The sequence below is a fragment of the Phallusia mammillata genome, chromosome 7, assembly GCF_965637545.1.
Source record: "Phallusia mammillata chromosome 7, kaPhaMamm4.hap1.1, whole genome shotgun sequence".
Lineage (NCBI taxonomy): Eukaryota > Metazoa > Chordata > Ascidiacea > Phlebobranchia > Ascidiidae > Phallusia > Phallusia mammillata.
The window spans coordinates 20,411,901-20,533,796 of NC_137258.1; the positions used below are offsets into that span (position 1 = coordinate 20,411,901).

The 121,896-nt window shown below is 38.4% G+C and overlaps 8 protein-coding genes and 1 long non-coding RNA gene across 14 annotated transcripts; 3 read left to right on the plus strand and 6 right to left on the minus strand.

The window, feature by feature from the left end:
• Positions 1 to 35,847: 35,847 nt before the first annotated feature.
• LOC145202635 (uncharacterized) lies at positions 35,848 to 38,817 on the minus strand. Of its 3 annotated transcripts, XR_013853306.1 has the most exons (6): positions 38,756 to 38,817; positions 38,493 to 38,548; positions 38,156 to 38,231; positions 37,772 to 37,921; positions 37,184 to 37,304; positions 35,848 to 36,890 (listed from the first exon to the last, which is right to left on the minus strand). It is a non-coding gene; the product is annotated as an uncharacterized LOC145202635 (long non-coding RNA). The 3 variants fall into 3 exon arrangements; XR_013853305.1 differs by lacking the exon at positions 38,756 to 38,817 and having other exon boundaries at positions 38,493 to 38,588; XR_013853307.1 differs by lacking the exons at positions 37,184 to 37,304; positions 38,756 to 38,817 and having other exon boundaries at positions 38,493 to 38,588.
• A 4,187-nt stretch (positions 38,818 to 43,004) lies between these two features.
• Positions 43,005 to 55,999, minus strand: LOC145238237 (sorting nexin-25-like). The gene is made up of 19 exons (XM_080101348.1): positions 55,425 to 55,999; positions 55,092 to 55,271; positions 54,484 to 54,659; positions 53,372 to 53,558; positions 52,920 to 53,013; positions 52,768 to 52,850; positions 52,298 to 52,364; positions 52,128 to 52,232; positions 51,320 to 51,514; positions 51,116 to 51,254; positions 50,324 to 50,448; positions 50,079 to 50,226; positions 47,285 to 47,421; positions 46,786 to 46,911; positions 46,032 to 46,261; positions 45,276 to 45,413; positions 44,688 to 44,814; positions 43,832 to 43,987; positions 43,005 to 43,323 (listed from the first exon to the last, which is right to left on the minus strand). Exons 1-19 carry the CDS (start codon positions 55,997 to 55,999, stop codon positions 43,255 to 43,257), a joined length of 3,057 nt encoding a protein of 1,018 aa, XP_079957474.1. The 3' UTR covers positions 43,005 to 43,254.
• A 21-nt stretch (positions 56,000 to 56,020) lies between these two features.
• LOC145238238 (vacuolar ATPase assembly integral membrane protein vma21-like) lies at positions 56,021 to 57,101 on the minus strand. The gene is made up of 3 exons (XM_080101349.1): positions 56,963 to 57,101; positions 56,391 to 56,510; positions 56,021 to 56,174 (listed from the first exon to the last, which is right to left on the minus strand). The coding sequence occupies exons 1-3, from the start codon at positions 57,025 to 57,027 to the stop codon at positions 56,021 to 56,023; spliced, it is 339 nt and encodes a 112-aa protein (XP_079957475.1). The 5' UTR covers positions 57,028 to 57,101.
• A 1,148-nt stretch (positions 57,102 to 58,249) lies between these two features.
• On the minus strand, positions 58,250 to 69,276 carry LOC145237653 (glutathione hydrolase 7-like). 3 transcript variants are annotated; one of them, XM_080100595.1, is made up of 15 exons: positions 69,105 to 69,272; positions 68,026 to 68,074; positions 65,659 to 65,827; positions 65,483 to 65,591; positions 65,266 to 65,420; positions 64,985 to 65,197; positions 64,327 to 64,534; positions 63,040 to 63,193; positions 62,866 to 62,981; positions 62,460 to 62,569; positions 62,245 to 62,397; positions 61,078 to 61,192; positions 60,880 to 61,006; positions 60,652 to 60,759; positions 58,250 to 58,943 (listed from the first exon to the last, which is right to left on the minus strand). In XM_080100595.1, the coding sequence occupies exons 1-15, from the start codon at positions 69,120 to 69,122 to the stop codon at positions 58,774 to 58,776; spliced, it is 1,974 nt and encodes a 657-aa protein (XP_079956721.1). In that variant the 5' UTR covers positions 69,123 to 69,272; the 3' UTR covers positions 58,250 to 58,773. The 3 variants fall into 3 exon arrangements, with proteins under 3 accessions (XP_079956721.1, XP_079956720.1, XP_079956722.1); XM_080100594.1 differs by lacking the exon at positions 68,026 to 68,074 and having other exon boundaries at positions 69,105 to 69,276; XM_080100596.1 differs by lacking the exons at positions 68,026 to 68,074; positions 69,105 to 69,272 and adding an exon at positions 66,864 to 67,006.
• A 480-nt stretch (positions 69,277 to 69,756) lies between these two features.
• LOC145237654 (uncharacterized) lies at positions 69,757 to 77,488 on the minus strand. 2 transcript variants are annotated; one of them, XM_080100597.1, is made up of 17 exons: positions 77,204 to 77,488; positions 75,776 to 75,917; positions 75,500 to 75,630; positions 75,357 to 75,439; positions 74,982 to 75,127; positions 74,840 to 74,912; positions 74,641 to 74,771; positions 74,033 to 74,197; positions 73,186 to 73,309; positions 73,048 to 73,126; positions 72,772 to 72,868; positions 72,510 to 72,649; positions 71,880 to 71,999; positions 71,623 to 71,754; positions 71,015 to 71,140; positions 70,438 to 70,567; positions 69,757 to 70,167 (listed from the first exon to the last, which is right to left on the minus strand). In XM_080100597.1, exons 1-17 carry the CDS (start codon positions 77,288 to 77,290, stop codon positions 70,115 to 70,117), a joined length of 1,959 nt encoding a protein of 652 aa, XP_079956723.1. In that variant the 5' UTR covers positions 77,291 to 77,488; the 3' UTR covers positions 69,757 to 70,114. The 2 variants fall into 2 exon arrangements, with proteins under 2 accessions (XP_079956723.1, XP_079956725.1); XM_080100599.1 differs by having other exon boundaries at positions 75,500 to 75,597; positions 77,204 to 77,485.
• Positions 77,489 to 91,830: 14,342 nt separating this feature from the next.
• Positions 91,831 to 96,948, plus strand: LOC145239358 (uncharacterized). The gene is made up of 4 exons (XM_080102663.1): positions 91,831 to 92,001; positions 92,069 to 92,248; positions 96,408 to 96,559; positions 96,760 to 96,948. Exons 1-3 carry the CDS (start codon positions 91,837 to 91,839, stop codon positions 96,465 to 96,467), a joined length of 405 nt encoding a protein of 134 aa, XP_079958789.1. The 5' UTR covers positions 91,831 to 91,836; the 3' UTR covers positions 96,468 to 96,559; positions 96,760 to 96,948.
• Positions 96,949 to 97,325: 377 nt separating this feature from the next.
• Positions 97,326 to 98,737, plus strand: LOC145239329 (galactosylceramide sulfotransferase-like). Its single transcript, XM_080102636.1, has 3 exons — positions 97,326 to 97,471; positions 97,531 to 97,656; positions 98,349 to 98,737. The coding sequence occupies exons 1-3, from the start codon at positions 97,364 to 97,366 to the stop codon at positions 98,631 to 98,633; spliced, it is 519 nt and encodes a 172-aa protein (XP_079958762.1). The 5' UTR covers positions 97,326 to 97,363; the 3' UTR covers positions 98,634 to 98,737.
• Positions 98,738 to 100,689: 1,952 nt separating this feature from the next.
• Positions 100,690 to 105,186, plus strand: LOC145239071 (galactose-3-O-sulfotransferase 3-like). Its single transcript, XM_080102356.1, has 6 exons — positions 100,690 to 100,842; positions 101,074 to 101,253; positions 103,102 to 103,253; positions 103,477 to 103,671; positions 104,026 to 104,173; positions 104,902 to 105,186. The coding sequence occupies exons 1-6, from the start codon at positions 100,690 to 100,692 to the stop codon at positions 105,184 to 105,186; spliced, it is 1,113 nt and encodes a 370-aa protein (XP_079958482.1).
• Positions 105,187 to 116,323: 11,137 nt separating this feature from the next.
• LOC145239072 (uncharacterized) lies at positions 116,324 to 118,118 on the minus strand. The gene is made up of 3 exons (XM_080102357.1): positions 118,018 to 118,118; positions 117,522 to 117,669; positions 116,324 to 116,602 (listed from the first exon to the last, which is right to left on the minus strand). The coding sequence occupies exons 1-3, from the start codon at positions 118,116 to 118,118 to the stop codon at positions 116,324 to 116,326; spliced, it is 528 nt and encodes a 175-aa protein (XP_079958483.1).
• Between the last annotated feature and the right edge of the window lie 3,778 nt (positions 118,119 to 121,896).

Sequence of the window (121,896 nt, forward strand, 5' to 3'; positions counted from 1 at the left end):
TCGATTTTTGGGGGTCAAAAAATCGAAGAAAAATCCGGTTTTCGGTGGGTTTTCGCCGGAATATTCCAGTTTCAAACTGGTTTTGACCGGTTTCTGCCTCCTACCGAACCTCCAAACCGGTTTTCAAAATCGAAAATTTGGACTCGATTTTTGAAAAAACCTAAGGCCTTTCCGTTTTTTCGATTTTTGGGGGTCAAAAAATCGAAGAAAAATCCGGTTTTCGGTGGGTTTTCGCCGGAATATTCCAGTTTCAAACTGGTTTTGACCGGTTTCTGCCTCCTACCGAACCTCCAAACCGGTGCAAACCGGTTTTCAAAATCGAAAATTTGGACTCGATTTTTGAAAAAAACCTAAGGCTATAGCCTTTCCGTTTTTTCGATTTTTGGGGGTCAAAAAATCCAATAAAAATCCGGTTTTCGGTGGGTTTTCGCCGGAATATTCCAGTTTCAAACTGGTTTTGACCGGTTTCTGCCTCCTACCGAACCTCCAAACCGGTGCAAACCGGTTTTCAAAATCGAAAATTTGGACTCGATTTTTGAAAAAAACCTAAGGCTATACCCTTTCCGTTTTTTCGATTTTTGGCGGTCAAAAAATCGAAGAAAAATCCGGTTTTCGGTGGGTTTTCGCCGGAATATTCCAGTTTCAAACTGGTTTTGACCGGTTTCTGCCTCCTACCGAACCTCCAAACCGGTGCAAACCGGTTTCCAAAATCGAAAATTTTGACTCGATTTTTGAAAAAAACCTAAGGCTATAGCCTTTCCGTTTTTTTCGATTTTTGGGGGTCATGAAATCGAAGAAAAATCCGGTTTTCGGTGGGTTTTCGCCGGAATATTCCAGTTTCAAACTGGTTTTGACCGGTTTCTGCCTCCTACCGACCCTCCAAACCGGTTTAAACCGGTTTGAACCGGTTTTCAAAATCGAAAATTTGGACTCGATTTTTGAAAAAACCCTAAGGCTATAGCCTTTCCGTTTTTTCGATTTTTGGGGGTCAAAAAATCGAAGAAAAATCCGGTTTTCGGTGGGTTTTCGCCGGAATATTCCAGTTTCAAACTGGTTTTGACCGGTTTCTGCCTCCTACCGAACCTCCAAACCGGTGCAAACCAGTTTTCAAAATCGAAAAATTTGACTCGATTTTTGAAAAAAACCTAAGGCTATAGCCTTTCCGTTTTTTCGATTTTTGGGGGTCAAAAAATCGAAGAAAAATCCGGTTTTCGGTGGGTTTTCGCCGGAATATTCCAGTTTCAAACTGGTTTTGACCGGTTTCTGCCTCCTACCGAACCTCCAAACCGGTGCAAACCGGTTTTCAAAATCGAAAATTTTGACTCGATTTTTGAAAAAAACCCTAAGGCTATAGCCTTTCCGTTTTTTCGATTTTTGGGGGTCAAAAAATCGAATAAAAATCCGGGTTTCGGTGGGTTTTCGCCGGAATATTCCAGTTTCAAACTGGTTTTGACCGGTTTCTACCTCCTACCGAACCTCCAAACCGGTTTTCAAAATCGAAAATTTGGACTCGATATTTGAAAAAACCCTAAGGCTATAGCCTTTCCGTTTTTTCGATTTTTGGGGGTCAAAAATCCGGTTTTCGGTGGGTTTTCGCCGGAATATTCCAGTTTCAAACTGGTTTTGACCGGTTTCTGCCTCCTACCGAACCTCCAAACCGGTGCAAACCGGTTTTCAAAATCGAAAATTTGGACTCGATTTTTGAAAAAACCCTAAGGCTATAGCCTTTCCGTTTTTTCGATTTTTGGGGGTCAAAAAATCGAAGAAAAATCCGGTTTTCGGTGGGTTTTCGCCGGAATATTCCAGTTTCAAACTGGTTTTGACCGGTTTCTGCCTCCTACCGAACCTCCAAACCGGTTTTCAAAATCGAAAATTTGGACTCGATTTTTGAAAAAAACCTAAGGCCTTTCCGTTTTTTCGATTTTTGGGGGTCAAAAAATCGAAGAAAAATCCGGTTTTCGGTGGGTTTTCGCCGGAATATTCCAGTTTCAAACTGGTTTTGACCGGTTTCTGCCTCCTACCGAACCTCCAAACCGGTGCAAACCGGTTTTCAAAATCGAAAATTTGGACTCGATTTTTGAAAAAAACCTAAGGCTATAGCCTTTCCGTTTTTTCGATTTTTGGGGGTCAAAAAATCCAATAAAAATCCGGTTTTCGGTGGGTTTTCGCCGGAATATTCCAGTTTCAAACTGGTTTTGACCGGTTTCTGCCTCCTACCGAACCTCCAAACCGGTGCAAACCGGTTTTCAAAATCGAAAATTTGGACTCGATTTTTGAAAAAAACCTAAGGCTATACCCTTTCCGTTTTTTCGATTTTTGGCGGTCAAAAAATCGAAGAAAAATCCGGTTTTCGGTGGGTTTTCGCCGGAATATTCCAGTTTCAAACTGGTTTTGACCGGTTTCTGCCTCCTACCGAACCTCCAAACCGGTGCAAACCGGTTTCCAAAATCGAAAATTTTGACTCGATTTTTGAAAAAAACCTAAGGCTATAGCCTTTCCGTTTTTTTCGATTTTTGGGGGTCATGAAATCGAAGAAAAATCCGGTTTTCGGTGGGTTTTCGCCGGAATATTCCAGTTTCAAACTGGTTTTGACCGGTTTCTGCCTCCTACCGAACCTCCAAACCGGTTTGAACCGGTTTTCAAAATCGAAAATTTGGACTCGATTTTTGAAAAAACCCTAAGGCTATAGCCTTTCCGTTTTCTCGATTTTTGGGGGTCAAAAAATCGAAGAAAAATCCGGTTTTCGGTGGGTTTTCGCCGGAATATTCCAGTTTCAAACTGGTTTTGACCGGTTTCTGCCTCCTACCGAACCTCCAAACCGGTTTGAACCGGTTTTCAAAATCGAAAATTTTGACTCGATTTTTGAAAAAAACCTAAGGCTATAGCCTTTCCGTTTTTTCGATTTTTGGGGGTCAAAAAATCGAAGAAAAATCCGGTTTTCGGTGGGTTTTCGCCGGAATATTCCAGTTTCAAACTGGTTTTGACCGGTTTCTGCCTCCTACCGAACCTCCAAACCGGTTTGAACCGGTTTTCAAAATCGAAAATTTGGACTCGATTTTTGAAAAAACCCTAAGGATATAGCCTTTCCGTTTTTTCGATTTTTGGGGGTCAAAAATCGAAGAAAAATCCGGTTTTCGGTGGGTTTTCGCCGGAATATTCCAGTTTCAAACTGGTTTTGACCGGTTTCTGCCTCCTACCGAACCTCCAAACCGGTGCAAACCGGTTTTCAAAATCGAAAATTTGGACTCGATTTTTGAAAAAACCCTAAGGATATAGCCTTTCCGTTTTTTCGATTTTTGGGGGTCAAAAATCGAAGAAAAATCCGGTTTTCGGTGGGTTTTCGCCGGAATATTCCAGTTTCAAACTGGTTTTGACCGGTTTCTGCCTCCTACCGAACCTCCAAACCGGTTTAAACCGGTTTTCAAAATCGAAAATTTTGACTCGATTTTTGAAAAAACCCTAAGGCTATAGCCTTTCCGTTTTTTCGATTTTTGGGGGTCAAAAAATCGAAGAAAAATCCGGTTTTCGGTGGGTTTTCGCCGGAATATTCCAGTTTCAAACTGGTTTTGACCGGTTTCCGCCTCCTACCGAACCTCCAAACCGGTGCAAACCGGTTTTCAAAATCGAAAATTTGGACTCGATTTTTGAAAAAAGCCTAAGGCTATAGCCTTTCCGTTTTTTTCGATTTTTGGGGGTCAAGAAATCGAAGAAAAATCCGGTTTTCGGTGGGTTTTCGCCGGAATATTCCAGTTTCAAACTGGTTTTGACCGGTTTCTGCCTCCTACCGAACCTCCAAACCGAACCTCCAAACCGGTTTTCAAAATCGAAAATTTGGACTCGATTTTTGAAAAAACCTAAGGCTATAGCCTTTCCGTTTTTTCGATTTTTGGGGGTCAAAAAATCGAAGAAAAATCCGGTTTTCGGTGGGTTTTCGCCGGAATATTCCAGTTTCAAACTGGTTTTGACCGGTTTCTGCCTCCTACCGAACCTCCAAACCGGTTTTCAAAATCGAAAATTTGGACTCGATTTTTGAAAAAAACCTAAGGCCTTTCCGTTTTTTCGATTTTTGGGGGTCAAAAAATCGAAGAAAAATCCGGTTTTCGGTGGGTTTTCGCCGGAATATTCCAGTTTCAAACTGGTTTTGACCGGTTTCTGCCTCCTACCGAACCTCCAAACCGGTGCAAACCGGTTTTCAAAATCGAAAATTTGGACTCGATTTTTGAAAAAAACCTAAGGCTATAGCCTTTCCGTTTTTTCGATTTTTGGGGGTCAAAAAATCCAATAAAAATCCGGTTTTCGGTGGGTTTTCGCCGGAATATTCCAGTTTCAAACTGGTTTTGACCGGTTTCTGCCTCCTACCGAACCTCCAAACCGGTGCAAACCGGTTTTCAAAATCGAAAATTTGGACTCGATTTTTGAAAAAAACCTAAGGCTATACCCTTTCCGTTTTTTCGATTTTTGGCGGTCAAAAAATCGAAGAAAAATCCGGTTTTCGGTGGGTTTTCGCCGGAATATTCCAGTTTCAAACTGGTTTTGACCGGTTTCTGCCTCCTACCGAACCTCCAAACCGGTGCAAACCGGTTTCCAAAATCGAAAATTTTGACTCGATTTTTGAAAAAAACCTAAGGCTATAGCCTTTCCGTTTTTTTCGATTTTTGGGGGTCATGAAATCGAAGAAAAATCCGGTTTTCGGTGGGTTTTCGCCGGAATATTCCAGTTTCAAACTGGTTTTGACCGGTTTCTGCCTCCTACCGAACCTCCAAACCGGTTTGAACCGGTTTTCAAAATCGAAAATTTTGACTCGATTTTTGAAAAAACCCTAAGGCTATAGCCTTTCCGTTTTTTCGATTTTTGGGGGTCAAAAAATCGAAGAAAAATCCGGTTTTCGGTGGGTTTTCGCCGGAATATTCCAGTTTCAAACTGGTTTTGACCGGTTTCTGCCTCCTACCGAACCTCCAAACCGGTTTAAACCGGTTTTCAAAATCGAAAATTTTGACTCGATTTTTGAAAAAACCCTAAGGCTATAGCCTTTCCGTTTTTTCGATTTTTGGGGGTCAAAAAATCGAAGAAAAATCCGGTTTTCGGTGGGTTTTCGCCGGAATATTCCAGTTTCAAACTGGTTTTGACCGGTTTCTGCCTCCTACCGAACCTCCAAACCGGTTTAAACCGGTTTTCAAAATCGAAAATTTGGACTCGATTTTTGAAAAAAGCCTAAGGCTATAGCCTTTCCGTTTTTTTCGATTTTTGGGGTCAAGAAATCGAAGAAAAATCCGGTTTTCGGTGGGTTTTCGCCGGAATATTCCAGTTTCAAACTGGTTTTGACCGGTTTCTGCCTCCTACCGAACCTCCAAACCGGTGCAAACCGGTTTTCAAAATCGAAAATTTGGACTCGATTTTTGAAAAAACCCTAAGGCTATAGCCTTTCCGTTTTTTCGATTTTTGGGGGTCAAAAAATCGAAGAAAAATCCGGTTTTCGGTGGGTTTTCGCCGGAATATTCCAGTTTCAAACTGGTTTTGACCGGTTTCTGCCTCCTACCGAACCTCCAAACCGGTTTGAATCGGTTTTCAAAATCGAAAATTTTGACTCGATTTTTGAAAAAAACCTAAGGCTATAGCCTTTCCGTTTTCTCGATTTTTGGGGGTCAAAAAATCGAAGAAAAATCCGGTTTTCGGTGGGTTTTCGCCGGAATATTCCAGTTTCAAACTGGTTTTGGCCGGTTTCTGCCTCCTACCGAACCTCCAAACCGGTGCAAACCGGTTTTCAAAATCGAAAATTTGGACTCGATTTTTGAAAAAAACCTAAGGCTATAGCCTTTCCGTTTTTTCGATTTTTGGGGGTCAAAAAATCGAAGAAAAATCCGGTTTTCGGTGGGTTTTCGCCGGAATATTCCAGTTTCAAACTGGTTTTGACCGGTTTCTGCCTCCTACCGAACCTCCAAACCGGTGCAAACCGGTTTCCAAAATCGAAAATTTGGACTCGATTTTTGAAAAAAACCTAAGGCTATAGCCTTTCCGTTTTTTCGATTTTTGGGGGTCAAAAAATCGAAGAAAAATCCGGTTTTCGGTGGGTTTTCGCCGGAATATTCCAGTTTCAAACTGGTTTTGACCGGTTTCTGCCTCCTACCGAACCTCCAAACCGGTTTAAACCGGTTTTCAAAATCGAAAATTTTGACTCGATTTTTGAAAAAACCCTGAGGCTATAGCCTTTCCGTTTTTTCGATTTTTGGGGGTCAAAAAATCGAAGAAAAATCCGGTTTTCGGTGGGTTTTCGCCGGAATATTCCAGTTTCAAACTGGTTTTGACCGGTTTCTGCCTCCTACCGAACCTCCAAACCGGTGCAAACCGGTTTCCAAAATCGAAAATTTGGACTCGATTTTTGAAAAAAACCTAAGGCTATAGCCTTTCCGTTTTTTCGATTTTTGGGGGTCAAAAAATCGAAGAAAAATCCGGTTTTCGGTGGGTTTTCGCCGGAATATTCCAGTTTCAAACTGGTTTTGACCGGTTTCTGCCTCCTACCGAACCTCCAAACCGGTGCAAACCGGTTTTCAAAATCGAAAATTTGGACTCGATTTTTGAAAAAAGCCTAAGGCTATAGCCTTTCCGTTTTTTTCGATTTTTGGGGGTCAAGAAATCGAAGAAAAATCCGGTTTTCGGTGGGTTTTCGCCGGAATATTCCAGTTTCAAACTGGTTTTGACCGGTTTCTGCCTCCTACCGAACCTCCAAACCGGTTTAAACCGGTTTTCAAAATCGAAAATTTGGACTCGATTTTTGAAAAAACCCTAAGGCTATAGCCTTTCCGTTTTTTCGATTTTTGGGGGTCAAAAAATCGAAGAAAAATCCGGTTTTCGGTGGGTTTTCGCCGGAATATTCCAGTTTCAAACTGGTTTTGACCGGTTTCTGCCTCCTACCGAACCTCCAAACCGGTTTAAACCGGTTTTCAAAATCGAAAATTTGGACTCGATTTTTGAAAAAAGCCTAAGGCTATAGCCTTTCCGTTTTTTTCGATTTTTGGGGGTCAAGAAATCGAAGAAAAATCCGGTTTTCGGTGGGTTTTCGCCGGAATATTCCAGTTTCAAACTGGTTTTGACCGGTTTCTGCCTCCTACCGAACCTCCAAACCGGTTTAAACCGGTTTTCAAAATCGAAAATTTTGACTCGATTTTTGAAAAAAACCTAAGGCTATAGCCTTTCCGTTTTTTCGATTTTTGGGGGTCAAAAAATCGAAGAAAAATCCGGTTTTCGGTGGGTTTTCGCCGGAATATTCCAGTTTCAAACTGGTTTTGACCGGTTTCTGCCTCCTACCGAACCTCCAAACCGGTGCAAACCGGTTTTCAAAATCGAAAATTTGGACTCGATTTTTGAAAAAAACCTAAGGCTATAGCCTTTCCGTTTTTTCGATTTTTGGGGGTCAAAAAATCCAATAAAAATCCGGTTTTCGGTGGGTTTTCGCCGGAATATTCCAGTTTCAAACTGGATTTGACCGGTTTCTGCCTCCTACCGAACCTCCAAACCGGTGCAAACCGGTTTTCAAAATCGAAAATTTGGACTCGATTTTTGAAAAAAACCTAAGGCTATACCCTTTCCGTTTTTTCGATTTTTGGGGGTCAAAAAATCGAAGAAAAATCCAGTTTCAAACTGGTTTTGGCCGGTTTCTGCCTCCTACCGAACCTCCAAACCGGTGCAAACCGGTTTTCAAAATCGAAAATTTGGACTCGATTTTTGAAAAAAACCTAAGGCTATAGCCTTTCCGTTTTTTCGATTTTTGGGGGTCAAAAAATCGAAGAAAAATCCGGTTTTCGGTGGGTTTTCGCCGGAATATTCCAGTTTCAAACTGGTTTTGACCGGTTTCTGCCTCCTACCGAACCTCCAAACCGGTGCAAACCGGTTTCCAAAATCGAAAATTTGGACTCGATTTTTGAAAAAAACCTAAGGCTATAGCCTTTCCGTTTTTTCGATTTTTGGGGGTCAAAAAATCGAAGAAAAATCCGGTTTTCGGTGGGTTTTCGCCGGAATATTCCAGTTTCAAACTGGTTTTGACCGGTTTCTGCCTCCTACCGAACCTCCAAACCGGTTTAAACCGGTTTTCAAAATCGAAAATTTTGACTCGATTTTTGAAAAAACCCTGAGGCTATAGCCTTTCCGTTTTTTCGATTTTTGGGGGTCAAAAAATCGAAGAAAAATCCGGTTTTCGGTGGGTTTTCGCCGGAATATTCCAGTTTCAAACTGGTTTTGACCGGTTTCTGCCTCCTACCGAACCTCCAAACCGGTGCAAACCGGTTTCCAAAATCGAAAATTTGGACTCGATTTTTGAAAAAAACCTAAGGCTATAGCCTTTCCGTTTTTTCGATTTTTGGGGGTCAAAAAATCGAAGAAAAATCCGGTTTTCGGTGGGTTTTCGCCGGAATATTCCAGTTTCAAACTGGTTTTGACCGGTTTCTGCCTCCTACCGAACCTCCAAACCGGTGCAAACCGGTTTTCAAAATCGAAAATTTGGACTCGATTTTTGAAAAAAGCCTAAGGCTATAGCCTTTCCGTTTTTTTCGATTTTTGGGGGTCAAGAAATCGAAGAAAAATCCGGTTTTCGGTGGGTTTTCGCCGGAATATTCCAGTTTCAAACTGGTTTTGACCGGTTTCTGCCTCCTACCGAACCTCCAAACCGGTTTAAACCGGTTTTCAAAATCGAAAATTTGGACTCGATTTTTGAAAAAACCCTAAGGCTATAGCCTTTCCGTTTTTTCGATTTTTGGGGGTCAAAAAATCGAAGAAAAATCCGGTTTTCGGTGGGTTTTCGCCGGAATATTCCAGTTTCAAACTGGTTTTGACCGGTTTCTGCCTCCTACCGAACCTCCAAACCGGTTTAAACCGGTTTTCAAAATCGAAAATTTGGACTCGATTTTTGAAAAAAGCCTAAGGCTATAGCCTTTCCGTTTTTTTCGATTTTTGGGGGTCAAGAAATCGAAGAAAAATCCGGTTTTCGGTGGGTTTTCGCCGGAATATTCCAGTTTCAAACTGGTTTTGACCGGTTTCTGCCTCCTACCGAACCTCCAAACCGGTTTGAACCGGTTTTCAAAATCGAAAATTTTGACTCGATTTTTGAAAAAACCCTAAGGCTATTGCATTTCCGTTTTTTCGATTTTTGGGGGTCAAAAAATCGAAGAAAAATCCGGTTTTCGGTGGGTTTTCGCCGGAATATTCCAGTTTCAAACTGGTTTTGACCGGTTTCTGCCTCCTACCGAACCTCCAAACCGGTTTAAACCGGTTTTCAAAATCGAAAATTTGGACTCGATTTTTGAAAAAAGCCTAAGGCTATAGCCTTTCCGTTTTTTTCGATTTTTGGGGGTCAAGAAATCGAAGAAAAATCCGGTTTTCGGTGGGTTTTCGCCGGAATATTCCAGTTTCAAACTGGTTTTGACCGGTTTCTGCCTCCTACCTAACCTCCAAACCGGTGCAAACCGGTTTTCAAAATCGAAAATTTGGACTCGATTTTTGAAAAAAACCTAAGGCTATAGCCTTTCCGTTTTTTCGATTTTTGGGGGTCAAAAAATCCAATAAAAATCCGGTTTTCGGTGGGTTTTCGCCGGAATATTCCAGTTTCAAACTGGTTTTGACCGGTTTCTGCCTCCTACCGAACCTCCAAACCGGTGCAAACCGGTTTTCAAAATCGAAAATTTGGACTCGATTTTTGAAAAAAACCTAAGGCTATACCCTTTCCGTTTTTTCGATTTTTGGGGGTCAAAAAATCGAAGAAAAATCCGGTTTTCGGTGGGTTTTCGCCGGAATATTCCAGTTTCAAACTGGTTTTGACCGGTTTCTGCCTCCTACCGAACCTCCAAACCGGTGCAAACCGGTTTTCAAAATCGAAAATTTTGACTCGATTTTTGAAAAAAGCCTAAGGCTATAGCCTTTCCGTTTTTTTCGATTTTTGGGGGTCAAGAAATCGAAGAAAAATCCGGTTTTCGGTGGGTTTTCGCCGGAATATTCCAGTTTCAAACTGGTTTTGACCGGTTTCTGCCTCCTACCGAACCTCCAAACCGGTGCAAACCGGTTTTCAAAATCGAAAATTTGGACTCGATTTTTGAAAAAACCCTAAGGATATAGCCTTTCCGTTTTTTCGATTTTTGGGGGTCAAAAATCGAAGAAAAATCCGGTTTTCGGTGGGTTTTCGCCGGAATATTCCAGTTTCAAACTGGTTTTGACCGGTTTCTGCCTCCTACCGAACCTCCAAACCGGTTTAAACCGGTTTTCAAAATCGAAAATTTTGACTCGATTTTTGAAAAAACCCTAAGGCTATAGCCTTTCCGTTTTTTCGATTTTTGGGGGTCAAAAAATCGAAGAAAAATCCGGTTTTCGGTGGGTTTTCGCCGGAATATTCCAGTTTCAAACTGGTTTTGACCGGTTTCTGCCTCCTACCGAACCTCCAAACCGGTGCAAACCGGTTTTCAAAATCGAAAATTTGGACTCGATTTTTGAAAAAAACCTAAGGCTATAGCCTTTCCGTTTTTTCGATTTTTGGGGGTCAAAAAATCGAAGAAAAATCCGGTTTTCGGTGGGTTTTCGCCGGAATATTCCAGTTTCAAACTGGTTTTGACCGGTTTCTGCCTCCTACCGAACCTCCAAACCGGTGCAAACCGGTTTTCAAAATCGAAAATTTGGACTCGATTTTTGAAAAAAACCTAAGGCTATAGCCTTTCTGTTTTTTCGATTTTTGGGGGTCAAAAAATCGAAGAAAAATCCGGTTTTCGGTGGGTTTTCGCCGGAATATTCCAGTTTCAAACTGGTTTTGACCGGTTTCTGCCTCCTACCGAACCTCCAAACCGGTTTAAACCGGTTTTCAAAATCGAAAATTTTGACTCGATTTTTGAAAAAACCCTGAGGCTATAGCCTTTCCGTTTTTTCGATTTTTGGGGGTCAAAAAATCGAAGAAAAATCCGGTTTTCGGTGGGTTTTCGCCGGAATATTCCAGTTTCAAACTGGTTTTGACCGGTTTCTGCCTCCTACCGAACCTCCAAACCGGTTTAAACCGGTTTTCAAAATCGAAAATTTTGACTCGATTTTTGAAAAAACCCTAAGGCTATAGCCTTTCCGTTTTTTCGATTTTTGGGGGTCAAAAAATCGAAGAAAAATCCGGTTTTCGGTGGGTTTTCGCCGGAATATTCCAGTTTCAAACTGGTTTTGACCGGTTTCTGCCTCCTACCGAACCTCCAAACCGGTTTTCAAAATCGAAAATTTGGACTCGATTTTTGAAAAAAACCTAAGGCCTTTCCGTTTTTTCGATTTTTGGGGGTCAAAAAATCGAAGAAAAATCCGGTTTTCGGTGGGTTTTCGCCGGAATATTCCAGTTTCAAACTGGTTTTGACCGGTTTCTGCCTCCTACCGAACCTCCAAACCGGTGCAAACCGGTTTTCAAAATCGAAAATTTGGACTCGATTTTTGAAAAAACCCTAAGGATATAGCCTTTCCGTTTTTTCGATTTTTGGGGGTCAAAAAATCGAAGAAAAATCCGGTTTTCGGTGGGTTTTCGCCGGAATATTCCAGTTTCAAACTGGTTTTGACCGGTTTCTGCCTCCTACCGAACCTCCAAACCGGTGCAAACCGGTTTTCAAAATCGAAAATTTGGACTCGATTTTTGAAAAAAACCTAAGGCTATAGCCTTTCCGTTTTTTCGATTTTTGGGGGTCAAAAAATCGAAGAAAAATCCGGTTTTCGGTGGGTTTTCGCCGGAATATTCCAGTTTCAAACTGGTTTTGACCGGTTTCTGCCTCCTACCGAACCTCCAAACCGGTGCAAACCGGTTTTCAAAATCGAAAATTTGGACTCGATTTTTGAAAAAAACCTAAGGCTATAGCCTTTCTGTTTTTTCGATTTTTGGGGGTCAAAAAATCGAAGAAAAATCCGGTTTTCGCCGGAATATTCCAGTTTCAAACTGGTTTTGACCGGTTTCTGCCTCCTACCGAACCTCCAAACCGGTTTAAACCGGTTTTCAAAATCGAAAATTTTGACTCGATTTTTGAAAAAACCCTGAGGCTATAGCCTTTCCGTTTTTTCGATTTTTGGGGGTCAAAAAATCGAAGAAAAATCCGGTTTTCGGTGGGTTTTCGCCGGAATATTCCAGTTTCAAACTGGTTTTGACCGGTTTCTGCCTCCTACCGAACCTCCAAACCGGTTTAAACCGGTTTTCAAAATCGAAAATTTTGACTCGATTTTTGAAAAAACCCTAAGGCTATAGCCTTTCCGTTTTTTCGATTTTTGGGGGTCAAAAAATCGAAGAAAAATCCGGTTTTCGGTGGGTTTTCGCCGGAATATTCCAGTTTCAAACTGGTTTTGACCGGTTTCTGCCTCCTACCGAACCTCCAAACCGGTGCAAACCGGTTTTCAAAATCGAAAATTTGGACTCGATTTTTGAAAAAAGCCTAAGGCTATAGCCTTTCCGTTTTTTTCGATTTTTGGGGGTCAAGAAATCGAAGAAAAATCCGGTTTTCGGTGGGTTTTCGCCGGAATATTCCAGTTTCAAACTGGTTTTGACCGGTTTCTGCCTCCTACCGAACCTCCAAACCGGTTCAAACCGGTTTTCAAAATCGAAAATTTGGACTCGATTTTTGAAAAAACCTAAGGCTATAGCCTTTCCGTTTTTTCGATTTTTGGGGGTCAAAAAATCGAAGAAAAATCCGGTTTTCGGTGGGTTTTCGCCGGAATATTCCAGTTTCAAACTGGTTTTGACCGGTTTCTGCCTCCTACCGAACCTCCAAACCGGTTCAAACCGGTTTTCAAAATCGAAAATTTGGACTCGATTTTTGAAAAAAACCTAAGGCTATAGCCTTTCCGTTTTTTCGATTTTTGGGGGTCAAAAAATCCAATAAAAATCCGGTTTTCGGTGGGTTTTCGCCGGAATATTCCAGTTTCAAACTGGTTTTGACCGGTTTCTGCCTCCTACCGAACCTCCAAACCGGTGCAAACCGGTTTTCAAAATCGAAAATTTGGACTCGATTTTTGAAAAAAACCTAAGGCTATAGCCTTTCTGTTTTTTCGATTTTTGGGGGTCAAAAAATCGAAGAAAAATCCGGTTTTCGGTGGGTTTTCGCCGGAATATTCCAGTTTCAAACTGGTTTTGACCGGTTTCTGCCTCCTACCGAACCTCCAAACCGGTTTAAACCGGTTTTCAAAATCGAAAATTTTGACTCGATTTTTGAAAAAACCCTGAGGCTATAGCCTTTCCGTTTTTTCGATTTTTGGGGGTCAAAAAATCGAAGAAAAATCCGGTTTTCGGTGGGTTTTCGCCGGAATATTCCAGTTTCAAACTGGTTTTGACCGGTTTCTGCCTCCTACCGAACCTCCAAACCGGTTTAAACCGGTTTTCAAAATCGAAAATTTTGACTCGATTTTTGAAAAAACCCTAAGGCTATAGCCTTTCCGTTTTTTCGATTTTTGGGGGTCAAAAAATCGAAGAAAAATCCGGTTTTCGGTGGGTTTTCGCCGGAATATTCCAGTTTCAAACTGGTTTTGACCGGTTTCTGCCTCCTACCGAACCTCCAAACCGGTTTTCAAAATCGAAAATTTGGACTCGATTTTTGAAAAAAACCTAAGGCCTTTCCGTTTTTTCGATTTTTGGGGGTCAAAAAATCGAAGAAAAATCCGGTTTTCGGTGGGTTTTCGCCGGAATATTCCAGTTTCAAACTGGTTTTGACCGGTTTCTGCCTCCTACCGAACCTCCAAACCGGTGCAAACCGGTTTTCAAAATCGAAAATTTGGACTCGATTTTTGAAAAAACCCTAAGGATATAGCCTTTCCGTTTTTTCGATTTTTGGGGGTCAAAAAATCGAAGAAAAATCCGGTTTTCGGTGGGTTTTCGCCGGAATATTCCAGTTTCAAACTGGTTTTGACCGGTTTCTGCCTCCTACCGAACCTCCAAACCGGTGCAAACCGGTTTTCAAAATCGAAAATTTGGACTCGATTTTTGAAAAAAACCTAAGGCTATAGCCTTTCCGTTTTTTCGATTTTTGGGGGTCAAAAAATCGAAGAAAAATCCGGTTTTCGGTGGGTTTTCGCCGGAATATTCCAGTTTCAAACTGGTTTTGACCGGTTTCTGCCTCCTACCGAACCTCCAAACCGGTGCAAACCGGTTTTCAAAATCGAAAATTTGGACTCGATTTTTGAAAAAAACCTAAGGCTATAGCCTTTCTGTTTTTTCGATTTTTGGGGGTCAAAAAATCGAAGAAAAATCCGGTTTTCGCCGGAATATTCCAGTTTCAAACTGGTTTTGACCGGTTTCTGCCTCCTACCGAACCTCCAAACCGGTTTAAACCGGTTTTCAAAATCGAAAATTTGGACTCGATTTTTGAAAAAACCCTGAGGCTATAGCCTTTCCGTTTTTTCGATTTTTGGGGGTCAAAAAATCGAAGAAAAATCCGGTTTTCGGTGGGTTTTCGCCGGAATATTCCAGTTTCAAACTGGTTTTGACCGGTTTCTGCCTCCTACCGAACCTCCAAACCGGTTTAAACCGGTTTTCAAAATCGAAAATTTTGACTCGATTTTTGAAAAAACCCTAAGGCTATAGCCTTTCCGTTTTTTCGATTTTTGGGGGTCAAAAAATCGAAGAAAAATCCGGTTTTCGGTGGGTTTTCGCCGGAATATTCCAGTTTCAAACTGGTTTTGACCGGTTTCTGCCTCCTACCGAACCTCCAAACCGGTGCAAACCGGTTTTCAAAATCGAAAATTTGGACTCGATTTTTGAAAAAAGCCTAAGGCTATAGCCTTTCCGTTTTTTTCGATTTTTGGGGGTCAAGAAATCGAAGAAAAATCCGGTTTTCGGTGGGTTTTCGCCGGAATATTCCAGTTTCAAACTGGTTTTGACCGGTTTCTGCCTCCTACCGAACCTCCAAACCGGTTCAAACCGGTTTTCAAAATCGAAAATTTGGACTCGATTTTTGAAAAAACCTAAGGCTATAGCCTTTCCGTTTTTTCGATTTTTGGGGGTCAAAAAATCGAAGAAAAATCCGGTTTTCGGTGGGTTTTCGCCGGAATATTCCAGTTTCAAACTGGTTTTGACCGGTTTCTGCCTCCTACCGAACCTCCAAACCGGTTTTCAAAATCGAAAATTTGGACTCGATTTTTGAAAAAAACCTAAGGCCTTTCCGTTTTTTCGATTTTTGGGGGTCAAAAAATCGAAGAAAAATCCGGTTTTCGGTGGGTTTTCGCCGGAATATTCCAGTTTCAAACTGGTTTTGACCGGTTTCTGCCTCCTACCGAACCTCCAAACCGGTTCAAACCGGTTTTCAAAATCGAAAATTTGGACTCGATTTTTGAAAAAAACCTAAGGCTATAGCCTTTCCGTTTTTTCGATTTTTGGGGGTCAAAAAATCCAATAAAAATCCGGTTTTCGGTGGGTTTTCGCCGGAATATTCCAGTTTCAAACTGGTTTTGACCGGTTTCTGCCTCCTACCGAACCTCCAAACCGGTTTGAACCGGTTTTCAAAATCGAAAATTTTGACTCGATTTTTGAAAAAACCCTAAGGCTATAGCCTTTCCGTTTTTTCGATTTTTGGGGGTCAAAAAATCGAAGAAAAATCCGGTTTTCGGTGGGTTTTCGCCGGAATATTCCAGTTTCAAACTGGTTTTGACCGGTTTCTGCCTCCTACCGAACCTCCAAACCGGTTTAAACCGGTTTTCAAAATCGAAAATTTGGACTCGATTTTTGAAAAAAGCCTAAGGCTATAGCCTTTCCGTTTTTTTCGATTTTGGGGGTCAAGAAATCGAAGAAAAATCCGGTTTTCGGTGGGTTTTCGCCGGAATATTCCAGTTTCAAACTGGTTTTGACCGGTTTCTGCCTCCTACCGAACCTCCAAACCGGTGCAAACCGGTTTTCAAAATCGAAAATTTGGACTCGATTTTTGAAAAAACCCTAAGGCTATAGCCTTTCCGTTTTTTCGATTTTTGGGGGTCAAAAAATCGAAGAAAAATCCGGTTTTCGGTGGGTTTTCGCCGGAATATTCCAGTTTCAAACTGGTTTTGACCGGTTTCTGCCTCCTACCGAACCTCCAAACCGGTTTGAATCGGTTTTCAAAATCGAAAATTTTGACTCGATTTTTGAAAAAAACCTAAGGCTATAGCCTTTCCGTTTTCTCGATTTTTGGGGGTCAAAAAATCGAAGAAAAATCCGGTTTTCGGTGGGTTTTCGCCGGAATATTCCAGTTTCAAACTGGTTTTGGCCGGTTTCTGCCTCCTACCGAACCTCCAAACCGGTGCAAACCGGTTTTCAAAATCGAAAATTTGGACTCGATTTTTGAAAAAAACCTAAGGCTATAGCCTTTCCGTTTTTTCGATTTTTGGGGGTCAAAAAATCGAAGAAAAATCCGGTTTTCGGTGGGTTTTCGCCGGAATATTCCAGTTTCAAACTGGTTTTGACCGGTTTCTGCCTCCTACCGAACCTCCAAACCGGTGCAAACCGGTTTCCAAAATCGAAAATTTGGACTCGATTTTTGAAAAAAACCTAAGGCTATAGCCTTTCCGTTTTTTCGATTTTTGGGGGTCAAAAAATCGAAGAAAAATCCGGTTTTCGGTGGGTTTTCGCCGGAATATTCCAGTTTCAAACTGGTTTTGACCGGTTTCTGCCTCCTACCGAACCTCCAAACCGGTTTAAACCGGTTTTCAAAATCGAAAATTTTGACTCGATTTTTGAAAAAACCCTGAGGCTATAGCCTTTCCGTTTTTTCGATTTTTGGGGGTCAAAAAATCGAAGAAAAATCCGGTTTTCGGTGGGTTTTCGCCGGAATATTCCAGTTTCAAACTGGTTTTGACCGGTTTCTGCCTCCTACCGAACCTCCAAACCGGTGCAAACCGGTTTCCAAAATCGAAAATTTGGACTCGATTTTTGAAAAAAACCTAAGGCTATAGCCTTTCCGTTTTTTCGATTTTTGGGGGTCAAAAAATCGAAGAAAAATCCGGTTTTCGGTGGGTTTTCGCCGGAATATTCCAGTTTCAAACTGGTTTTGACCGGTTTCTGCCTCCTACCGAACCTCCAAACCGGTGCAAACCGGTTTTCAAAATCGAAAATTTGGACTCGATTTTTGAAAAAAGCCTAAGGCTATAGCCTTTCCGTTTTTTTCGATTTTTGGGGGTCAAGAAATCGAAGAAAAATCCGGTTTTCGGTGGGTTTTCGCCGGAATATTCCAGTTTCAAACTGGTTTTGACCGGTTTCTGCCTCCTACCGAACCTCCAAACCGGTTTAAACCGGTTTTCAAAATCGAAAATTTGGACTCGATTTTTGAAAAAACCCTAAGGCTATAGCCTTTCCGTTTTTTCGATTTTTGGGGGTCAAAAAATCGAAGAAAAATCCGGTTTTCGGTGGGTTTTCGCCGGAATATTCCAGTTTCAAACTGGTTTTGACCGGTTTCTGCCTCCTACCGAACCTCCAAACCGGTTTAAACCGGTTTTCAAAATCGAAAATTTGGACTCGATTTTTGAAAAAAGCCTAAGGCTACAGCCTTTCCGTTTTTTTCGATTTTTGGGGTCAAGAAATCGAAGAAAAATCCGGTTTTCGGTGGGTTTTCGCCGGAATATTCCAGTTTCAAACTGGTTTTGACCGGTTTCTGCCTCCTACCGAACCTCCAAACCGGTGCAAACCGGTTTTCAAAATCGAAAATTTGGACTCGATTTTTGAAAAAACCCTAAGGCTATTGCCTTTCCGTTTTTTCGATTTTTGGGGGTCAAAAAATCGAAGAAAAATCCGGTTTTCGGTGGGTTTTCGCCGGAATATTCCAGTTTCAAACTGGTTTTGACCGGTTTCTGCCTCCTACCGAACCTCCAAACCGGTTTAAACCGGTTTTCAAAATCGAAAATTTTTACTCGATTTTTGAAAAAACCCTAAGGCTATAGCCTTTCCGTTTTTTCGATTTTTGGGGGTCAAAAAATCGAAGAAAAATCCGGTTTTCGGTGGGTTTTCGCCGGAATATTCCAGTTTCAAACTGGTTTTGACCGGTTTCTGCCTCCTACCGAACCTCCAAACCGGTTTAAACCGGTTTTCAAAATCGAAAATTTGGACTCGATTTTTGAAAAAAGCCTAAGGCTGTAGCCTTTCCGTTTTTTCGATTTTTGGGGGTCAAAAAATCGAAGAAAAATCCGGTTTTCGGTGGGTTTTCGCCGGAATATTCCAGTTTCAAACTGGTTTTGACCGGTTTCTGCCTCCTACCGAACCTCCAAACCGGTGCAAACCGGTTTTCAAAATCGAAAATTTGGACTCGATTTTTGAAAAAACCCTGAGGCTATAGCCTTTCCGTTTTTTCGATTTTTGGGGGTCAAAAAATCGAAGAAAAATCCGGTTTTCGGTGGGTTTTGGCCGGAATATTCCAGTTTCAAACTGGTTTTGACCGGTTTCTGCCTCCTACCGAACCTCCAAACCGGTGCAAACCGGTTTTCAAAATCGAAAATTTGGACTCGATTTTTGAAAAAAACCTAAGGTTATAGCCTTTCCGTTTTTTCGATTTTTGGGGGTCAAAAAATCGAAGAAAAATCCGGTTTTCGGTGGGTTTTCGCCGGAATATTCCAGTTTCAAACTGGTTTTGACCGGTTTCTGCCTCCTACCGAACCTCCAAACCGGTTTAAACCGGTTTTCAAAATCGAAAATTTTGACTCGATTTTTGAAAAAACCCTGAGGCTATAGCCTTTCCGTTTTTTCGATTTTTGGGGGTCAAAAAATCGAAGAAAAATCCGGTTTTCGGTGGGTTTTCGCCGGAATATTCCAGTTTCAAACTGGTTTTGACCGGTTTCTGCCTCCTACCGAACCTCCAAACCGGTGCAAACCGGTTTTCAAAATCGAAAATTTGGACTCGATTTTTGAAAAAAACCTAAGGCTATAGCCTTTCCGTTTTTTCGATTTTTGGGGGTCAAAAAATCGAAGAAAAATCCGGTTTTCGGTGGGTTTTCGCCGGAATATTCCAGTTTCAAACTGGTTTTGACCGGTTTCTGCCTCCTACCGAACCTCCAAACCGGTGCAAACCGGTTTTCAAAATCGAAAATTTGGACTCGATTTTTGAAAAAAACCTAAGGCTATAGCCTTTCCGTTTTTTCGATTTTTGGGGGTCAAAAAATCGAAGAAAAATCCGGTTTTCGGTGGGTTTTCGCCGGAATATTCCAGTTTCAAACTGGTTTTGACCGGTTTCTGCCTCCTACCGAACCTCCAAACCGGTGCAAACCGGTTTTCAAAATCGAAAATTTGGACTCGATTTTTGAAAAAAACCTAAGGTTATAGCCTTTCCGTTTTTTCGATTTTTGGGGGTCAAAAAATCGAAGAAAAATCCGGTTTTCGGTGGGTTTTCGCCGGAATATTCCAGTTTCAAACTGGTTTTGACCGGTTTCTGCCTCCTACCGAACCTCCAAACCGGTTTAAACCGGTTTTCAAAATCGAAAATTTTGACTCGATTTTTGAAAAAACCCTGAGGCTATAGCCTTTCCGTTTTTTCGATTTTTGGGGGTCAAAAAATCGAAGAAAAATCCGGTTTTCGGTGGGTTTTCGCCGGAATATTCCAGTTTCAAACTGCTTTTGACCGGTTTCTGCCTCCTACCGAACCTCCAAACCGGTGCAAACCGGTTTCCAAAATCGAAAATTTGGACTCGATTTTTGAAAAAAACCTAAGGCTATAGCCTTTCCGTTTTTTCGATTTTTGGGGGTCAAAAAATCGAAGAAAAATCCGGTTTTCGGTGGGTTTTCGCCGGAATATTCCAGTTTCAAACTGGTTTTGACCGGTTTCTGCCTCCTACCGAACCTCCAAACCGGTTTAAACCGGTTTTCAAAATCGAAAATTTGGACTCGATTTTTGAAAAAAGCCTAAGGCTATAGCCTTTCCGTTTTTTTCGATTTTTGGGGGTCAAGAAATCGAAGAAAAATCCGGTTTTCGGTGGGTTTTCGCCGGAATATTCCAGTTTCAAACTGGTTTTGACCGGTTTCTGCCTCCTACCGAACCTCCAAACCGGTTTGAACCGGTTTTCAAAATCGAAAATTTTGACTCGATTTTTGAAAAAACCCTAAGGCTATTGCATTTCCGTTTTTTCGATTTTTGGGGGTCAAAAAATCGAAGAAAAATCCGGTTTTCGGTGGGTTTTCGCCGGAATATTCCAGTTTCAAACTGGTTTTGACCGGTTTCTGCCTCCTACCGAACCTCCAAACCGGTTTAAACCGGTTTTCAAAATCGAAAATTTTGACTCGATTTTTGAAAAAACCCTAAGGCTATAGCCTTTCCGTTTTTTCGATTTTTGGGGGTCAAAAAATCGAAGAAAAATCCGGTTTTCGGTGGGTTTTCGCCGGAATATTCCAGTTTCAAACTGGTTTTGACCGGTTTCTGCCTCCTACCGAACCTCCAAACCGGTTTAAACCGGTTTTCAAAATCGAAAATTTGGACTCGATTTTTGAAAAAAGCCTAAGGCTACAGCCTTTCCGTTTTTTTCGATTTTTGGGGTCAAGAAATCGAAGAAAAATCCGGTTTTCGGTGGGTTTTCGCCGGAATATTCCAGTTTCAAACTGGTTTTGACCGGTTTCTGCCTCCTACCGAACCTCCAAACCGGTGCAAACCGGTTTTCAAAATCGAAAATTTGGACTCGATTTTTGAAAAAACCCTAAGGCTATAGCCTTTCCGTTTTTTCGATTTTTGGGGGTCAAAAAATCGAAGAAAAATCCGGTTTTCGGTGGGTTTTCGCCGGAATATTCCAGTTTCAAACTGGTTTTGACCGGTTTCTGCCTCCTACCGAACCTCCAAACCGGTTTAAACCGGTTTTCAAAATCGAAAATTTGGACTCGATTTTTGAAAAAAGCCTAAGGCTATAGCCTTTCCGTTTTTTTCGATTTTTGGGGTCAAGAAATCGAAGAAAAATCCGGTTTTCGGTGGGTTTTCGCCGGAATATTCCAGTTTCAAACTGCTTTTGACCGGTTTCTGCCTCCTACCGAACCTCCAAACCGGTTTAAACCGGTTTTCAAAATCGAAAATTTGGACTCGATTTTTGAAAAAACCCTGAGGCTATAGCCTTTCCGTTTTTTCGATTTTTGGGGGTCAAAAAATCGAAGAAAAATCCGGTTTTCGGTGGGTTTTCGCCGGAATATTCCAGTTTCAAACTGGTTTTGACCGGTTTCTGCCTCCTACCGAACCTCCAAACCGGTGCAAACCGGTTTTCAAAATCGAAAATTTGGACTCGATTTTTGAAAAAAGCCTAAGGCTATAGCCTTTCCGTTTTTTTCGATTTTTGGGGGTCAAGAAATCGAAGAAAAATCCGGTTTTCGGTGGGTTTTCGCCGGAATATTCCAGTTTCAAACTGGTTTTGACCGGTTTCTGCCTCCTACCGAACCTCCAAACCGGTTTGAACCGTTTTTCAAAATCGAAAATTTTGACTCGATTTTTGAAAAAACCCTAAGGCTATTGCATTTCCGTTTTTTCGATTTTTGGGGGTCAAAAAATCGAAGAAAAATCCGGTTTTCGGTGGGTTTTCGCCGGAATATTCCAGTTTCAAACTGGTTTTGACCGGTTTCTGCCTCCTACCGAACCTCCAAACCGGTTTAAACCGGTTTTCAAAATCGAAAATTTTGACTCGATTTTTGAAAAAAACCTAAGGCTATAGCCTTTCCGTTTTTTCGATTTTTGGGGGTCAAAAAATCGAAGAAAAATCCGGTTTTCGGTGGGTTTTCGCCGGAATATTCCAGTTTCAAACTGGTTTTGACCGGTTTCTGCCTCCTACCGAACCTCCAAACCGGTTTAAACCGGTTTTCAAAATCGAAAATTTGGACTCGATTTTTGAAAAAAGCCTAAGGCTACAGCCTTTCCGTTTTTTTCGATTTTTGGGGTCAAGAAATCGAAGAAAAATCCGGTTTTCGGTGGGTTTTCGCCGGAATATTCCAGTTTCAAACTGCTTTTGACCGGTTTCTGCCTCCTACCGAACCTCCAAACCGGTGCAAACCGGTTTTCAAAATCGAAAATTTGGACTCGATTTTTGAAAAAACCCTAAGGCTATAGCCTTTCCGTTTTTTCGATTTTTGGGGGTCAAAAAATCGAAGAAAAATCCGGTTTTCGGTGGGTTTTCGCCGGAATATTCCAGTTTCAAACTGGTTTTGACCGGTTTCTGCCTCCTACCGAACCTCCAAACCGGTTTAAACCGGTTTTCAAAATCGAAAATTTTGACTCGATTTTTGAAAAAACCCTAAGGCTATAGCCTTTCCGTTTTTTTCGATTTTTGGGGTCAAGAAATCGAAGAAAAATCCGGTTTTCGGTGGGTTTTCGCCGGAATATTCCAGTTTCAAACTGCTTTTGACCGGTTTCTGCCTCCTACCGAACCTCCAAACCGGTTTAAACCGGTTTTCAAAATCGAAAATTTGGACTCGATTTTTGAAAAAACCCTGAGGCTATAGCCTTTCCGTTTTTTCGATTTTTGGGGGTCAAAAAATCGAAGAAAAATCCGGTTTTCGGTGGGTTTTCGCCGGAATATTCCAGTTTCAAACTGGTTTTGACCGGTTTCTGCCTCCTACCGAACCTCCAAACCGGTGCAAACCGGTTTTCAAAATCGAAAATTTGGACTCGATTTTTGAAAAAAGCCTAAGGCTATAGCCTTTCCGTTTTTTTCGATTTTTGGGGGTCAAGAAATCGAAGAAAAATCCGGTTTTCGGTGGGTTTTCGCCGGAATATTCCAGTTTCAAACTGGTTTTGACCGGTTTCTGCCTCCTACCGAACCTCCAAACCGGTTTGAACCGGTTTTCAAAATCGAAAATTTTGACTCGATTTTTGAAAAAACCCTAAGGCTATTGCATTTCCGTTTTTTCGATTTTTGGGGGTCAAAAAATCGAAGAAAAATCCGGTTTTCGGTGGGTTTTCGCCGGAATATTCCAGTTTCAAACTGGTTTTGACCGGTTTCTGCCTCCTACCGAACCTCCAAACCGGTTTAAACCGGTTTTCAAAATCGAAAATTTTGACTCGATTTTTGAAAAAACCCTAAGGCTATAGCCTTTCCGTTTTTTCGATTTTTGGGGGTCAAAAAATCGAAGAAAAATCCGGTTTTCGGTGGGTTTTCGCCGGAATATTCCAGTTTCAAACTGGTTTTGACCGGTTTCTGCCTCCTACCGAACCTCCAAACCGGTTTAAACCGGTTTTCAAAATCGAAAATTTGGACTCGATTTTTGAAAAAAGCCTAAGGCTACAGCCTTTCCGTTTTTTTCGATTTTTGGGGTCAAGAAATCGAAGAAAAATCCGGTTTTCGGTGGGTTTTCGCCGGAATATTCCAGTTTCAAACTGGTTTTGACCGGTTTCTGCCTCCTACCGAACCTCCAAACCGGTGCAAACCGGTTTTCAAAATCGAAAATTTGGACTCGATTTTTGAAAAAACCCTAAGGCTATTGCCTTTCCGTTTTTTCGATTTTTGGGGGTCAAAAAATCGAAGAAAAATCCGGTTTTCGGTGGGTTTTCGCCGGAATATTCCAGTTTCAAACTGGTTTTGACCGGTTTCTGCCTCCTACCGAACCTCCAAACCGGTTTAAACCGGTTTTCAAAATGGAAAATTTGGACTCGATTTTTGAAAAAAGCCTAAGGCTATAGCCTTTCCGTTTTTTTCGATTTTTGGGGTCAAGAAATCGAAGAAAAATCCGGTTTTCGGTGGGTTTTCGCCGGAATATTCCAGTTTCAAACTGCTTTTGACCGGTTTCTGCCTCCTACCGAACCTCCAAACCGGTTTAAACCGGTTTTCAAAATCGAAAATTTGGACTCGATTTTTGAAAAAACCCTGAGGCTATAGCCTTTCCGTTTTTTCGATTTTTGGGGGTCAAAAAATCGAAGAAAAATCCGGTTTTCGGTGGGTTTTCGCCGGAATATTCCAGTTTCAAACTGGTTTTGACCGGTTTCTGCCTCCTACCGAACCTCCAAACCGGTGCAAACCGGTTTTCAAAATCGAAAATTTGGACTCGATTTTTGAAAAAAACCTAAGGCTATAGCCTTTCCGTTTTTTCGACTTTTGGGGGTCAAAAAATCGAAGAAAAATCCGGTTTTCGGTGGGTTTTCGCCGGAATATTCCAGTTTCAAACTGGTTTTGACCGGTTTCTGCCTCCTACCGAACCTCCAAACCGGTGCAAACCGGTTTTCAAAATCGAAAATTTGGACTCGATTTTTGAAAAAAACCTAAGGCTATAGCCTTTCCGTTTTTTCGACTTTTGGGGGTCAAAAAATCGAAGAAAAATCCGGTTTTCGGTGGGTTTTCGCCGGAATATTCCAGTTTCAAACTGGTTTTGACCGGTTTCTGCCTCCTACCGAACCTCCAAACCGGTTTAAACCGGTTTTCAAAATCGAAAATTTGGACTCGATTTTTGAAAAAAACCTAAGGCTATAGCCTTTCCGTTTTTTCGATTTTTGGGGGTCAAAAAATCGAAGAAAAATCCGGTTTTCGGTGGGTTTTCGCCGGAATATTCCAGTTTCAAACTGGTTTTGACCGGTTTCTGCCTCCTACCGAACCTCCAAACCGGTGCAAACCGGTTTTCAAAATCGAAAATTTGGACTCGATTTTTGAAAAAAACCTAAGGCTATAGCCTTTCCGTTTTTTCGATTTTTGGGGGTCAAAAAATCGAAGAAAAATCCGGTTTTCGGTGGGTTTTCGCCGGAATATTCCAGTTTCAAACTGGTTTTGACCGGTTTCTGCCTCCTACCGAACCTCCAAACCGGTGCAAACCGGTTTTCAAAATCGAAAATTTGGACTCGATTTTTGAAAAAAGCCTAAGGCTATAGCCTTTCCGTTTTTTTCGATTTTTGGGGGTCAAGAAATCGAAGAAAAATCCGGTTTTCGGTGGGTTTTCGCCGGAATATTCCAGTTTCAAACTGGTTTTGACCGGTTTCTGCCTCCTACCGAACCTCCAAACCGGTTTGAACCGGTTTTCAAAATCGAAAATTTTGACTCGATTTTTGAAAAAACCCTAAGGCTATAGCCTTTCCGTTTTTTCGATTTTTGGGGGTCAAAAAATCGAAGAAAAATCCGGTTTTCGGTGGGTTTTCGCCGGAATATTCCAGTTTCAAACTGGTTTTGACCGGTTTCTGCCTCCTACCGAACCTCCAAACCGGTTTAAACCGGTTTTCAAAATCGAAAATTTTGACTCGATTTTTGAAAAAACCCTAAGGCTATAGCCTTTCCGTTTTTTCGATTTTTGGGGGTCAAAAAATCGAAGAAAAATCCGGTTTTCGGTGGGTTTTCGCCGGAATATTCCAGTTTCAAACTGGTTTTGACCGGTTTCTGCCTCCTACCGAACCTCCAAACCGGTTTAAACCGGTTTTCAAAATCGAAAATTTGGACTCGATTTTTGAAAAAAGCCTAAGGCTACAGCCTTTCCGTTTTTTTCGATTTTTGGGGTCAAGAAATCGAAGAAAAATCCGGTTTTCGGTGGGTTTTCGCCGGAATATTCCAGTTTCAAACTGGTTTTGACCGGTTTCTGCCTCCTACCGAACCTCCAAACCGGTGCAAACCGGTTTTCAAAATCGAAAATTTGGACTCGATTTTTGAAAAAACCCTAAGGCTATTGCCTTTCCGTTTTTTCGATTTTTGGGGGTCAAAAAATCGAAGAAAAATCCGGTTTTCGGTGGGTTTTCGCCGGAATATTCCAGTTTCAAACTGGTTTTGACCGGTTTCTGCCTCCTACCGAACCTCCAAACCGGTTTAAACCGGTTTTCAAAATCGAAAATTTTGACTCGATTTTTGAAAAAACCCTAAGGCTATAGCCTTTCCGTTTTTTCGATTTTTGGGGGTCAAAAAATCGAAGAAAAATCCGGTTTTCGGTGGGTTTTCGCCGGAATATTCCAGTTTCAAACTGGTTTTGACCGGTTTCTGCCTCCTACCGAACCTCCAAACCGGTTTGAACCGTTTTTCAAAATCGAAAATTTTGACTCGATTTTTGAAAAAACCCTAAGGCTATTGCATTTCCGTTTTTTCGATTTTTGGGGGTCAAAAAATCGAAGAAAAATCCGGTTTTCGGTGGGTTTTCGCCGGAATATTCCAGTTTCAAACTGGTTTTGACCGGTTTCTGCCTCCTACCGAACCTCCAAACCGGTTTAAACCGGTTTTCAAAATCGAAAATTTTGACTCGATTTTTGAAAAAACCCTAAGGCTATAGCCTTTCCGTTTTTTCGATTTTTGGGGGTCAAAAAATCGAAGAAAAATCCGGTTTTCGGTGGGTTTTCGCCGGAATATTCCAGTTTCAAACTGGTTTTGACCGGTTTCTGCCTCCTACCGAACCTCCAAACCGGTTTAAACCGGTTTTCAAAATCGAAAATTTGGACTCGATTTTTGAAAAAAGCCTAAGGCTACAGCCTTTCCGTTTTTTTCGATTTTTGGGGTCAAGAAATCGAAGAAAAATCCGGTTTTCGGTGGGTTTTCGCCGGAATATTCCAGTTTCAAACTGGTTTTGACCGGTTTCTGCCTCCTACCGAACCTCCAAACCGGTGCAAACCGGTTTTCAAAATCGAAAATTTGGACTCGATTTTTGAAAAAACCCTAAGGCTATTGCCTTTCCGTTTTTTCGATTTTTGGGGGTCAAAAAATCGAAGAAAAATCCGGTTTTCGGTGGGTTTTCGCCGGAATATTCCAGTTTCAAACTGGTTTTGACCGGTTTCTGCCTCCTACCGAACCTCCAAACCGGTTTAAACCGGTTTTCAAAATCGAAAATTTTGACTCGATTTTTGAAAAAACCCTAAGGCTATAGCCTTTCCGTTTTTTTCGATTTTTGGGGTCAAGAAATCGAAGAAAAATCCGGTTTTCGGTGGGTTTTCGCCGGAATATTCCAGTTTCAAACTGCTTTTGACCGGTTTCTGCCTCCTACCGAACCTCCAAACCGGTGCAAACCGGTTTCCAAAATCGAAAATTTGGACTCGATTTTTGAAAAAAACCTAAGGCTATAGCCTTTCCGTTTTTTCGATTTTTGGGGGTCAAAAAATCGAAGAAAAATCCGGTTTTCGGTGGGTTTTCGCCGGAATATTCCAGTTTCAAACTGGTTTTGACCGGTTTCTGCCTCCTACCGAACCTCCAAACCGGTGCAAACCGGTTTTCAAAATCGAAAATTTGGACTCGATTTTTGAAAAAAGCCTAAGGCTATAGCCTTTCCGTTTTTTTCGATTTTTGGGGGTCAAGAAATCGAAGAAAAATCCGGTTTTCGGTGGGTTTTCGCCGGAATATTCCAGTTTCAAACTGGTTTTGACCGGTTTCTGCCTCCTACCGAACCTCCAAACCGGTTTGAACCGGTTTTCAAAATCGAAAATTTTGACTCGATTTTTGAAAAAACCCTAAGGCTATTGCATTTCCGTTTTTTCGATTTTTGGGGGTCAAAAAATCGAAGAAAAATCCGGTTTTCGGTGGGTTTTCGCCGGAATATTCCAGTTTCAAACTGGTTTTGACCGGTTTCTGCCTCCTACCGAACCTCCAAACCGGTTTAAACCGGTTTTCAAAATCGAAAATTTTGACTCGATTTTTGAAAAAACCCTAAGGCTATAGCCTTTCCGTTTTTTCGATTTTTGGGGGTCAAAAAATCGAAGAAAAATCCGGTTTTCGGTGGGTTTTCGCCGGAATATTCCAGTTTCAAACTGGTTTTGACCGGTTTCTGCCTCCTACCGAACCTCCAAACCGGTTTAAACCGGTTTTCAAAATCGAAAATTTGGACTCGATTTTTGAAAAAAGCCTAAGGCTACAGCCTTTCCGTTTTTTTCGATTTTTGGGGTCAAGAAATCGAAGAAAAATCCGGTTTTCGGTGGGTTTTCGCCGGAATATTCCAGTTTCAAACTGCTTTTGACCGGTTTCTGCCTCCTACCGAACCTCCAAACCGGTTTAAACCGGTTTTCAAAATCGAAAATTTGGACTCGATTTTTGAAAAAACCCTGAGGCTATAGCCTTTCCGTTTTTTCGATTTTTGGGGGTCAAAAAATCGAAGAAAAATCCGGTTTTCGGTGGGTTTTCGCCGGAATATTCCAGTTTCAAACTGGTTTTGACCGGTTTCTGCCTCCTACCGAACCTCCAAACCGGTTTTCAAAATCGAAAATTTGGACTCGATTTTTGAAAAAAACCTAAGGCTATAGCCTTTCCGTTTTTTCGATTTTTGGGGGTCAAAAAATCGAAGAAAAATCCGGTTTTCGGTGGGTTTTCGCCGGAATATTCCAGTTTCAAACTGGTTTTGACCGGTTTCTGCCTCCTACCGAACCTCCAAACCGGTTTAAACCGGTTTTCAAAATCGAAAATTTTGACTCGATTTTTGAAAAAACCCTAAGGCTATAGCCTTTCCGTTTTTTTCGATTTTTGGGGTCAAGAAATCGAAGAAAAATCCGGTTTTCGGTGGGTTTTCGCCGGAATATTCCAGTTTCAAACTGCTTTTGACCGGTTTCTGCCTCCTACCGAACCTCCAAACCGGTGCAAACCGGTTTCCAAAATCGAAAATTTGGACTCGATTTTTGAAAAAAACCTAAGGCTATAGCCTTTCCGTTTTTTCGATTTTTGGGGGTCAAAAAATCGAAGAAAAATCCGGTTTTCGGTGGGTTTTCGCCGGAATATTCCAGTTTCAAACTGGTTTTGACCGGTTTCTGCCTCCTACCGAACCTCCAAACCGGTGCAAACCGGTTTTCAAAATCGAAAATTTGGACTCGATTTTTGAAAAAAGCCTAAGGCTATAGCCTTTCCGTTTTTTTCGATTTTTGGGGGTCAAGAAATCGAAGAAAAATCCGGTTTTCGGTGGGTTTTCGCCGGAATATTCCAGTTTCAAACTGGTTTTGACCGGTTTCTGCCTCCTACCGAACCTCCAAACCGGTTTGAACCGGTTTTCAAAATCGAAAATTTTGACTCGATTTTTGAAAAAACCCTAAGGCTATTGCATTTCCGTTTTTTCGATTTTTGGGGGTCAAAAAATCGAAGAAAAATCCGGTTTTCGGTGGGTTTTCGCCGGAATATTCCAGTTTCAAACTGGTTTTGACCGGTTTCTGCCTCCTACCGAACCTCCAAACCGGTTTAAACCGGTTTTCAAAATCGAAAATTTTGACTCGATTTTTGAAAAAACCCTAAGGCTATAGCCTTTCCGTTTTTTCGATTTTTGGGGGTCAAAAAATCGAAGAAAAATCCGGTTTTCGGTGGGTTTTCGCCGGAATATTCCAGTTTCAAACTGGTTTTGACCGGTTTCTGCCTCCTACCGAACCTCCAAACCGGTTTAAACCGGTTTTCAAAATCGAAAATTTGGACTCGATTTTTGAAAAAAGCCTAAGGCTACAGCCTTTCCGTTTTTTTCGATTTTTGGGGTCAAGAAATCGAAGAAAAATCCGGTTTTCGGTGGGTTTTCGCCGGAATATTCCAGTTTCAAACTGCTTTTGACCGGTTTCTGCCTCCTACCGAACCTCCAAACCGGTTTAAACCGGTTTTCAAAATCGAAAATTTGGACTCGATTTTTGAAAAAACCCTGAGGCTATAGCCTTTCCGTTTTTTCGATTTTTGGGGGTCAAAAAATCGAAGAAAAATCCGGTTTTCGGTGGGTTTTCGCCGGAATATTCCAGTTTCAAACTGGTTTTGACCGGTTTCTGCCTCCTACCGAACCTCCAAACCGGTTTTCAAAATCGAAAATTTGGACTCGATTTTTGAAAAAAACCTAAGGCTATAGCCTTTCCGTTTTTTCGATTTTTGGGGGTCAAAAAATCGAAGAAAAATCCGGTTTTCGGTGGGTTTTCGCCGGAATATTCCAGTTTCAAACTGGTTTTGACCGGTTTCTGCCTCCTACCGAACCTCCAAACCGGTGCAAACCGGTTTTCAAAATCGAAAATTTGGACTCGATTTTTGAAAAAAACCTAAGGCTATAGCCTTTCCGTTTTTTCGACTTTTGGGGGTCAAAAAATCGAAGAAAAATCCGGTTTTCGGTGGGTTTTCGCCGGAATATTCCAGTTTCAAACTGGTTTTGACCGGTTTCTGCCTCCTACCGAACCTCCAAACCGGTTTAAACCGGTTTTCAAAATCGAAAATTTGGACTCGATTTTTGAAAAAAACCTAAGGCTATAGCCTTTCCGTTTTTTCGATTTTTGGGGGTCAAAAAATCGAAGAAAAATCCGGTTTTCGGTGGGTTTTCGCCGGAATATTCCAGTTTCAAACTGGTTTTGACCGGTTTCTGCCTCCTACCGAACCTCCAAACCGGTGCAAACCGGTTTTCAAAATCGAAAATTTGGACTCGATTTTTGAAAAAAACCTAAGGCTATAGCCTTTCCGTTTTTTCGATTTTTGGGGGTCAAAAAATCGAAGAAAAATCCGGTTTTCGGTGGGTTTTCGCCGGAATATTCCAGTTTCAAACTGGTTTTGACCGGTTTCTGCCTCCTACCGAACCTCCAAACCGGTGCAAACCGGTTTTCAAAATCGAAAATTTGGACTCGATTTTTGAAAAAAGCCTAAGGCTATAGCCTTTCCGTTTTTTTCGATTTTTGGGGGTCAAGAAATCGAAGAAAAATCCGGTTTTCGGTGGGTTTTCGCCGGAATATTCCAGTTTCAAACTGGTTTTGACCGGTTTCTGCCTCCTACCGAACCTCCAAACCGGTTTGAACCGGTTTTCAAAATCGAAAATTTTGACTCGATTTTTGAAAAAACCCTAAGGCTATTGCATTTCCGTTTTTTCGATTTTTGGGGGTCAAAAAATCGAAGAAAAATCCGGTTTTCGGTGGGTTTTCGCCGGAATATTCCAGTTTCAAACTGGTTTTGACCGGTTTCTGCCTCCTACCGAACCTCCAAACCGGTTTAAACCGGTTTTCAAAATCGAAAATTTTGACTCGATTTTTGAAAAAACCCTAAGGCTATAGCCTTTCCGTTTTTTCGATTTTTGGGGGTCAAAAAATCGAAGAAAAATCCGGTTTTCGGTGGGTTTTCGCCGGAATATTCCAGTTTCAAACTGGTTTTGACCGGTTTCTGCCTCCTACCGAACCTCCAAACCGGTTTAAACCGGTTTTCAAAATCGAAAATTTGGACTCGATTTTTGAAAAAAGCCTAAGGCTACAGCCTTTCCGTTTTTTTCGATTTTTGGGGTCAAGAAATCGAAGAAAAATCCGGTTTTCGGTGGGTTTTCGCCGGAATATTCCAGTTTCAAACTGGTTTTGACCGGTTTCTGCCTCCTACCGAACCTCCAAACCGGTGCAAACCGGTTTTCAAAATCGAAAATTTGGACTCGATTTTTGAAAAAACCCTAAGGCTATTGCCTTTCCGTTTTTTCGATTTTTGGGGGTCAAAAAATCGAAGAAAAATCCGGTTTTCGGTGGGTTTTCGCCGGAATATTCCAGTTTCAAACTGCTTTTGACCGGTTTCTGCCTCCTACCGAACCTCCAAACCGGTTTAAACCGGTTTTCAAAATCGAAAATTTTGACTCGATTTTTGAAAAAACCCTAAGGCTATAGCCTTTCCGTTTTTTCGATTTTTGGGGGTCAAAAAATCGAAGAAAAATCCGGTTTTCGGTGGGTTTTCGCCGGAATATTCCAGTTTCAAACTGGTTTTGACCGGTTTCTGCCTCCTACCGAACCTCCAAACCGGTTTAAACCGGTTTTCAAAATCGAAAATTTGGACTCGATTTTTGAAAAAAGCCTAAGGCTATAGCCTTTCCGTTTTTTTCGATTTTTGGGGTCAAGAAATCGAAGAAAAATCCGGTTTTCGGTGGGTTTTCGCCGGAATATTCCAGTTTCAAACTGCTTTTGACCGGCTTCTGCCTCCTACCGAACCTCCAAACCGGTTTAAACCGGTTTTCAAAATCGAAAATTTGGACTCGATTTTTGAAAAAACCCTGAGGCTATAGCCTTTCCGTTTTTTCGATTTTTGGGGGTCAAAAAATCGAAGAAAAATCCGGTTTTCGGTGGGTTTTCGCCGGAATATTCCAGTTTCAAACTGGTTTTGACCGGTTTCTGCCTCCTACCGAACCTCCAAACCGGTTTAAACCGGTTTTCAAAATCGAAAATTTGGACTCGATTTTTGAAAAAAGCCTAAGGCTACAGCCTTTCCGTTTTTTTCGATTTTTGGGGTCAAGAAATCGAAGAAAAATCCGGTTTTCGGTGGGTTTTCGCCGGAATATTCCAGTTTCAAACTGGTTTTGACCGGTTTCTGCCTCCTACCGAACCTCCAAACCGGTGCAAACCGGTTTTCAAAATCGAAAATTTGGACTCGATTTTTGAAAAAACCCTAAGGCTATTGCCTTTCCGTTTTTTCGATTTTTGGGGGTCAAAAAATCGAAGAAAAATCCGGTTTTCGGTGGGTTTTCGCCGGAATATTCCAGTTTCAAACTGGTTTTGACCGGTTTCTGCCTCCTACCGAACCTCCAAACCGGTTTAAACCGGTTTTCAAAATCGAAAATTTTGACTCGATTTTTGAAAAAACCCTAAGGCTATAGCCTTTCCGTTTTTTCGATTTTTGGGGGTCAAAAAATCGAAGAAAAATCCGGTTTTCGGTGGGTTTTCGCCGGAATATTCCAGTTTCAAACTGGTTTTGACCGGTTTCTGCCTCCTACCGAACCTCCAAACCGGTTTAAACCGGTTTTCAAAATCGAAAATTTGGACTCGATTTTTGAAAAAAGCCTAAGGCTATAGCCTTTCCGTTTTTTTCGATTTTTGGGGTCAAGAAATCGAAGAAAAATCCGGTTTTCGGTGGGTTTTCGCCGGAATATTCCAGTTTCAAACTGCTTTTGACCGGTTTCTGCCTCCTACCGAACCTCCAAACCGGTTTAAACCGGTTTTCAAAATCGAAAATTTGGACTCGATTTTTGAAAAAACCCTGAGGCTATAGCCTTTCCGTTTTTTCGATTTTTGGGGGTCAAAAAATCGAAGAAAAATCCGGTTTTCGGTGGGTTTTCGCCGGAATATTCCAGTTTCAAACTGGTTTTGACCGGTTTCTGCCTCCTACCGAACCTCCAAACCGGTGCAAACCGGTTTTCAAAATCGAAAATTTGGACTCGATTTTTGAAAAAAACCTAAGGCTATAGCCTTTCCGTTTTTTCGACTTTTGGGGGTCAAAAAATCGAAGAAAAATCCGGTTTTCGGTGGGTTTTCGCCGGAATATTCCAGTTTCAAACTGGTTTTGACCGGTTTCTGCCTCCTACCGAACCTCCAAACCGGTTTAAACCGGTTTTCAAAATCGAAAATTTGGACTCGATTTTTGAAAAAAACCTAAGGCTATAGCCTTTCCGTTTTTTCGATTTTTGGGGGTCAAAAAATCGAAGAAAAATCCGGTTTTCGGTGGGTTTTCGCCGGAATATTCCAGTTTCAAACTGGTTTTGACCGGTTTCTGCCTCCTACCGAACCTCCAAACCGGTGCAAACCGGTTTTCAAAATCGAAAATTTGGACTCGATTTTTGAAAAAACCCTAAGGCTATAGCCTTTCCGTTTTTTCGATTTTTGGGGGTCAAAAAATCGAAGAAAAATCCGGTTATGTGGGTTTTCGCCGGAATATTCCAGTTTCAAACTGGTTTTGACCGGTTTCTGCCTCCTACCGAACCTCCAAACCGGTTCAAACCGGTTTTCAAAATCGAAAATTTGGACTCGATTTTTGAAAAAAACCTAAGGCTATAGCCTTTCCGTTTTCTCGATTTTTGGGGGTCAAAAAATCGAAGAAAAATCCGGTTTTCGGTGGGTTTTCGCCGGAATATTCCAGTTTCAAACTGGTTTTGACCGCTTTCTGCCTCCTACCGAACCTCCAAACCGGTTTTCAAAATCGAAAATTTGGACTCGATTTTTGAAAAAAGCCTAAGGCTATAGCCTTTCCGTTTTTTTCGATTTTTGGGGGTCAAAAAATCGAAGAAAAATCCGGTTTTCGGTGGGTTTTCGCCGGAATATTCCAGTTTCAAACTGGTTTTGACCGGTTTCTGCCTCCTACCGAACCTCCAAACCGGTTTAAACCGGTTTTCAAAATCGAAAATTTGGACTCGATTTTTGAAAAAAACCTAAGGCTGTGGGTTTTTTTTCAAAAATTTGGAAGCAACGGACCTTTAACCGCCCTAACCCTAAAGCACGGCGCTTCTTTAATAACTGTGTTCATTGCGTCATCTACCGGAGTTTTTGTATCTTGTCTGAAACTAAGTTAGGATGTTGGTAGCTCCACCAAGTTATATTTGACCCAGTAGTGTTCCTAAAACTACCAATATTAAAGTTATAACAGACCCCTTATTTGACAGCTGTGCTCGTTGCGCCACCTAAAGTCAAATTTAAATCATGTCCGTGATTTGAGAAGTTATAGTAGTTCTACCGAAATATACTTGGCCTGTAAGTGATCATATAACTAGCAACATAAAAGTTCTAAGCAATTAACATCAACAAACACAGTATATTAAAATTTTCATACGTATCCACCATTAAAAATTCCCATTTCAATCAGTTAGCTGAAATAAAACTTGGAGTGAAGTAAACACAGAAATAGTCTTTGTTTTTTCACATTCATTTTATTCATGCAGGTTTAAAGCAGTTTGTCAACAACGATGCCAAATAGACAAAAATGCGTTATATTACAAATACTGGTGTAGGCAGCAAATACTATACGCTGCACATTGGGCAAAGCAAGAAATCTAACATAACATTTGCCACACATACCAAAATCCAACCGTAAAACACAAAGTGAAATAAAGAATAAAAAGACTGTTGCGTAAGCAATAGATACAACGGATATTCTTAACCAGTCCCGGTCAGAAATTTTCTGATGTTTTTCTCCGGCCAAGCAAAAAATTTCCCCCACGTATCATTACGACATCTACTTTCTGCCGTGTTTATATAACACAAATTAACGTGAAAGATAAATCTGTGTTGTGCAGTGGTATGGGCCATACATACGAAAACCACACATGACACAAACATAAACGCCAGATATGACAGGTAGATCGCCAAATGCTCTGCCGTTTAACATATTTAACCGATACAGTTGGGGTTGTATAGGATGTCAAAACGTCGATTGTATATAATAAAACTGCTAGCAATACTCGGTTATACATTATGTCTGGCAGTAACAGTTTATAGGGGTTGTCATTAATAATTATTAATTATAGATTATAATCATTATCAGCACAAATAACCCGACCGTTTATTATGCTATCTTTGAAAATTGTCACAGATGTGTTTGCAGTGCATGAGCATAACTCGCAGCAGTATCTTGGGTTTCAGTCGAGCGTGATCGTTTTGTGCTTAAAAATGAGGTTGTCGCATGGTTTCTAATACGGTTAAGAAAGTTCAAAAACGTGGGGCTTAGTGATGCAAAACCTTCTGGCCAATCAGCTACAAACCTCTAATTTTTTAAACAACGAATGACAATGTCAATTGTGACGTTGTCCAATCACATCGTGTTCTATTTGAGAAATCAAAATGTCGCAATGCTACGAGACAATCATTTGCGGTTGTTGTACTCTGTAGAGGACGCTTATAACACAGCAACTGCTAGCTAGAATTCGTAGAACTGTTCGTAAGGAAGTATTTGGCAAAAGAATGCACCGTGAGTGGTCTTGGTGACAACAACTTTACTCCAGTAAGTGTATGTTTATTATTCATAAAGTAAATATAACACATTAGGCAATTTGCAAGTAAAGACAAGTGAGAATTAGTATTTAGATTCAGTTTAAGCCAAAACCGATACGTGGCAGCAAAAAGTCTGATTCACATTATGAAAGTCAATTATTGTTATGGTAAGTTTAATATAAGCAAGCCAGAATCTCCTACTTCTTATTTTTCCTGTACAATTGTAATCTAACTCTGTCTGTATCTGTAGGTAAGATGAAAGGAAGCAAATTATCCAGCAGTGTTATAAAGTGAATTGGAAGATGCTGTTTATTGGGTTTTCCTGGGTTTATTTTGTACGTCGAACTTTTATTTGTCGAAGTGTGAGTACTGTCAATGGTGTAAACGTTATGCGCTAAAAATATATGGCAAGGAGACCATATTTGATGTATTGTGTTTGCTGGAGAGGTCAGTGGGATAAAAACGCAGTAAATTATAGCTGATCATAGTTAAAATGGTGAAAATTGTCAAGTGACCGAAAAAGGCCCAAAGAAAAAACGGAGAAAAGCTGGCAAAGGCCCGCAGATGAACCATACAAAAATTCTTATCTATGATTGATCTGTGGTCCGGCGTCAAGTTTCATGGCAAGTTAGGTAGATATAGGTTCCTGATATCATTGGCTCAGTATCAACTTTTCATCCTACTTTTTCCCCGGGTTTCCATTTCGGGGGAAAAGTCATGGATGGCGGGAGATAATTTTTCTGACTGGGGTGGTTCGTGACAGTTGGAAGGCAAACAGTTTTATTCGAAAACCTTTCCTAAACTACACCACAGGGCGAACAACTAACATTGGGTATCGATACGGTACAAAACATCAGAGGAAAAATTCAAACTTGGTGATTTACTTTAGTGGAAAACTACACCAAAAAGGTTAAGAACCAATGTCATAAACACTGTTGGAAGAGATGTTGGTAACAGCAATGGCAACAACAATAAAAACATTAGAAAAACAAAATGAGCGAGTCACTTACGTTAAAACTGATTAAGGTCAATCTTGCAAACAAGGTCACAACAATAAACAAAGACAGTATGCGTAAACTCAGTTCAAAAATCAAGAATAACTTAATAACTTCAGTTGTCGCGACTTTGCACGAATTTTGCGTTTTGCAAACACGTTAGCATCAAGAGCAGCATCGTTGCTCATTACTCATTGCCAAAAAGAAATCAGTTTGTGCTTGAGCAAGAAATATAGGTATGACGTCATGCTTACACGTCACAGTGACGTCAAACAGTTACAGATCTACAGTTGGTATGCTTGTGTAGATTAGGAGTTTCCAAACATCTGGTGGTGTCAACGTTCGAAGAGGTAATGGTGATGACGACAGCGAAAGACCACCGAATGACGTCATCTTAAGACCGGTGGCTCGGTGAATGCGTTGTGTGTGTAGGTGCCTAAAAAAGAATTAAAATATATATGTTAGAGCAGTGCTCTTCAACCGGTGTGCACGGTGCACCCTAGGGTAAACCGAAATATGCATGGGTGCACCAGTACGATATTAGAAAAAAGATGTAGGTTTCAACTGATGTATAAATGAACCTCTGTATTTTAAAAAAAATGTTGATGTGTAACACTTTTAGTGCGGTTGACGTATATCTACGTCAAAAAGCGTTTTGCGCAGTGTGCGAATTGACGTTAATTTACGTCAAAAGTTTTTTTTTCCATATTGCTTTTTACCTCAGTTTACCTTTTAAGTAAACAAGGTACAAGAGTTCGTCACAACAACTTGGATTTGCCAAACCAAAAAAGGTTGAATAGCACTGTGTTAGAGTATCCATCCCCGTATGATGCAGATCTTTATACGCTGCCTGGGCAGAAATATAACTTGGTTTTAAACTTTTTTGGTTTGTTTACCGAAAGTTGATGGCAGGATTTTAGCTAGTTATGCAAAATTGCGCATAACAATTAAAGATCCAAAGACAGTTGTTACATCACAGACAAGACAAAAAACATTACGATTGTGCGCGAACAATTGCTTTATTGTTAACTTTCATTCAATAACGGCTATTGTTTAGCAACAGTCAATTCTCAATTCCACTTTGATTTAAACTTATTCAGTGCCACAAACTGACGCCAAATAAGATGATAGAATTGCTTTAACCTTTTCGCGGTCCCGCGAAAATTGCCTAACGGACCCCTAAAGGACTGCGGACCCTAGTGTGAGAACCGCTGATCTAGTGGCATGATGCTTTTACAATATTAGTTCTACTTTAACAAAATGCACAGGGGGCGTAAATCAATGCATGTACATATGACACATTTGGGAAAACTGTACCTGGTCTCTTGTAATCTTAGCAGCGGTTTTGAACTCGGTCGTAAGTCTCCATGTTGATAGCGTTGTTGTTGGGTGGAACGTTCTTCTTGGCGTTGTAAAATATATTGCGAAGAGTTGGTCGTTTGGTGTGTACGCTGTGTGTTTGGGTGCCTGAAAACATCAATGAAAATATGTTTTAAAATCTCTATTTCCTTAAGGTTCAGATCCCATGCGCTGCGTGAGAAGTTAGATGAACTTAGCTTTAAACATTTTGCGTTCGTTTGAACAAGAGCTTCCCGACTAAAGGTTTCAAATTACATTAAAAACAAAAAAATAAATATGAATAAATCGGTGTTTTTATGTTCCTTATCAATATTTGAACCAACAAAGACAAACATAATTTACCTTTAAACTTCGTGTACGGGATCGTCCTCGATTCTGTTGATTGTTGCTGAACAGACAAGTAGGTCAGTCCGGATATCTGAAACATAAACTGTTGCTTACAACTTATAGGAAATATGAGAGATGGATTTTATTAAAGTTACATAAGAAGCATGATTATGTTACTTGTTTATGGCGGATGATCGCATTTCAGGTTACAACATGCGTGTGAATCAATTAAGAGAGGAAAAATATGCGTTCACTATGTTCGATATATTTTTATAGGCTTACTAAATGCGTTTAAAAGTCAACAAACAATGCTTTTTAGAACAATGGTAATAATAATTGTGACGTCGCTTACCGAAGTTTGCTTTCGGACAATGTTAATGAAAAGATTGGGTCCAAAATTAACTTAATCTGTTAAAGTAGGTTTATTTTTTACTAACAAAAGATGAACAATGCTGAAAAAGAAAAACATACATTTGTTAAACATGAAAAGAGGTTAGTAACATGTTTAGGTTTACTACGTAAAAGATTTAAAACGTTTTTGACATTAATTGTGTTACAAAACGCGCAATACGTTTAATATCACTTATAACGGTTTTCTACTAAACCACAACAAACCTGACAATTACACAGTTTTGAAACGAACAATTACCCTCCAAAATATTACCAGACACCCCAAAACCGATCGTCCCTAAAACCTGAAAAAAAAAAAAAACGTTTAACCTGCCAAAAAACAACAACGTTAAATTTCTTAATGAATCCTATAAAACCTGCAAAACACAAAATAACATTATTCCTATAAAACCTGTAAAGATAAACAAATTTCCTAGTATTTCTTAAAAACCTGCAAAACAAAGCAAAAATGTAATTGTTTTACAAAACATGTAGAAATGTTTAGAAGGCCTGCAAAACAGAAAATACATTGTTAAACCTGCAAATGTACTTCTGTAAAATAGAAACAATTAGTTAAACCTGCAAAAAACTTCTGTAAAAGATAAACAGATTTGTTAAACCTGCAAAAAATGCTCTGTAAAAGATAAACAATTTTGTTAAACCTGCAAAAAATACATCTGCAAAATAGAAACAAATCGGTTAAACCTGCAAAAAAATAATAACTAGTTATGTATTTCAAAATACCTCAAGCTTTTTGTGGAACCATTTTTTTTATATTTTAAACCATACAGTCAACAATATTTGAAATCCAATCCTGAAAAAAAACATTTGGTGTTATTTTAAATGTATTTTAAGATAATTTGCATTTTGCTTACCTAAAATGCACTAGCATAATGAAGAAGACTAATAGAAACTTGAAAACAGCAAAATAGGACTTCTGTTCTAACCGCTAATTCTCCGCAATTAAAACTAGACGATGGTGGTTCGCATGGTTAGAGCGACGAAAAATAAACGAACATACAATAATAAGGACCTGTCCGGCTGATGTAAAAAGGCACAACACCCCCCCAAGAACTGGTCTTACTAACGAGAAATAAAAGGATAGATAAAGTGTACTCGCACACATTTTGGTTGATGAAAGAGGGAAAACGGAAGCTCAAAAAAAATAAAAGCAAGCAAATGAAGTCTTCGTTGATCTCTCGCACGTAAGCGGTGTTAGAAACTTAAAATGCTTCGGGAATCGAACAAATGTTTCTGAAAAAACGTTGGAACCGCCATCGTCCCTGCGCGGCCGACGTAAAAGTACACATGCTTGCCTTAACTAACTGCCTTGCATACAACCGCCGCAAATTAGCCTAGAAAAGTAGAAAATGAGTCTGTAGTGTTTTACAACCACTCAAAAAGTCATTGCCCCATTATGACAGAGTGGCCGGGTCAAGCAGGAATACGAAACTGAAATTATATAAATAAGTTAGCCTAAATCCACGAGTAAAATAAAAAGGGCTTGACCAGTAAAATGGGAATTAAGGGGCATCAGCGCATCTGGTTTGCTGTTGCATGAAATAGTTTTTACAGATTTATCACAATTTTCAGGAGTTTTAACATTAGCCTACATGCTTGAAATCCAATTCGCAGTCTCTTCTTATTGAAAAAAACTTTGAACCGGATTCACAAGCATGCATAATAAACTGGTCAAAACCCGAAAACCACAAAGCCCTAATTTTACAGTTAATACAGGCGCAACGTTTGTTTAAAAGGGAACAGTGACGTTTACAGCGTATAACTCGACAGCATTGTGTCACTGCCCCTTGCCCTCCGAGTCCCCCCGCAAAGACCCATATGTGTTACGCAAACGCAGGGCTTGGGAAAAAATTAACAACAGTTTGCGCCCTACCAGGGTGGATCACGAAACTTTTCGGGCTATATGCAAAGCCGGTCTCCTCTGGTCCACGAGCCAGGACCTTCATTGGAAATAGCGGTGTCCCTACTCCATATCGTCTACACCGCGGCCAATGCAATGCGGTGGAGGCCATGCCCAGGCCGTGTTTCTAAGCGGACCTTATTTTAGCTAAAGCCATTTAACAACGCGCCACACCTAACTAAAAAACGATCTAAGCTAAAGTCCCTACGTGGCGCGAATCCCAAACGTACCCCACCTATGTTACCTAACCTAACCCTTAGTTAAAGAGTGCCACTCTATAGTTCTATCCCTAGCGCCAACTTGCTGACATAGAAGCACTCCTATAGACTTGGGCCCTTCTTTGACCGACGAAGACTTCCTTTTACGGGTCCTCCTCGGACAAAGAATAAGTCACTCAACCCTAGCGCCAGTTAAGCTAAGTTAAGCCTAACAGTTCCGCAATCCCGGTTGACCCACTACAGACTCCTAGGTTTACATACAAGTAAATATTTGAAGTTGAAAAACGTTGCTTGAAGGACGAAGATATGAAAGACGATATGATGTGAGATGGTGAACCTGCAAAAAAGTTAAAATGAAACAGTGCAGACTAGAATGCTGCATTAAAGCACAAATTCCTACAGGGAAAATGTAAAGGTTTGTGCGAAGCGTTACTTATGCAGCGGCGCCGATTAAAATCCCCGTGTTTTGCTTTAGGCAAAACCCCCTAACACGCCTTGCGTAATAAGATGGCTTGGGCATTGGATGCTTTAGTTTACAACATCAGTAATTTAGGTTTAGGTTATACTTCAGGTTCATAGACTTGTACAAAAATAGACACCACAGCATACAATATGTTACATGTGCAACCGATTTTGTATTTCATTTAGTTTAGAAACATGCTCTTAAACATGCGAATATTTGACTGTTATCATTATTGTAACATAATCTAGAACTTTAATAACGCAACAACATAAACCCTGGTTTCGTTTACAAAAGATTAAAACAGTGGAAAACTTTGGAAATAGTTGTAACTTACCTTGTAACAGCGCGACCTTCCAGCGATGATCACCGCAAACCAACAATGGCTTTGCAATGGACGGAACCACCTGGAAGTGCATTGGAACTCGACTCTGATTGGTCGTGACGTTGTCAAACTTTGTCAAGCGTATCAACTGAAAAGGTGGCGCGAAAACTAATAGATTTTTAAAGATTTACTGGGTTTCGAAAAATATAACTTATAACATATCCTGTTTTGGCCAGTTGTTGCATATTTTTGGTGTTGTTTCACAGCTATTAAAACAGAAATACACCTGTTATACCCAGGAAGGGCTTGATTATGTAAATTTGTATTGTCAATAGTTATCAGCAATTCCATTGAACTAAATGCACTAATATTTAGAAAATAGTTGACTTTACTAATGATTTTTAATGCAGCTTTGTCATACTTTAAAAGTCAGAGGTAAACTTATGATATGAACTGTTACTTACATACTTGGAAAGTGAAAACACTAAATCAGTTGCTGTATCACGAATTAATGACCCTGATTCGTCGCAGTCCTTCGCTTTACTTTCAATGAGATTTCATTAATAAAGAAAGATATACTTTGAATATTTTGTGTTGATCTCAGTTAGACATAACACGAAAAAAAGCTTTTAAACCTCAACAATTGCTTGGCCGAATGGTCTAACTCTAAGACTCTAAGGAGTTCGATTGATTGCAGATTCAACATCTTTTTGATTTAGAGGTTCAAGTCCTGCGCAGCTGAGGTTAAAAAGACTTTGAACTGTTTGAGTTGGGCATTGTGTTTTATCGCTCCGAAATCAATTGCGAGCTCCTCTACGGAACATCTTGCAGTGTAGGACTACTTACTGCTGTTGCCGCTGAAGTAGTTGTAGACCGACTTAACTTTTTTGTGTTTTCGCAATATAAACCTAAGGCTCATAGCCTTTCCGTTTTTTTCGATTTTTGGGGTCAAAAAATCGAAGAAAAATCCGGTTTTCGGTGTTTTTTTGCCGGAATATTCCAGTTTCAAACTGGTTTTGACCGGGGTCTATCCCCTACCGAACCTTCAAACCGGTTTCGAAAATTTTGACTCAATTGTAACCTAGAGAACCGCGTTTGGGACTTCTGTGCTTTGGTTCAGTCGTAAGATTTCGTGAACGTGTAACATGTGTTCACCTATTCGGGGTTGTATAGGTGACACGACCGATCAGGCTAAAATTGTAAACAAACAACCGTTTAAAATTTCAGCACAGCAGGGCCTCTATTACTGATTTTGAGGACTAGTACACCTAGGAACGAACATTTATAAGTTCAACTAAAAGTTATGAAATCCTTTGTGATGCTTTACAATGCACCAATCGACAGAGTATATAACTTCTGGATCATGTATTTCCTAAATATAGCCGTTTTTGAAATTTTACGTTTTGGTTCCTGTTGGATGAACCGCTGGGTCATTCGAGATCAAACTTGTGGATAACTACCTAACATGTGTGTAAATTTGAATATGTTTGAAGCACTCTTCCTTGACCAAAGGCATGAAACAATCCAGCGTTAGTCAGAATACGGACAAAAACAATACATGGCTTCTACCCATAACAAGTTTTTACTCAAATTAAGTTTCAAAATAATGCACAGAGCAGATGTTTGACGAAAGTTTTGTTAAATCATCTTGAAAATTCAAATGATCTATTTGAAAAAAGTTGCGATACATACATTGCATGTTATCGAACATTTTTATCATTCATTTTTAAACAGTACACAGGGAACAGGTCACAAGATGGGGTCAGATGTATATTGCACTTAAGTTGGCAGTTCCTTCTGTTACTCTCCAATTGGTGGCGATCGCACGACTTCTGGAAAAAGTTCTTCAACGGTTTCAGCGAGAAGGTTCTAAAATACCGGTAACATGATTATAGGAGGATGGTGTATTTTACATAACGTGGTTAAAGAAGGATGGTGTATTTTACATAACTATTGTGGTGCTTGTTTAAGTTTGCTATTATGTAGCAATCCTAAAACTCCTGAATTTTGATATCTAGTCGAATAAACTACTAACAAACACAAAAATGTTGGCCGTTAACCATTTTGATATAACAGGTCAATGGCACATGACGTTCAAAATATTACTGACCCCTGGTTGATACTGTTAACATATATTTGTATTTATAAAGCAGTAAACCTCGGTTAGTCCGGATCTTCGCCTAATTTAGACAAAACTTAAGGTACAAATGATTTGTAATGTGGTAAGGCTTTAACTAATTGACATCAGTTAACCCGGATCTTTGCCTAATCCCGACAATTTTTGGTCCAAACAGGTCCGGATTAACCGAGGTTCACTGTATTTCGTTTAGTTTATTCTGAGTCGTGTTTATTTATTCTAATTTCAATTTTCACTAACATAGAATAAATGTTTATTGAGTCTTCGGTCTTGAAGGGCATGAAACATCTTTAATGTTCCTCTGCGGGCGTTCTCGTGTCCGACCAAACCGTTTAGCGCCTCCGGGATGTTTTGCAAAAGTCGAACTTGAACTTCAAGCTTTGTTTGAAGCTTTTCCTGCCAATGCGGATTTAATAATGAAAAATTTATAATGTAGTGTAGTTAAAAATATTTTGGCTAGAAACTTACAGGCAGCAACAATGGTACATTTGTGACAGCGGATTTATCCTATAGAAGGGTTGCCACAATACAGACACTCCACAACGCACACGCCATGTCACAACAAATATTTGCGACGTTGTCTTTAAAGTAATAACAACCTTTCTATGCTTCTGATGTTTTAAGAAATAGATTTGAGTGTGAAATTCACATATAACTCAAAAGTCCCTATTAATCTTATGTATGTTTGAATTAGTCACGTTTATCGGAAAAATCAATTCGGCAGATGCAGTTACTGAGTTTCAGAGTAGTATTTAGTTTCATTTTATTCTCGACGGTAGGGCAACGCCTGAATGCGTTATGCTCACAATGAATCTGCCGTCGAGCTGCCTCTTTTATTGCAAGTTCATTAAATCTTTTTTCTTTGGACTTGAAAAAATTGGTACCTTAAAACTAGTTTAGCCTATCACATTCCACTGGGTTGTTTAGGAATATGCAGGTGGCCGCGACAGGGTTGGAACCCACAACCTTGTGCACACAAAGCAGTTGCATTAATCACTCGGCAATGTGGTCTTAAGAAAAGAAAGGCAACGCTTTGGGATTCATTTAAACGGAATTCCCGATTAACCGGATTCGTCTGTTTGTATTTTGCCCTTACGTTTTCAGTTCGTTGAGGTGCTGCTTCAGCGAGTTTACCTCCTGGCCACATCGAATCGATAAACATCTGAAGATACCAAACCATCATGGGTTCTGAAACCAGCCATTCGCTCGTCTCACGAACTTGCCTAAAAAAAAGGTTGGACCACTCACACATCTTTCCTTAACCGGGGATGAATTAAAGCAGAGGAGTAAATTTACAAATTTTCTAGGCAGGACTAAGATATTAAAAGAGAATATGGGTACATGTTATCTTTTTTTTAAATCTGTAATGGGTTACTTAAGAGAAAAAGGTTTCAAAACCAGTTGAAACCAGTTTAAGATCTACTTATTACTGTAAGTCTTTTTCGCTTTCATAGAATAAAAGCTTTCTTATAAAATCGAAATGCATTTGTTTTTGTAAAACAAATACAAAATACAGCGACCGACTTAATGATTTTCACGCTGAATTTACTTATTACTGTATAAAGATAATATAAAATGCATACTTAAGAAGTATTTATCTACCAAAAAAATACTGTTTCTGTTTAGTAAAACAAGGTTTAAATATTACATTTGCTGTAGTTTGCGCACAAACGTTTAGGATTACCGGTTAATGCTTCTTCCGAATGCCACCCGTACGAAGATAATAAGACTGCGACGCAAGAACCTAAAAAGTCCGTGTAACTCAAAGATCTCCTCAATCAATCTGTATAGTGGGGCAGCGACCGAATCTTTTCCAAAAGCACTGAAAAAAAGGAATTTAGATGAAATTTTGTGGGCACAGGCACAACATGAATAAAAATCAAGTAGAAATGTTTAACGTTTTATTTGTTTTTATTTTGCCAAAATTTAAAATTGAATAATCTGTTGAATGTGCTGGTAATTTGTAAAGTTGGTAAAACAGAAAAAAATCACAGTGAAATGGGCCTAATCAAGTCAAGCTATGTTTTTTTCTACCCTATCATCGCAACTCAAAACCGTTTATGCTTTAACACTCTCTGCCCTAGGCTATCCTCACAACACAAAATTATCTAACTGAACAGCAGAATTGGACACTATCTATTTCTGAAAAATATGGCAAATTATATGTTTTTACATTAGTGAAGCATAATAACTAAACATGCTTGGCAGACACCCGGCCTAACTATGTGAACCTTATAGCTAGGCTACTTATGATTTAAAAGAAGATTTAATTCCAACTAAAATTGCAATTTAATAGTGTGTATAGTATTTGACAGCAATTTGTACTATTTGACAAGTATTTGACCGGTCAATTGACCAGATTTTTTTTGAAAGGTCAAATTCCCAACCCTACTTTTAACTTCCAAGTATAGCCTTTAAACTGCTCCTCTACTAAACCTACCCATCTTCTTCTTCTTCTGGAAGATCAAGATCTGCATCTTCCTCATCAGCAGCTTGTTTCACAACTCGATCCATGATGTCCTTCGGGAGTCGCATCAAAAATGAGCCAAGATTAGAAAGCTTCCCATTGCCACTTGGCATATCACTGTCCAAATTAGGTGAGAGTTCAATAAGGTCGGGAGTGGCACTCAGAAAGCAATAAAGGATTTGGCTGCAGCGAAGAATCTCATCCTGTGTGATATAAAAGTAAATAGTGTGATATAATACATTGTCAAAAGGTTCAAGAATTTGTGAGTGTTTCTCACTGTGGACCTGTCCCTTTAAAGCAGGAATTGAATACATTTATGCCTGAGACACCCAATACAGTCACATGTTTCAAAATGTATGGCACATAGTAGTGATTGGCCAAAACTGCAAACGTTCTGTTAGGTCGAACACCGAGCATCTCACATTGATACTCGGTGCATTATGACGTCACAAACATTCCCAGTTTCACGCTGTTTTCTTTTTTGTTTTGGATACCCTTCGAACATGCCCTGCTTCGTAAGTTAGCAGGGCATTATTATGCAAATTCGATTCTGGGGTAAGTTTGTGCAATTGGTCGGCTGAGTACAGAGCATCAAAACAGCGATGTATGGCACCGAGTATTTGGGTTCTGGCCCATCCTTAGCACACAGGATGACTGCAGTACAGCATTGCTTCTAAACCACAGTCAGCAAATACACATTGCGAAGGATGTTTTGCCTATTTCTTACCTTTATTATATCTTGTAGGTATTGATTCAACATGGCTTTCGACTCCAATAGAAACTTATCGTTTGGACTTCGAATTCTTAAGAGAGGCAATTTTGGCAGGTTTCTCTTTTTCAGCCAGTTGCTGCACTGTTTGTGACATAATTGTAAAGTAAATTACACCTTTCACAACTTAATTCAGGGATTTCATCAAATTTGTTTTCAGATCAAGTTTTCCATGAAATCAAACAAAAATGTTCCGCGTTTGGTATACATTGGTCAAACAGGTAAAATTTATTTTGAACTCAGTACAAAGCAATATAAATTTTTGAAGCCTAACTTTTTTTTTTTTGCAATCATACCTCCATAAGAGGCAGTGATATATTAAACCATAAGAATAATAATGTTAACAAATCTTACATCAATATATATTATCATGAAATACCGGGTCAAATATTAAAAAGAACCCTTTCGGTTAAGGCAATGCTAGGTTAAATTGTAAAGCATCATTGTCAACACAGACCTCTCTTAAACTTTGATGCAATTCATGAAATTCTGTCAAGGTTCGTGACACAATCCAACCAGACACATCATCATTTGATCGATAAAAGGGTGCCCCAGAACACTGTACCACTATTGTATATGTTGGAACCACAGGTCCTAAAACACAATTCAAAACAAAATATTTGTTTCAATCTTTCATTTGTTATATTAGGTTGGTTTGTATTTAATGGCATATTGTCATCAGCTCTATTTAGAACAGGGGTTCCCAACCTGTGGTACATGTACCACTAGAGGTGCGAAGGTTTTTCAGGTGGTACGCGAGTAGCTTCCGTTTTTTTCACAAAAACCTGGATTCATAACTTTATATTTTGTTTGTCTGGTTTTGTTTACAAAAAAAAATCTTCAAGCATCTTCTTATTGTTACGTAACTATTCATGTTGATTCGTGTCATTACGATCTTCAAAATACAGGTTATGTCAATTGTCAACAAGAAGCACAGTTGCTTTGAAAAGCCATACAACGCTGTGTGACAGTGTGCGTTAATTATGTCAAATGATTGCCAATTGGTGGACAGTAAACAAAAATCTCATTACATTTAGTTGTGGTGCTTTAGTGTTATTTTAGTAGGCCAATATTATTATTCTGAATAAAATATGATTCGATCAAATTAGTTGTTCTGAAAGAAGTGGTACGTGTGGCAGTACAGAGCGTCCAAGTGGTACAAGATCATTAAAAGGTTGGGTACCCCTGATTTAGAGTCTCAAAATCAAAAAAATTTGGTCAATTAAAAATTGTGCTGTAGGAAACTCAAAATACATGAAAGGTAAATTGTAACCATGTAACTGCAGAATGTCTGGTTTGGCCATATTTGTCCTTTTTTGAACTGAGGTGGGGGAAAAAACCCTGTATAAAATGATGACAAAAAACAAGCAAAACACTACCGAGCACCCATAGACCGAAATCAAAATTGAACTAAATTATAAAAATACAGACGAATCCGGTTAATCGCATACCGGTTAATCGCATAATCCGTTTAATTGCATCACAATTAAAAATCCCAAACCGTCGCCCCCATCGTTTGTTAAGAAAATCGTCCGGTTAATCGCATACCGGTTTATCGCATATACCGGATATTCGCATCGATTTTCAACGAAATATGGGATTAACCGGATTGATGATCTCTATGTGAAAGTCGAACAGACCGAGTTTTTCGAATAAAAAACGACGATATGATAGTAAAATCCTCCGGAGGTAATGTACACGAAAAGACGTGGATGCATGGTTGCATTCTACACCAAATAACGCATCTAATTTCAACGTTGAAAATGGCACGTCTCGACTATAAAATATTTTGGAAAAGTAATTAGGAGATTAAAACGGCGTTCAGTGTACCGCTGTGCGATAACAAGGAGTCGTTATCTCAAAGCCGTGCACATTGATCCTTTTTTTTTTGTTGGCTTATCTAATCGCCAATAGTGATATAACAGGCGTTTAAAATTTAAATGAAGAGTTCAACGTGTCAAAATTACGAAACTGGTGTTCCGGCAAAGACGCTGATTGTAATTTCTTACTAAGTGCGAACTGCACCAAATTCGAAGTGTTAAAAATGTTAAATGTAAAACAAATGTTTAAAAATGTTTTCTGTTATATTGTTCATGACCCGCCAAACCCGTAATGGTTGTAAAAAAATGTTAGATCGCAAGTAATCACACGATGTTGTTTAGATTCACGTAATTGGTAACGTGCCAACGACTGACATATTTTATGTCTTCTATTCGTGACCTTGCGCAATTTATCAGGAAGAACACCGATTAAAAAAGGCATTTATTCCTCTAGTACTTGTTGCTGCTTTAAATTTTTGAAGCAACGATCACACGTTGATCACGTGACAGTCACGCTAGTCTTGCAGCTGTAGTTTTGCTGAGTAAGCTAGAAAGTAGCGCCACAATCTGAGTCTTTAAAGGTTTGCTAAAATTAATTATTCTTTTTGTCAATTGTATAACGGGTTATAATAGAAACTGATGATGCAGCTCGCCTTTGCGTGCTCTGCTCTGTAAAATGTGCCAAAGTTGTAAGTTTGACTAGGTTTCGGTCGTGTACGGGTTTGGGCTTGCTTACAAATATGCACCTAGCACTTTGCCGCTTAACGCGTTGGTTTGAACGAGAAAACGAAATAGGTTAGAAACAACAGGCCATTTTACGTGTATATGAAGCGAGACGCCTGGCACATTTAAAAGGGAAACTACCCAAACCAAGACTAAAACCAAATTTAGGGAAGTTCCCAAATTTAAATGTTGGCCCCCTTGGCTACGATGCGATGTAACATATCTTTTCAAATAAACCTTACTGCAAGAGAAAGCACAATCAAGCGAACTGTGGCGTGCGCGCCAACTAAGAGTGTGTGTGTGTGCGTTTCTATTGTTTCTGCAACACACTTAGGCGATTGCACCATAGCCACGACAGTTAGGAAGCATGACGTCATGCATTGCGCTGAGAGTAATCAATCTAGTTTTGACTTGACAGTACTTTTTTCGATTCTCGGCAACAAAAGAGAGAAAATACTGCCCCGTTGGCATAGTTGAGCGTCACTGCAACTTTGTTTTAGCTGGGGAAGTGAAAATGAGCACTTTCGTTAACGGCGTGTACTGTTTACATAGCAACCGGATTATCGCATAATCCGGTTAATCGCATCAAATACCCGTGGCAAATCGATGATGCGATTAACCGGATTCGTCTGTACTACAATTACCAGTACACATATAACACAAAGACAACATGGACTAAGCACATATTATGAGTACTCCTTATTTTACCTTCATCATCTGATAGTCCCACAGATTCAATAGAAGCATCCCATTTTCCCATATGATCCCACCACATATTAGTTCGTTCAATATGGAGTTGCTGCTTTAACTTTTGATGTTGCAAAACCTGAATTTCATGCTTCAATTGATCCCTTACCTGACAAAAGGGTGGTTTTGTTGTTTGTTTCACATTAAATTGTTGCATTGCAGAGACATGATAGTGACAGAAAAATGAACATGGTTGCATAACATACCTTGGGATCTAGATTTGAAGCAGTTCTTAAACTTTCGAGTGCCTGGGCTTTAAACTCCAATTTTTGTTCAACAATTCTTAGGTTTTCCAATGACACATCCGTCACATGGCAGGTGCTACCAAATGCTAAATGTGCAAAATATAAGAAACAAGTAAAAAACTAATCTGGGCATATCCTCAAGTTTAGTGGACTTTGCCAACCTAAACAATACAGTAATAAGTATTTTTCCCCAAGTGCTTGTATAACAGCAGTAATTGTTGAAATGTCTGCATGGTGTATTCAGTAGTGGGATTCAATTTTTTCGTCAGCCAGTTCTATCACAAAAGTCATATTTTTTAGCTGGTTCTGTTACAAAAAGTCCATTGACAGTAACCAGTAACGCTAACCGGTTCGCTGAACTGGTGTGAACCGGTTGAATCCCACCACTGGATGTATTTCATATACACAAGCAGGTTTTTTTTTAAGGTTTGGTTTGGGTGACCGCTAAGTAGTTTTAAGAGACCGCAAGTGTTTCATTTAAATACCAAAAATAGCCATATTTGCTTAAACGAAATTATTTATTAGTTAAATTAAATTTTGGGAAACCGCTGGAGAAATTTGACCGTTTCGGTCCCCCAAAACACCTTAAAAAAACACTGTACACACGTTCTCTGGCAGTTATGATTTTGATTAAATTACTTTTCAACTCAGTGTATTGTGCTGCTAGGTAAATATTCCTTAGTTTACCATGCAAAAGCAGAAGATGATGCAAAATAGGTAAGCTTTAGTATAGCCTTCTACATAATATCATACCAGCTTTTGACATGTCTGTCTCTTCTGATTGAGCAGAATGGCCAGGTGATTGGTCAGAAATTTCTGGCATCAATTGATTGATGTAGACTTCACTCACAACAAAGGACGGGTAGTGATCTTTTTCCAGCAGTTCATAAATCTTTTAATTATACCAAAAATTTCCACAAATTTTTCTTTTAAATCCCAAAATTTATAACAACCCACTTGTTTCTGAACTGTAATAAAGTCAGTTGGACCTTTGTTGCCTAGAACACACTCTTGCATTCCTTTAACAGTTGATTTGTCAACTTCAAGGCTGATTTCTTCAGGAGAACCTGGCAGAATATGTTGACTGAACATTTGACTGACAAGTCTGGCTAAGTCTTTGCCACTGGGATTGGTCGTCTGAAGGATATCCACCTAAAAATATATATTACATGGAGGTTTATTTTAGATTTTGCATGATTTACAGATGGACCAATGCAAATGGTCTGTTTGGTCGAACACTGTGCATCTAGCGTCAATGCTCGGGCGATCAGGCTCACTTGTGATGTTGGGTCAGTTTCTGTAACCACTAGGCCGAGCACAGATCAATAAAAATAGCGATGCCTGGTACCCAGTACTGTGGTTGTGGCTAGGCTTTGTCTATCCCTATTACCAGTAATATCCAGCATTGTATATTGTTGTTGCTTGTTGAGAGACTTACCAGAAATAGTTGGCCAATGTTAAGACACTTTTACAAACTATTTTAGAGGGCGCAATTGGTTAAAAAACATGGTAAACTATATCGATACAACATACTGTTATGTGACTGGGACTCACAGGGGTGAGGTTGGTGCATTACCTGCAGATTGGCTAAAATTGCCCCATCTAAAATTGGGTTCTGTGTACCTCTTGGGGTCATGGGATGGTTCCAGGGGGTTCGTAAAAGGTAAAAATTTAAACCTATCTTCTACCTACAGATGGGCCAATTTTGCAATTGTTGCAAGTTTTAATCAAATCGTAAGCCAAAAAGTGATAGAACCAGACATACCTGGCTCCAAAATTTTAAAAGTGGGGCCTTTCCAATTTTTTTGAGGTATTTCAAAAAATAACTTCTTGATATTGGAGATTTCATTATCTCATCAAATGACAGAAGCTGCAAAAATACAAAACAATTCAATTCCTGTGATTCATACCCATTAAATATATAACTAGTCTTACTTGATTTTCCATCACATTTCCATGTGCACCATGAAACTTTGAACCATATTCATCACCACCAAGTGACCTTAACAAATTTTTAACATCATATTTTACGTAGATTTTCAAAAAAACTGAATACCATGTCATATATATATTATATCTATTCAGTGTCAGGATTTCAATCCGTGCGCACGGGTTCTACAGAACCGTCTTACATATTTTATGAGATCAGCGAACACCTCAGCATTACTGGTTACTGACAGAATCGGCTGAAAAATATGACTTTTGTAAAAGAAACTGCTGACAGAAAAATTTGAATCCCACCAATGTATCTTTTCACGGAGGAAAAAATACACCCACTTAAATTTTTGTAGAAGTATTCTGAGAGAATTTTATATTTTCTATAAATAGACACAACTAGGGAAAACTTTTGGTTAATATTAGATCGATATTACTTGTTTAAATAAATAAAAAATTGACAAACAGACCTGATTTTCCTTTCGCACTGCTGCTTAGCAACTTGACATTGATTAATGTACCTTCGAAGATTTCTGTTCATTAATAATTCTCCCTGATAGACATTTCAGGTTTGATGTATGTCACTTGTAAAGTAAATATTATTTCCAACTGTACACCATACCTTGTCCTTACTACGTGCTTTGCCCGCTTTTGTTTGATCCTTTTTCAAACTGCTTATTGTTGTTGCATGAATAATCTCTGTCATAATGCGATATCTAAAAATATAAGTAGAAAACCAACATAAGTACATTGGAACAATATACATAAATGGATCTGTTCAAAAAATTAATAACGGCCGTAATATATTTTATGTAAATCAAGTGTTTACAAACAGGTGTAACTGATGTAGCCCCTCATATCACTGATAGTGTTATGAGCATTCACTAAGAGTTTGAATAATGAAGCCTGTCACCTATTACGGCCTCTTTGGGCCGTTATATTCGTAATTAAAATAAATACGGGAAATAAATAAGTACAAAAACAATTCGTTCAGATTTATATGTTTGTAATCTGAACATATTATTCAAAAATGATTTTTCTAAAGAACCAGCATATCTAATAAGATTTACTAACCTTATCTGCTTAAGGACTGACAGACTTTTGCAATCATTGATGATTTTAATAAAGTCTTCGTAAGTTGCTGCATAAGCATATGCTTTAGTCTGGTCATCTTGGTCATTATCTCGGTGTTGTAAATACATTAGGATTGTTTGGTTGATGTAGTCAGGGTCACAAAGAGTTTCAACCATTGGAAGAAATGCTAAAATGTTGAAGTATCATTTACTTGCAATATTTGTTTGCTGTATAACAGATAGTGTTTTGAAAAGTGTTTGAAAAAAAACTTCTGGTTTAAATTACTGACAAAAATGCCAACTAACTAAATGTACAGTAAACCTCAGGCAATCCAGACCTGATCAGACCAAAAACATTGCCTGGATTAGGCGAAGATCTGGATTAACCGATGTCACTTAGTTCAAGCTTTATCACAGGGGCGCACAACCTTTTTGTTAAGACGGCGGCATCGCAGATCCTTATTTTACCAACGGCCGCCAATTACCTGCTTGTTTTTGTTTTTAAGTTGATTAAGTGAAAATAGGGCTTGTCCTACATACACAAACCATCTAATGGCGTCCAAAAAGTTCGGAAAATTTGAAACTTGATCCACAGATTGAGCTAAACAGTCTGAGCAATTTATGATGTCATAATCTATATTGTGACATAAGTGGTGACTGTTTATTTGCATTGTTTGCATACAATAGGCGTATATAAAGTGTAATGCACAGGGTTACTAGGCTGGTAATATTCTTCACAGTCTTACAAAATCTATTTAAAACAGTTTGAAAGTCAAAATATTTAGCAAAAGAGTTTTGTTTTACGTCACAGCCAGTGTATATATTTTAATAAACATGTATTAGGCCACACAAAATCGTCTATTCGGCCGTACGTTGTGCACCCCTGCTTTATCACAATTCAAATCATTTGTATCTCAAATTTTGTTCGAATTACACGAATATCTGGATTAACCGAAGGGGTTTACTGTACAGGTTACAGGTTTACTTAATTTGTTTAAAGCGTAAATAAACAAATTTCAAAACTTATATTGTTTTTATGTCAAGTAAATGCAAAATTATTTGCGGTGTTAAGTGGTTCATATATTTTAAACAGGCTGGCGATAGATCACTTACCTAGACCAGCCAAAACTTCACGTAGAATATAGCGTAAGCTAGAAATCTTCGCAGATTCTGGTGGAAGGGTTAGTATGATTATGTATTCACTTATTTGTCTGAGAAAAGCCAATTCAGTGTTCTGGTTTCTAAGACAGGGATTAAGTGTGAACGTTGGCTTGACCTCTTCAGGGGATCTAAAGTATAAAAAAATGTCCGTGTACAAACCAGAGCATTGGATGCAAAATTGCAAACTAGCGGGTTGTATCTTGCAGTATATATTTGTCGAAAAAATCCTAATACAATTACATTTAGTCTATTTTTTGTTTTAACCAATCCGTTGCTAATAATTTGGATTTCATACAAAAAGTTCAAAACTAGCATTTTTGCTTTACTATGGTTGATTTTGGATAAGTTTGCTTTCAAAAAACAAAAACTTTTCCTTTAAAAGGACTTGCCAAAAAATGTCCAATGCCCTGGTGCAAACTACACAAAACAATCTATGTTTCGGCAATGTCCAGCAAGATAGAAAAGAGAAAACGTTAGGTATCCCAAGAAGATGATTTGTTTACAAACCACAATCATATTTTTGCTTTACAAATGAATTGAGAAATATAGTTGACACAAACGTTTTTGCAGTGATCTTCAGTTCTTTGAAATGGTCCAAGGCTTGGTTTACGAATCGGTTCATGAGGAGATTCACTGTGTCCAGCTTTGCCAGTCTTTCTGTAAATGCCTTTACAACATCCCAGTAGTCAGCTCGAATCATCTTGTGAAAGTTACCTCGATCGGCACTAACTTTACCATACCTAAAAATAGTTCCTAGTAAACACTCAGGTTTGCACATAGGTAACACTGAAATACTGCATAATATTCTCAAAATATTGAGATCACAGCACTGCTAGTTATTTGTTGGGACCCAAAAAATTACCTAATGGTACTTGTAAAAAAAAACTATTTACCATATTTCAACATAGTCTCTGTATGTGTATTCGAAGATCCTATGCAGAATTTCATCAATGTTTGTAGAAACACAAATAGTAGATTCAGATCCAAAAGCTGTTGGTCCATATGCACTGGCCAGCATTTCAGGTGGTGTGAGACCATAAGGACGAATAGTTTCATAAATTCCTTGACTATGATCTGTTGATCTGCTACCCGAGTTGTTTGTTGTAGGAGATGTTCCTAATTGCATCTTTACTAATGGGGACTGTGCCAGTCTTCTTGTAAGCTTTTCGCCAAATCGAAGGACAGCAAATTGAGAATAATATAACCAACGCACCCAAAACCGGGCTGTTTTCACCCTGTCTAAATATTGCTTTCTTTCTTCTTTGAGATGGTCTTGCATTTCTGGTGGGTGCTTTTCAACATGATTTAACATGAAAATAATCACAGCTACACCCAGAACAGAACCCAGAAGCAGGGCAAGTATAGTCAGTAATACATTGAAGGCATAAAAAATTAACCCTGGTTTTATGATAACTATAGACAGAGCGGTCACAGCAACAGACCATTTGAGGAACAAGTTTTTCCACATTGTTTTTCGTAAATGTTTGATTTAATCCCGCTTAGGCTTAGCAGGAATATCTTCAGTGTAAGCAGCATAGACGAATAGTCCTAGAACAACATGCACCATAACCACGGCAGTAAGAGCAGATGGGATTACACTGTCATCACTACTGTATCCAAACATGTCTTGAAACACCATTTTTCTGTAAAATAAACATACCACTTTTTCCCAAACAAGCTTCAATTAAACAAATGGCTACAGCAATTACATATAAAGTAGATACTGGGCTTCAATAGAAAAAATACAGTTTTGCCCTGTTTATCACACTTTTTTATATGCAATAAAAAATGTTTTTAATTTGGTTTACGTGACCTGATTTTTTGTATCTATTAGTAATATTTTAATCGAAAATACTTACTTTGAAAGAAAATAGGATGAAATGGGCAATGTTACCATCAAAAATGTGTAAAAGAGCATTTGGATTACAGTTTTTCCAGATACAATAGACGTACTTTCCATTGGAGTAGGAACTTGAGCACTGCAAAATATGAAGCTTGACAGATATCTGAAATTCTGAATCTATCTATTGCTGTTCTGGCTATTGTTTGAGTTGCTCAAAAACACCAGATTCATTATATGCAACTGCCAGTAAAGCAAAATGATAGAACTTTGCAACAACACTAAATTTAGAAGAAAATATGTTGTTTTAATTAGGATCTTTTATTGTTGTGCTCCACTGCTCCAATCCACTGTTGCATGGAGGCAATTAATGGTTAAATTAGGAACATTTTTTTGTGAAGAAGAGTGCATTTTAACATGGAGCCAATGTATGATGAAAAAGATTTCTTGTTTGTCCAAAATCTTTACAAACAGAACCGATTTCAATGCTATTTCTTACAAATGTTGTGTTCACCAACTACACAATACCGCCTGGCAGGTAAAAATAAATATCATATTCACAACAAAACGAAATAACAACAAAACACTTACCCAGTAGGCGTTTGCTGTGGTGACGACATCCTGCGTATCAAACTACCATTGCAATTCAGAAACATTACTCAGCGTTTGTACATCCACACGTGACCATGACAAGGCAGTTTTTGCCCTCTTGCGGATAGTGAACCATTTCTCTGAACTCTTACTTTAATTTACGTTTGTTCAAGCTTTTACGGATCCAATTATTTTTGATACAGTTAGCTGTTGTTATAGCCAATCAAAATTTACAACCTGGCAAAGCCGAAGCACGTTTAACATCTATTCACTAATTGTGGCCTACATTTTTTCGCGTGTTACAACATCTCAAGGGATGACTCCCGCAAAGGAATACAGGCATGGGCGCCGGCAGAAAATTTTGCAAGAGGGGGCAAATTTTGGCTGATACTTTACCGCATCAAGAATTTGTTACATATGAAGCCATAAATCGTGTACTTCACTATTGAGTTGCCTAAGAGTTAAAACATTTAACGATGTAACAAATCCCCACGCTGCCACTTTAATTAGGTTTGCTGCAAAATATGTTAAATTGAGGTACACTGAAATTCCAGGGGGGGGGGGGGGGGGGCAAGTGCCCCCTCTTGCCCCTACGTGGCGGCGCCCATGAATACAGGGGAATAACTTCTATCTTGGACACATTCGCCTGTATATATAAGCTATTGCTGCCAGGCTTAATATCAACTTTATAGCGTTCTTCTGGAAAAAAAATTTATTCCGACGTTTCGACGTCATATACAGGTCGGTGAAGGCGACATTCGCCTGCTGTGTCAGTTAGTTTCTTGGGGTATTTACTTGAAGTTATACCTCTTTTAGTTTCGTGTTGATAGCCTGGGGTATTCTTTTACTCACTTCAATCATTAGTTTGTTTCAAGTTGAAAGCTTGTAAAACATATAGGCTACACAAACACAACATTACTCCTCCAATGGATTGCACAATTGTTTCAAAAAACCCATTTCCTGAAAACAAGCAAAAAGCTTTTTAACAAGTTTAACTGGTGTGGGAAATAGCACCACTGAACATATGGATAAGCCGTGTGATATTTTTCAGAGCTTTCAAAGTTGATTTTTTCAAGCTTTGTTGTTTTTCGTATTCAAAGCTTATATTAAATAAATGCGATTTAACAGCGTGTGCCCAAACCCAGCCTCTCAAAATCTTGTTATGCTATGCGTTGAACACAAATAGTAGTTACTGTTGTTGCAAATGAATATACTGTACTTTTACTACTTAATTTTCTTACAGATGCTGCACCAATTTTGTCCTGCAAATATCTTGTCGAGAAAGAATTCAGTATTGATGTATTATTTTATTATTCATTTTCACAGGTGCAAATACAACACTAGTATTGCAATAAATAAGGTATTGCTCAGTACTTTTTGCTCAAAACCGGTAAAATAAACTATATTCAACAAAACGACAACGAGTGCAACCACTGCAGTACGATAAATGTTGGAATGTGCAAACATTTTTCCCTAGTTTAGAGCATAATTTGTGTAATACACATAGTGTAGAAAATTGTACCATAAAAAACGGAACAAAAATGTGTTGAGAATGATCGGTCACATGATTGCAGGCAAAAAAAAGTGCATTCAAGGTTGGTCTTTGAAAAGATAGAATGGGAAAAAACTTATATAAGGGTAGTTATGGTATACTTGTATAGTAAGTAATAAACGACATCAAGGAAAAACAAGTACAGCTTCACAGTCTAAAATACACAAAAAAAACATCTTCACCTAACGCCATGTTCACTATAAATTAGGAATGTTATATACGTATATGCGAAAGAGAAATAAAAACAAACACCCAATCGCTAAAATGTAAATCCTTCAACGCCAAAATCCCGCGGGTCCTCTGCAATTGTGACATTAGATTTGGTCCAAACCAGTAGGTTGACTTTGCCCAAAGTTTGCGACGAGTCAAGGCGGGTTATGTTGTGGCCACGATTTCGTAAAAAAGTTTCCAGCCCTTCTGGTTCGGAATCTAAAATGATATGCATAATATCACTGTTTAGGTGTTTATCCCAAAAGAGTACTTTGTCTGCCACCCATTGGCGTAGCCAGGGAGGGGACTAAAATGACCATAGCAAGTTTTTTAAGTTGTTTATTGAGAAACTTTAATTCAGTGTGATTTCGCATCTTATTATGATTCATGACCAGCTATATATAAATTGCCTGTGGTCACCGAGTTGTAAGCCAAAGTCAGATATATTTATAAATTTATTCATGCAGACATGAAATAAGAAAATAAAGCGTTTGGCCGTCCCGTCAAACTCCAGTTTGGAAAATCACGTGTTTTTTAAAAACATGGCTTCGCCTAAGCGTCAGCAATAATGCTATTAGACAAAAATTATTTAGACCCTTCCGAAATTTTCGGCTGCCTAGGCTTCGAACTATACCAGGTATAATCATAATTTTGTTAAAAGTGCGTTCTGCTGGACCAGCGGTTCTCAACCAGTGGGCCATGGCCACAGACCAATCAAATAGAAAGCTGTTTTTAAGAATTTACTTTCATTTGTGTCGCTACACTCAGTTTTACAACAATAATGGCTTGGGGAGAAGTTGAGAAGGGATGTAAATTAATTTGAATTTAACTATTTACGGAATAAAGTTACTTTGAGTTTCTGCAACACTTTATGTTTATGATGTAATAAACTACTTTGGGATTACAATAAAGCCAGATAGCAGCATATCCATTGTCCAATTACTCGGTCATAACTGAACATGCTTGATTAAAGAAGGGAAAGTGCTGTTTTATGCATTTTTTTGCATTAACTTATTTTGAACTTATAATCTGTTTGAAATATGTTCTGCTTTTTTTCTGAACCTATTTTATAGTTGATTTTTTCTTTCATAAAAATTTACTCGGCCACAGAATTTTTGAGCAATGAAAATGGGCCATGAAAGAAAAAAGGTTGAGAACCACTGTGCTGGACTAAACGTTTGTAGTTTTTTTTTAATTACCATATAAGTAACCTCGACAAGATTTTGCTGACTAAATGTAAACAATAAAAATATAGTCCTAAAGTCGCACGTCCCGAAATTTAATGCTGAAGTATTGGGTGATTATACGCTAACTTCAATTTCCACCAAATTTTGTAAACAATCAACAAGATGAACTGCGTCCTGTTGATAAGATTCTCAAAATCGCCTGCGTTTTTGACGCTGATGCACATGAAACGATTGATTAACACCTTAGTACTAAAATTTATTACCCAAAAACTAAACATGGAAAGGTCACGACTACTTTTCTTGATAAAAATCCGTAATCAAACTTCAAAAAAAAGAAATTAAAAAAAAATACAGTTTGGAGACACAAGAGAGAGCATTCTGATATAGTTAACTCAAAGCAGATTAATTATTGGTAAAATATTTGTTGGTGTAAGTAAGACTTTCTTCACCAACACATGTACATAAACCTGGATGAGCAACAAAAGAACAACCATGTGTTCACTGCAGAGTAGCAAACATGCCTGAAATTCGAGCCGGAAGCCCGGCCCGAACTCGAATCGTTTTTGAGGAGCCCATTTTGGCTTGAAAGTTTCATTGACAGTCCCATTTAAAAGAAGACAATGGAAAAAAATAGACATTTCCTTACACAGGGCGTTTTAGGGCTTTAGTTAAGTCTAGCAGCTAGCTACTTAGCTAGGTAATTTTTTTTCAAATAAATGCGTTGCGAGATAAACACTTACTTTCAAGAACCAGCGGGTATGGATCCAACTGTTGATTAAAACGGGGTTTAGCGACGCTCACGTTGTAGGAGTTATTCGCAGCTTTGTTGAGAATATATTGCGCTAAACCTAAAAATCAAACAAATTAAATTCAGTCATTTTATATGCAACGAAAATGTAATTTCAAAAAACGACATTATTTTGCAATGGGATTTTTCATATTATGTGTGGCACCTAAACAAAACTTACACGACACTGATAAATATCCCGGAGTAGCTGAAGGTAGTACGTAGTGCCCACATTTTGATTTCTTAGGAATAATTAAGGTAGGAACCAACGACGACAAAGGTCTCGCATTTCCCGCAATATAATTTGTCTGCAAACCAAAATCACCAATTATTTTCCTATTTTTTTTTTAAATCCAGCAAGCTTTGGAAAGTAACAAACCTTTGATACTGCCAAAGGACTTTCTGACTTTCCACTCCACGAAAAGTCTCGCATTGCATCGTTTAATAGAAAACCCTTGGCCATGTGCTTTGATCCAAAATTTGAACCAAGACAGCTAAAACGAAATGTAAGGTCAAGTCAGATCCAACTGAAACAAACATGGGAATGCTTGGTGACCGGTTGATTCAGAACCACGCCTTGAATGAGCCTGGCGAACTGTAATTTATATATGGGCATGCCGTGATCCCTGTTTCGCATACACGCTTCAGGGTTGATCTCAGTTGTAATTGATGTTCATCTTAACTATTGAAGGGTTCAAATGTTGAACGAAAACTTACAATGTGTTAAAAAAGGTCAGGGCTCTTCAAGAACCCTAGGGTTCCGTGCAACACTCGCAGGGGTTCCGTGAACTTTAAGGGTTCCCCAAGGTTTGTTATAGCAATTCAAACATCAATGTAACCTACTTGTATTACATGAAATAAAATGATTTTATGGGGGTTCCGCAAAGTTTCACAAACTACGTTAAAGGGTTTCGCGCCACTGAAAAAGGTTGACGAGCACTGGTTTAGGCAGAAAGCTTTTGATACGCCTTGGCAAACTGAAGGTTGAAGGTTGTGAAACATACAAAGAACAATCAATGCTACCCTGCAACTAACAGGCCCTTTACAGGAAATCAACGACGTTATGGGTCAAAACGTGCTGTTGTATTGCATTTTTAAACCATTTTACAACACTCTTGATTATGTTGTTAAATTAGTGTTGTAGAATATCTTTGTTGTCTCGTAGGACTAGTTTTTATATTGTTGAAACATTATTTATATTTTGACGTTTTTTCAGTTCAATTAAAATTCCTCCCAAAAGGAAACTTAAGAAAAGAAGGGGGTTCGAATGCCACTGCAGGCTAGATTTTTCTAGTCTATGTCTTGCCACCGAGAAATGCTCAGTGATCAGCTGATTGGGTATGAAATCGTTAACGGGCCTGGAGTGCTATGATTTAGATACTCGTATACCATGATCGCGGGTCCGCATGAACGCTTTATGACTGATCCCAGTTATTAATATAAGCTCAACTTAGGTTAAGAAAACTAAGTTTTACCGGAAGTATCGCTACATTTATGATTAAAAAGGGAAGCAGATTAAAATAGTCAAAACAATATGGCAACTTACATCGCAATTGTAATAGCGAAGCCATCAGGACCAACAGCAGAAACATATTGCTGTCCTTCCGTGGTGACGAGCACTGGCTGAAAGTTGTTCAAATAATGTTGCAAGTCATATGACCAGCTATCATTTATCTGTGATGCAATGAATGTTCCAATGCTGAAAAACAAATTTAAATATGTTGATAAAAGACCTAATCTGTCTAGTCAAAAAACACTGACCTTTCATTGCTCATTTTACCACCAAAGGTTGTATAATTCCCTTTTGAAGTATTTCCCAATTGGCTCAGTAAAGAAAAGCTGTATTTCAAAGCCTCTGCTAATCTGTGTGTCTGTTAAAATTTAGATAAATATTCAATAATTGGTACTTGTTGTGCAGGAGTTTTTAACTTGGGCCCTAAACCATGTGTGGGCCTGGTAATTAATTTTGAGCAGTCCACAGATTAAATAAAACAAAGGTACTTATGGTGCTTTTTGATCCCATTCCCAACAATGTATATTTGGGACTAATATAAAATAATTTAATGTGTTTTTGCTAAGTGGGATCCATAGTTTTACAAAGTTCAAAATCTTGTTTGCATTTAGAGAGGAAAAATCAATAAAGTCTTGTCGACAAGCAAGCCAATACCTGCATATATTGATCAGATGTTGTGGCCACAGATTCACTAAATTGTGACATTGTATTGATCACAGAATGCAGCACTGGGCCAAACGTTGGAGAAGGAGCTGTCAAAACGTCCATGTCTAGAAAGAAAAAACATCATAAAACCATGGTTTTATGCTCAATTAACAACTTGCTAACCTCCAAACTTTGTTTCAGGAACTTTGTATGAATCTTTGACAACATAATTTTTGAGGTCAGCAAGGGTAAAGAGTCCACCAAAGCTGTTTACTTCTTCAACAAAACTTTGGGCCTCTGATCCAGTGTACAGGGCATCTGGGGTTTTGCCTATAATCTAAAATGTTTTGTACAAAAATTGAAACTGCGAAGTTTGGGTGCAAATTTAGTGCAAAAAATGCCCTAAACTTTGAGTATAACTGAAATTTCAAAGGTTTTTTTTTTAATTATAAAAACATCCAGCCAATTAATGCTAAGAGGCAGACAGTGCACACTGTTCAGCCTATAAGGTGTCATCAGAGAAGGTGGTGACAAAAGATTGGCTGTGTGAGCTATTGTAACCACCTTACACCACTCCAGTTTGATGGGAATAACACGCTGTTTTAGTTAGTTTTGCAGAAGATGGAAACTCTACTGCAGTGTAACATTTCTTGGCTTAAACATCCCTAAATGAGAAAAATGCAAACATGGTCTGGCATTAGCCATAAAAATACAAATATCATCCTAGGGTGCAGCAATTTGGAACCATTGGGATAGAAAAACCTAGTAGAAACTACTCTACCTAGTAAATGGGATTAATAAATGACTGCCATTCAATCCATTTCCTGTCTGATAATAGCATCACTACTAAGGTACCAGATGCATACATTGGACTGCTATGAAATCAATCAGTAGTATTATGAATCTTTTAAATGTAGGAAAGTTTTAAATGTTTTAAATCAGGTTCTTGCCTTACTAAATAAGTAGCTAGGGAAATGGTTTCCAATTGATACACCTTAAGATAGCAGAAACCTTTTTAATACAACTGAAAAAAATATTCTAACTCATGTAATATCATCCTGGATTTTTATGAATATTTTTTTTATATTCATAACAACAATGCACCTAAAACATTTTTGTGATTTATAGATGCACCTAAGGTTAAAAAAGTTTAAGAAACAATGACTTAAGGGGGTTGGAAATTTTTTTAAGAAACATTGTAAATAAATTCGATATGTACAGCCAGTGTTTTTTTAAGGTGTTTTGGGGGACCGAAACGGTCCCCCAAATTTCTCCAGCTGTTTTCCAAAAAGCAAATATGGCTATTTTTTGGTATTTAAATGAAACACTTGCGGTCTCTTAAAACTACTTAGCGGTCACCCAAACAAAACCTTACAAAAAACCTGTGTTCAGCGAATATCATTAACATGCAACAATTTAAATTCTATTTATGTTTGTTTGTGAGGTAAAGTAAGGCACAAAACAACCTACCTTAAGAGTTTTAGCCAGCGTGGGTTGTTTCAAAATATCTCCTTCTTTGAGTTTTGTTATATTGTCTTGTTTTGTAATTAAAGTTCGAAGACTACTTGGAATTGAACTAACGTTTAGTTGATTGATTGCGTTGGCCAGACTTCTAGACACATTAACACCGTCAGCGGCAAGATTAGAAACCATGTTCAAGATTTTCTGCCAAGACACCCTACAGCACAAGATATGAAAGAGCTTAAAAAAATACAAAAATAAATGCTTGACTGGTAATGTTACTAATTTACACCTGTGGACTTCTTACAAAATTACAAGTTATGTTTAGACCAATACAACAGTAATCTAATTTATCAACCTACTAATTAGGCTAAATAAATAACAGAACAAATTATTTACATTTTTTGTGAAGAAATTACATGTAATGCCAGGAACCTATATGGTAATTGGACACAAGCTTAATATTTAATGAAAAGCAAAAATAGTACCGTTACTTAAAGTTGCTGATATACTAAGTACATGTTCAATGTCAATAAATCAATAAAAGCAATTTAAGACAGACAATAAGTAGTTTACTTAAGTATGGAAAAACATAGTAATAAGTCCAACAACTCAATAGTTTTTTTTACATGTTTAGATACAAAATCAAGTATTTGTTTTTGCATACTTTCCATGCTGTTGGTGTATTTGATACAGTCCCTTGACCAATCCTGGCACAGCTACTGTTTTTGTTGAATCAACTTGAATGGTTGTTTTTCCAGTGAAATATGAATTCACAATAGAAGTATTAGAAAACGCATCAGAACTTGATTCACGGAAATTGAACAAATGTGTTGCATTCTTTACTTCTTTTTGGTTGTGGACCAGTGCAAACCCACCGCTATAAAGTTAACATTGAATTAAGTTGTGTTAAATGTAGACAACATGCTTATGCCATCATTTACTCACCCTCCAAGGCTAGCAGCATGGGGATGGGTTACACATAAGCACAGCGCAGTAAAGACAGCTGCATCTCCAGTTGAGGCATCCACCGATTTTAGCATCTTTATGCCTAGCTGGCTACAATTTGCACTGTTTGAAGTTATACCTCCATGAGGGTCAATCTGCAACAGCAAAAATGTCATAACAATGTTCCAAATGTATTTTTTTAGTATTCATTACGCACCTGTTGAGCTCCACCTGCAACTTCGACTACCAACGCAATGGTGACACTTACAGCAACAATGACCATACTTATGATAATTAAACACAGTCCATCTACATACCGCATCCATCTAAAAACATATGCCTCAAGTTTATTTTGACAAAATTTACTACTTCGAATAAAAATTTTCCACTCACCTTGGCTTTGAAAATGGGTCTCCTTGGGTTTCACGCAGCGGTGAATCTTCTTCCGGTGCCAGAGACATAATTAGGACGTTGCTGGATGACTGGTCGTCAGTACTAACTGAAGATGAGTGAGCAGGGCTAGCACCAAAGCTTGAGGATGTTACTGCTACAACTGCACAATCTAAATGATGATAAACACTTCAGACATGCCACTATCAAACTACCATCATTTTAAAATTATAAAACAGGAAGCATCATTAGCATATAACAGCTAACTCCTAATGACTACAGCCTGCGACATAGGGCCGTAATGAAAACAGTCTACACGAGATACTTAATAGTTTACAATACATGTGCTGGGGGATACCCATAGGTTGTGTTTAGCTATTGGGCTTTGATGAATAATTCATCAACACACTAAGTTCACCGATCACAGTATAGACAACGACCTTTAATGTGTACTGTAACGGGAATTTTCAATGCATCGAGTGGGCCAATAGTACATTGGTATATCACACGAAGACACTTAAATTAAACCTTTTTGACAAAAAGTCCAATTAAACACTTTATATTCCAAAATTACAGGTTAACATACGATGAATAACAAATTTTCATTAATTTATAAGAAGTTGAAAAAAATGTTTGCCAAACAAATGGAAAATAATTATATATATTTAATAGCACATTAACTTAGAAATTTTGTGAGGTATGATGTGTTATACTGATGCATTAAAAAGAGCACATTATCACCTTTGACATATTTGCTGTGACAACATTACTGTCACTTTCTGATTGGAAACACATTTTTAACAATCATTAACTTATTGATGTGCAATCATACTCTGCTGATACCAGCACAATGCAAGCTTTTTTTTTGCTCAGACATGTTCTCATTACACTGCAAGTTTTACTATGAATGGATGCCAAAAAAATAAATTAAATTTGTCATTAAAGAAATTATGTGAGTTGTGTAAGCAGTTTAAGTTCACAACAGTTTGTCATTATTAATTACAGATTTTCTGTTAGTATAGACTAAAAATGATGTTATATGAAACAAAAACCTTAACATTAAATAATAACAGTTTTTAGGCAGTGAAAAATGCATGAGTGTTTAAAACCTAGTTGAGAATGAACTAAAACTATTAAGGTAATCATGAATATGATTTTAAAATTTCACACTAAGAGGATTATCCGATTATTGTTCGTATTCTGTGTACTTATGGTATATGTTGGCTTGATCATATGGACAGCTAAGAAAGTGTATGCCCAAGTGGATGACCAAAGTCCTTACAAACTGCTGAAGAAATCACAGTTCAAAGGTGGACCAAGAAAATTCATTCCGCAAACATTGAAGAAAGCTCTAAAAATATTACCTCTTGGAAATATTAATAAAACCATGCAAAGGAAGGAGAAAACCAGCTGTGCAATAATTGCTATATCAAGTGATGACAATCGTTGGTACTTTAAACACTATAATCCCGAAGTCCGGGCACAATGGATAAAGTCAAATTTAAATGTTGACCAGGAGGTTTTAGACTGGTGGATTGGGGCTCAAAAAGACCTCAAAGACCCAGCAGCCATGGTTAATACAGATTTATTAATGAACAAACTGTTCAGGACTGGTTTGCCCAGCACAGACTTGTATTATAGGTCAGTTGACCACAAAAGTGACAACTGTCGGAAATGTGCTATTGTAGGAAATTCTATTACTCTTGTGGGGAAAAGACATGGCCTGGTAACAGATTTTTTTTTAAAGTTGTGTGTACATTTGAAGATGCAAATTTTGACTGTACCACTTTTATAAAACAGCTGATTGATTCTCACAATTTCGTAATCAGGGTAGGAAAAGCACCAACAGAAGGTTTTGAAAATGATGTAGGTTCCAAAACCTCTCATCATTTTATTGATCAGGAAAATATGATGCAAGACTTTTCAAAAGGTATGTCAATTCAATATACAGTAACCCTTGGTTTATCGGGACCAGTTTAGAGTTTGGACCCGAAAATTTGCCTGGATTAGGCGGTTAGGCTAAAAATTTATCCGGATTCCGGAATAGCCGATTTTCCTAAGTTCAAGCCTTACAAATCATATGTACCTCCAGTTTTGTACGAATTAGGCAAAGATTAACCAAGATTTACTGTATATTTGTTTTTTACACACACACAAATTAAAAATTATGAAACAGAGTGTTTGTATTGTTGGTGAGTCTGTAAAGGATCAGTTTTGTGCTATCGCTAATGCACCAGCAGAATCATGCACAATGAAATTGCAGCAAATTAGTAAAATGCCTCATTTGCAGATTTGTTAGTAGCGCATGCAATCACATATCGAGCCAAAGATTCTACAGCTCGTATGTTTAGTGCAGACAATGCAACATACCAACAAGAGTACAAATCTTTTTGGTCAGTGAAAGAGCAGCTTTAAAAATCTGTGAAGCATCATTGCATATCGGTTAAGCATGAAATATTCTACCACAAGAAAATAGTTAAAAAAGCTATTGCTGCCAGGCATAATATCAAGTTTGTTGAGCTCTTCTGGCAAATGTAATTTTATTCCGACGCTTCAATGTCCTATACAGGTCGTCTTCATCAAGGTAAATAACACTGAATGCTGACGACCTGTTTACCCTGATGAAGACGACCTGTATAGGACGTTGAAACGTCGGAATAAAATTGCATTTGCCAGAAGAGCTCTACAAAGAAAATAGTTAGTTTCAAAGTTGTTTCAGCTCCAAATAGTAATAAGCCAGTTTTATTTTAAGTCCAATTTTAATTCTAAGGAAACGTTTACACAGTGGTTATCCATTTTTTTTTTAAATAAAACTGGTTTGTTCTATAAAAAAGGGTACACAAATTTTACACTCATTTACCCTCTAGCATTTGTTCAGTGAATAGCCACTATACAGTTTTGTACATTTTCTACAGGCACAAGCTGTGTGTTTATTCCAACACATATTGATGATTTGATTTCGCTATTGACCACAATCGAAAAACATGAGGTTTTCTGTGACATTTCAAAGCTTATGGTAATACACCCAAATTTTCTGAGGTAAAATTGCAATTCGTGATATATATAAAAAAAATCCAAATATTTTACTTAACTAAATTTACATTTTGCAGATATGTACATGTAAACTGGCTCCAAGAGCATGAGAAACATGTATCACTTGCTATGACAGCAGTGGTTTATGCATTGCATGAGTGTGATGAAATAAACCTATTCGGGTTCGCTACCAATGCAAAAGAAAACAACCAAAAATACTGGGAGTCTGAAGACACTAATCAATTGATTACAAACAAGGAACACAACTTTTTTACTGAAGCTGACATTCTTAATGAACTGGTTTCAAAACAATTTATACAAATGTACAATTAGAAATAAAATGTTGCGATTATGTTTGTATGCAAGAAGTATATAATTAAAGCAGTAAAAAATAAGACAAAAGCATTATCACTTACCTTCAGAATCAGTTGCATTAGAATGAACAACCTTATCCAAGTTAAATCTCTCTGTATCAGAAATGTGAGAATTTGTTCTGTAGGCCACTGCAAAATTGTCTTGAATCTCAAATTCCATGATTACTATTTAAATTACACCAGTAGGCTGCAAATCCTGGAATAAAAGATAATTATGTCCACAAATAACTAGCAATTAATGTCTTTTGTAGACCAAACGACATGCATTTTAATTTGCCCTCAGGACATAAAAATAAAACTGCAGGTATTTGCCTGCAAAGGTTAGGTATTTCAATTTTTTACACACAGAAGAAAAAGGACGACTACAGCTAATGCTATTTAGCAAAATAACAATAAAATACTTTGATTGCAGCGTTTCCATTTTTATGTCACGAACGGAAACAACTATAGTTGTAAATTACGTCACAGTCAGTTTTTGTTAATCCCAAACCAATATAGATATATAATTAGGTAAATGAAGCTCTAAATCATAAATAAACTACGTTTGAAACGTAATTAAGTTGCTTTTTTAACTAGAATGCCTCATTTAAGCTTTCGATTTGAATTTTGATGTTTGAGTTTGATGAACTTTGACTGTGGTGAAAAAAGTCACTCATCTGGAACGTAACAAGAATCAACAAACTGGAACGTCAGATTTTCCAAAAACTATTTCAATTTTATTGACAAAAAACGACTTTATTACCACGACAGTGCGTGAAATATATTTACATTCTAAAAGTGTTTGTATTTAATATTCACAGCATATGTTAATGTTGCTAATGTCAAATAAGACAACTGCGAAATAGCACACTTGTGTTGGGAATCTACTGCATTCGACACAAACGAAAAAGAAAGACTCATAAAATATATATTGTGATAAAATTAATTCAAAAAGTGAAAAAGGCACATAAACGTAGACACACAAATATTTGTGCGCACTCTACTGGGCGGAATCTAACTGTGCAGTGCTCGAGGTGGCGGGGTGAATACGATGTGTAAATGGACTCGGAAATTTAGGACTTTAATCCACGTTTCATACTCCGATCATCTTTTGTTTCATCGAGTTCTATAAAATAGACAAATCAAATGCTAAAACACAAAAGTTGTTACTTTTTTCTGCATTAAAAGCCGCCCAAATCGAGCGTTTAGTGGCTACGTAAACATCTAAAGCGATTGAAAATGTTTTTGTTAAGCAAGGTCATTGACATTATTGATCTTTAAACCATATGTCATGAGACGAACAAAAACGGGCCTACAATGATTATGTCTCCAAGAACGTCCTACAATTATCACTTATTTAACACTTCGTTTGCATTTTTCACGGAATCTCATTTACCTCGTTGCAATGCGACATTCTTCTGGGTCAGTTCACTATTTCGAGCATTAAGAAACACAGCATCTTGAATCGCGTCATCCAGTAAACCGCGCCAACGATTTTCCAGCTCGACCTTAAATTCCTCAAACACCTAAATAACACATCCTAAAAAGTTAGTTAGTTTTAATTATAGTGCTGAGAAAATGGCAACTTTCTCATAGCTGACATGTGCAACATACAAGGCAGGCAATGGTGCTTTTGATTCGACTTTCGACGGCATCACCACTGAGCCTGAGTATCTCAAATGATAGGGCGCTAGTCCCGGAAAGATTCTAGTTGTGGGTTTGAATCCCATCCAGCGTTAATTTTTTCTAGCCTGTGCCTTGACATACGGGAATGCTCGGGAGACCGGCTTGTTTGGGTATGACGCTTTCAATGTGCCTGGCGTACTGTGATTTACGTACACCATGTATTTTACTTTTTTCTACGTTTTTCGTTTCTTCATGTGCCTGAGGGCTAGGCCTAGGCGTGATACAGAAGTATCTTTTCTGCTGAAATAAAAAAAGTTTTCAAGATTAGATTGTGTTTTACGATATACCTCTCTGTATGCTCGGAACGTCTGCAAATTTTGTAGCTGTTGGATTTCTAATTCCCGTGCGTGTTTTTCAGCCAATATCCTCATGTGTTCTTCCATCTGACCCTTTTCACGTCTGTATGCCTCAAGCTGAAACAGTAGATGTAATGTTTAGGATCTCACTTTGCACCAAATATAGAGAAAACTTGGCAGACATGTTTAAAGAACAAACTGAAATCAAATCAAAGCACTGGTACAAAAGTTGTACCTGGCCTGTGCATAAGGGTTGCAGAGTCAGATGCCTTAACACCTCTTACTAGTAGCAGTACCAGGATTGTAACTCTGTCTGGCTTAGGTTTTTTTAGACCCATACCATTTTAAATGTAAGATTACGCAACTTTCCAATACACCCTATTAAAAAAAACTTTGCTGGAATAAATTTATGTACAGTATTTGTACCAGCATTTTTTGTACAATCCCGATATTGTATTAATGGAGTCAAATAAAATAAAATGGCCCAACTTCAAATTAGACTCATTGCAATAAAGGAGTTTGACTCTGACTCTTTTATATTATATTACTCCTATGACTGGTGCATATCACCACAGAAATAATCTAAATATGTGATTTACTTGAGTGGTCATGACGGCCTTTTCAGCTCTTAGTGATGCCAATTCCACAGCACTGTCCATCATATCTTTGTTGTTCATAGAGGAAGATGACAACTTCATCTTTATCTCAGCTTTATCATGTTCAACTTGCATCTGTCAAAACATATTATAATGTGAAAACAGTATGGTATTCAAAGTAGCCATTTTCTCGCAGTTTAAACGTGTAAGCAAAGTTTGGGTAAGGATTTTTTGTGACCTAAATTTTGACCTGATTTTACCTTCATTTTTTGTAGCTGGTCTTCAACCATTTGTTCATTTTCCTGCTTAGTTTTCTGTCTGTCTTCAACCATAGATTGAAAAGCAACATCAAAAGTTGATGATGATTCTTCAACTCCAATCTAAAAGATAACATCTAGTTTATGGTAAAAATAAAAATTTGATTGAAGAAACCTTAGCACAGTGGTTTAAAATGTACAACTGTTTAGCAAACTATATAAAGGTTTCCTTTTCCCTGATGGAGAGAACAAACAACCAATTTCTTGGCGCTATAATTGCGGTGTTTCTTAAAACTTTGACTGCTAAATATGTTTTGAAGCACTCTTTCTTGACCAAACCAGCGTTAGACAGAAAAATGAAAAAAAATATGGACAAAAACAATATGCATCCCCCTTCATGAAATGGGACCCATAAAAAGTCGAGTAAAGAGATATATTTTAAATTTTAGGTACTGATTATAAATTTGTAACAAAATACGTGAATTACAGTTAGTTAAACTGAATTTGAACTGTTGCCTCTAAAGTTCTTTAAATAAAAGAAACATACAGAAAAAATCAGTTGTTACCATGTGTGTGGAAATTGCTATCTTGAAAACAAGTAAAGTAAATTTCCACAGTGAATGTGTAAATTACCTGTCTTTCCTTTTCCAACTTTTCATTAACATCTTTCATCTTTTCCTGAATTTGACTCAATTTCTCATTTTCTTGTCGAAGTTGTTCTTTCATTTGCTGGATTTTTGACACTAGTTTTTGTGTTTCTCCAGATTGCTTGTCTAATACAAAGTCACAAAACAAAAAGTACATTTTTTGCATTATACCATTCTTATTATAAGTGTAAAGTGAGTCAAGGTTGTTGTTAAAATATTTTTGCCTAGAAGTGATGAATATAGCTTACCTCCCTGGACGAGTTGTGTATAATTGTCAACCATCAGTCGTAACTCATGTGACACCTTATCAACTGATTGTCGCTGTGATTTGTATTCTGAGCTCAGCTGAAAAAATATTTTTAGTGTGTTAGAGGAACGATGTGAAACTTTAATGACGAATATAACAACCCAAATAGATGTAAAAAGTGACATGCTTTATTATTTAAATTTTGGATGATGATCGTGCCATCATCAGTGATACGAGGCCATTTATAAAGTGTTTGAAAATGGTATATTTACTGTACCTTCTCTTTAGCCTTCTGGTATTTCAGCAGGTTTTCTCGATTGGCAGATTGCGAAGACTGCAGAATATGTACTAACCCCCTGAAATAATGCATGTTGATTAGGAAGTCTAATTATTTGGCCAAATGAGTAAAACTTACTTGTTGGCAAAACTGGTTTTTCTTTCCTCATAAAATTGTTCAGATCTCAGAATTATTTGGTCCCAAGATGAGTGTTTTGTTTCATCAAGATCGCTAATTAGCTTTTCCATGTGTGCAAGGTCATCTGTTGGGTTTAAATGTGTTGTAGGTGAGCAGTATTGTAGTAATTTAACAGTGCAACATAAGTAATGTAATTAGTGAAGTAACATTTTGTATGAAAGTATAACCAAGTTATACCCATGTAATTCGGTACAAAGGGTATAACCATTCAATTTAGTGGAAATAGTATAACCCTGCCATTTAGTACAAAACATATAGCCATGTAATTTACTACAAAAAGTATAACCCTGTCATTTAGTACACAACATATACCCATGTAATTCAGTACAAAGGGTATAACCATGTAACTTAATAGAAAAAGTATAACCATGTAATTTAATACATAATGTATAATAATGTGGCTAAGAAATTTAGGTTCAAGTACTTTAAATCAATATGTTTTTGTATGTCTGTTTCCTAGGAGCATTAGGAATTGAGAATGTACACACAGAATCATGGCAAGTTACTACACGCTACCGACATGGTGTGTTTACTGTCTGTTGTGGAGAGCTCAAACAAAGGACCAAGGTGATGGCAATAGCAAACAATGATATCAAACAAACACTGGTACTGATATCACACAATGTCAACCCTGGGGGCAATGTGCTTGATACCACATATATAGTACAACGTTTAGTTAAAACATTTACACTTTAAACTTTTTTGGATGAATTTTTTTTAATGTGTTTTTAACAATCCTAACAAGATATTAGTTTATCAAAAACTAAGACATGTATTAGGCACATACTTTTGTTCGGTGGTGATTGCTTGGCAAGCCTGTTTCTAACTTTGTCAATCTCTTGTCTTAATTGTTGCATTACTGCCATATTATCACTGCTTTGTGGTTTAGGGTTACTGCCAATTCCAGACAATGCTTCAACTTGTGGAAGAACAGAGGCCATGTCCTGTGCATCTATGGTAAATGCATAAATCAGTATTAAATTTCCTGTAATTTTTTTCAGTGGTATCGATACTTATACTTGGTATAAAAAAAATATTTAATCTCAGTTTTCGATACCAACGTTCGACACCAAAGGCTGGTTTACACTATGAGAATCCGGGCAATTTTTGCCAATATTTGCAAGGTTACATATATTGTTTTCGCTATCCTGTGGAGACACATTTTCTACATGCTTCTGCATGTCGTTGTGCATGTATGTTCCCCGACCATTACAGATAAATTGGCTAGTGATATACAACTAAGTACAACATTATACTTAAGTACTCGGTAATTGGTATCGAAGTTACATGCATGTGGTACTCGTACTTGGTATCGGTACTCATTTCAACTACCATGTATGGTATTTAAAAAATTGGTCAATAAATAAATGCAAGTCATTGAAATATTTGACTTACTGCTGCTGTCAATACAAGCAAAAGCAAACACATTGTTACTTCCAAGAAGCAAGTTTGTGAGAAGATCAGAAAACCCCGGTACAGTGGATGGCTTATTTTTCTGAATAATGCTTGTCAGGTCTTTCTTTAGGCTAAAACAAATATTTGTGATTTGAATTATAAATTACAGCGAGTATTACCAGAACTTTGTGCAAGTTACCTGTCAATGTTTCTTCTGGCAGGATTTAGTGTTACAAAATGCTGTTGTACCACTATTTGCTTGTTGGGCTTATCTAAAGTCGCCAATTGGTTTAGTTCTACATTTTTAACAGTCTCAATGGCACAAACATTTCAGTACATACCTTTCTTTCTTTGCAAAACTTTAACAGAGAACACAGTGGCATAACTGATGTGATGCAAATTTTTTGAAACTTGTTGTCCATCTTCGTAAAACTTCAACAAGTCCCCACAGTTATCACAAATCAGGGAAGACAACCCTTTGAGAAACCTACAGTAGGAAATTTAAAGTAACAGAAAACTCCAGCTGTACACAACACTATCACATAAGACTCAAGTGCATATGGGGTGTAATGTAAAACGGGTGTAACTGATGTAGCCTTCATATCACTGATAATGGCATGTGCATTTGCCGAAACGTTTGTAAAGTAAAGTGTGTCGCCTTTTACGTCTATTTGGGCTGTTATTTTCACAATCAAACTATCGTGTAAAGTGCTTACATGGTTTGGTTTGAGTGATGTTGCATTTCAATATTTCGAGGATGTGGATTGATTAGATCATGAAATTGACTGTCACTGGTAACCTGTTGTGTAGGTTATAATGTTAGTTCAAATAAATTTTGGTATAAAACCATCAAAATTACCTCAAGCATTGAAGCAGCAACAAGATGTTCATTTTTATGATTATCTTTTTCAAGGTTTTTGAAAAGAGTTGATAAGCATTGGGCAACAATTTCAGGGTCTAAAATTACACAAGGCTTACAATGTATCTCAGCTAAAAGTGTGAAACAATTATTAGTAAATTGTACTCGAATCAACCAAAATTTAAAATATTGGGTTATCAATCAACGCAAAATACAACACAATTTTGGAGTAATTTTTAACCTTTTTTTAAAGTGTTCAAAGGTACATGTTCATACCATTATCAATTTTTCCAATTTGCATGACAACCAAGTTAATTCCAGCCAGAGTTTCACCACTGGACTTGCTGACATGGTTGGTAAAAATTTCAGCACCATTTGAACCATCATAAACAGCATCAAACTTGAAATCTTTTTCGGTCTACAAAACAAAAGTACAGACAGTAATTTTGGTTATTCTGGACCTGATCAGACCAAAAATACTGTCCAAATTAGGCAAAGAACAGGATGACCTATTTTCATTACTTTAAGCCTTATCACAGGGGTGGCCAACCGGTCAAAACCTAAGAGCCATATTTTTTTATTGTGTTACCACAAAGAGCCACATTATACACATAGGCACATATGTCCAATGCCTCATCCCTTCCTCACACACAGAGACCTGTGCTTAGCTAGATATATTATAAATGTCGCACACCAACATAGTAATGACACAATTGGACTTGTACAGACCACGGGCCAGTCATTTTCAACAATAAATTGTTTGCACTGACTCTCACACAAAACTCTCATTTTAACGAATCCCACAAACAAAAACATATGAATTAAAATATCCTTTTTTTCTTATTCTATAAATAACCTGCGGTGAGATTCATGTCTGGTGAATTGCAAAAATCTTTTTTCACTGCCATTTTGAAGGCTAACTTGACAAAAAAATGTTTACTCATAAGATTTTTCCTGCTGAAAAACTTAGCAGTATTTTCTTCAAACTTAGGCGCCGAGTTTTACAAAAATGCATAGTGGCGAAACTAAATTTATTGTGACGTCGCTAATGCATTCACCACCAACAGTCGCTCAACTCAAACCCAAGAAAAACTGTCCATAAAATATAACATTCGTCATAACCCGAAAGACAACGGATTGAAGCATTATTTACTTTGGAACACATTTGTTGTAAACATTGCTATTGCTTTGTGTCTCATTCGCATTGTCCGCAACAATGAGCAACCATTCATTGTTCATCAATTGAATATATGCCATCATAATCAAGCCATTTGCCACAAAAAGTTACAGTTTTAGGGCAAGGTTTGTGGCCATACCGATAATAATATCGCCACATACTAAGCGCCACATACTAACCAAAATATCCACAGTGGCCCCAAACTTCGACAACGACCTAAGAGCCGCAGAAAACCAGACAAAGAGCCGCATGCGGCTCGCGAGCCGCGGGTTGGCCACCCCTGCCTTATCACATTTTAAATCATTTCTACCTCAAGTTTTGTCCAAATTATAGAAGATCTAGGTTAACCAAGTCCGGTTTAAACAAGGTTTACTGTATTTTCAATCGGTCATTTTTGCATAAATATGCAGCCCCATATCCCTAATGTATACATTAAAAAATTACCAAAATTTGTAAACATTATAGTGTGAGCATCTTAGTGGTTATTTAACTTAAAAAATCTCACAAGTACACTTTAGAAAACTTACCCGTTTATCAACTGACAAAACAACTTTTCCATTGGAGGTTTTTACTCCAGAGGATTTTTCCACCACAGCGATAGTTTTGATTCCCATTTCGTTAAAAAACTTCAGAGACCCACAAAACAACACAACATACAAAAAGCAGCTAAAATTTTTTAAAGTTACAATCAACACTAATTACTTTTTTCAAACATGTTTAAAGTTTGTGGCACAAAAACACATTTTCGGAAACTAAACAGTCTGCATTTGGCGTCGCGTAACCTATGACTACACTACTACAGAGATTGCACGATAACAAAACAAAACACCAGTGTCATTCTGGCAGAATAATTTCCCCTAAACACAAAAATTTTACCACAAAATTTCAGGTAACATATCAAATGAAACATTAATGAAAACACAATTAAAAACAAAAAAAACAAATAGAAAAATGACATGATAAAGAGCATTTCAATGTGATCACGCGTCAAAGAATATAAATACTCAAAATAAAATAGAACCATGCAAAATCTTGTGCGTCCATTGTGATATTTTTTCGAATTTTATTGTCACAATAGAAATCATAGCTTTCAGTGTCAAAACACACAAAAATTAGCCGTGAAAAACCTCAATTTTGAAACTGTTCCGGAGGGGGGCTTTTAACCAGCTGGATACCATGTTGTAGCCCAGAGCTTACTCTTTTCTATCCCGTTGCCGTTACGAGACACCCTTTGCGCATTTTTACAGCAGAACGCTTTACGCGAGAGACCTTTTTCAATTTTTCAAACATCTGTTTAATTTTTCCAATGCGAATAAATTAGCCGTAAACAACCTCAATTTTGAAACTGTTCCGGAGGGGGGCTTTTATCCAGCTGGATACCATGTTGTAGCCCGGAGCTTACTCTTTTCTATCCCGTTGCCGTTACGACACACCCTTTGCGCATTTTTACAGCAGAACGCTTTACGCGAGAGACCTTTTTCAAATTTTCAAACATCTGTTTAATTTTTCCAATGCGAATAAATTAGCCGTAAACAACCTCAATTTTGAAACTGTTCCGGAGGGGGGCTTTTAACCAGCTGGATACCATGTTGTAGCCCAGAGCTTACTCTTTTCTATCCCGTTGCCGTTACGAGACACCCTTTGCGCATTTTTACAGCAGAACGCTTTACGCGAGAGACCTTTTTCAAATTTTCAAACATCTGTTTAATTTTTCCAATGCGAATAAATTAGCCGTAAAAAACCTCAATTTTGAAACTGTTCCGGAGGGGGGCTTTTAACCAGCTGGATACCATGTTGTAGCCCGGAGCTTACTCTTTTCTATCCCGTTGCCGTTACGAGACACCCTTTGCGCATTTTTACAGCAGAACGCTTTACGCGAGAGACCTTTTTCAAATTTTCAAACATCTGTTTAATTTTTCCAATGCGAATAAATTAACCGTAAACAACCTCAATTTTGAAACTGTTCCGGAGGGGTGCTTTTAACCAGCTGGATACCATGTTGTAGCCCAGAGCTTACTCTTTTCTATCCCGTTGCCGTTACGAGACACCCTTTGCGCATTTTTACAGCAGAACGCTTTACGCGAGAGACCTTTTTCAATTTTTCAAACATCTGTTTAATTTTTCCAATGCGAATAAATTAGCCGTAAACAACCTCAATTTTGAAACTGTTCCGGAGGGGGGCTTTTATCCAGCTGGATACCATGTTGTAGCCCGGAGCTTACTCTTTTCTATCCCGTTGCCGTTACGACACACCCTTTGCGCATTTTTACAGCAGAACGCTTTACGCGAGAGACCTTTTTCAAATTTTCAAACATCTGTTTAATTTTTCCAATGCGAATAAATTAGCCGTAAAAAACCTCAATTTTGAAACTGTTCCGGAGGGGTCTTTTAACCAGCTGGATACCATGTTGTAGCCCGGAGCTTACTCTTTTCTATCCCGTTGCCGTTACGAGACACCCTTTGCGCATTTTTACAGCAGAACGCTTTACGCGAGAGACCTTTTTCAAATTTTCAAACATCTGTTTAATTTTTCCAATGCGAATAAATTAACCGTAAACAACCTCAATTTTGAAACTGTTCCGGAGGGGTGCTTTTAACCAGCTGGATACCATGTTGTAGCCCAGAGCTTACTCTTTTCTATCCCGTTGCCGTTACGAGACACCCTTTGCGCATTTTTACAGCAGAACGCTTTACGCGAGAGACCTTTTTCAAATTTTCAAACATCTGTTTAATTTTTCCAATGCGAATAAATTAGCCGTAAACAACCACAATTTTGAAACTGTTCCGGAGGGGGCTTTTATCCAGCTGGATACCATGTTGTAGCCCGGAGCTTACTCTTTTCTATCCCGTTGCCGTTACGAGACACCCTTTGCGCATTTTTACAGCAGAACGCTTTACGCGAGAGACCTTTTTCAAATTTTCAAACATCTGTTTAATTTTTCCAATGCGAATAAATTAGCCGTAAACAACCTCAATTTTGAAACTGTTCCGGAGGGGGGCTTTTAACCAGCTGGATACCATGTTGTAGCCCGGAGCTTACTCTTTTCTATCCCGTTGCCGTTACGAGACACCCTTTGCGCATTTTTACAGCAGAACGCTTGACGCGAGAGACCTTTTTCAAATTTTCAAACATCTGTTTAATTTTTCCAATGCGAATAAATTAGCCGTAAACAACCTCAATTTTGAAACTGTTCCGGAGGGGGGCTTTTAACCAGCTGGATACCATGTTGTAGCCCAGAGCTTACTCTTTTCTATCCCGTTGCCGTTACGAGACACCCTTTGCGCATTTTTACAGCAGAACGCTTTACGCGAGAGACCTTTTTCAAATTTTCAAACATCTGTTTAATTTTTCCAATGCGAATAAATTAGCCGTAAAAAACCTCAATTTTGAAACTGTTCCGGAGGGGGGCTTTTAACCAGCTGGATACCATGTTGTAGCCCAGAGCTTACTCTTTTCTATCCCGTTGCCGTTACGAGACACCCTTTGCGCATTTTTACAGCAGAACGCTTTACGCGAGAGACCTTTTTCAAATTTTCAAACATCTGTTTAATTTTTCCAATGCGAATAAATTAGCCGTAAAAAACCTCAATTTTGAAACTGTTCCGGAGGGGGGCTTTTAACCAGCTGGATACCATGTTGTAGCCCGGAGCTTACTCTTTTCTATCCCGTTGCCGTTACGAGACACCCTTTGCGCATTTTTACAGCAGAACGCTTTACGCGAGAGACCTTTTTCAAATTTTCAAACATCTGTTTAATTTTTCCAATGCGAATAAATTAACCGTAAACAACCTCAATTTTGAAACTGTTCCGGAGGGGTGCTTTTAACCAGCTGGATACCATGTTGTAGCCCAGAGCTTACTCTTTTCTATCCCGTTGCCGTTACGAGACACCCTTTGCGCATTTTTACAGCAGAACGCTTTACGCGAGAGACCTTTTTCAAATTTTCAAACATCTGTTTAATTTTTCCAATGCGAATAAATTAGCCGTAAACAACCACAATTTTGAAACTGTTCCGGAGGGGGCTTTTATCCAGCTGGATACCATGTTGTAGCCCGGAGCTTACTCTTTTCTATCCCGTTGCCGTTACGAGACACCCTTTGCGCATTTTTACAGCAGAACGCTTTACGCGAGAGACCTTTTTCAAATTTTCAAACATCTGTTTAATTTTTCCAATGCGAATAAATTAGCCGTAAACAACCTCAATTTTGAAACTGTTCCGGAGGGGGGCTTTTAACCAGCTGGATACCATGTTGTAGCCCGGAGCTTACTCTTTTCTATCCCGTTGCCGTTACGAGACACCCTTTGCGCATTTTTACAGCAGAACGCTTGACGCGAGAGACCTTTTTCAAATTTTCAAACATCTGTTTAATTTTTCCAATGCGAATAAATTAGCCGTAAACAACCTCAATTTTGAAACTGTTCCGGAGGGGGGCTTTTAACCAGCTGGATACCATGTTGTAGCCCAGAGCTTACTCTTTTCTATCCCGTTGCCGTTACGAGACACCCTTTGCGCATTTTTACAGCAGAACGCTTTACGCGAGAGACCTTTTTCAAATTTTCAAACATCTGTTTAATTTTTCCAATGCGAATAAATTAGCCGTAAAAAACCTCAATTTTGAAACTGTTCCGGAGGGGGGCTTTTAACCAGCTGGATACCATGTTGTAGCCCAGAGCTTACTCTTTTCTATCCCGTTGCCGTTACGAGACACCCTTTGCGCATTTTTACAGCAGAACGCTTTACGCGAGAGACCTTTTTCAAATTTTCAAACATCTGTTTAATTTTTCCAATGCGAATAAATTAGCCGTAAACAACCTCAATTTTGAAACTGTTCCGGAGGGGGGCTTTTAACCAGCTGGATACCATGTTGTAGCCCGGAGCTTACTCTTTTCTATCCCGTTGCCGTTACGACACACCCTTTGCGCATTTTTACAGCAGAACGCTTTACGCGAGAGACCTTTTTCAAATTTTCAAACATCTGTTTAATTTTTCCAATGCGAATAAATTAACCGTAAACAACCTCAATTTTGAAACTGTTCCGGAGGGGGGCTTTTAACCAGCTGGATACCATGTTGTAGCCCGGAGCTTACTCTTTTCTATCCCGTTGCCGTTACGACACACCCTTTGCGCATTTTTACAGCAGAACGCTTCACGCGAGAGACCTTTTTCAATTTTTCAAAGACATGTAGATTTTTTTCTAATGCGGAAATATATTAAACAAACAAATAATGTGTTTATTTTCCCTCAAAGCTTTTTTTGTAATCACCACTGCGTATTTCACTACAAATTAAGTCAATGTGCATGAAAGCATAACTGCACTACATGCGGCAATTATCTCCTGTTTGCAGTGTGTGTGCCACGCGTGCAAAAGTTCTTGCATATAATCAGTAACAATGGGCATTATTCCGTAAAAAAGTAATTTCTTGACACGTTTAGGTTTGTCCTTTGTCCTGAAGTGGGGTTTCCAATTTTTATGGCCAAATAAAACCTAAGTCAAAACAAATGCATACTAAATCGACTCGTGATAGAAAAGCACAGCGGAGTTGCAAACATAGCACGGCACTGAAGTATAGTCTGTTATAAGCACAAGACATATATCCACACGCTTATGTATATGATAGATTTCTGAAATTTCGTAACCTTGTACTGATTGCAATTTCATGTTATTCTGTACAAGCTGATTAATTACATGTTTTAACCGTTTTTAGAGTCGATACGGCTTTCCCGTTTCTAATGTGCGAATTCGTCATGTTGACGGGCGGTTATGCCCTTCGATCATTTAAGATGTTCGCTTCTCATTTCTGATTGGCTAATTGGAATGAACTATAACATTGCCCGTTGGTAATGGATGCAATTTCGAGTTGGTCTGCAAAAACTGGTTATATATGTGCTAACCGTTCGTTTTTTATCGCTGGTAGGTCTTTCCCGTTTCCATGGTGCGAATGCGTCATGTTGACGGGCGGTCATGCCCTTCGATCATTTAAGATGTTCGCTTCTCAATTCTGATTGGCTAATTGGAATGAACTATAACATTGCCCGTTGGTAATGGATGCAATTTCGAGTTGGTCTGCAAAAACTGGTTATATATGTGCTAACCGTTCGTTTTTTATCGCTGGTAGGTCTTTCACGTTTCCATGGTGCGAATGCGTCATGTTGACGGGCGGTCATGCCCTTCGATCATTTAAGATGTTCGCTTCTCATTTCTGATTGGCTAATTGGAATGAACTATAACATTGCCCGTTGGTAATGGATGCAATTTCGAGTTGGTCTGCAAAAACTGGTTATATATGTGCTAACCGTTCGTTTTTTATCGCTGGTAGGTCTTTCACGTTTCCATGGTGCGAATGCGTCATGTTGTCGGGCGGTCATGCCCTTCGATCATTTAAGATGTTCGCTTCTCATTTCTGATTGGCTAATTGGAATGAACTATGACATTGCACGTTGGTAATGGATGCAATTTCGAGTTGGTCTGCAAAAACTGATTGAATATGTGCTAACCGTTCGTTTTTTATCGCTGGTAGGTCTTTCCCGTTTCCATGGTTCGAATGCGTCATGTTGTCGGGCGGTCATGCCCTTCGATCATTTAAGATGTCCGCTTCTCATTTTTGATTGGCTAATTGGAATTAACTATAACTTTGCACGCTGGTAATGGATGCAATTTCGAGTTGGTCTGCAAAAACTGGTTGAATATGTGCTAACCGTTCGTTATTTAGCGCCGGTAGGTCTTTCCCGTTTCTGTAGTGCGAACTCGTTATGTTAGAAGGCGGCCATGCCCTTCGATCATTTAAGATGTTCGCTTCTCATTTTTGAATATTCAAACAAACTAAAATTTCGCATGTTGATAATACAACATGGTATCTTGCTGGTTAAAAGCCCCCCACCGGAACAGTTTCAAAATTGAGGTTGTTTACGGCTAATTTATTCGCATTGGAAAAATTAAACAGATGTTTGAAAATTTGAAAAAGGTCTCTCGCGTAAAGCGTTCTGCTATAAAAATGCGCAAAGGGTGTCTCGTAACGGCAACGGGATAGAAAAGAGTAAGCTCCGGGCTACAACATGGTATCCAGCTGGTTAAAAGCCCCCCTCCGGAACAGTTTCAAAATTAGGGTTGTTTACGGCCATTATATTCGCATTGGAAAAATTAAACAGATGTTTGAAAATTTGAAAAAGGTCTCTCGCGTAAAGCGTTCTGCTGTAAAAATGCGCAAAGGGTGTCTCGTAACGGCAACGGGATAGAAAAGAGTAAGCTCTGGGCTACAACATGGTATCCAGCTGGTTAAAAGCCCCCCTCCGGAACAGTTTCAAAATTAAGGTTGTTTAGGGCCATTATATTCGCATTGGAAAAATTAAACAGATGTTTGAAAAATTGAAAAAGGTCTCTCGCGTAAAGCGTTCTGCTGTAAAAATGCGCAAAGGGTGTCTCGTAACGGCAACGGGATAGAAAAGAGTAAGCTCCGGGCTACAACATGGTATCCAGCTGGTTGAAAACCCCCCTCCGGAACAGTTTCAAAATTGAGGTTGTTTACGGCTAATTTATTCGCATTGGAAAAATTAAACAGATGTTTGAAAAATTAAAAAAGGTCTCTCGCGTAAAGCGTTCTGCTGTAAAAATGCGCAAAGGGTGTCTCGTAACGGCAACGGGATAGAAAAGAGTAAGCTCCGGGCTACAACATGGTATCCAGCTGGTTAAAAGACCCCTCCGGAACAGTTTCAAAATTGAGGTTTTTTACGGCTAATTTATTCGCATTGGAAAAATTAAACAGATGTTTGAAAAATTGAAAAAGGTCTCTCGCGTAAAGCGTTCTGCTGTAAAAATGCGCAAAGGGTGTGTCGTAACGGCAACGGGATAGAAAAGAGTAAGCTCCGGGCTACAACATGGTATCCAGCTGGTTAAAAGCCCCCCTCCGGAACAGTTTCAAAATTGAGGTTGTTTACGGCTAATTTATTCGCATTGGAAAAATTAAACAGATGTTTGAAAATTTGAAAAAGGTCTCTCGCGTAAAGCGTTCTGCTGTAAAAATGCGCAAAGGGTGTCTCGTAACGGCAACGGGATAGAAAAGAGTAAGCTCCGGGCTACAACATGGTATCCAGCTGGTTAAAAGCCCCCCTCCGGAACAGTTTCAAAATTGAGGTTGTTTACGGCTAATTTATTCGCATTGGAAAAATTAAACAGATGTTTGAAAATTTGAAAAAGGTCTCTCGCGTAAAGCGTTCTGCTGTAAAAATGCGCAAAGGGTGTCTCGTAACGGCAACGGGATAGAAAAGAGTAAGCTCCGGGCTACAACATGGTATCCAGCTGGTTAAAAGCCCCCCTCCGGAACAGTTTCAAAATTGAGGTTGTTTACGGCTAATTTATTCGCATTGGAAAAATTAAACAGATGTTTGAAAAATTGAAAAAGGTCTCTCGCGTAAAGCGTTCTGCTGTAAAAATGCGGAAAGGGTGTGTCGTAACGGCAACGGGATAGAAAAGCGTAAGCTCCGGGCTACAACATGGTATCCAGCTGGTTAAAAGACCCTTCCGGAACAGTTTCAAAATTGAGGTTGTTTACGGCTAATTTATTCGCATTGGAAAAATTAAACAGATGTTTGAAAATTTGAAAAAGGTCTCTCGCGTAAAGCGTTCTGCTGTAAAAATGCGCAAAGGGTGTGTCGTAACGGCAACGGGATAGAAAAGAGTAAGCTCTGGGCTACAACATGGTATCCAGCTGGTTAAAAGCCCCCCTCCGGAACAGTTTCAAAATTAGGGTTGTTTAGGGCCATTATATTCGCATTGGAAAAATTAAACAGATGTTTGAAAATTTAAAAAGGTCTCTCGCGTAAAGCGTTCTGCTGTAAAAATGCGCAAAGGGTGTGTCGTAACGGCAACGGGATAGAAAAGAGTAAGCTCCGGGCTACAACATGGTATCCAGCTGGTTGAAAACCCCCCTCCGGAACAGTTTCAAAATTGAGGTTGTTTACGGCTAATTTATTCGCATTGGAAAAATTAAACAGATGTTTGAAAAATTAAAAAAGGTCTCTCGCGTAAAGCGTTCTGCTGTAAAAATGCGCAAAGGGTGTCTCGTAACGGCAACGGGATAGAAAAGAGTAAGCTCCGGGCTACAACATGGTATCCAGCTGGTTAAAAGACCCCTCCGGAACAGTTTCAAAATTGAGGTTTTTTACGGCTAATTTATTCGCATTGGAAAAATTAAACAGATGTTTGAAAAATTGAAAAAGGTCTCTCGCGTAAAGCGTTCTGCTGTAAAAATGCGCAAAGGGTGTGTCGTAACGGCAACGGGATAGAAAAGAGTAAGCTCCGGGCTACAACATGGTATCCAGCTGGTTAAAAGCCCCCCTCCGGAACAGTTTCAAAATTGAGGTTGTTTACGGCTAATTTATTCGCATTGGAAAAATTAAACAGATGTTTGAAAATTTGAAAAAGGTCTCTCGCGTAAAGCGTTCTGCTGTAAAAATGCGCAAAGGGTGTCTCGTAACGGCAACGGGATAGAAAAGAGTAAGCTCCGGGCTACAACATGGTATCCAGCTGGTTAAAAGACCCCTCCGGAACAGTTTCAAAATTGAGGTTGTTTACGGCTAATTTATTCGCATTGGAAAAATTAAACAGATGTTTGAAAATTTGAAAAAGGTCTCTCGCGTAAAGCGTTCTGCTGTAAAAATGCGCAAAGGGTGTCTCGTAACGGCAACGGGATAGAAAAGAGTAAGCTCCGGGCTACAACATGGTATCCAGCTGGTTAAAAGACCCCTCCGGAACAGTTTCAAAATTGAGGTTTTTTACGGCTAATTTATTCGCATTGGAAAAATTAAACAGATGTTTGAAAAATTGAAAAAGGTCTCTCGCGTAAAGCGTTCTGCTGTAAAAATGCGCAAAGGGTGTGTCGTAACGGCAACGGGATAGAAAAGAGTAAGCTCCGGGCTACAACATGGTATCCAGCTGGTTAAAAGCCCCCCTCCGGAACAGTTTCAAAATTGAGGTTGTTTACGGCTAATTTATTCGCATTGGAAAAATTAAACAGATGTTTGAAAATTTGAAAAAGGTCTCTCGCGTAAAGCGTTCTGCTGTAAAAATGCGCAAAGGGTGTCTCGTAACGGCAACGGGATAGAAAAGAGTAAGCTCCGGGCTACAACATGGTATCCAGCTGGTTAAAAGACCCCTCCGGAACAGTTTCAAAATTGAGGTTGTTTACGGCTAATTTATTCGCATTGGAAAAATTAAACAGATGTTTGAAAATTTGAAAAAGGTCTCTCGCGTAAAGCGTTCTGCTGTAAAAATGCGCAAAGGGTGTCTCGTAACGGCAACGGGATAGAAAAGAGTAAGCTCCGGGCTACAACATGGTATCCAGCTGGTTAAAAGCCCCCCTCCGGAACAGTTTCAAAATTGAGGTTGTTTACGGCTAATTTATTCGCATTGGAAAAATTAAACAGATGTTTGAAAAATTGAAAAAGGTCTCTCGCGTAAAGCGTTCTGCTGTAAAAATGCGGAAAGGGTGTGTCGTAACGGCAACGGGATAGAAAAGCGTAAGCTCCGGGCTACAACATGGTATCCAGCTGGTTGAAAGCCCCCCTCCGGAACAGTTTCAAAATTAGGGTTGTTTACGGCCATTATATTCGCATTGGAAAAATTAAACAGATGTTTGAAAATTTAAAAAAGGTCTCTCGCGTAAAGCGTTCTGCTGTAAAAATGCGCAAAGGGTGTCTCGTAACGGCAACGGGATAGAAAAGAGTAAGCTCTGGGTTACAACATGGTATCCAGCTGGTTAAAAGACCCTTCCGGAACAGTTTCAAAATTGAGGTTGTTTACGGCTAATTTATTCGCATTGGAAAAATTAAACAGATGTTTGAAAATTTGAAAAAGGTCTCTCGCGTAAAGCGTTCTGCTGTAAAAATGCGCAAAGGGTGTGTCGTAACGGCAACGGGATAGAAAAGAGTAAGCTCTGGGCTACAACATGGTATCCAGCTGGTTAAAAGCCCCCCTCCGGAACAGTTTCAAAATTAGGGTTGTTTAGGGCCATTATATTCGCATTGGAAAAATTAAACAGATGTTTGAAAATTTAAAAAGGTCTCTCGCGTAAAGCGTTCTGCTGTAAAAATGCGGAAAGGGTGTGTCGTAACGGCAACGGGATAGAAAAGAGTAAGCTCCGGGCTACAACATGGTATCCAGCTGGTTGAAAACCCCCCTCCGGAACAGTTTCAAAATTGAGGTTGTTTACGGCTAATTTATTCGCATTGGAAAAATTAAACAGATGTTTGAAAAATTAAAAAAGGTCTCTCGCGTAAAGCGTTCTGCTGTAAAAATGCGCAAAGGGTGTCTCGTAACGGCAACGGGATAGAAAAGAGTAAGCTCCGGGCTACAACATGGTATCCAGCTGGTTAAAAGACCCCTCCGGAACAGTTTCAAAATTGAGGTTTTTTACGGCTAATTTATTCGCATTGGAAAAATTAAACAGATGTTTGAAAAATTGAAAAAGGTCTCTCGCGTAAAGCGTTCTGCTGTAAAAATGCGCAAAGGGTGTGTCGTAACGGCAACGGGATAGAAAAGAGTAAGCTCCGGGCTACAACATGGTATCCAGCTGGTTAAAAGCCCCCCTCCGGAACAGTTTCAAAATTGAGGTTGTTTACGGCTAATTTATTCGCATTGGAAAAATTAAACAGATGTTTGAAAATTTGAAAAAGGTCTCTCGCGTAAAGCGTTCTGCTGTAAAAATGCGCAAAGGATGTCTCGTAACGGCAACGGGATAGAAAAGAGTAAGCTCCGGGCTACAACATGGTATCCAGCTGGTTAAAAGCCCCCCTCCGGAACAGTTTCAAAATTGAGGTTGTTTACGGCTAATTTATTCGCATTGGAAAAATTAAACAGATGTTTGAAAAATTGAAAAAGGTCTCTCGCGTAAAGCGTTCTGCTGTAAAAATGCGGAAAGGGTGTGTCGTAACGGCAACGGGATAGAAAAGCGTAAGCTCCGGGCTACAACATGGTATCCAGCTGGTTGAAAGCCCCCCTCCGGAACAGTTTCAAAATTAGGGTTGTTTACGGCCATTATATTCGCATTGGAAAAATTAAACAGATGTTTGAAAATTTAAAAAAGGTCTCTCGCGTAAAGCGTTCTGCTGTAAAAATGCGCAAAGGGTGTCTCGTAACGGCAACGGGATAGAAAAGAGTAAGCTCTGGGTTACAACATGGTATCCAGCTGGTTAAAAGACCCCTCCGGAACAGTTTCAAAATTGAGGTTGTTTACGGCTAATTTATTCGCATTGGAAAAATTAAACAGATGTTTGAAAATTTGAAAAAGGTCTCTCGCGTAAAGCGTTCTGCTGTAAAAATGCGCAAAGGGTGTCTCGTAACGGCAACGGGATAGAAAAGAGTAAGCTCTGGGCTACAACATGGTATCCAGCTGGTTAAAAGCCCCCCTCCGGAACAGTTTCAAAATTAGGGTTGTTTAGGGCCATTATATTCGCATTGGAAAAATTAAACAGATGTTTGAAAATTTAAAAAGGTCTCTCGCGTAAAGCGTTCTGCTGTAAAAATGCGCAAAGGGTGTGTCGTAACGGCAACGGGATAGAAAAGAGTGAGCTCTGGGCTACAACATGGTATCCAGCTGGTTAAAATCCCCCCTCCGGAACAGTTTCAAAATTGAGGTTTTTCACGGCTAATTTTTGTGTGTTTTGACTCTGAGAGCTATGATTTCTATTATGACAATAAAATTCGGAAAAATGTCACAATGGACGCACAAGATTTTGCATGGTTCTATTTTATTTGAGTATTTATATTCTTTGACGCGTGATCACATTAAAATGCTCTTTATCATGTCATTTTTCCATTGATTTTTTCGTTTTTTAATTGTGTTTTACATTAATGTTTCATTTGATATGTTACCTGAAATTTTGTGGTAAAATTTTTGTGTTTAGGGGAAATTATTCTGCCAGAATGACACTGGTAACAAAACGCAGCAAAAACGCATTGAAGCATAGAGTATTAGTGCTCTATGATTGAAGCATAGATCCCCGAAAAAAAGCTTTTTTGTGTGCATGTATTTTATTTCACGCAAGATCTTGATATCTTTTTTTTACACATAGGTGCCTTGGTCTGATTTAAAAAAAATAATTCTGTTCTGGTATAAGTATGGCTGTACCCAGGAAGGCAACAAAAAAGTGAACAAACAAAGTCTACTCCGTGGAACGTGAAAAAGTAATAAACCATTAATAACAACAACTATTTTACCAATTGGTAATTCTTTTCAACATGTTTATAGAGCTGTTCTGACAAATGTAATTTTATTCCGACGTTTCGATGTCCTATCCTATGCAGGTCGTCTTCATTAGGGTAAATAACACTGAATGCGACTAGTAGGCCTACAGTGCACGATAAACAAAGAAAAAAAGGAATATTCTTAGGCGAGACTGGTCAATGCGTAACTTTACAAACGAAAATCCACACTTTCTCATGATTTTCCTTCCACCTGGTCAGGCGATTTAAAGTGCAAATAGCGCGGCAGGATATTTTCCTTGAAATACCAGTGGTTGAAATGCAGGTGTAGGCTACCATGTGCCTCATGTCAACGTAGCCTAGGCTACATTCTGATAGTGGAAAGCACGTCGGGTCCATACAGACCTTTTAAATAAGCAGTAGCTTAATTCTTCTTAACGTTCACCACAAATCACAGTAAGCTACGCCGGGCCGTCATATTGAAGGCGTCATATCGAATCAGCCGGTCACCAAGATATTGATTAAAATATCGAGTGTGTCGTGATCGCTGGTCTCTATGTAGACCAGGGCTATTCAACGGGGGCGATTTCGTCTACCAAGGGGGCGATGGTGACAATTTTGGAAGTTGGGGGGCGATTTGACTTCAAAAGGGGGCGATTTCAACATTACTGATTGTATAAATGTGTACAAGAACTGCGAGACTCAGCTAACTTTAACTTACAAGCAGATATAATTCGTCTTGCAAACAAACACCAGGGACAAAGGACGCATCGTTATACCGTATAGACATGTTGCTAACTGAATACATTGTGTTTACTGGGGATTGTTTGTACTTTTTTGATCTCGAAAGCAAGGTTGGGCATTTAATTAGCCACTGGGAAGACTTTATTGAGGCTTTGTTCGGTGACAGGCAATACTTTTATATACATCGGTAACGAGCTTTACCTCACACTTGTTTCGCTTCCACAAGCGCTTCCAAAACTGCGAAGTATTTCTATCAATTACGATTCTCCTCTACTGAGCAATGCCCCATTGTTTTCAACAAAAGAAGTCAATTGTTTGCGCATAATCGTAATATTGTTTTGTCTATGATTGAACAGATTTTTCTTAGATGCGTTTAAAGAATTGCGTGAAATGGAGTTGGCGTTTTGTAATAGCAATTAAATTATTTGTTGACTGAAGCAGCTTTCGTGTTGCTAGTAGGTAAATCTAACCGCTCACATCTGCTCAAAAAACTTTTATACAAATAACAATCTCATAGGGGGGCGATTTTGAGCCGGCGCCTTGGAAAGGGGGCGATTGCGCCGAAAAGGTTGAAGACCCCTGATGTAGACCATAGAGGCCTCAGGGCTGATCCCATTTATGAATTTATGTTTCTCTTAATCTTATACAAACGTTGTTTTCGAGATACAATTTTTTACCCTGCTGCACAAATTTTGTTTGAATTTTGACACCGAGTTGTAATCGCGGCAATTGAAATATTGTTCACAAAACAAACAGAGGATTGTATTTGTTTCGCATCCTCCAAATCATTCACGTCATGAAATATCCGGCGTTCGAAACGTTAATACAATGTCCAATTGTTTGTGTGTTTTAATTGTATTTTTGTTTGTCAGGGCACATACCCACGTAGGCGTTAGCTAGATTCATACATTCTGTTTAGTGCTTATTAACCTTCTCAGATGACAGACATTTGCTACAGCATCATACCTTTACCGATAAAAAAAATGAAGTGGTCACTGACTAGCTTTTGTAGTTCCTGGATTTTAATTAAATACTTTGTGATAAAAAGGAGTAGGCTATCTACTTTTGATACGAACATATACGCAAAATAAAAAAAGTCAGTCCAAAGATTAAAACAGTTGCCAGAAGTGTTTGTACTGTGAGTAAATCTTCATATTTTTTGCCAGTGTAAGAAACAGTTTGGATCAAAGTATAAATTTATTCGCAGTTCGGCTCAAAAATGGTATCGAAAACGAAGAAATGTTTTATTCTGTGCATCTCTGTCTCACTAACTCACCTAGTCTTTGTTAACATAACGATCTTTCAAGCAACCAGCAGCTTCAACAACCACAGATCCAACACATTTACAGCAAAATTGCGAGACGCAACTGGAGAAAGTAGAAAGGTAAAGAATTTTTTTCTTGATTTTTGCCTATAGTAGCAATATAAAAATGAGGTTCAATTTATTTTAGCCAACACAACCAATACCACAGACATTTGATGGAAATCAGACAACAAGTAGTTTGTCCCAGTTTAAAGAGAATCAGTGCAAACCTGTTTCGAAATTCGTCTTCATTAAAACCCACAAAACCGGTTCAACAACGTTGCAAACTATTTTACTTCATTACATTAAGCAACATCGTTTCGACAAGGTTAGTGTTAAAGCTCATGTTTCTTGATTTTCGGAGATTGAACTTATACCGTACTCCTATGGCATCATTTATTTCGTTTTAAATTTATGAAAAGGGACAATTTGTAAGTAGGTAACCGGTAACCCAACTAAAGAGAAAACCCACTAACACAAGAACTCACACCGCACAAGTTTTCTAAATACCGTTAGCTGAAACAAAGAGCATTCCAAAATATTTTGAATGCAATTGGTGTACAGATGCTAAAGGTTAGGGTTATTAGGTTTGGGGTGAGGTTTCATAATAATAATAACAAAAAAATCAATCTAAAAACTTAGTTCCTGTAACGGACAGCAACTCTCCCCTACAACAAAAACCTTTCCCGCCGTTTCAACCATTGCACCATACGTGCATTGTTACGTCACAACTGACAACCTTGTATGTGTCCCACTTTAACAGTTTACTTTGTTTCTACTAGTGATGTACTGAATCGGCGAAATTTCGATTCGGCCGAATCCGAATATTCGGCGGATTTGCCGAATAAATTCGGCCGAATCAACCGAATCATTATGACGTCACGCGAAGTCTTACGCTGTGCGTATGACATGAAAACATAAGTTTTTTTTACTAGGCAGTTGGTGCAGAATAGTTGTGTTTCGTCTCGTATTTAATTCTTGAGATTAACATTGCTTTAAGCATGATTTCCGACCCGACAATAAATTGCTGCAGCGGGAAAAACGATAATGATGTGTCAAAAAATGTAGTGATTGAGGCGATTTTCGTTGGTACTAAGCAAAAAAGACAAGTTTAATGGTTTAAATGTGTGTTTAAAAAGATTCGGTTTCGGCCGAATCGTAACAAATTATTCGGCCGGAACCGAATCTTTGAAAAGGTGGCCGATTTGACCGAATAAATTCGGCAAACCGAATATTCGGTACATCTCTAGTTTTTACACGTGCAGTCAGTTAGTGTTGCAGTGGAATCTGAGTTAGTTATGAGTGTATTGAGTTGTGTTATGGTGCATACTTATATATGCTGTAAGTAAGATTGTTTGGACTGTTTTGCAGTTATGACGTTCTTTGTTCTATTTGGTTTAGGTCAGAGGTCGACAACCTTTTAGGCGACGCGTGCCAATTTACGTGTTATTTTCATGTGTTAATGACCTCGCGTGCCAACGTTATTTAGGTGGTCGAAAATCGTTTCAAATAACTCATTATTTCAAAAAAGTGCATGTGAAACTAAACGCTCTTATTCTGCCAGTCGAGAGACTGAAATATAGAATTAGCAACATTGCTTGAATTCTACAGTTCCTGTATACGTTACAACGTTAAAAGTAGCTCCATAGGCTCCGAGTAAGCAGTGGCGGGGTGGCGCCGCCACCTTGCGTTTTTGAAGCACGGTGGCGGCCACCGTGGATACTTTGGTTAGTTTGATAGCGGTATCGTACGAAACATCGTAAAACGTGAAGAAAACCAGGAACGAATAAAACGTGCCCTAAAACTACAGCCCGTTTGGGATAGCGCCTTGTTTATGACATCAAACATACAATTGTTTGGCAGTGAATGGTTGGTCATTACGCGAAGTCTTACGCTGTGCGTTTGACATGAAAACATAAGTTTTTTTTACTAGGCAGTTGGTGCAGAATGGTTGTGTTTCGTCTCGTATTTAATTCTTGAGTTTAACATTGCTTTAAGCATGATTTCCGACCCTACAATAAATTGCTGCAGGGAGTGTGTCCCCATGAATAGTTATCCCAGTTGGTACGAAGCAACTAGAACGTGACAAAACATTTTTTGAAACGTTGCCAAACCAATAATAAACTCTACAGCAGTGTTTCTCAACCTTTTTTCTTGTACCGCCCCTTTTACGTGTTCGTTATATATAAACGCCCCCCTCCCGTCACAACTGACAAAAATAAATACGATTTTATTTCAATGCGATAATTAAGATGTTTAAACACTTAATCATAAATATTCTAATGGTAAATTCAGCATGATACCACTGACTACAGACAGTGCTCATTGCTTTTAGCTTGGTACACGTGACGGCCAAAACTGCAATTTTTTTGTTTGGTCAAGCACCAAGCATCTCACGTTTACGCTCGGTGTCTGGTGACGTCAGAAACGTTTCGAATTCCAGGTTTTACTTGCTCCCTTTTAAGTCCCAGTGCCATATTTAAAATGTATAGCCTATACATTATACAGTATAGGTCCTTTCTGCATAACACGTAAGGAAAGCCAACGCCAAGTGAAGCACCAACGGTTTTATGTAACAAAGGGCAATTGAGATTGTTAACACTATTTGACGTTTTTGAAAACAGTCACTTTTATTGTTAGGGACCCTACTTCCGTACGTCAGCAGTAAACAAACCACATGTTCAATTGTGATGTCACAAAAACCGTTTATGACTTGCCTTTTTCAATATTTGGTAAAAAGCAAGTAATCAATTCGCAGTACGGTTTTGTTATGATTGTCTAACGAAGGGGTCACCAAACCTTTTTCACTGCAGGCCGGATAACATTAAAAATATCTTGCGAGGGCCACATAGGTTACGACCCCTAACGCGCGTCTTTCCGGGACCAACAAAAGTGCGATCTTTGTTAGATCGTGCTACTGTTAAATAGTAATATGTTTTGAAAATTATAAAATCTCTTCTACAGGCAAAACTCATTTATTCTATCACAATTAACAATAGGAAGCCGTTTGTTCGCGCACAATAATGAAGGCATTGATAGTTTTAGTCTGTGATAAAACAAACAACTTTGGATCATTTTGTGGGTTCTGTAATTTAGGTGAACTTAGTCCTACATGTTGTTGCAGAAATACTTTTCAAGTAAATTAACTTTTAACGTTTACCTAAAACTAAAACTATTCCAAGACATATATTAGGACGAAATACTCTGGTAGGCCGGATAAAATGATGTCGTAATTTAGTGACCCCTGGTGTAACGGCTTAGTTAATGCGACCGAGCGCCGAGCATCAAAAATTGCGATGTGCGATGCTCGGTACCAAGTACTCGGGTTCTATCTCGGTTCGGCCAAGTACAAGTCAATTGCTACCAGCAAATTTTGCTATCAAAGCGCAGACAAGCCCCGACAAATGATGAATTGTGATTGGTATAAAATGCATTGTGACATCACAGTCAAAAACACGCAGCAAACAAAGTACAGAATACAGTGAATACTTTGTCAAACCTACTGGTGGCAGATGGAAGAGATATGACAAAAATGACTTCGACATTTAGTTTTGTTTTACCTACTCTATCTTTTCCCAGCGCCCCCCAATCGCCCACGTATTCTCCAGCGCCCCCTTAGTGAGAGCAAACGCCCCCAGGGGGGCGCTGGCGCCCCCGTTGAGAACTGCTGCTCTACAGCAACGTGTTTTAAATAAATTGATTTTAAACATTCCCTTATTAATGATTTTGGCGAACATGCATTTTAATGGAACTTTGTTAGGCTTTGAGATTGAGCTCTTGTGGTTGCACGCATTAGTGACGTCACATAAAGTGACGTCATATTTTACGTCCGCCACCTTGTATTTTTATAAAACTCGGCGCCTATCAAGAGCTCATATAACCATAGGCGCCGAGTTTTACAAAAATGCAAGGTGGCGAACATATATTACGACGTCACTTCAACTAGAAAATAGAATGCAACGTTCGTCAAATTCTGACAAAAAATGAAATAATATTGATTTGAAAAACTTTGCTTTAAAGTTATTATTGGCTTAGCAACGTTTGGAAATGTTTCGTCAAGTTGTTGCTCTCGTATTCTCAAAATAACCATTGATAACAGTACAATTGCATTGTGACAATAACGACCATTGTGTGTTTGACGTCATAAACAAAGCACTAACCACAACAGGTTGCAGTTTCGGCACGTTTTGTTGCTTTTTTGCCAGTACGCTTGTTTAAAAGCAAAATTGTTCCAAATTTTACAATGTTTCGTACGATACCTCTACAAACAAACCAAAATATCCACGGTGGCCGCCATCGTGCTTTACAAACCCAAGACGGCGCCGCCACCCCGCCACTGCCCACTCGGCGCCTATGCATATAAACCTAACCCAGTCTCACCGTTAATTTAAATACCTGCGCTCTTTCTATCGGCATTTAGCAAACATATGTGTTGTGATATCTTGTGTTGGTACTCAACTGTAGTTGAATACAAAAAATGTTTACAGCTTTGTGCTGCCATGTTTCCGTGCTGGTTCGTTGGTGGATATCCTGGACGCTTTAAATGAGAATTTATGCTTCCAAAGAATGCTAGTATTGTGGTGGATCATTCGAGGTTCGATGCTGAGGAAATGAAAAAATGCTTCCATCCCGACACCAAGTATGCAATCGTTGATTGTGTCTGTGAATGCAGTTCTTATGATTTAGTTTATATCGAAGTGGATTTAGCCATTTTGCAATGAGCATGACTTTTTCGTTCTGAGAAATCTTATCTTTAATCGCAAATTTTTTTTTAATATAATCCCACACTAATTTACCGTGAAGTAGGTTATATGTAAAAACTATTTCTCATATGTTCAGATACTTCACAATCATACGCGAACCATGGATGAATTTTCAGTCCGCCTACAATTTTTATCAAATCAAAGAGAAAGGAAAACCAATTTGTCCAGAAATGCCAAAATCCTTCATTACACAGGATACAAAATTAGGTGTTGACGAGTTTTTACTGAAAGCGGCTCCCTTGCTTAATTCCTCCGTTCCGTTCTACTTCAGGTAAACTTCACTTGAAAAGTCGTTTTTCTTTTCTGTTTTTTGTTAGAAAAATTTCTGGAGAAATTGACATAGTTGGTTAGTAAGTATATAGGCCTACATATGATTGGAAACGTTTAAATATTCCGTCTATAGGCAACATATTAACATGTACAATAAACCTAGGTAAAACCGGATCAATAATTCGGACACAACTTGAGGTACAGATGATTTGTAATGTGATAAGGCTTAAACTAATCGGCATTGGTTAATCCGGACAAATTTTTTGGTCGGAACCGGTCCGGATTAACCGCGAGGTTTACTGTATTTCATATTTGCAAAGTCTGTTTAACAGTTATACTGCCAATGTCAATTTTCAATCCTTTTTATCAGATTTAAAAATTTTCAATCTCATCATTTGGGAATTGATCCGATGTTAAATGATACAAAAGAGATTGGCAGAAAAATAGAAGAGCTGGACCAGAACATGGGCCTAGTGATGCTGTTGGAATATCTGGACGAATCCTTGATACTTTTAGAGGTGTGCAACTTCTAGAAAACGATTTATTTTTGCTGGGTTTTAACCTTTTTGTGTGCCAGGATCTTTTGTGTTTGGAATGGGAAATTGTAGCCAATTGTGATTGGCTGAATAGCCGAGATTACGCACGAAAAAAGGAATTTCCGTCCGAACTGCACAAACATACATTCACGAATCTTAACAGAGTGGTAGGTACAAGGCAATATGGCAAACATTTAATAGCTATTAGATATTATAGGCATGTCAAACACTAGCCAATACGGCCCATCTTTTGTCACCAGCGGCAATGATAGGACCTTATTCGTCAGTGGTTCTCAAACTTTTTGAATTTTTCGTCATAACAGTCCCTCGCATTTTTTTCGAGCACTTGCGGTCCAAGCTAAATATATTTCGCAACAGAAAATCTGGGCAAAACAAAATTGTCCAGTTACAAACTAAAAGTTATATTTTAGTATTTATTTTTTCCAAATTTAGTTTATTTGTTAATTGTACGATCAGATTGCGTGGGATTGCCTCAAAGGCAGTTTATTACGTCACAAGCAAGAATAAAACGAAATAAATATAGTGCGCGTACACTGTCTGCACCTTAACAAGAACTGAAATCATTCACTAGAATCTCTGTGGCAGTACTGTGTTTTTCTTGTAAGAATGCGGTCCGAAGTCAATCGCGTCCGCTTTTTAATCCTTTTTTGTGAATGCCATGAGAAAAGTCAGACCTAACATAAAATTGTGACCAACCTGGGTGTTTTTTTTCGTCGCGACACTTTACTCGATAACGAATAGTTTTTTTGTCTATGCTGTTTTACGGATCTATTCAACAATTACAACTGGATAAAGTGCTGTTAATGCAAACAAACTTGACTTGATTTTACTTTTACAGGACATCGCGCTGTACGAGTACTTTAACAGAACTCTATGGAAACGAGTTGACGAGTACGGACGTGAAAACATGGAAAAAAGTCGACAAATTCTTTACCGCGTGCGCAAAAACCTCAAAACTAGCAAATTATCTTACAAATACCCCGCGGCAATGCTGTCGTCCATATCTTTTGACTTTAAACGGCGAGTGAAGAACTATATGGATGAAAATTCAGGAGCCTGTTATATACCTGGAAAAAGCGAGCAAGATGTCATTGCTGGCTTTAAACCTTGTGTAAATCCTTAAAAATGACGACAAATCAACAACTCTATAATGGATCTTTTGTGTGTGTTTGCATAGTGCAATATTAACCTATAAGAAGGATGGTAATAAAACCCAAAACTCATAAGACACCAATACAAATATGATTAGAGATGATTTTATTTGTTTATTTAGTTGTATGCACAATTGAGGACATAAGAAAAATGTATAATAAAAAAAAATAGTCAGTCAGGTAAAGAAAACATTTGCAAACCTGTTTTTTTGTGATGGAACTCGTCAAAACGAAATCTAAAACTTGGTTAATTTTCTGCTGCTTATCTTGTATTTTGTTGACAAAGCAAGTTTGCCATATGTGCAAATTTTTTCAATGACACAAAAGTACGGTACCTGGTGGCGAACTAAAGCGGCGCAGCGTAAACCCGTGGAGAGCCTATATCATCCCGAAACAAATCTTATGAGCAGTCGGCCTTTTTTGGTGAATCTTTTCTTGAATGAAAATAATTCAGTACTCAACAAATTCAGCAGCAAAAGTCTCGAAACCCAACAAACCTCATTCTGCCATGTCACAACATGCACCGAAATATAAGTCAGCACAGATCAAGAGAATACATCGTTTTGGATTTAATGAAGATTTATCAAATAAAACTAAAACTTTCGGTACTCTATCTCTCAAGACAAGGATCTGCCGAATTGATTTAATTCAACTTTCGCGGCGTCTGCGCTTTGAGAGCAACGAGTGTGCCAGCCCAGGATATCTTTGGGGGCCCTTTTGAATAATTAGCATTAAAAATTTAGCTTCTATTTGTCTATTTTGATTCCGAACTTATATTACATAGATCCTCTTTATTACGCTCGTATGGGGCCTGCTGTGCACAGAACTGAGACTGCTATAATACAACAAGGCGTTTAAAACAACCTAAATCTTCAACGAATAATTTTTGCATTTTTTTCAATTATGGATCGATCAAGCACGCCGTAGAAATACAATGTACGCAAAAAAGAAACGTAAATTTCACTCGGAAAGTGAGTCAGAAAACCAAGGTTTTGACCCTGTTTTAAGGGGGTAGTCATAGATATTAAAAATTCGCTAATAATAAGGCAACAAGTCGAGTACAAAGACGTAATCATGCTGCAATTTGCAAACTTTCAAATCCAAAAAAGGAAGTGTGTCCAAAAGTGGATAAATTTCATGCAATTCAATAACTGTAATTTGCGCTGTCAAAGCCACTTTTATGCAGCTCATTTGTAAACGAAGGTACTGGGACATAAAGTAGATTGCGAAAATATAATAAATGTCAATCTTTGAAACTTTGCTACATCAAAAAGGTAATGCATCAATCTTTTGAACAGATTCGGTCATTGAGATTACTTATTTTTGTAACGCAAAAGTGACGTTGTTAGGGTCGCTTCAAAGTCAAAAACCATATAAGGAATTTCGTGTGAGATCTTGTTGTGATTTTATCACACATAGACATTATTTAAAAACAATGATTCTGTACGGGTGGTCTAACTATGTATGGCTGTACCCAGGAAGGCAAGAAAATACAACAAACAAACTTTATTCGATCGATCGTGAAAGAGTTCTACTATCCTTGTGATTAAAATAGTGTTACAATAAATCCAACAGAAAAAAATCCCTTATTCAGTTGTGCGAAGCTGAAACTTTCATAGGAATCTCGGAGCGTTATGCGTTATAACGTCACACAAACAGAAACGAAGTTGTTATTTTTCACCCTGCAAGACAAATTTCGAGACATAGAAATATTGTTCACAAAAACATAATGAGCTTCGTATTCATATTGAATCCTAGTTGACTATAGACACTGAACATCCTGTATTTGAAACATTAATACAATGCCCAACCGATTGTGTTTTTAAAATGTATTCGTATGCTGTCAAGGCACATACGTGTAGGCGTTAGCTAAATGCATAGATTCTGTTAGTTCAGTGTTTAGTAGATAATTATAGCCTACTCTTATTTAACACAGTGTTTGTACTGTGAGAAAATCTTTATATTTTTTGCCAGTGTAAGAAACAGTTTGGATCAAAGTATAAATTTATTCGTAGTCCAGCTCAAAAAATGGTGTCAAAAACGAAGAAATGTTTTATTCTGTGCATCTCTGTCACACTAACTTTCCTAGTCTTTGTTAACATAACAATCTTTCAAACAACCAGCGGTTTTCACAACCACAGATCCAACACATTTACAGCAAAATTGCGAGACGCAACTGGAGTAAGTTGGAGGGTAAAGAATTTTTTCTCCATTTTTTAACCAGTAAGTTAGTACAAGGCAATAGGCTACTAGCTTCCATAACGAATAGGTCATGCGCCGTTAAGTCTTGCAGACATTTTGTGCTTTGTTTTAACAAGACAAGTTATTTTACTATTAGGTTGCTATAGAGTCAACTAAATAGGATATCGTGCCTATAGTAGATATATAAAAATGAGGTTCAATTTGTTTTAGCCAACACAACAAACACCACGGACATTTGATGGAAATCAAACAACAAGTAGTTTGTCCAAGTTTAAAGAGAATCAGTGCAAACCTGTTTCGAAATTTGTGTTCATTAAAACCCACAAAACTGGTTCAACAACGGTGCAAACTATTTTACTTCATTACATTAAGCAACATCGTTTCGACAAGGTTAGTGTTAAAGCTCATGTTTCTTGATTTTCGGAGATTGAATTTACACCGTACTCCTATGGCAGTTAAGATGAACATAAATTCATAACTGGGATCAGCCCTGAAGCGTCTATGCCAGGGGTTCCCAACCTGTGGTACGCGTACCACTAGTGGTACGCGAAGCTTTTTCCGGTGGTACGCGAGTAGCTTCCGTTTTGTTCACATAAACCTGGATTTACAACCTTATATTTTGTTGATCTGGTTTTTTTTTTTTTTTAAAAAAACATTCCCCAGGCCTATTGTTATCGTTACGTAACTATTTCTGTTGTTTCGTATCATTACGATCTTCAAAATACAGGTCATGTCAATTGTCAACAAAAGCATAGTTGCTACTTGGTATGAAAAGCCGTACAACGCTGTGGCACAGTTGGCGTTAATTATGTCAAATGATTGCTCTTGGTAGATATTATCTACTGTTTTGTAGCTTAAGCTTCAAAAAGCGTTGAATGAAATATGATTCGAACAAATTAGTTGTGCTGCAAGAAGTGGTACCATGCATAGAGCACATTAGTTCTCTATGGTGGTACGCGTGGCAGTGCAGAGCGTCCAAGTGGTACGAGATCGTAAAAAGGTTGGGAACCCCTGGTCTATGCAGACCAGCGGTCACGGCACACTCATATGTAAACACAGTACGCCAGGCCCATTAAAGGCGCCATACCGAATCAGCCGGTCACCAAGCATTCACCACCATATGGCAAGGCGTAGGCCAGAAAAATCCAGTCTGCGGTGGGATTCGAACCTACGACAGGAGTCTCTCCGGGACCGCAGGCTGGTTCAAATCCCACCGCATTCTATTTGAATAAGAATCATAAAATTTTGAATCAGATAAAAAGCATTTTTATAGCGAAATGCATTTGTTTTGATAAAACAAATAAAACATAGCGACAGATTTAGTGGTTTCTCACACTGAATTTTCTTCATCTGATTTTAATGACCCTGAATCGTCGCGGTCGTTTTACTTGAAAGGAGATTTCATTTTATGAAAAGGGACAATTTGTAAGTAACCGGTAACCCAATTAAAAAGAAAATCCCTTAACACAAGAACTCACACCGCACAAGTTTGCTAAATACCGTTAGCTGAAGCAAAGAGATTCCAAAATATTTTGAATGCAATTTGTGCACAGATGCTAAAGGTTAGGGTTATTAGGTTTGGGGTGAGGTTTCATAATAATAATAATAACAATAAAATCAACGTTAAAACTTAGTTCCCAGTCTCACCGTTAATTTAAGTTAGCAAACTGTTCTGTTCGGATGTCTTGTGTTAGTAACTAGTGATGTACCGAATCGGCTAAATTTCGATTCGTCCGAAACCGAATTTTCGTCGAATCAACCGGATCATTTATGACGTCACGCAAAGTCGTACAGTACGCGTTTGACATGAAAAACTGTTGATCTACCAGGCAACTAGTGCAAAATAGTTGTGTTTCGTCCTTATTTCTGTCCTGTTGGATTTAAAATTCCCTCAAGCATGATTGGCAACCTGCCAATGAATTAATAATTGTTTTGACTACAGTGGGAAAAACGATAATGTGCTGAAAAAGATGAAAAAAAAAAATTTCGTCGTTTCATGTTTGGGTTTTTGAAAGATTGCCTGGTACATCAATAAGCAAAAAAGACACGTTTAACGCTTCAAACCTGTGTTGGTAAAAGATTCGGTTTCGGCCGAATCGCAACAAATTATTCGGCCGAAACCGAATCTTTGCAAAAATGACCGATTCGGCCGAATAAATTCGGCAAACCGAATATTCGGTACATCTCTATTAGTAACCAACTGCGGTTATAATTATAACATATAAATAATGTTTACAGCTTTGTGCCGCCATGTTTCCGTATCCGTTCGTTGGTGGATATCCAGGACGCTTTAAATGTGAATTTCTGCTTCCAAAGAATGCTAGTATTGTGGTGGATCATTCGAGGTTCGACGCTAAAGAGATGAAAAAATGCTTCCATCCCGACACCAAGTATGATATGATTGATTGTGTCTGTGAATGTAGTCCTTCTGATTTAGCTTTATCGGATTGGAATGTGCATTCCCGTTCTGATATAAACGTAGGCCTATATTCTTACAAGTGGCGAACTTATTTAGCCTAAAAACGGCGTTTAAAAAGTAATTTTTCAAATTGCACCCTTTACTAATTTACCGTGAAGTACGTAATATGTAAAAACTATTTCTCATATGTTCAGATACTTCACAGTCATACGCAAACCATGGATGAATTTTCAGTCAACTTACAATTTTTATCGAAACCGACTAGAAGGAACACCAAGTTGTGACGAAAAGCCCAAAACTTACATTACACAATATACAAAATTAGGTGTTGACGAGTTTTTACTGAAAGCGGCTCCTTTGCTTAATTCCTCTGTTCCTTTTTACCTCAGGTAAATTCCACATCGAAAATTGGTTTCAATATCTGTTATTTTGTTTTTCAGAAAAATTGACGTAGTCGCTTAGTTAGTAAGTACACACGGTTGGAAACGTTTTAACATTCCGTCTAGGCAACATATTGAAATGTAGCCTACAGTAAACCTCGTTTAAACCGAATTTAGTTAATCCAGGTCTTCGTCTAATTCAGACAAAACTTGAGATGCAAATGATTTCAAATGTTTCGGATCTTTGCCTAATCTGGACAACTTTTTTGTTCCAAAACTGGTCCGGATTAACCCAGGTTTACTGTATTTAATAAGTCTGGCAGTTATGCTGTTTATGCCATATTCCAATCCTTTTTTTATCAGATATAGAAATTTTCAATCTCATCATTTGGGAATTGATCCGATGTTGATTGATACGAAAGAGATTGACAGAAAAATTGAAGAGTTAGACAAGAACATGGACCTAGTTACGCTGTTGGAATATCTGGACGAATCCTTGATACTTTTAAAGGTGTGCAACTTGTGCAAAATGTTTTATTTTTGATGGTTTTTCACCTTTTTGTGTGCGCAGGATCTCCTGTGTTTGGAGTGGGAAATTGTGGGCAGTTGTGTTTGACTGAATGGCCTAATTTACGCACGAAAAAAGGAATTTCCGTCCGAACTCCACAAGCATACATTCACAAATCTTAACAGAGTTGTAAGTATAAATTACGCAATATGGCTGTAGGATACTATAGGCACGTCAAGCTACTAGGACAGTTCTTGTCCGAGTTTGCACTATCCAAGTATACCCAAAATATTTATATTTGGCAAATTGCCTTTAGTGAATAAATTTGGTGTGTTTGCAAGTCATTTATTCTAAGCCAGTGGAACGGGGAGGAATTCCTCACAATAGGAGACTTTTAAAAAAAGTTAGTACTTTAATGTTAACGTGTAGACAGACACTTACAAGCTTTAGGACTATAACCTGTAACACTTCCTTTTACGTGCCCCCTACACTGGAAGGCTACACTAGCCAGTACGACCCATCTCTCGTCACCAGCTGCACTGATGAGACTTTATAGAAAAACACAGCGTGCACTGTCTGCACTATACTTTTTTTGTGTCAAGTTTCATGACAAAACTTGACTCGATAACCAATGTTTTTTCGTCTTTGCTGTTTCACGAAGCTGTTCAACAATGACAACTGGACAAAGTGCTGACAATGCAAACAAACTTGACTTGATTTTACTTTTACAGGACACCGCGCTGTACGAGTACTTTAACAGAACTCTATGGAAACGAGTTGACGAGTACGGACGTGAAAACATGGAAAAAAGTCGACAAATTCTTTACCGCGTGCGCAAACAACTCAAAACTAGCAAATTATTCTATAGAGAATTCGAGTCAAATCCGTCGTATATATCCCTTGAATTGCTACAGCGAGTGAAAAACCATATGGATGAAAACTCAGGAGCCTGTTATATACCTGGAAAAGGGCAGCAACCTTTCGTTTTTGGCTTTCGACCTTGTGTAAACCTTTAACATTGACGGTAAACCAACAACTCTAATAATGGATTTTTTTTGTGTGTTTGCATAGCGCAATATGAACCTATTATAAAGATGGTGATAAAACCCAAAACTCATCACAAGACACCAATACAAATATGATTAGAGATGATCTTATTTGTTTATTTAGTTGTGTGCTCAATTGAGGACATAATAAAAATGTATAATAAAAAAAACTAGTCAGTCAGGTAAAGACAACATTTGCAAACATGTTTTTTGTGATGGAATAAACTCGTCAAAACGAAATCTAAAACTTGGTTAATATCCTAATTTTCTGCTGCTTATCTTGTATTGTGTTGACAAAGCAACTGAAACCTCATTACTCATTCACGGTCGCACAAACTCGTCTGGACGGTCGCATTTGGCCGTATAGCCGCAGGTTGTACACCCCTTCTCTACCTCTTACACGTTTCTAGCATTCCTCGGACATCGTGCCACTGCTAAAAAAAGCTTCGTCCTTTAAGTATAATCATGTAATGACCAAAGCACATGTCGTCAAAAAACACAATATATGCAATAAATAAACTTTAGTTTCACTTGAAAAAGTGAGTCAGAAACCAAACTTTAACGCTGTTTTAAGCGTCGAGTCATAAGATATGCAAGATCGCTAATAATAGCAAAAAGTCGAAAGCGAAGACATTGTCATCATGCTGCAAAAAGCAAACGAGTCAGGTTTATCTTTTTAAATCCAAAAATGGAGTTGGTCAAAAGTCGATAAATTACATGCATCACAGTAAATGTAATTGCTTTTCAAACGCACAAAAATGCAGCTTAGTTGTCAACGAAACAACACAGTGCGAAGAAGAAAAAAAGTCATACTGTTTAAAAGTTTGCTGCATCAAAACGGTGAAGCGTCAAAAATCTTTACAAAGCTTTTGAAAGAGCTTCGGTCACAGCGATTACGTATTTTTGTCACGGAAGAGTGACGTTGTAAGACTCGATTTAAAATCTAAACCCAAATAAGGGTTTATTGTTAAATTGGTTAATGCAAATACAAGTGCAAGTTTAAAGTAACTCGCGGTCTAACAGTTGAATAAATAACAGTTTCAAGTAAATACCGTCGTTAAAATAAAGAATATATGTACGGTACACTGTATATGTGTGCACAAATGGTCGAAAATATGCCGAAGGAGTCGTCAAAATGGATGGTATACAGATGAACTCCGCAGTCGTCTTGCTACTAATAAGCACTTCTACTTGTCAAAATCATTTCACTCGCTTCTGTAATAAATAACGTACGGTTAGCAATTTGAAAGGACTTGTATAGTACAAATATAACTGTGCCATATTGTCCACAATTTAACACAAGGTTTTTATCGATAGCTATTTACTATCTTACCTTCTATTGAAATTGCTGATCTCTTGATTGACAGTTTGACGAAACACAACTGTCGTCGCCGTTTAGTTGTTCATGTTTCCATTTAGTTGCAAGTTGCTAACTAGAAACATCAAGTCACTCCTTCCAAACGGGAATAGAGATTTGCTGTATCAGTTCTAAACATCTTGCTCTTTTTCTTCTTTAGTTGTTGCCAGTTAAGAACCGAATTTGTCGAATGATTTCTGAAGCATAGTGCGCTGTATATATATGTTCTCAACAATGGGTTGTCGAAACGCGATCTGCCTTCGAACGATGCTTCTCAGAGCTTTCCCACTTGCTGTATAGGTCTGGAGGTATCGATTACAGCGTTATGATAAATAAAAGTTGTTTACTTGACGCACGATAGCCGAGTGGTTTGTTAAACAGCCACACCAGAGGGTACCAGTACCGGTCGGCGTTTCCACGACAGACAATGGGGTAACGGTGTATATTTCGCTGTACCTACAAACAATAGACTAAGCTTCTTTCTTAAGAGCACACGCGCAACAGGCTAAAGGTTTTGTTGCGTAATAATACCTAGTTGTTTTGAGCCTTGTGACGTTTGTTTTGATTGTCAATGACACATCTTTAATGTGCTTGTTGCAAACACTGACGTATTAAATCAAGATTTATTATTGGCTCAAATGGTCAAAACACGTTTGAAAATTTTCCAGGCAGATTTGTGTTGATTTGTCAGAGGTGACTACGTAACCGTATTTGGGAGAAAGTCATTGTATCATCTGAGTGCTGAATTAGAGACATAAGATTTGAATGGAAAAATAGGGTTTTAAATTTTATTTTTTTCATGTGTTTCATATGTTGATAGTTTTCATGACGTTCTTTTAAGTTAGACAGTGCACCTTTGAGAAATAAAACAATACCATGATTCAACATGACAACATGAGAATAAAAGAAGTACACCTCTCGTTAAAGAAAACTTAAAAGTTTTTCGTGCTAGTATTGCATTCAGGTACTGAAGAGCTGGTCGTTTGAGTAGGCCTAAAGCTTATTTACGACAAAAACATATAGATAAAAACCACTCTATACATATTGAAACATACACTCTTTGCGCTATGTATTGAAAATATAAATAACCACTATTGTCAGCTTCTAGTGCAGTGATTTGGTAACCTATTTCCTTGCTGCACACTTTTGAAATCACCAACCAATTTTCGCACCCCCTTTTGTAATTGCTTAAATAATAAAACCATTGTAATTTAATTTTTATACAGCATCCCCGCACACCCTAGGAACAATTCTCGTACCCCTTGGGGGTGCGTGCACGCTTGGTTAAGAACCCCTGTTCTAGTGCAATAAAGAATACCTCAATACTGTAATACACAGCAGCAAACCTATTTTCGGTGCATAACCAGCAAATTTCTGTGGCCACTTCGAGTTGGTCTGCCATATATTTGTGAGGCGTCTTCATGACTGACTAGAACTTATTGCAGACCCGAAATTGAACAATTCAAGCACACTTAATTTATTGTCTCCAAATGTCGGAGTCGTACAAATAATTGCAAATGCGATAAATAAGTTAGCAAAAAAGTCAAAAGATGACAAAAAGTATAAACGAGGAAGTCGAAAAATTCGACACACCCGTCAAAAAGTGGGTTTCATGCAATTTACGTTGGGCCAATGCACATAAGCCAGTGTCGCAAAAATAAAAGAAATGTTTTTTTCGGAATCGAAAGAAGCAAAACAACCAAGTCAAAGTACCAAGTCAATAACAGTAACAAATATGTTGGGTATATAGAGGACCCACAAGTCAAAACGGTTATAATGTCATTTATGCTGCAACAATACAGTTGTCGTCAAAAACAGTATGGAGCTTGTCAAAAAAGCTCTAGTCGTGGCATAAAAGCATATTTCCTGCTGATTGCGAACGTCAAAAAACACATATGGTTTTGCCCAAGCGGGACAAAGTCAAGATTGGATTATTGCAAATATATGCAATATGGTCAGAAACAAACAATATCGGAAATATGCGAGTGCAAAATATGTTCTATTTGTTGTCAACATTAGAAAACTATTCCTACATTAGATATTCTCATTGTCTTGCTGAATATCATTGTTAATGAAGATGTATATATACACACGTACACATGAAAAATGCCGAAGGAGTCGTCAAAATTGATGGTATACAGATGAACTCCGCAATCGTCTTGCTACCAATAAACACTTCTGCTTGTCAAAATCATTTCACCCACTTCTGCAAATAAATAAAATTCGCAGTTAGTAACCTGTTCCAACAAAAACAATATTTTAAAACTATCTCAAAAAGTTTTCACAGTGAAAGTTGATTACCGTTTATCAACTTACCTATAGCATCAAAATTGCTGATCTCTTGAACAACAGCTTTGAAAACATACAGCTGTCGTCGCCGTTTAGTTGATCATGTTTCCATTTAGTTCCAAGTTGCCAACCAGAAACATCAAGTCACTCCTTCCAATCGGGAATAGAGATTTGCTGATTCTGATTCGCTTTTCTGCATTTTGCTTTGTTTCGCTGTTGCTTGCAAGGAACCAATTTTGTCGAATGAATCCCGAAGCATATGCTACCTGTATATATAGGTGCTCCACAATGTATGTTCGAAACGAGATCTGCAGTCGAACGATGCTTCTCAGAGCTTTCCCACTTGCTGTATGGGTCTGGAGGTATCGATTACAGCGTTTCGAGTGTTTTCTGGCGCTGATGATGATGATTATTACAGTTTTGTTGTCAGAACGGGTCACACACGAAGAGAAACAAGTTTCACTGGCGGTTTCCACGAAAGACAATGGGACGAAGGTGTAGATTTCATGTTATGTCATGATGGCACGAGACTGTACAAGTAATCACAATTGCAACACTAAATATGTTTGTTATCGAAAATATTTTGAAAACACCTACATAAATTTCACAGTGTTAACATCTTGACTTCGGTAGCAAATTAAACCAAACGCAAACCAGCTAATTATTCGTAATCGCATTGTTTACAATTCACTTACACCGCGTCAAAGCATAGGCTAATTTGAAATTTCGTTTTGTATCGCGCGTTGGCATGTGAGTATGCATTTTCTAGTTCTACGTTCATACACACGGTGATAACCTTTTTTTAAATTATTAATTTAAGCATATTTTTTTTATTATATTAGCCTTGACCCACGCATATATATGTCTTTAAGGCAATTGTTTTGTGGCCTTTCTTTAGTTTTCGATGTGAATGATTAGAAATATCGACAACTTATGTTTCTGTTTTGCTTATCTGGTAATTTCATCTTTTTTCAGATAGCTCGAGACAACATCAGTTTTGACTTTCAAACGCATATTTTATTGCGAAAAAACAACAACGGTCAATCAATGAAAAATGCAAATGCCATTTTAATCGTCGCAATACAATCAATGCAATTTAATTTCACCCAATTGGGTAAGTCAAAGAAATCGTAAACGCGAACGATGCGTCAAAGTCAATTGATGATGAAATATCGTTCGAAGTCGCATTAGACTTACACGTTGAAATGTTCACATACGGATATACATTGGTAAAGCAAGTCAACGCAACTTTTTATGTTGCAAGTTTGTCAATGTCGTAATACAAAATTATTATATTCTCTACTTGAGAAATTGTCAAATAAAGACGAAACCAAAAATGTGAAACACAAACGGTTCCATTTGTCGAACACCAAATAAACAATAATAAATGTTTTTATGCATTGAAATATGCAATGGTCACAATAAAATGGAATTGCTTGTTTGCAATTTGTGTCAAAAAATAATTATTACCACTCAATAAACGGAGAGTCAAAGTAATTATTCAGCTTCTGATAAAAGCTTAAGTCACAAAATAAAGTATTTGATTTACCAGCAGGTTATGCTGGCGACGTCATTTAATAAAATTGGTACCTCCCTAATAAGAAGGTAAAGTCAATAGTTGCAAGGTAATGCAACATTGTCAGACACATGATGTGTACAAAACAACTGAATGCGAATCAAATCATATTCGTTGTCAAATTATAAATATTTGCGATTTGGTATTCAAATAACATTCAAATACCGCGTTGTAGTAACAGAATAAGAACAATTTACAATGTACATGTTGGCAGTCATGGATGAAAAATTTAAGCAGTTTCCAAAACTGGGAGATGATGTGCAGATGCTATCCGCAATGATCTTACTCCTGATGAGCACTTCTTGTCAACATCTTTTCACTCGTCAGCTGCAAAAGAATAAGATTCACGATTAGCAAATAACTTTAAATCTTTTATATCTTGAACCAACTAATCTTAACGATTTTATTTTATGTTGCTAAAAGTAACTTCTTCTTACCTTTGACTAGAATTGCTGATGTGTAGATTGACACATTCGTCAAAACACAACTGTCGTTGCCGTTTAGTTGACCATGTTTCCATTTAGTTGCAAGTTGCCAACCAGAAACATCAAGTCACTCCCTCCAATCGGGAATGGAGATTTGCTGATTCTGATTCGCTTTTGTGCATTTTGCTTTGTTTCGCTGTTGCTCGCAAGGAACCAATTTTGTCGAATGAATCCCAAAGCATATGCTACCTGTATATATATGGACTCTACAATGGATGATCGAAACGCTATCTGCAGTCGAACGATGCTTCTCAGAGCTTTCCCACTTGCTGTATAGATCTGGAGGTATCGATTACAGCGTTACGAGTGTATTCTGGCGCTGATGATGATGATTATTACAGCTTTGTTGTCAGACCGGGTCCCACACGAAGAGAAACAAGCTTCACTGACGGTTTCCACGAAAGACAATGGGACGAAGGTGTAGATTTCATGTTATGTCATGATGGCACGAGACTGTACAAGTGATCACAATTCCCAAACTATATTTGATCAAAATCTTGTTTTAACAAGATTTTTAAAACACCTACACCAAATTCACAGTGTTAACACGTTGACTCCCGTAGCAAGTTAAACCAAACCCAAACCAGCTAACTATTCGCAATCGCATCGTTTACAGCTAACTCATACCACGTCAAAACATAGGCTAATATAAAATTTCGTCTTGTATCGCGCGTTGGTATGTGAACATGCATTTTCTCGTTATACTTTCATATACACGGTGATAACCTTTTTTTAGATTATTAGTTTAAGCATCTTTTTTATTACAAAGGTTTCTTATTATGAGCCTTGACCCCACGCATATATATGTTTTTGAAGCAACAGTTTAGTGGCGTTTCTATAGTTTTCAATGTCAATGAATAGAAATACCAGTCATTTGTGTATCGATAACTTATGTTTGTGTTTTGCTTATCTGGTAACTTGATCTTTTTTCAGATAGCTCGAGACAATATCAGTTTTGACTTTCAAACGCATAATTTATTGCGAAAAAAAAACAAAGGTCAATAAATGAAAAATGAAAATGTCATTTTAATGGTCGCAATACAATCAATGCAATTTAATTTCACCCAATTGGGCAAATCAAAGAAATCGTAAACGCAAACGATGCGTCAAAGTCAATTGATGAAATATCGTTCGAAGTCGCATTAGACTTACACGTTGAAATGTTAACATACGAATACACTTTGATAAAGCGAGTCAACGCAACTTTTTGTGTTGCAGGTTTGTCAATGTCGCCATACAAAATCATTATATTCTCCACTTGAGAAATTGTCAAATAAAGACGAAACTAAAAATGCGAAACACAAACAGTTCCACTTGTCGAACACTGAATGAACAACAATAAATACTTTTATGCATTGAAAAATGCAATGGTCACAATGAAAAGAAATTGCGTGTTTGCAACTTATGTCACAACATATCGTCACCATTCAATGAGCGGTAATGTCAAAAGTATTACTCAGCTTTTTGATAAAAGTCCAAGTCAGAAAACAAAAATAATTACCAGCAATTAATGCTGGCGACGTCAGGTCAAAAAATTGTTACCTTCCTAACAAGAGGAATAAGTCAATGTTAAATAGTTGCAAGTTAATGCAACATTCTCAGCCACACGGTGTGTACAACACAACTCAATGAGAATCAAGTCATATTTGTTGTTAAATTGACAAAATATTTGCGAGTAAGTATTCAAATAACGTTTGAATACCACGTTGAAGTCACAAAACAAATATGTACACTATGTAGATAACCATGGTTGAGAACACATTTCTCAAAACTTGGACGTTGCGTAGATGATGTGCAAATGCTTTCTGCAACGATCTTGCTACTGATGAGCACTTCTTGTCAAAATCATTTCACTCACTTCTGTAAATAAACAAGATCAGCGATTAGCAAACAAAATTTTGTTGTTTATGTTGTGGACAAGCCTAATTAACGATTTTATGGTATTGTATACAGTGACATCCCCTTACCTTTGTGCAGAATTGTTGAGATGTAGATTGACAGCTTTGTAAAAACATAACTGTCGTCGCCGTTTAGTTGATCATGTTTCCATTAAGTTGCAAGTTGCTAACTATAAGCATCAAGTCACACCTTCCAATCGGGAATGGAGATTTGCTGATTCGTTTTTCCACATTTTTCTTCTTTTGCTGGTGCTCACAAGGAACCGAACTTGTCGAATGAATCCCAAAGCATATGCTACCTGTGTATATAGGCACTCAACAACGGAGGCTCGAAACACGATCTGCAGTCGAACGATGCTTCTCAGAGCTTTCCCACTTGCTGTATAGGTCTGGAGGTATCCATTACGGCGTTATGATGATAAATGTTGTTTACTTGACGCGTGATGACCCAACAGGCTTTATGAAAAGGGGCCCACGCGTCCGGGTGCCAGCGATATTTGGCGTTTCCACGACAGACAATGAGGAGCCGGTGTACATTTCGATGTACCTTCGAAGAATAGGCAACCACGCGCAAAGCGTAGGATTTTTGTCTGCTTATAGTTACCGATGGGTTATTTGACGTCATACTGTTACGCGTGCGACGTACGTGCAGCAAACTTTGACGTCGCATTGAAATTGAGCTGCTGATTTCAACACTCGTTTGAAAATTTTCCAGGAACAATTTAGCCGTAATAAACACATAAACACAAAATATTAATCTCTTTCAGTAAGTAAATCTTTTAGTAGATCCTTACTGCATACTTCATAGTATTTTTCTGAAGCTAAAAAATTTTGTTCGTATCAATAGCATTGTAATCTACATATGTTTAAGTTTTAATTTCAGTCCATGTTAATCCGTTTTCAATATAACTCATGCTTGTTACTCTGCTCTAGTTAACACCACGACAAAGGCCTCTGCAGAAAACGCCATTTGACACCAGTTTGTCTTGTACGAGTATTTTAAAGCATAATTTGTAAAAAACGTACATTTGCGTTGCAGTAAAATTTGCGACACACGATATCTTTAAATCATAAGACTGGTAAATTGGACTTGAAATTTTCATTTATGGATTAAACCAGTTTGGCAAATAGGCTAAAACCTCGCTTGTAGTACTGGCTTATTGTGCTACAGTTGTAAACGACAATAATTCATCTTGTAAAGGTTGTTACAGTCATAAATAACACGTGTCTCGAATATGATGTCTCGTGCCATCACGACATGACATGAAATCTACACCTTCGTCCCATTGTCTTTCGTGGAAACCTTCAGTGAAGCTTGTTTCTCTTCGTGTGGGAGCCGGTCTGACAACAAAATTGTAATAATCATCATCAGCGCCAGAAAACACTCGTAACGCTGTAATCGACACCTCCAGAACTATACAGCAAGTGGGAAAGCTCTGAGACGCATCGTTCGACTGCGGATCCCGTTTCGAACATCCATTGTTGAGCCCTATATATACAGGTAGCATATGCTTCTAGATTCATTCAATAAATTTGGTTTCTTGCGAGCAACAGCAAAAAAGGAAAATGGCGGGAATCAAATCAGCAAAGCTCCATTTCCAATTACAAGGAGTGACTTGATGTTTCTGGTTGGCAACTTGCAACGAGACAGAAACATGATCAACTAAACGGGACGACAGCTGTGTTTCGACAAAGGTGTCAATCTACACATCAACCATTCTACTGAAAGGTAAGAAAATGTCACTTTAAGTAAAAAATCTTAAATCGTTTACTAAAATGATTTAAGATATAAAAGGTTAAATGCATTTTGCTAATCGAGAATCTTATTCTTTTGCAGCTGACGAGTGAAAATATGTTGACAAGAAGTGCTCATCAGGAGCAAGATCATTGCGGATAGCATCTGCACATCATCTACGCATTGTCCCAGTTTGGGAACTGTACATTTTTTATCCATGACTGTACGGTGTAAATACTATTTTTGTTATTACAACGCGGTATTCAAACGGTATTTGAATATCAAATCAGAAATATTTTGTAATTTTGACAACGAATGTGACTTGATTCGAACTTATTTGTTATGTACACATAATGTGTCTGACAATGTTGCATTTACTTGCAACTATTTAACATTGACTTCTCCCTTTGGTTAGGGAGGTACCAATTGTTTGCCTGACGTCGCTAACATATACTTACTGGTAATTTACATTATTAATTTGATTGATCTTTTATATAAAAAAAATGACTTGAGCTTTTATAACAAAGCTAAATAGTGTTTTTGATTTTCTGCTCATTGAGTGGTGACGATATTTTTGTGATACTTTATTTTGTAACTTAAGCTTTTATTAGAAGCTGAATAATGACTTTGACTCTCCGCTTATTGAGTGGTGATAATAATTTTGTGACACAAATTGCAACCACGCAATTTACTGTTATTGTGACCATTGCATTTTTCAATGCACAAAAACACTTATAGTTGTTCGACAAATGGAACCGTTTGTGTTTTGTTTTATTGGGTTTCGTCTTTATTTGACAATTTCTCCGGTGGAGAATATAATAATTTTGTATTAAGACATTGACAAACTTGCAACATAAAAAGTTGCGTTGACTTGCTTTACCAAAGTGTATTCGTATGTTAACATTTCAACGTGTAAGTCCAAATTGAGACTTCGAACAATGTTTTATCGATTGACTTTGGCGCATTGTTTGCGTTTACGATTTGTATGACTTACCCAATTGGGTGCAATCAAATTGCAATTATTGCACTTGTGACGACTGAAATGACATTTGCATTTTGCATTTAATGACCGTTGTTTATCGCAATAAATTGTGTGTACAAAAACCAAAACTGACTTTGGCTCAAGCTTTACAAACAAAAAATTATAAAATCCCAGACAAGCAAAATGTAACTTAGGATTTGATATACAGTCGAACGATGCTTCTCATGGCTTTCCCACTTGCTGTATAGGTCTAGAGCAGGGGTCACCAAACTACGGCTCGCGGGTCTGACTGCAATACTAGCACGGAAACCTTTTATTTACTTATTTGATTCTCATACTGTCGTATTGAATCATGATATTTCTTATGAAATTATAAAGTCACCAACGTTCTGCCCAAGGACCACTGCCTAACGTAAAAGAACTTTTTTGATCGATCTAAGTTATATTAGAAAATAAAAGAGTCTATTGTTGAAGATTTATTTAGGTGCCTATAGTTGCATAGATATTTTAGTTTCGCGCAGAGTACGACTGTTACGAGTGTAAATCCATCACTAAAAATGTTTGCAAATGTTGACTTAGCCTAACTGCATGACCAGTTTTTATAATGAAATAGTAAAACAAAGATGACATTTTTTGTGCATACTACTAAATAAATAAATCTTCTCTATCATATTTGTTTTAATGTCTTATAAATTTGCCTTTTTGTTATCCATTTTATTGCAGGCTAACATGAGGCTACGTAAATACACACAAAAGTTATTAGAGTTGTTGATTTGTCGTCAGTGTTAAGGATTTACACAAGGTCGAAAGCCAGAAAGGACAGCTTGCTCGCTTTTTCCTGGTATATAACAGGCTCCTGAATTTTCTTCCATATAGTTCTTCACTCGCCGTTTAAAGTCAAAAGGTATAGACGACCGCATTAGCTCGGGGCTTCTATAACTTCTAGTTGTAATTTTTTTGCGCACGCGGTAAAGAATTTGTCGACTTTTTTCCATGTTTTCACGTCCGTACTCGTCAACTCGTTTCCATAGAGTTCTGTTAAAGTACTCGTACAGCGCGATGTCCTGTAAAAGTAAAATCAAGTCAAGTTTGTTTGCATTGTCAGCACTTTGTCCAGTTGTCATTGTTGAACAGCTTCGTAAACAAGCAAGGACAAAAAACCCATTGGTTATCGAGTAAAGTGTCCTGACTGTGAAAAATTCACCCAGGGTGGTCACAATTTTATGTTAGGTCTGATTTTTCTCATAGCAGTCACAAAAACGGATTAAAAAGGGGACCGCAAAAAAATACTGCCACAGAGATTTTAGTGAATAATTTCAGTTCTTGATAAGGTGCAGACAGTGCACGTTGTTTTGACCTAATCGGCAAGGGTCGGCAACCTTTTTGGCGACGCGTGCCAATTTACTTGTTATTTCCAGGTGTTAATGACCTCGCGTGCCAACGTTTTTCTAAATAATTGTGGCTCGTGCCAGCAGATATCAATAATAAAGAGAAAGCAGAGTGTTTTTTGCATGTAAGGCTGAATTTTAAGACGATGGCACGTTAAAAAGCATAAACAAGCAGTGTAACAGGGTAAATTGTTACTTCATATGAACACGCAAATCGATTGGCGTGCCATAAAAAAGCACCTCGCGTGCCAACCTTGGCACGCGTGCCAGGGGTTGCCGACCCCCTGGTATAAGGTCTCATCAGTGCAGCAGGTGACGAGAGATGGGCCATATTGGCTAGGGTTTGACGTGCCTGTCGTATCGTACAGCTATTAATGTAACAAATGTTTGCCATATTGCTTTATACATACAACTCGGCTAAGATTCGTGAATGTACGTTTGTGCAGTTCGGACGGAAATTCCTTTTTTCGTGCGTAAGTTCGGCTATTCATCCAAACACAACTGGCTACAATTTCCCATTCCAAACACAAAAGATCCTGGCACACAAAAAGGTTAAAACCCAGCAAAAATAAATCGTTTTCTAGAAGTTGCACACCTTTAAAAGTATCAAGGATTCGTCCAGATATTCCAACAGCATCACTAGGTCCATGTTCTGGTCCAGCTCTTCTATTTTTCTGTCAATCTCTTTTGTATCAATCAACATCGGATCAATTCCCAAATGATGAGATTGAAAATTTTTGAATCTGATAAAAAGGATTCGAAAGCAAAATTTAACAGCATACTGCCAGACTTTTCAAAAATGAAAACAGTATAGGCCCAAAAATTGTCCGGATTAGGCAAAGATCTGGATTAACCAATGCCGATTAGTTTAAGCCTTATCACATTACAAATCATCTGTACCTCAAGTTGTGTCCGAATTACAGATCCGGTTTTACCTAGGTTTATTGTACATGTTAATATGTTGCCTATAGACGGAATATGAAAACGTTTCCAATCATATGTACACACTTATTAAGCGACTATGTCAATTTCTCCAGAATTTTTTCTAACCAAAAACAGAAAAGAAAACCGACTTTCCAAGTGAAATTTACCTGAAGTAGAACGGAACCGAGGAATTAAGCAAAGGAGCCGCTTTCATCAAAAACTTATCAACACCTAATTTTGTATCTTGTGTAATGTAAGTTTTGGGCATTTCTTCACAAAAGGTTTTCCTTTCTCTCCGGTTTGATAAAAATTGTAGGCTGACTGAAAATTCGTCCATGGTTTGCGTATGACTGTGAAGTATCTGAACATACGAGAAATAGTTTTTACATATAACCTACATCACGGTAAATTAGTAAGGGGTGCCATTTGAAAAAATATATTTTAAAATAATGTCGCCGATTGTAAAAATATGCGTTTATAGCAGAACAGGAATGCAAGTACCATTCCGATTTAAGGAATCAATCAATCAATCAATCAATCAATATAGGTGTCGTGTCAGAGTCTGACGTCGGCGACAATCAAATGTCATAATTGTATACAAGGGGCATTGTTCGGCGGTGGGAGCCCCAGTCCCTTCCGCCGGAGCTTTTATCAAGGCTTGCTTTTCTAGATCCGCTCAGATCCCCTACCGAGGTAGGTGCAGAGTTTTCCTCATCCTAGCCTTCGCCTGACGAGGCATAACCTACAAGGCAGTGGGTGGTTTGAAATCAGAGTTTTCCTTCTCCTATCTCATGTGCTGGCTATGCTAAGAGTCATGAGCAACCCTTCACTCCATTGGAGACCAGAACTGCCAGTAGGGACATATCCGGAGCCACAAGGCCCTTGCTGGGGATAGGTACTGTCTCTCAGTGGAACGACGGATGCAGTTTAACGTCATACCCAAGACACTTTGTTTAAGCAATATCAGAGCGAAAATGTCATGTTTATTCCGAATTGGCAAAATCAAAATGAAAATAGCGTTTTCGCTCCGATAAAGCTAAATCAGAAGGACAGCATTTACAGACACAATCAATCATATCATACTTGGTGTCGGGATGGAAGCATTTTTTCATCTCCTCAGCATCGAACCTCGAATGATCCACCACAATATTAGCATTCTTTGGAAGCATAAATTCACATTTAAAGCGTCCAGGATACCCACCAACGAACCAGCACGGAAACATGGCGGCACAAAGCTGTAAACATTATTTGTATTCAACCACAGTTGAGTACCAACACAAGATATCACAACAGAAATGTTTGCTAAATGCCGATAGAAATAGCGCAGGTACTTAAATTAACGATAAAACTGGGTTAGGGTTAGGAACTAATTTTAATGTTAAGAACTAACGAGTTTATAGAGCTCTTCTGGCAAATGTATTTTTATTCCGACGTTTCGACGTACTATACAGGTCGCCTTCATCAGGGTAAATAACACTGAATGCGCGTAGCACAGTGCACGGTAAACAAAGGAAAAAACAAATGGTGTCACAACGCAACGAAAACACTGCGCGATAACGAATGATTTAATCTTTGAGCAGGTGCCTGTAGCACGTTAATTTTTTAGGAACTAACTTTTAGGTTAATTTTATTGTTGTTATTATTATGAAACCTCATCTCAAACGTAATAATCCTAACCGTCAGCATTTTTGCACAAATAGCATTCAAAATATTTTGGAATGCTCTTTGCTTCAGCTAACGGTATTTATCAAACTTGTGCGGTGTGAGTTCTTGTGTTAGTAGATTTTCTCTTTAGTTGGGTTACCGGTTACTTACAAATTGTCCCTTTTCTTAAATTTAAAACGAAATAAATGATGCCATAGGAGTACGGTATAAATTCAATCTCCGAAAATCAAGAAACATGAGCTTTAACACTAACCTTGTCGAAACGATGTTGCTTAATGTAATGAAGTAAAATAGTTTGCACCGTTGTTGAACCAGTTTTGTGGGTTTTAATGAACACGAATTTCGAAACAGGTTTGCACTGATTCTCTTTAAACTGGGACAAATTACTTGTTGTTTGATTTCCATCAAATGTCGTTGGTGTTTGTTGTGTTGGCCAAAAAACAAAATGAACCTCATTTTTAAATACTTAGTTTACTCTAAAGAGTATAGAGCGACCCAAAGTACAATAACTTGTCTTGTTGAAACAAAGCACAAAATGTCTGCAAGACTTAACCTGTTAGTCCCCATCATGGCTTACGGCGCATGACCTATTCGTTATGGAAGCTAGTAGCCTATATGCCGTGTACTAACTTACTGGTAAAAAATGGAGAAATCTTTACCTTCCAACTTACTCCAGTTGCGTCTCGGACTTTTGCTGTTGATGTGTTGGATCTGTGGTTATAGAAACTGCTGATTGTTTGAAAGGTCGGTATGTTAGCAAACACTAGGAAAGTTAGTGTGACAGAGATGCACAGAATAAAACATTTCTTCGTTTTTGAAATCATTTTATCGAGACAGACTGTGAACAAATTTAAACTTTGATCCAAGCTGTTTCTAACACTGGAAAAAAATAAAACAAAATTACTCACAGCACAAACACATTGTCAACCGCCTTTTACCTTTGGACTTCTTTTCGTTTCAGAATTTGACTTACTTGTTCTTTTTCTGTCAAGGTAAGTAGTAATTAGCTTTTTTGCCGCGAAGTGTTTTTTAACACCCTAGAACTACAAATGTGGACGGTTTTAGTGCATCAGTGACTATACTTCATTTTGTATTAAACCGACAGCAGGTATGATGCTGTAGCAAAAATGTCTGTCAACTAAGAAGGTTGAGAAACACTGAACGAACAGAATCTATAAATCTAACTAACTTTCCACGTATGTGCCTTGACAAAATCAAATACAGTTCAAACACACAAAGAATTGGGCATTGTATTACTTGTATTCGCGCTATTATCTTGCGTAGAAACCGTCAGTGAAGCTTGTGTCTCTTGGTGTGGAACCCGGTTTGACAACAAATTTGTAACAGTCACCATCAGCGCCAGAAAACTCTCGTAACGCCGTAATCGATACCTCCAGATATATACAGCAAAACAGCAAAACAAAGAAAAATGAGGAGAAGTCGAATTGGAATCAGCAAATCCCTATTCCCGATTGGAAGGAATAACTTTATGTTTCCTGGTTGGAAACTTCAACGAAATAGAAACATAATTAAAATTAAATTAAACAACTAAACTGCAATGAAAACGCTCGTAATGCGGTAATCGATACCTCCAGTGGTGGGATTCTGCCGGTTCGCAACGGTTCTATAGAACCTTCTCACAAAATTTTATGAGATCAGCGAACCGGTTAGCATTACTGGTTACTGTCAATGGACTTTTTGTAACAGAACCGGCTGAAAAATATGACTTTTGTGAGAGAATCAGCTGACAAAAAAATGAATCCTACCACTGGTTACTTCCAGACCTATACAGCAAGTGGGGAAGCTCTGAGAAGCATCCCTCGACTGCAGATTGCGTTTCGACCATCTATTGTTGATTTTCTATATATGCCGGTAGCATACGCTTCGAGATTCATTCGTGAAGTTTCTTCCTTGTGAGCAACAGCAAAAAAGCAATATGTTGGGAAGAAAAGCAGCAAATCTCCATTCCCGCTTCAAAGTAGTGACTTGATGTTTTCTGGTTGATTTTATGTGACGACATTGACAAACTTGCAACGTACAAAGTTGCGTTGACTTGATTTATCAAAGTGTATTCGTATGTTAACATTTTAAGTCCATATTGAGACTTCGAACGATGTTTTATTAATTGACTTTGGCGCATCGTTTGGGTACCGCTTTAACACCATACCTCACGGGAGATCCACTTTCACAAGGTGGCGTAAAGAGCTAAATTATTTATTTAGCGGCTAAAGAGGACTTAAAGGTTTTTAAATTTTTACATCAGTAACTAAGTTCTATTGCTAGTTGTATACCTTATATACCTTACCCGACCCTTATAGCCCTAACCGTAAGCATTTTTAGAGAGATATCGTTTTAAATATGAAAAGTGCTCTTTGTATTTT

Coding starts and splice junctions, on each gene's coding strand:
- LOC145239358 (XM_080102663.1), top strand. CDS start 91,837: ATGGTATCGAAAACGAAGAAATGTTTTATTCTGTGCATCTCTGTCTCA. Junction 92,002..92,068: donor CAACTGGAGAAAGTAGAAAG/GTAAAGAATTTT, acceptor AATTTATTTTAG/CCAACACAACCAATACCACA. Junction 92,249..96,407: donor AGCAACATCGTTTCGACAAG/GTTAGTGTTAAA, acceptor AAATGTTTACAG/CTTTGTGCTGCCATGTTTCC.
- LOC145239071 (XM_080102356.1), top strand. CDS start 100,690: ATGGTGTCAAAAACGAAGAAATGTTTTATTCTGTGCATCTCTGTCACA. Junction 101,254..103,101: donor AGCAACATCGTTTCGACAAG/GTTAGTGTTAAA, acceptor TAATGTTTACAG/CTTTGTGCCGCCATGTTTCC. Junction 104,174..104,901: donor AATCCTTGATACTTTTAAAG/GTGTGCAACTTG, acceptor TTACTTTTACAG/GACACCGCGCTGTACGAGTA.
- LOC145237654 (XM_080100597.1), bottom strand. CDS start 77,290: ATGGGAATCAAAACTATCGCTGTGGTGGAAAAATCCTCTGGAGTAAAA. Junction 74,198..74,640: donor TGCTTGTATTGACAGCAGCA/GTAAGTCAAATA, acceptor CATTTACCATAG/ATGCACAGGACATGGCCTCT. Junction 70,168..70,437: donor GAATGTCGCATTGCAACGAG/GTAAATGAGATT, acceptor TCTATTTTATAG/AACTCGATGAAACAAAAGAT.
- LOC145239329 (XM_080102636.1), top strand. CDS start 97,364: ATGTTAAATGATACAAAAGAGATTGGCAGAAAAATAGAAGAGCTGGAC. Junction 97,472..97,530: donor AATCCTTGATACTTTTAGAG/GTGTGCAACTTC, acceptor TTTGTGTGCCAG/GATCTTTTGTGTTTGGAATG. Junction 97,657..98,348: donor TCACGAATCTTAACAGAGTG/GTAGGTACAAGG, acceptor TTACTTTTACAG/GACATCGCGCTGTACGAGTA.
- LOC145238237 (XM_080101348.1), bottom strand. CDS start 55,999: ATGTGGAAAAACTTGTTCCTCAAATGGTCTGTTGCTGTGACCGCTCTG. Junction 47,422..50,078: donor GGGACTATCAGATGATGAAG/GTAAAATAAGGA, acceptor ATTGTGTTTTAG/GACCTGTGGTTCCAACATAT. Junction 44,815..45,275: donor TTCGGAAGAAGCATTAACCG/GTAATCCTAAAC, acceptor CCTTTTTTTTAG/GCAAGTTCGTGAGACGAGCG.
- LOC145238238 (XM_080101349.1), bottom strand. CDS start 57,027: ATGTTTCTGAATTGCAATGGTAGTTTGATACGCAGGATGTCGTCACCA. Junction 56,511..56,962: donor CCACAGCAAACGCCTACTGG/GTAAGTGTTTTG, acceptor CATATTTTGCAG/TGCTCAAGTTCCTACTCCAA. Junction 56,175..56,390: donor TCATCCTATTTTCTTTCAAA/GTAAGTATTTTC, acceptor TTTATTTTACAG/AAAAATGGTGTTTCAAGACA.
- LOC145237653 (XM_080100594.1), bottom strand. CDS start 69,222: ATGGAATTTGAGATTCAAGACAATTTTGCAGTGGCCTACAGAACAAAT. Junction 61,193..62,244: donor TTCGCTATTACAATTGCGAT/GTAAGTTGCCAT, acceptor ATTTCGTTTTAG/CTGTCTTGGTTCAAATTTTG. Junction 60,760..60,879: donor GGGATATTTATCAGTGTCGT/GTAAGTTTTGTT, acceptor TTTGATTTTTAG/GTTTAGCGCAATATATTCTC.
- LOC145239072 (XM_080102357.1), bottom strand. CDS start 118,118: ATGCCCAAAACTTACATTACACAAGATACAAAATTAGGTGTTGATAAG. Junction 117,670..118,017: donor TCGGTTCCGTTCTACTTCAG/GTAAATTTCACT, acceptor CCTTTTTATCAG/ATTCAAAAATTTTCAATCTC. Junction 116,603..117,521: donor AATCCTTGATACTTTTAAAG/GTGTGCAACTTC, acceptor TTACTTTTACAG/GACATCGCGCTGTACGAGTA.